We start from the raw sequence: 144,179 nt of genomic DNA on the forward strand, positions 1-144,179 counted from the left end.
AAAAGGTTATATATGGAACCAGTGATATTGTATAGAGCGCAGGTATATGGAGTGGCAGTGGCAGAGGAAAAAGGTTAAGAAATACTAACACAATCACCAGTGTTGGGGAAGCTACTCTGAAAATGGAAGAAGTTAAGCTACACTAAAGCTACCCTTAAGACAAATATCCACTGAACAAAAATATAAACGCAACATGCAACAATTTCAAAGATTTTACTGAGTTACAGTTCATATAAGAAAATAAATCAATTGAAATAGATTTGGTAGGCCCTAATCTATGGATTTCACATGACTGGGAATACAGATATGCATATGTTGGTCACAGATACCTTTTAAAAAAAGTAGGGGCGTGGATCAGAAAACCAGTCAGTATCTGTTGTGACCACCATTTGCCTCATGCAAGCGCGACTCATCTCCTTCACATAGAGTTGATTAAGCTATTGATTGTGGCCTGTGGAATGTTGTCCCACTCCTCTTCAATGGCTTTGCGAAGTTGCTGGATATTGGCGGGAACTGGAACACACTGTTGTGCTCTTTGTTAAGTGTTGCAGTGATTTCACTCGCTGTAGTAGCTGACGTGTATAGTGTTGAGTCATCTGCATACATAGACACACTGGCTTTACTCAAGGCCAGTGGCATGTCATTAGTAAGGTTTGAAAACAGTAAGGGGCCTAGACAGCTGCCCTGGGGAATTCCTGATTCTACCTAGATTATGTTGGAGAGGCTTCCATTAAAGAACTGTTAGACAGGTAACTCTATCCACAAAATAGCAAGGGGTGTAAAGCCATAACACATAAGTCTTTCTATCAGCAGACTATGATCGATAATGTCAAAAGCTGCACTGAAGTCTAACAAAACAGCTCCCACAATATTTTTATCATCAATTTCTCTTCGCCAATCATCAGTCATTTGTGTAAGTGCCGTGCTTGTTGAATGTCCTTCCCTATAAGCGTGCTGAGTCAATTTGTTTACAGTAAAATAGCACTATATCTGGTCAAACACCATTTTTACTAAGTGTTGGTAACAGGCTGATTGATCGGTTATTTGAGCCAGTAAAGGGGGCTTTACTATTCTTGGGTAGCGGAATTACTTTTGCATCCCTCCAGGCCTGAGGACACACACTTTCTAGTAGGTTTAGATTGAAGATATGTCAAATAGGAGTGGCAAGATCGTCCGCTATTGTTCTCAGTAATTTTCCATCCAAGTTGTCAGACCCCAGTGGCTTGTCATTGTTGATAGACAACAATACTTTTTTTCACTTCTTCCACACTCACTTTACGGAATTCAGAATTACAATGCTTCTTTCATAATTTGATCAGTTATACTTGGATGTGTAGTTTCAGCGTTTGTTGCTGGCATGTTATGCCTAAATTTGCTAATCTTGCCAAAAAATCATTAAAGTAATGGAGCTCCCGAGTGACGCAGTGGTCTAAGGCACTGCATCTCAGTGCTTGAGGCGTCACTACAGACCCCCTGGTTCGATTCCAGGCTGTATCACAACCGGCCGTGATTGGGAGTCCCATAGGGCGGCGCACAATTGGCCCAGCGTCGTCCGGGTTTGGCCGGTGTAGGCCGTCATTGTAAATAAGAATTTGTTCTTAACTGACTTGCCTAGTTAAATAAAGGTAAAATATAAATAAAAAATAAAATATCAGTGGGTTTTGTGATGAATGATCTGATTCAATGAATGATGGGGCTGAGTTGACCTTTTTGCCCAAAATGTAATTTAAGGTGCTCCAAAGCTTTTTACTATCATTCTTTGTCATTTATCTTTGTTTCATAGTATAGTTTCTTCTTTTTATTCAGTTTAGTCACATGATTTCTCAATTTGCAGTACGTTTGCGAATCGGTTGTGCATCCAGACTTATTTGCTATTCCTTTTTACTCATCCCTCTCAACCATACAATTTTTAAATTCCTCATCAATCCACAGGGATTTAATATATATCCAGAGCATCCCAAACATGCTCAATGGGTGACATGTCTGGTGAGTATGCAGTCCATGGAAGAACTGGGACATTTCCAGCTTCCAGGAATTGTGTACAGATCCTTGCGACATGGTGCAGTGCATTATCATGCTGAAACATGACGTGATGGCAGCGGATGAATGGCACGACAATGGGCCTCAGGATCTCGTCATGGTATGTCTGTGCATTCAAATTGCCATCGATAAAATGCAATTGTGTTCGTTGTTCGTAGCTTATGCCTGCCCATACCATAACCCCACCACCATGGGGCACTCTGTTCACAACGTTGACATCAGCAAACTGCTCACCCACATGAAGCCATACATGCTGTCTGCCATCTGCCTGGTACAGTTGAAACCAGGATTCATCCGTGAAGAGCACACTTCTCCAGCGTGCCAGTGGCCATCGAAGGTGAGCATTTTCCCACTGAAGTCAGTTACGTCGCCAAACTGCAGTCAGGTCAAGACCCTGGTGAGGATGATGAGCACGCAGATGAGCTTCCTGACAGTTTGTGCAGAAAGTCTTCGGTTGTGCAAACCCACAGTTTCATCAGCTGTCCGGGTGACTGGTCTCAGACGATCCCGCAGATGAAGAAAGCAGATGTGGAGGTCCTGGGCTGGCGTGGTTATGTGTGGTCTGCGGTTGTGAGGCCGGTTGGATGTACTGCCAAATTCTCTAAAACGACGTTGGAGGTGGCTTATGGTAGAGAAATGAACATTCAATTCTCTGGCAACAACTCTGATGGACATTCCTGCAGTCAGCATGCCAATTGCACGCTCCCTCAAAACTTGAGACATCTGTGGCATTGTGTTGTGTGACAAAACTGCATTTTAGTGGCCTTTTATTGTCCCCAGCACAAGGTGCATCTGTGTAATGATCATACTGTTTAATCAGCTTTTTGATATGCCACACCTGTCAGGTGTATGGATTATCTTGGCAAAGGAGAAATGCTCACTAACAGGGATGTAAACAAATTTGTGCACAGCATTTGAGATAAATAAGCTTTTTGCGCATATTAAACATTTCTGGGATCTTTTATTTCATCTCATGAAACATGGGAACAACACTTTACATGTTGCGTTTTATATTTTGGTTCAGTGTAGTTTACTTAACTAAAGTTACTTTGAGAAAGTAGTTCACTACATCCACACTACTTAGTGATAAATTATCATATCTAAATCTCAAATGTCAGACCACAAATTGCAAGAACAGCTCACTCTGGAGGCATATGTTAACATCATGTGTAATTTAGCCTATTAAACACAAACTGTTTCAAGTGAGAATAAGGGCATGTAATGAGGGCCCATAAGAAAGGAAATTCTTGCTTACTTCACCCATATTTTCTTCATGCAAAAAACGTAATGTGTAGTTCCAGTTAGCTACACCGCTACATGGCAAAAAAGTAATTAACTACTGAATGTTACTGTAATTCAACTACCAAAATGTAGTTAAATTACGAGTTGAACTATATGTAGTTCACTACTCCACAACACTGACAATCACTCATTCACAACTGTGAATTGTGAGGTATAAATACATACAAATCACACATGGTCAACAACATAAACCAAATGAGTATTTATTGTTTGTAATAACAGGCTTTATCCAATTCAATTCAAATGACTTTGAAACAAGGACAACCTGAACTATATGGCACTAAGTGCAGTCATGTATTGTCATTTTGGAAATCAAAAGCCATTATATTTTTTTACAAACACACACATTTATTCGAAACATAACATTTAATTTCTTCAAAAGGGATTTCAAACATAAGACAGAGCATAAACAAAAGTATTTGAGATGGAGAAACATAGAACCATCTTTTACAGAAGCAACCAAAAATCCCTTTACCATACAATTAGAAGACTCAGTCTCAACTTCTAAATTCTGGGTTGAAATCACAAACATGAACCTTTAATGAAACTTGTGTCCTCTCTTTACCTATAAACCATATAGTAGATAAACATTTTGTTCATAGCTCTATCTTAATTTACTTAATTTTCTTGTCTTTGATCCATGTCAGTTTACTTCCATAAATTATATTCAACCAGTTTCAAATGTTTATGTTATTAAACTCAATAACACTTTAGTACAAAAACAGAAGATACAATTTTAGATATATTGCTTGTGGAGGAGAAACAAAAACAAACCTACTCACAAACCTACTAATTTAGGGTCTAAAAAGACTCAAAACAAACACCTGTGGAATAGGAGGTGGTGAAAGTGCTTTCAAAATGGCTGCTGGCTGGACAGTACTTTAGCTGGAGGAGGCACAGTTCTTGTTGAGGTAGGACTTAATCTTGGCTATGACCTCCCTCTCCTCCTCCAGGGTCAGGTCCAGGTAGTCCTCTTCGTGTAGGGGGATGTCCTCCAGCACCTCATTCACCAGGTCCACGTCCATAGGGGCCTCCCCTTGGCTCCCAGAGCCTGGATACACCAATGACAACAGTGTCATGTTCATTAGGGCTCTCCTTTGGCGATTTGGGTATAAAAGGCATCCTGGTGCCTTAAGTATCAGCAGCATATAGACATTGAATGCCTCTTTCTCACATACACCTCTGAACAGTGAAATACTACGGCTAAATTCAATTGTATTAACTGTCTGCATGCTTCTCTGTGTATGTACGTGCGTGCATGTCAGTCCTACCTGCGGACACAGAGGAGGTGCTGGGATCCTCGGACAGTGAGGAGGCGGGAGAGGGGGAGAGCAGCTCTGGGGGCAGGACCCCCTGGTTGTCCTCAGCAGCCTCCTGCTCAAAACCCAGGTATATCAGCTATGGCGAAGGGATAAGGTACCATCTACATACCTTTTACATAGACATAGTGACTAGAGCGAGAGAGAGAAAGAAAGAGGTAGAAGCTTGTTACCTGCTCAACCCTGGATTGATCTATGGGGAGCTCTATGCTGTTGGTTCTAGCAGCAGACTCAGCCTGGGTGGAATCTAGAAGCATCTAGAGGAAACAAGCAAAGTATGCTAGCTTGCTCCTACACTCTTCTGTTAGCTAACGTAACGTTGCTTCATGGCTGTGGTTATGGTAACATGTTTTGATGGTTGGCATATCCTCCTTCAAGGCGTATTGAGAAACAATGGGTGTTTCTGCAGTAGCGGCGATGGTCTCTCACCCTGTAGGCTCCGTCCATGTCTCCGTCTGTCTGATTGAGGGCCCAGGCAGCGTCTTTCTTGGAGTAACCCAGCTCTCTGAGAATAGCCAGGTCCTCCACACGCCTCCTCCTCTTCTCACTCTCCTTCCGTTTCATCTCCTCCCTCTCCTGACAGGGACAGACAAAACCATAGAATTATACTCAATATGGCCACCGGTCCACCCATCATGGGACACCGACTTGAATGGGAATGTTTGTTTTAGTAATTGTATTTCTATGATAACTTCGGTGCTATTAGGACATTTTGCAACTATATCAAGTGAGTGTTGACATCTTTTTTCCACTATGGGACTTCTCATAGGAATATAGGACATCCCCATTCAAGTAAACGTTGTGTCATTCTATTGCTATGGGGGGACACACCTGTCTCCTATGGGTGATTTGCTGCGCGGCCTTGTTTACGATGCCATGGCAGGCCCTCAGACCCAGACGGGCTTCCTGCTCAGAGAACCCCAGATCCATCAGCTCTTTCATCTTCCCTGGGTCCAGACACAGACGCCCATACAGATCCTCAGCCTAGAACACAGCAGGGGTTAAAGGTAGAATCAGTAATATTAAATAATTATACACAAACGCCAATACAGATCCTCCACCTAGAATACAGCAGGGGTTAAAGGTAGAATCAGTAATATTAAATAATTATACACAGACACCCATACAGATCCTCCACCTAGAACACAGCAGGGGTTAAAGGTAGAGTCAGTAATATATTACAGTGAGGTACCTCCCTGCTTACAGAAATGTTGTTATTAATGTCTGGAGACAAGAGGATCTGGAAACAGGGCTATAATGATGTACTACACCTGCTTTAGCTTCTGTGTGGCCTGGTGCTCATTATCACACAAGTGCGCCAGTATGCTCTGCAGGAGGTACAGCCTGAGGAACAGCCCTTCCTCTCGTCCGGTGTTTCCCTAAAAACAAAATCAATTAAGTATATTGAAACGATTGTGAAATTCAGATCGAAATTAGTGCGTCGGGCTAGGGGTTGTTTGTGAACGGAGCCATAGACTAGTGTTTGTGGTTCATCGTCACCTTGATCTTCATGAGCCTCTGCTGCCGGTCTCCGTAGCACTTGAGGAAGCAGTCCTCGGCCCTCTGCAGCCTCTGCTTGCTGTCATCTAAGCAGAACAGGGCCTCCAAGGCTTGGTAGCACCACACGATGTCCAGCTGCAGTACTGCATAGTTGTCCACTGTGCTCAAGAGCTTGGAGCCACACTTACTGTACAGACAAAAAATATAATCAATGTGTTTCACGGGATCTAATTCCTCGTGGACAGGAGCACGTAACATACACTCCCCTCCGTATGTATTTGGACAGTGAAGCTAAAATGTCAAATTTGGCCCTATACTCTAGCATTTTGGATTTTAGATCAAATGTTTCATCTGAGGCAACAGTACAGAATGTCTCCTTTTATTTTAGGGTATTTTCATATCAGTTTTACCGTTTAGAAATGCACTTTCTATATCTAGTCCCCCCATTTGAAGATGTCATAAGTATTTGGACAAAATCACTTAAAGTCTATTAAAGTAGTCAAAAGTTTAGTATTTGGTCCCATATTCCTTGCACACAATGACTGCATCGAGCTTATGACTTTACAAACTTGTTGGATGCATTTACAGCTTGTTTTGGTTGTGTTTCGGATTATGTTTTGCCCAATAAGAAGCACATTTTGAAGCTGCAAAGCAAATGCGTCCAACGAGTGTGTAGCGTCACAAGCTTGATGTAGTCATTGCGTGCTAGGAATATGGGACCAGAACACTCAACTTTTTACTACTTTAATACATTATCAGTGAATTTTGTCCAAACACTTGCTTTCATTTCTAAACGGTAAAACAGATATGTTTGAAAATACCCTCAAATAAAAGGTGACATTCTGTACTGTCACCTCAGATGAAACATTTTATTTTAAATCCAAAATGCTGGAGTACAGAGACAAATTTACAATTTTGCTTCGCTGTCCAAATACATACAGAGGAGAGTGTGCATGGTACCATAGCGTCTGTCAACAGATGAATAACAAGAAACTTTGTTCCGGTGCCCTGATTTTTTTAGTCATTGATCATTTGGACAAATCATGTTTTCGCAGGTGATTGCATCTTTCGAATTTCGGAAAGGGAGGGGACATTTGGCTCATAGACTTGCAGAGAGAGGGGGTGGAGCTACCGCCCTGCTTCCGGTCCTCATTCTAGTCTCTTTTCTAACACATCTCCCCCCAGACCTTAATGGAGCATCTGGCGTTATTACACAAGATTTTAGTTCTGGCTTTCCATGATTACACAGGATCAGTTTGAGCAATGTGAGGCACAGAATCGCTAATCTTGATCAAATAAGTGAGTTGTTATTTGAGATGCGAGGTGATTTCATGGTGGAACATAGAGTAGAGCTGGGACAATAAATGGAAAATGATCGACACCAACCACTTATCGCAGGCATTTTTCTGATATCGTTCATTACGATAAGTAGCCTATACTAGAGAAATGTGAAGTTTGAAATTAAATAAAGTTTGCTAATATGGGTGATTGTTCATGGGACAATTAATGGCTACAACCATCAAACTAGTAGTAGTAGTTGAAATCAAATGTTATTGGCCACATACACATATTTAGCAGATGTTATTGCGGGTGAGGCGACATGCTTGGATAATAAATAAAAAAATCCACAAAAATTATTTTTTCTCTCCATATTGCCCAGCTCTTAACATAGAGTACTGTACATTCAATATGGGATCAAATAATCATACAATAATAAAATGATCTAACATGCCAATCATACAATCATCTTTGAATCAGAAATGGACTGGGTGTTTTGATCTGTTTCAACAAATTATTTATGTGATTTAGAGGAAGGTTTTTTACCCAAACTGGTCGTCAGCTTGCACCAGGTGGCACAGAGCAGCGTCATACTGTTTCTTCTTCATCAGAGCGGCCTTTCTCATGGAACCCCATGGCTAGAATCAGAGCCTTAGGACAAAAATCACACAGCCTTAGAAATAGTCAGTTTGTGTGCTGTGGAGTTACAATCAGTGGAGTTTAAATTCACACAGGACACATGGCATGGTTGGAACCATAGTTACCATTCAAGCCATAAGTTGTGTGAGCTTGCCGCCCACTCATACTGCTTACCATGACAGTTATGAATATAATATTGGTCATATGTTCATGAGTCCTTTGTATAGACTACCTTTTTCTTACTGTGAGGTATTTTCAGGGGATTCCCCTTCTGATCAGCAATCTCTAGGAATGGAGTCATGGCTGGGTCATCGGTGCCATCTAAAATGACAACCAAACCACAGAACAACCATAAAATAATATTCCTGTAGCATTGTGATAACGTTATGATTGTGTTTAAAAGCAGTGAGGGTCTAACTAACCTCTCTCTGAGAGGATCTGGAAGCCCTTCTGGGTTCTCTGGACACTCTGGTCCTGGGTTCTCTTCTTCTCCTCCAACTCCACCATCTGTTTCTTCCTCTCCGGCTCGCTCACCAGCAGAACCATAATCTTACTGTTGTTCTTCACGTTCTGTTCATCCAGACGCTTCTCTGTAAAGAGAAACCATTTCAATGCAAAGTTGAAATGACCAAACATAATAAAAGCTTATAGGCATTGATTAGATGGGCGTTGTGGCAACTAAATGGAAACTTACCAGGAGTCAGTGTCTTCCCTCTAAAAATTAACTGAATGTATTTGAGTCCATATTGTTCAGTAATCCTATACAAATGTAGGAAGAAAGTAGCACCTTATCAATTTGTGACTTTGATAGACATAATAATCTGAGAATGAAGTGATCACTTCACCCACAGATCACATTATAAAAGATTGAAATTGCAATGGCCATTTTCACTTACCTATCCATGATATCTTGTGCAGGGACATCCAGTTTAGTCTCCAAATAGTTATTCTTCTTGGCATCCTAAAGGAATGGGTAAACATGTGGAATTACTTTATGTTCTGTAGGCTGTGTCAGAGCAAACACACACAAACCTTTTTCAAGTCTTTAGGCAGAAGGAGTTCCACGCATGTCTCTCTGTAGGTCTTGTCCCCCGTTTTGCTCTTTCCCGCCTGGGATCGGATGCTCTCCAAGGCACTCGCCACTTCAGACACCTAGAAGCACACAATGGGGACATAGTTCACTGCAAGCTCCTGCAATGACAACAGTGACACACAGACAGAGTAACAAACTATCCCTATCTCACAAAGGTGACTCACAGTCAGGTCACAGACCAACGAGCTCAATGAACATCAATACATTTAGAATGGCTATAACTGTTGGTCACCTAGCTAGCTAACTTTACCTGAAGAGGTTGCTGTCCTGCCTCGCTGTCTTCTGTGGTGTGCGGTGGGTTCCTGAGCTGAATAGTATCTTGTTTTAAAATATTTACCAGCTTTGCCTGAATATGTAGCTCCGCCATTCTCGAAACGGTGGAAAAATATGGAAGGAAAAGTGAAAGTGAACAGCCAGCCAGCAAACAAAGGGGGAATTCCACAGGATGAGTAGAGCAACATTATGTTGCGCTAGCTACGCAGTCGCAGAACACTACAACAACAGCTGAGACGCTGCCCCTTTTGGCTACGACTAGCTAGCTACATTCGTTGTTTTCGGTTTCTTTCAAGATATACCAAATTAATGACTCACGTTTGAAGTGTTGTTAACATTGTCGCCGTATTATTCTGATAGAAACATGTCTGAACCGAGGCAGGTAGCTTAGTGGTTAAGAGCGTTGTGCCAGTAATCGAAAGGTCGCTGGTTCTAATCCCCGAGCCGACTAGGTGAAAAATCTGTCGATGTGCCCTTGAGCAAGGCACTTAACCCTAATTGCTCTGGATAAGAGCGTCTGCTAAATGACGTAAATGTAATGTTGTTGTTTTGCTTCTCTTTCACTTCCACACTGGATAAGAGCGTCTGCTAAATGACGTAAATGTAATGTTGTTGTTTTGCTTCTCTTTCACTTCCACACTAGGATAGGTCACGTGGTCGAATTTGTCTTCGCTCTCAAAACACAGAGCGCTTCTGGAAAGTGGTTCTTCTTCTTTAAGGTTTTATGTCAGACTACACCTATTGGTGTATTACCACCACCTACTGTACGGGTAGTGTACAAAAAAATACAAATATCCATTGCAGGAAAGGGGAGGGGGTACCAACGTCATACAATACAAAAATAAAATACATCCCAAAAATTCCCACCCCACTCCATTAGTGAAAATCCAAATCACATCATCTGCCTGTGTGAACGGAACATTCATCGACAGGATTCCTTGTAATGCCTCTGCTGTAAAATGTATGAGTCCCCCAAAAAAGCTCAGCCGCACTCGATGTCTATTTTCTCAGATTTCTGGAATGCGTTTGTCACTAGTTACCACAGCCACAAAGTCTAAACGGCTGGATCGTACAAATTCTGATGTATTTTTTTGCATTTTGGTCTTCATTTAAGGTTAGTGATGGGCATAAAGTTAGCAGTGTGGTAAAGGTTAGGGTCAAGGTTAGGGCTAAGTAGGACAACTTTGAGAAAGTAGTTCACTACATCCACACTACTTCGTGATAAATTAATAATATCTAAATCTCAAATGTCAGACCACAAATTGCAAGAACAGCTCACTCTGGAGGCATATGTTAACATCATGTGTAATTTAGCCTATTAAACACAAACTGTTTCAAGTGAGAATAAGGGCATGTAATAAGGGCACATAAGAAAGGAAATTGTTGCTTACTTCACCCATATTTTCTTCATGCAAAAAACGTAATGTGTAGTTCCAGTTAGCTACACCGCAAAAAAGTTATTAACTAATAATATGCCATTTAGCAGACGCTTTTATTCAAAGGGACTTACAGTCATGCGTGCATACATTTTTTTTTGTGTATGGGTGGTCCCGGGGATCGAACCCACTACCCTGGCGTTACAAGCGCCGTGCTCTACCAGCTGAGCTACAGAAGACCACTGAATGTTAATGTAATTCAACTACCACTAAGCTACTGCAAAATGTAGTTAAATTACGAGTTGAACTATATGTAGTTCACTACTCCACAACACTGACAATATCTCATTCACAACTGTGAATTGTGAGGTATAAATACATACAAATCACACATGGTCAACAACAAACCAAATGAGTATTTATTGTTTGTAATAACAGGCTTCATTCAATTCAATTCAAATGACTTTGAAACAAGGACAACCTGAACTATATGGCACTACGTGCAGTCATGTATTGTCATTTTGGAAATCAAAGCCCATAAAAAATGTTTTACAAACACACACATTTAATCTAAACATAACATTTAGTTTTAATTTCCCTTAATCCAATTCCTTCAAATGGGATTTCAAACATAAAACAGAGCATAAACAAAAGTATTTGAGATGGAGAAACATACAGTGGGGAAAAAAAGTATTTAGTCAGCCACCAATTGTGCAAGTTCTCCCACTTAAAAAGATGAGAGAGGCCTGTAATTTTCATCATAGGTACACGTCAACTATGACAGACAAAATGAGAAAAAAAAATCCAGAAAATCACATTGTAGGATTTTTAATGAATATATTTGCAAATTATGGTGGAAAATAAGTATTTGGTCAATAACAAAAGTTTCTCAATACTTTGTTATATACCCTTTGTTGGCAATGACACAGGTCAAACGTTTTCTGTAAGTCTTCACAAGGTTTTCACACACTGTTGCTGGTATTTTGGCCCATTCCTCCATGCAGATCTCCTCTAGAGCAGTGATGTTTTGGGGCTGTCGCTGGACAACACAGACTTTCAACTCCCTCCAAAGATTTTCTATGGGATTGAGATCTGGAGACTGGCTAGGCCACTCCAGGACCTTGAAATGCTTCTTACGAAGCCACTCCTTCGTTGCCCGGGCGGTGTGTTTGGGATCATTGTCATGCTGAAAGACCCAGCCACGTTTCATCTTCAATGCCCTTGCTGATGGAAGGAGGTTTTCACTCAAAATCTCACGATACATGGCCCCATTCATTCTTTCCTTTACACGGATCAGTCGTCCTGGTCCCTTTGCAGAAAAACAGCCCCAAAGCATGATGTTTCCACCCCCATGCTTCACAGTAGGTATGGTGTTCTTTGGATGCAACTCAGCATTCTTTGTCCTCCAAACACGACGAGTTGAGTTTTTACCAAAAAGTTCTATTTTGGTTTCATCTGACCATATGACATTCTCCCAATCCTCTTCTGGATCATCCAAATGCACTCTAGCAAACTTTAGACGGGCCTGGACATGTACTGGCTTAAGCAGGGGGACACGTCTGGCACTGCAGGATTTGAGTCCCTGGCGGCGTAGTGTGTTACTGTGGTCCCATCTCTCTGCAGGTCATTCACTAGGTCCCCCCATGTGGTTCTGTGATTTTTGCTCACCGTTCTTGTGATCATTTTGACCACACGGGGTGAGATCTTGCGTGGAGCCCCAGATCGAGGGAGATTATCAGTGGTCTTGTATGTCTTCCATTTCGTAATAATTGCTCCCACAGTTGATTTATTCAAACCAAGCTGCTTACCCATTGCAGATTCAGTCTTCCCAGCCTGGTGCAGGTCTACAATTGTGTTTCTGGTGTCCTTTGACAGCTCTTTGGTCTTGGCCATAGTGGAGTTTGGAGTGTGACTGTTTGAGGTTGTGGACAGGTGTCTTTTATACTGATAACAAGTTCAAACAGGTGCCATTAATACAGGTAACGAGTGGAGGACAGAGGAGCCTCTTAAAGAAGAAGTTACAGGTCTGTGAGAGACAGAAATCTTGCTTGTTTGTAGGTGACCAAATACTTATTTTCCACCATAATTTGCAAATAAATTCATAAAAAATCCTACAATGTGATTTTCTGGAAAAATGTTTCTCAATTTGTCTGTCATAGTTGACGTGTACCTATGATGAAAATTACAGGCCTCTCTCATCTTTTTTTAAGTGGGAGAAGTTGCAGAATTGGTGGCTGACTAAATACTTTTTTTCCCCACTGTATAACCATCTTTTACACAAGCAACTAAAAATCCCTTTACCATACAATTAGAAGACTCAGTCTCAACTTCTAAATTCTGGGTTGAAATCACAAACATGAACCTTTAAATAATCAAACTTATGTCCTCTCTTTAGCTATAAACCATATAGTAGATAAACATTTTGTTCATAGCTCTATCTTAATTTTCTTGTATTTGATCCATGTCAGTTTACTTCCATAAATTATATTCAACCAGTTTCAAATGTTTATGTTATTAAACTCAATAACACTTTAGTACAAAAACAGAAGATACAATTTTAGATATATTGCTTGTGGAGGAGAAACAAAAACAAACCTACTCACAAACCTACTAATTTAGGGTCTAAAAAGACTCAAAACAAACACCTGTGGAATAGGAGGTGGTGAAAGTGCTTTCAAAATGGCTGCTGGCTGAACAGTACTTTAGCTGGAGGAGGCACAGTTCTTGTTGAGGTAGGACTTAATATTGGCTATGACCTCCCTCTCCTCCTCCAGGGTCATGTCCAGGTAGTCCTCTTCGTGTAGGGGGATGTCCTCCAGCACCTCATTCACCAGGTCCACGTCCATAGGGGCCTCCCTTTGGCTCCCAGAGCCTGGATACACCAATGACAACAGTGTCATGTTCATTAGGGCTCTCCTTTGGCGATTTGGGTATAAAAGGCATCCTGGTGCCTTAAGTATCAGCAGCATATAGACATTGAATGCCTCTTTCTCACATACACCTCTGAACAGTGAAATACTACGGCTAAATTCAATTGTATTAACTGTCTGCATGCTTCTCTGTGTATGTACGTGCGTGCATGTCAGTCCTCCCTGTGGACACGGAGGAGGTGCTGGGATCCTCGGACAGTGAGGAGGCGGGAGAGGGGCAGAGCAGCTCTGGGGGCAGGACCCCCTGGTTGTCCTCAGCAGCCTCCTGCTCAAAACCCAGGTATATCAGCTATGGCGAAGGGATAAGGTACTATCTACATACCTTTTACATAGACATAGTGACTAGAGCGAGAGAGAGAAAGAAAGAGGTAGAAGCTTGTTACCTGCTCAACCCTGGATTGATCTATGGGGAGCTCTATGCTGTTGGTTCTAGCAGCAGACTCAGCCTGGGTGGAATCTAGAAGCATCTAGAGGAAACAAGCAAAGTATGCTAGCTTGCTCCTACACTCTTCTGTTAGCTAACGTAACGTTGCTTCATGGCTGTGGTTATGGTAACATGTTTTGATGGGTGGCATATCCTCCTTCAAGGCGTATTGAGAAACAATGGGTGTTTTTGCAGTAGCGGCGATGGTCTCGCACCCTGTAGGCTCCGTCCATGTCTCCGTCTGTCTGATTGAGGGCCGAGGCAGCGTCTTTCTTGGAGTAACCCAGCTCTCTGAGAATAGCCAGGTCCTCCACACGCCTCCTCCTCTTCTCACTCTCCTTCCGTTTCATCTCCTCCCTCTCCTGACAGGGACAGACAAAACCATAGAATTACACTCAATATGGCCACCGGTCCACCCATCATGGGACACCGACTTGAATGGGAATGTTTGTTTTAGTAATTGTATTTCTATGATAACTTTGGTGCTATTAGGACATGCTGCAACTATATCAAGTGAGTGTTGACATCTTTTTTCCACTATGGGACTTCTCATAGAAATATAGGACATCCCCATTCAAGTAAACGTTGTGTCATTCTATTGCTATGGGGGGGGACACCTGTCTCCTATGGGTGATTTTCTGCGCGGCCTTGTTTACGATGCCATGGCAGGCCCTCAGACCCAGACGGGCTTCCTGCTCAGAGAACCCCAGATCCATCAGCTCTTTCATCTCCCCTGGGTCCAGACACAGACGCCCATACAGATCCTCAGCCTAGAACACAGCAGGGGTTAAAGGTAGAATCAGTAATATTAAATAATTATACACAAACGCCAATACAGATCCTCCACCTAGAATACAGCAGGGGTTAAAGGTAGAATCAGTAATATTACATTATTGTACACAGACGCCCATACAGATCCTCCACCTAGAACACAGCAGGGGTTAAAGGTAGAATCAGTAATATATTACAGTGAGGTACCTCCCTGCTTACAGAAATGTTGTTATTAATGTCTGGAGACAAGAGGATCTGGAAACAGGGCTATAATGATGTACTACACCTGCTTTAGCTTCTGTGTGGCCTGGTGCTCATTATCACACAAGTGCGCCAGTATTTTACATTTACATTTTAGTCATTTAGCAGACGCTCTTATCCAGAGCGACTTACAGTTAGTGAATACATATTTTTTTATACTGGCCCCCTGTGGGAATCAAACCGCTCTATCAACTGAGCTACATCCCTACCGGCCATTCCCTCCCCTACCCTGGACCAATTGTGCGCCGCCCATGAGTCTCCCGGTCGCAGCCGGCTGTGACAGAGCCTGGATTCGAACCAGGATCTCTAGTGGCACAGTTAGCACTGCGATTCAGTGCCTTAGACCACTGCGCCACTCAGGAGACTACAGTATGCTCTGCAGGAGGTACAGCCTGAGGAACAGCCCTTCCTCTCGTCCGGTGTTTCCCTAAAAACAAAATCAATTAAGTATATTGAAACGATTGTGAAATTCAGATCTAAATTAGTGCGTCGGGCTAGGGGTTGTTTGTGAACGGAGCCATAGACTAGTGTTTGTGGTTCATCGTCACCTTGATCTTCATGAGCCTCTGCTGCCGGTCTCCGTAGCACTTGAGGAAGCAGTCCTCGGCCCTCTGCAGCCTCTGCTTGCTGTCATCTAAGCAGAACAGGGCCTCCAAGGCTTGGTAGCACCACACGATGTCCAGCTGCAGTACTGCATAGTTGTCCACTGTGCTCAAGAGCTTGGAGCCACACTTACTGTACAGACATAAAATATAATCAATGTGTTTCACGGGATCTAATTCCTCGTGGACAGGAGCACGTAACATACACTCCCCTCCGTATGTATTTGGACAGTGAAGCTAAAATGTCAAATTTGGCCCTATACTCCAGCATTTTGGATTTTAGATCAAATGTTTCATCTGAGGCGACAGTACAGAATGTCTCCTTTTATTTTAGGGTATTTTCATATCAGTTTTACCGTTTAGAAATGCACTTTCTATATCTAGTCCCCCCATTTGAAGATGTCATAAGTATTTGGACAAAATCACTTAAAGTCTATTAAAGTAGTCAAAAGTTTAGTATTTGGTCCCATTTTCCTTGCACACAATGACTGCATCGAGCTTATGACTTTACAAACTTGTTGGATGCATTTACAGCTTGTTTTGGTTGTGTTTCGGATTATGTTTTGCCCAATAAGAAGCAAATTTTGAAGCTGCAAAGCAAATGCGTCCAACGAGTGTGTAGCGTCACAAGCTTGATGTAGTCATTGCGTGCTAGGAATATGGGACCAGAACACTCAACTTTTTACTACTTTAATACATTATCAGTGAATTTTGTCCAAACACTTGCTTTCATTTCTAAACGGTAAAACAGATATGTTTGAAAATACCCTCAAATAAAAGGTGATATTCTGTACTGTCACCTCAGATGAAACATTTTATTTTAAATCCAAAATGCTGGAGTACAGAGACAAATTTACAATTTTGCTTCGCTGTCCAAATACATACAGAGGAGAGTGTGCATGGTCCCGTAGCGTCTGTCAACAGATGAATAACAATAAACTTTGTTCCGGTGCCCTGATTTTTTTAGTCATTGATCATTTGGACAAATCATGTTTTCGCAGGTGATTGCATCTTTCGAATTTCGGAAAGGGAGGGGACATTTGGCTCATAGACTTGCAGAGAGAGGGGATGGAGCTACCGCCCTGCTTCCGGTCCTCATTCTAGTCTCTTTTCTAACACATCTCCCCCCAGACCTTAATGGAGCATCTGGCGTTATTACACAAGATTTTAGTTCTGGCTTTCCATGATTACACAGGATCAGTTTGAGCAATGTGAGGCACAGAATCGCTAATCTTGATCAAATAAGTGAGTTGTTATTTGAGATGCGAGGTGATTTCATGGTGGAACATAGAGTAGAGCTGGGACAATAAATGGAAAATGATCGACACCAACCACTTATCGCAGGCATTTTTCTGATATCGTTCATTACGATAAGTAGCCTATACTAGAGAAATGTGAAGTTTGAAATTAAATAAAGTTTGCTAATATGGGTGATTGTTCATGGGACAATTAATGGCTACAACCATCAAACTAGTAGTAGTAGTTGAAATCAAATGTTATTGGCCACATACACATATTTAGCAGATGTTATTGCGGGTGAGGCGACATGCTTGGATAATAAATAAAAAAATCCACAAAAATTATTTTTTCTCTCCATATTGCCCAGCTCTTAACATAGAGTACTGTACATTCAATATGGGATCAAATAATCATACAATAATAAAATGATCTAACATGCCAATCATACAATCATCTTTGAATCAGAAATGGACTGGGTGTTTTGATCTGTTTCAACAAATTATTTATGTGATTTAGAGGAAGGTTTTTTACCCAAACTGGTCGTCAGCTTGCACCAGGTGGCACAGAGCAGCGTCATACTGTTTCTTCTTCATCAGAGCGCGGCCTTTCTCATGGAACCCCATGGCTAGAATCAGAGCCTTAGGACAAAAATCACACAGCCTTAGAAATAGTCAGTTTGTGTGCTGTGGAGTTACAATCAGTGGAGTTTAAATTCACACAGGACACATGGCATGGTTGGAACCATAGTTACCATTCAAGCCATAAGTTGTGTGAGCTTGCCGCCCACTCATACTGCTTACCATGACAGTTATGAATATAATATTGGTCATATGTTCATGAGTCCTTTGTATAGACTACCTTTTCTTACTGTGAGGTATTTTCAGGGATTCCCCTTCTGATCAGCAATCTCTAGGAATGGAGTCATGGCTGGGTCATCGGTGCCATCTAAAATGACAACCAAACCACAGAACAACCATAAAATAATATTCCTGTAGCATTGTGATAACGTTGTGATTGTGTTTAAAAGCAGTGAGGGTCTAACTAACCTCTCTCTGAGAGGATCTGGAAGCCCTTCTGGGTTCTCTGGACACTCTGGTCCTGGGTTCTCTTCTTCTCCTCCACCTCCACCATCTGTTTCTTCCTCTCCGGCTCGCTCACCAGCAGAACCATAATCTTACTGTTGTTCTTCACGTTCTGTTCATCCAGACGCTTCTCTGTAAAGAGAAACCATTTCAATGCAAAGTTGAAATGACCAAACATAATACAAGTTTATAGGCATTGATTAGATGGGCGTTGTGGCAACTAAATGGAAACTTACCAGGAGACAGTGTCTTCCCTCTAAAAATTAACTGAATGTATTTGAGTCCATATTGTTCAGTAATCCTATACAAATGTAGGAAGAAAGTAGCACCTTATATTTAGCCTCATCAGGACAACCAGGGCTACAAGTAGAACAGTTGTATTCATGAGTTTTAGTGAGAAAATGTCCAACAACAAAAAAAAGGTCAGCCAAAGCAAAAACCTGATAAAAATGAATTTATATGAATGCTATACAAGTACAGAAATCATTTGCTCACTGGAAAATTAATATTCAACTAGTCAGTAACAACTGTGTGGAGTTTGGAGTTTGTGACAGAAATTATGTGAGCTTATTACAGTATTATAGACACTACGTCCTGGGATTTCCTATGATCTTCTATGTAGAAGAACCCCTTACCTTCTAACGAATCTTGAGCAAAACATGTGCGTGTTCGTGGGAGTCTCAGTTTTTCAAAGATGGCTGTTAACAGTGTGTAGCTCAAACCATTCGGACTCTACAGACGGTTTTGTAAAAAGACCCGGCCCCTTCGGGATCTGCTCTTGTCTCACAAACGCCACTCTAGCTCAGCCCCCGTTAAACACACAGGCTAATGGTTGGTATGTACGGATGCAGAAGAAATAGACCCAACCAATGGTACAACCCATGGTAGCTCAAACACACAATGTTTAAAAGGGGTTAGAAGTCCAAAACGTGCCGGCGTTACGTGGGAGTCGTTGGCTTAATGTAGCTCATACATTTAAATGTTTAGTTATATTTTATTCCACCTGTTATTACCCTAACAATTGGTAAATGGACTCTTGCATATTTTCCTGGGATGAATGCTGTAATAAAAAATAAAAAAAAGCGCACCATTGTCTGACAGGCCTAATCATGTGCATTGTTTCAGCCCAACATTGCCATCCTTGTATTGACAATGTACTCAAATCTTCAGTAGGCTATTCAACTCTGCAATAACAATGCTCCAATGACAATGCATAATAAATTGTGCACACAACCTTTATCTAAATGTTTGGGGTCAGATTAGGAGATGGGCTAGGTCAGGACCATGAAGCTGAAAACACTGAGTTTACAACATGTGCAGAGAGACTGAGACGTGACAACACACCTGCTAATAGAAGAGGGAAGACCATCAAAAGCATGGTAGGCCTACCTTTTAAAATTACATAAAAAGCATGGTAGGCCTACCTTTTAAAATTACATAAAAAGCATGGTAGGCCTACCTTTTAAAATTACATAAAAAGCATGGTAGGCCTACCTTTTAAAATTACATAAAAAGCATGGTAGGCCTACCTTTTAAAATTACATCAAAAGCATGGTAGGCCTACCTTTTAAAATTACATCAAAAGCATGGTAGGCTCTACCTTTAAAAATTACATCAAAAGCATGGTAGGCTCTACCTTTAAAAATTACATCAAAAGCATGGTAGGCTCTACCTTTAAAAATTACATCAAAAGCATGGTAGGCTCTACCTTTAAAAATTACATCAAAAGCATGGTAGGCTCTACCTTTAAAAATTACTCATACAAACAGTTTTGATGTGATTTTAAAATTGTCATTATGCATTTAGAAGTACTGTACATAGGCTACCATATTCAATTAATGCATCATGTCTGCACATTCCATCTGGATTGCTGGGATTCATCTTATTGTATGACAATAATATGCACACCAGAGAATAATCAGTCATTTTCCAGTCACATATTTGTTCAGTGGCAACAGCCTGTCCATATTATTTTTATGTTTTACCAGTGGAGGCTCCTGAGGGGAGGACGGCTCATAATAATGGCTGGAAAGAAGTGAATGGAACGGCATCAAACACATGGAACCCCCATGTGTTTGATGTATTTGATACCATTCCACTGATTCCGCTCCAGCCATTACCACGAGCCTGTCCTCCCTCCTGTGTTTTTAACCCTATCAGTCCCGAGACCCCAGCAAAAATCAGCTTTTCATTTATCTGACTTTCATTTATCTGCATGTCCAGCTCTTATATTTAGCCTCACAATTAAGTGTTTTACTATTTTCCTTTCAGGACAACCAGAGCTACAAGTAGAACACAAGTCAATTTGACATAAACAGTTGCATTCATTAGTTTTATTGACAAGCAAAAACCTGATAAAAATGAATTTATATGAATGCTGAGTACAGAAATAATTTGCTCACTGGAAAATTAATATCCAACAAGTCAGTAACAACTGTGTGGAGTTTGGAGTTTGTGACAGAAATTATGTGATCTTATTACAGTATTATAGACACTACGTCCTGGGATTTCCTATGATCTTCTAATGAATCTTGAGCAAAACATGTGCGTGTTTGTGGGAGTCTCAGTTTTTCATAGATGGCTTTTAACAGATTGTAGCTCAAACCATTCGGACTCTACAGAAGTTTTTGTGAAAAGACCCCAGGCCCCTTTCGGGATCCGCCCTTGTCTCACAAACACCCCTCTAGCTCAGCCCACGTTAATCACACAGACTAATGGTTGGTATGCATGGATGCAGAAGAAATAGAAAAATCCAATGGTACAATTTCACTCAATGGGTGGAGATGGATACCCTTCTCAGCCATGATGAAACTCAAACGTTAACATATTAACCTATATAGGGCAAGGCACAGCATCTTACATGACATTATTTGCATGGCTGCATACCAAATGTCCTTTATAGCAACTCAACAAGATTAGTTCAATGCTGCAGAAACATAGAAAACATTGTCTATTGCACTATAAACTGTAACGGACTCTCTCCCTCTCATAGAATCTGATCAGAATGATGCGTACATCCCAAGTCTCCTAGCAGCTTCCGACTTCTTGGGCCCTTTTCTTTGGGGGAAGGGGTAGTGGTGATGGGGGCTAGAGGAGAGAAGAGGCGGCCGCTGCCCCCCAAAACTCAGTTGTCTGGACAAAACGGCTGGGGCTGAGAACTTCCGGGAGCCTGAACTGCTGATACCGGTATGGATAGAAATAGAATCCCCAAAGACCTTCTCACTGGAAGTCTCCGGAAAGTCTTCAGAGAGCGAAGTAAAACTAGAAGAATTACTGCCTGTGATTGTGGGGTTTGGATGTGGTGGTATAATAACGTTGGTCTGTCGGTGGATACCCAAGTGTTTGCGCCATGGGGCTCTCTCCAGGTCCCCAACAAAGTCAATCTCAGCCTCTGAGACCGACCTCTTCCTCTCGTGTTTGCTCTTCATCTCCTGGTTGACTGGGACTACATTGACCAGGGCTTGCCCACTGATTTCTGCTGCATCATCAGTTGATACTGTCAGGAAATAGAATGGAAATGTACAGGTAGGTTTACACACAGTCATCTGCAATCAACATTCCAGCTCAATGGAAAATTACTTATTGATGAAGTCATGTTTATTGTAACAAAAATATTACTTGTGTTCAAATGACCACATTTCCAGTATAGCCTAACTGCAGTATAACTGTATTTTGTTGCTCAAAGCAGGCTAGCAGGAAAAGCTTTTGTATGAAGAAACAAAAGTAGCCAAGACTAATGCTGCCACATGTGTCCTCAAGGACTCACATTCACATGATATAAATCCATAATAAATCAATTATTGCTACTTTGTTGCAACAAATGACCTTGAGGACGCACAATATTGTCTACAATTTAACAACTTGTTGCCAGTGCAGACGCGTCACACAAAATGTTCAGACAAAACTGGGCCATGTTAAGTTGCCAAACGTTATCGAACGTTGCAAATAGAAATGCCTAGAATAAAGCCGATGTGATTCCTTATTCTACATGTCAGACAGGCATGTTTGCGTCCTGCTGAACGCGCCCCTGGTTGGGTGCGTGCCAAGCTCGCACAGCACTCCTCGAAAGCGATGTCTCTACCTTGTCTGAATAAAACCACCAGGGTCTGTCGCTTTTGTTTCTCTTTAGTCAAGTTGTACTGTTCCCTCAAAAGTGCAATGTCCATCCTGGTTAGGTCCGCGACAATTTCGCTTTGGTCCTCTTCTTCGACCAAATGATTCACGTCTCCGTTGGTTGTTTCACTACGACTCCGGGATCTTATCGGTTCCCAGGAACACGTCGAATTGGAACAGCAGCACGACAACATCCTGTTTGCATTGATAACCAATGTAGATGTTTATTTCCCCAATCAAAGAAGGCACAGCTGGTAGATATAATGATGAGTAGTTATCCACCTGCTGCCGGCAGTATAGCCTATATGGCACTGTCTGCATCTCAGTAGGTGTAGTACAGGCTAGTCTACAGTGGTTCAAAAGTTTGAGTGATGTGCAAACAATTGAGGACAATTGAAGGTTGCCCTTTTCATTTTACAGTAGACCAAGTAGGCTTAGGTGCAGTACAATGTGTTGTGTAGTGTAGTTTTGGTGAAAGGTGAAAACAGCTTATGGTTATGATAGGCTAAAGTAAAATAGGTGAATAGGTAAAGTAAAGTCCCAAACATAATAGATGGCCTACAGTAAACTAGGCTACACAAACATCAAGTTACTTAAATCCTCATACTAAATAATCCAGTAGGCTTTTATTATCTGTAGGCCTAACAATCAACATTGATTTACATGTTCATACATTATGTTCTGGAAAAATGTGTTGAATGACCCAGTTGTTACTTCGGCTTGCACTGACACAGTATATTGACACAGTGTTGTTGAAGTTGTGGGTGAGTCCTGCTTTGGAGCAATGACTTAAATGGATGACATGGTGGTGGTGACACATCTAGTAGGTGTACCCGCACTTCAAAAAAAAACTCACAGAAAATGTGCCCTTAGTTCAATGTTTAGTCTACTCACAGATCACTCCTTTGCCTCAACATTATTTTCCTGATGCTTTCTCCTTACTAAAGCAGTGAGGCCTGTGTTTCAAACATATCATTACCACAGTGATTTTCTATGCAAACAGTCCCACTTCCATGAATTGTTCGAGGAGACTTGGATTTCCTGTTTCTGAAAAGTAAGCGGTGAGCTGATGATAACTGATTCAGCAAATTAAATAACAAAATGGGTCTCTCACTCTCTCTCTCTCTTCCCTGTCTCTCTTCCTGTCGGTCTGTCTGTCTCTCTGTGCGTGTGTGAGTGTGCATCATGAACATTTAAAAGTCCAAATAATAATAGCTATGGTTGGAGCATCTGAAGCTAACTGAATGTAATAGTAAGTTTATGGTGTATTTATCCTACTTTTTGCATCATAAGGCCTAATAGACAATAAGGCATCTATACTGAACAAAAATATAAACGCAACATGCAACAATTTCAACGATTTACTGAGTTACAGTTCATATAAGGAAATCAGTAAATTGAAATAAATTAATTAATTAGACCCTAATCTATTGATTTCACATGACTGGGCAGGGGCACAGCCATTGGTGGGCCTGGGAGGGCATAGGCCCACCCACTTGGGAGCCAATCAGAATGAGTTTTCCCCACAAAAGGGCTTTATTACAGACATAAATACTCCCCAGTTTCATCAGCTGTCTGGGTGGCTGGCCTCAGACGATCCCGCATGTGAAGAAGCCGGATGTGGAGGTCCTGGGCTGGCATGGTTACACGTGGTCTGCAGTTGTGAGGCCGGTTAGACGTACTGCCAAATTCTCTAAAACGACGTTGGAGGCGGCCTATGGTAGAGCAATTAACATTCCATTCTCTGGCAACAGCTCCGGTGGACATTCCTGCAGACAGCATGCCAATTGCACACTCCCTCAAAACTTCAGACATCTGTGGCATTGTGTTGTGTGACAAAACCACACATTTTAGAGTGGCCTTTTATATGTCCCCAGCACAAGGTACACCTGTGTAATGATCATACTGTTTAATCATGTTCTTGATATGCCACACCTGTCAGGTGGATGGATTATCTTGGCAAAGGAGAAATGTTCAGTAACAGGGATGTAAACACATTTATGCACATACATTGAGAGAAATAAGCTTTTTGTGCATATAGAAACATTCTGGGATATTTTATTTCAGCTCATGAAACATTGGACCAACACTTTACATGTTGTTTATATTTTTGTTCAGTATATAAAGACACAGTATTTTTTGCCTGTTGTAAATGTTCATGACGTTTGTCATAAAGTATCCACTAGAGCGTATTTGATTAAATAAAATGCAAGGTAGGCTAGATATAGCTAGAAGAGTTTGAGTCTTAAGCAGCAGCCGATGTTGCATTTTTGGAGTGCACTGCACCTTTAAACATGAACCCGTTGTGCACAGTTCAGAAACAGCGATACCGTGTTGCACTTCCAGTTTTGGGACGTAGAACTGTGTTGACTGCAATGGCTACATCCACCGACTCATTTTACCTGGGGTTTGATTTCAGCACTCAACAAGTAGGTTCAGATTATAATGCATGCTTTACGTCGTTGTGTTTGCAATCTTGCCTATACGCACGCGCGTAGACTTTGTGTAACACGGAAGAAGAGATAAAACGATGAATCAGAGGCTACAATTGAAGGCTCATCTGGAACATTTGACATAGCATAGGCCTACGGGTAGATAGCCTTTCAAATAACCCATGTGTACCATACTATATAAGCAATATTATAAGAAGATTTAGTGGTTCTGGCATTCATTCATAAATGAAATACGCGTGACATGTTTTCTCCTTTCATTCCACTGGACTTCGGACTTAGCCAAGACAAACATTGAATTGCTTATTTCATAACATTTAGCCATTCTTCCTACTACATCAGCTGCAAAGCAGCCACTTCTGTTGCCGTTCCTGACTCAACCCATTTCCCCAATGTTGTGTTCAGCTGAAGGTGGTTGCTGTTGATGGGAACCTCAATGTTGTCCACCAGGACAATGTGCAGTTTGACAGTGAACTGCCAGAATTCGGGTAACAACACAAAATAAAAAAATACACTCCATAATGTGTAGGATGATAATTGTGTTGCCAACTGATAAATAGCTATGTCCTCCCGACTATAGCAGCACAATTCAAAGGCTGGTAAATCCTACACCCTTGATAGTAGGCTAGGCTACACAGTTTGGAATTAGTCCATGAAACTGACTTCTATCTTTTCATATCTCCCCAGGACTCAGGGAGGGGTCCATATCCATGCAGACAGGCTGACTGTCACTTCTCCTGTGCTCATGTGGGTGAAGGTAGTCCACCATGAATACTTCACTACCTATTAGTGCACTGCACAGTGAATACTTCACTAGTAGCTCAGTAATAGTACTAGTAGCTCAGTGGTCTGCTCACTCTCAAACCATTACATAGCTGAAGTCCATAAGCTGTTATTCCGTTGAGTTCAAAGGTAGGGCCTACAGCAATAACATCCCCAAAAGTGTTGTAACAAATGCATTACACTGCATGAAACTGTAAGGTTGATTAAACAAATATTATTAAACTGCAGATAATTCTAATTTTGGGAAGATATCGCTCTTTGTAACTACCTCCTCACTAATATCTTCAGCAGAAAAACGCAACGCTTTGAATCAAAAGTCACCAAGATCAGATTCAAGAGCAATCTATGTGTAATAGGGATGCCATTGGCAGAGTTGAGCGTGTTTTAGTCCTGTGTTTTTTAACTGAGCAATTCCATGGTGATTTCCCAGGCACTTGACCTGATCCTTGGCAAGATGAAAAATGCAGGCTTTGACTTCTCGCGTGTGAAAGCCCTATCTGGGAGTGGCCAGGTGTGTGGACTATTACTAGGACTCTATTATAGTGCTCCATTGTGTATTTTGAATACAGTCAGGCATCACATGTATTTCATCATTGTCCTGTTTTTACAGCAACATGGCAGTGTGTATTGGAGGAAAGGGACCAACCAAGTTCTCAGGGATCTCCATCCAGGAAAAACTTTGCACGAACTTCTGAAGGTAAGTGGTCCCATACATGGCAGTAGCAGGGAGAGATTCTAGACTCTCTGGTTGTCCTTTCTGTCTATCACTACAGCAGAGTAGAGTGCATGTTTGCTAGTGACATGCCAGATAAAACAATTATCTCCAATTTTTGACAGTCAACTTCATCGTCCCATAAAATGGCATTTAATTTTGCACATACAGTTCAGTATCAGCAACAAAAACAAATGACATGCACCACTTGATTTGAAATACAGTGCCCTGTTTTTCTCAGAGTATTGCTGTTGGCAAATGTCAAATAGGCGGTGTGTCCGCCTGGTTGAAAGTTAATACATGACCTTCCTTGTGTGGGTGAGAAGAAGAAAAAAACCATTTGCCACAGCCTTTGATACATTGCAGGCATAGCCAACCCTATAGCCCAATGTTTGTTCATTAATCCAACAGTACAATCAAACCCTGAGGATTATTCAGTCATTACTAACCCGAAGGGCCTCCTTTTTACCTCAGTGAGTTTGCAAGTCTAAAATGACCATGAGAAGGCATTTCTATTAACATTTTGTCTCAAAGCTGGTAGTCTCCTCCAAAGTTGTTCTTGTCTTTGAATGCCTTGATATGTATTTTGGGGGAATTACAGTAGTTAGTTGATTAGTAGTTGTTTTGATTCATTCAAACACTTTGTTTATTGAATAAAATGTAGTTGTGCATGTTCCACCTCTATTAAGTAATTCCATGGGTTGCAATAAATAAGCTAGTTTCTTGTCATCTGATTTCTCAGTTGGTATATTGATACTTTATGTCTGTACTTTATTTTGTGTCAACAGGGTGGTTTTGCTGTGTCAGATAGTCCAGTATGGATGGACTCCAGCACTACAGAGCAGTGTCAGTACCTGGAGACAGCAGTAGGTGGCGCTCAGCGAGTTGCAGACATCACAGGCTCCCGGGCCTATGAGGTGAGGAAGACTCAGTTTCCTTGACTGGATGGATTTGATGGATTGACACTTATTTTACTCATTGTTTACAAGTAACTTCAATCATACATGTCTCCAAGTGATATGGACACAGTTAACACCTCTACACGTATGTGGGGGATGCAATATTTACTAAAGGCACTGACCTCTTTTTATCTATTCTATAACATTACCTTTCAGCGTTTCACTGGAAATCAGATTGCCAAGATTTACAAGGCCAAACCAGAGAAGTACGAGGACACAGAGGTGAGGTGACATGCCCATTTTACTTGTCTGCTATCACCATTCCCCATTGTCATGTTAAATCCAATGATTTATGTACAGTACCAGTCAAAAGTTTAGACACACCTAATCATTCAAGGGTTTTTCTTAATTTTTACTATTTTTTTTTACATTGTAGAATAATAGGGAAGACATCAAAACTATGAAATAACACATATGGAATCATGTAGTAACCAGAAAAGTGTTAAACAAATCAAAATATATTTTTTATTTCAGATTCTTCAAATAGCCACCATTTGCCTCTTGGCATTCTTTCAACCAGCTCCACCTGGAATGCTTTTCCAACAGTCTTGAAGGAGTTCCCACATATGCTGAGCACTTGTTGGCTGCTTTTCCTTCACTCTGCCGTCCGGCTAATCCCAAACCATCTCAATTGGGTTGAGGTCTGGGGATTGTGGATGCCAGGTCATCCCAGGTCATCTGATGCAGCCCTCCATCACTCTCCTTCTTGGTCAAATAGCCCTTACACAGCCTGGAGGTGTGTTGGGTCATTGTCCTGTTGAAAAACAAATTATAGTCCAGATGGGATGGCGTATCGCTGCAGAATGCTGTGGTAGCCATGCTGGTTAAGTGTGCCTTGAATTCTAAATAAATCACAGACAGTGTCACCAGCAAAGCACCCCCACACCATAATACCTCCTCCTCCATGCTTTACGGTGGGAACTACACATGCGGAGATCATCCGTTCACCCACAACGCGTCTCACAAAGACACCGCAGTTTGAACCAAAAATCTCCACTGGTCTAATTTCCACTGGTCTAATGTCCATTGCTCGTGTTTCTTGGCCCAAGCAGGTCTCTTCTTCTTATTGGTGTCCTTTAGTAGTGGTTTCTTTGCAGCAATTCAACCATGAAGGCCTGATTCACACAGTCCCCTCTGAACAGTTGATGTTGAGATGTGTCTGTTACTTGAACTCTGCATTTATTTGGGCTGCAATTTCTGAGGCTGGTAACTCTAATGAACTTATCCTCTGCAGCAGAGGTAACTCTGGGTCTTCCATTCCTGTGGTGGTCTTCATGAGAGCCAGTTTCATCATAGAGCTTGATGGTTTTTGCGACTGCACTTGAAGAAACTTTAAAAGTTCATGAAATTTTCCGGATTGACTGACCTTCATGTCTTAAAGTAATGATGGACTGTCGTTTCTCTTTGCTTATTTGAGCTATTCTTGCCATAATATGGACTTGGTCTTTTACCAAATAGGGCTATCTTCTGTATATCACCCCTACCTTGTCACAACACAACTGATTGGATCAAACGCATTAAGAAGGAAATAAATTCCACACCTGTTAATTGAAATGCATTCCAGGTGACTACCTCATGAAGCTGGTTGAGAGAATGCCAAGAGTGTGCAAAGCTGTCATCAAGGCAAAGGGTGGCTATTTGAAGAATCTCAAATATAAAATATATTTTGATTTGTTTAACACTTTTTTTGGTTACTACATGATTCCATATGTGTTATTTCATAGTTTTGATGTCTTCACTATTATTCTACAATGTAAAAAATAGTACAAATAAAGAAAAACCCTTGAATGAGTAGGTGTGTCCAAACTTTTGACTGGTAGCGTACATCATTGGTTAAACTACTCTAGGTTGCATATCTGTATGAATTCAATAAATTAAGGTGAATAGAGGTCTAAAAATGGCAGATAAATTCTGCCCTCTTTGTGGAACATACTCTGTGTTGTTTTAGTAGGAAAGATCAATATGGTTTTAGATGGAGTGTCACTAGTTCTGTAAATGTCTGAAATATTTCCCCCCCTTCTTTTTTCGCTATTCATTTCAGAGAATCTCATTGGTCAGTAGCTTTGCTGCCTCTCTCTTCCTGGGCAACTATGCAGCTATTGATTACAGTGACGGTAAGGTGCTATTACTGATGATAATGGTTAATGATTATGTGTTATCGGTAGCACTTTATTGTATGGTACAGAAATTACTACACAAGAGTAATCTATGCTGAACTTTTTTGTTTCTCTTTGGGATTTATTAAAACAAACATGAGTACTGTAGGTACAATTTGTTATCAGTTTAGTTACCACTTAGTACAATAATGTACCTATTGGTAGCACATAATTTCATAGTAAATACCAGTGCAAAAATTACCGTAAAAATAAAGTTATTTATAATATAACATTTAATTACAACTGTTATGGGACAAATACCTTGGGAGTGAAGATCCTCCTTAAATCCTTAAAAAGTTCACTGTTTCAGACCATATTACTTTACCCCAGCATGCTTGAAACATCACCTACTATGGGAACACAACGGGTTAACTCTCCAAGTTGGCTTGAACTTATCTTTGACGTTTACTTCATTACAATGTTTTTACCTGGCAGAACCGTTCTTTTAAGGTCTGCTGGATAACAATCATCATTGTGTTTGTGCAATAGGGTCGCCAAGGGATTTTTCTCCATATGTTATCAGCAGCACTGAAACCATGTTGACATTGTAATCAAGTCGTGTAGTCAGTTTTTTGCCTGTTTTTCGTTACAATATACAGAAGGGCAAGATTAGGGAAATGTCTTGTTTATCATACAGGAAGATTACAGTAGTTGTGGCAATTTGCGCATGACATTCTAGTCTATCTGTCCCTGCTCGATGAGCACAGAAACTTGTGCCAGGCAGAGTGTATTTAATATTCCTACACAATGATATCTGGCATATACATAGGAGAAGTATACCACAGTGCTGTGATAACATACATTACAGTTTATGAATAACATAAATTCATATTCAGATTAGTGAGATTGGACTTGGTTAATAAAAACATTTATAATAAGACAATTAAAATGTTTATAAATATATAGAAATAATGAAATACTTGCCAAGATGTATTAATTATTTTTAATGAATGTCATTATTAAGGGTTACCCAAACATTTGGTACACTCGGTTCCGTGATCCGCATTCTAATAAAATTGTCCTGCATTGATGTGCACTGTATATTCTATTATTCTATGTTCTTTGGAAATGCTTGATCAGTCGTTCTGATTCGTGACATGTCCATTCTTCTCCTTTATTAAGGTTCAGGGATGAATTTGATGGACATATTCAGCAAACAGTGGGCGGACTCCTGTCTGGAGGCTACTGCTCCTCACCTGGAGGAGAGGCTGGGAGCCCCTGTGCCATCTTCAGCTGTCTTGGTGAGATACTCCTATATACAGTATCATGGTTCTTTTTTGTGTCTATTCTCCTGGTTGGGCAACTGATAAGGAATGCAAATCAACTTTTGACTTTTGAATGGGCTGTGATTTCATCTCACATGGAAGGTTGTTTTACATTTTCATTGTAAAATAAGTCCGTTTTTAGTGAATTCTTCAGTTGCAAGTCCTTGGGTCAGGTCATGTAGGCTACAAAATATGCATCATATCACCTCATATTCAAATGTTTGTATTTGAAGAGTTTTAGGCCAGCCTGAGGTCTCTGGCAATAATTGGATAAAGAACTGGGGCCATCAAGTCTTTCGTTCCCAGCTCCACATGTGTGTCTTTAGATCCTAGTAACACTTAAACTGCCGGGCCTCACTACCCCCTGTACTACGCCAATGAACAGCCATTTTGACTGCAACATTCTAACAGTCTTAACAGTTGAGTGGGGCAGGGGTCTAAGGCACTGCATCGCAGTGCTAGCTGTGCCAATAGAGATCCTGGTTCGAGTCCAGGCTCTGTGGCAGCTGGCTGCGACCGGGAGACCCATGGGCGGCGCACAATTGGTCCAGCATCTTCCAAGGTAGGGGAGGGTTTGGCCGGCAGGGATGTGGGTTCGTTTCCCACGGGGGTCCAGTATGAAAAATTTAAATAAAAATACATGTATGCATTTACTAACTGTAAGTCGCTCTGGATAAGAGCGTCTGCTAAATTACTAAAATGTCAAATATGCTATCGGAAAAAGTATCCTTTGGTTGTGTTTATGAAGGTCTTGTGTAACATTAGAATACAGACTTTTTTTAGATCAAAGAACAAAAGCATTTTCATTAGTTTATGTTACTGTAGGCGATCTGCTACTGCGTGCTCACGTGTGGCGCGCACAGGAACAGCAGTTATTCTTGGGGAAATAGATATTTGGAAATAGAGCTAATCTCTTCAATTTTTTGAGTTATTTGGCAAAGGAAAGTGTTTTGGAAACCTCAGAATCTGCTCTTTTTGATACTATATCGAAATCAAAACATCTTACCTGCATGTGACTCTGTTGGAGTATTTGAAAAAGTAACTTATTTTGCGCTCCCTGAAAAAAATTAAATGTCCTCTTAAAACTGCTTATAACTAATTATGTTCATGATATAATGGCAGCCATATTGGTCAGGGAGAAATCCAAATCAGTCTAATTGGAATGAATGCCAGTAGAGATATTATCCTGATTTTACTTATGCAGTAAAATACAAGTAAGGCATGTGATGTATAGCTCTGGATAAGAGTGTCTGCTAAATGACGTAAATGTATCAGAAATTGTGTAATATAATTATTGTCAACCTAAAATATTGTCATATAATTATAAATACAGTTTATATGGGTTTTATACAAATGTTCTGTATATATAGCCTTAAAATATATGTAAACAGACCATAAATGTTTCAATTAAAATGTTTGGGAAAGTTGTGAGTACTATTATATGATACAATATCAGTACTTGTTGCATTTACAACTTGTCTAAGTCCTATCATCAACTGATTTTAGCCAGTGTGTGGCTGTGGATTGACTGCATTGTTTGAATGGAATGTTGGCATATTGGCATTTAATTTGAACAATTAATAGAATAATTGCTCTAAAACTGGTTGCTAGCTAGCTAACAAACATAGATGTGGTAAAGAGGTCAATCCAACTTGACCAAAACAATGGAATTGCCATGGAAACGTATGGGGGATAGGGCCATGGGGGAAAGATCCCGAGTCTCCTCATTGCCATCCAGCAAAATGTTCCCACATTTAGACTATTGTTTATATGTGTATTTCATGTTGAGGTAAGAATCGGAGTATAATGCTTGTATGGATGTCAACCCCAACACATTTTCATGTCATCATTACCAATCAACTGCATTACTTCTTCAAAACTTGAAAAGGGACATTTTCTACGTTAGGCAGCAAAAACAGCCAAATATATCCAAATCGGACTTACAGTGCCTTGCAAAAGTATTCATACCCCTTGGTGTTTTTCCTATTTTGTTGCATTACAACCTGTAATTTAAATGGAGTTTTATTTGGATTACATGTAATGGACATACAGAAAATAGTCAAAATTGGTGAAGTGAAATTAAAAAAATAACTTGCATATGTATTCACCCCCTTTTCTATGAAGCCCCTAAATAAGATCTGGTGCAACCAATTACCTTCAGAAGTCACATAATTAGTTAAATAAAGTCCACCTGTGTGCAATCTAAGTGTCACATGATCTGTCACATGATCTCAGTATATATACACCTGTTATGAAAGGCCCCAGAGTCTGCAACACCACTAAGGAAGCGGCACCATGAAGACCAAGGAGCTCTCCAAACAGGTCAGGGACAAAGTTGTGGAGAAGTACAGATCAGGGTTGGGTTATAAAAAAATATCTGAAACTTTGAACATCCTTACGGAGCACCATTAAATCCATTATTAAAAAATGGAAAGAATATGGCACCACAATAAACCTGCCAACAGAGGGCTGCCCACCAAAACTCACGGACCAGGCAAGGAGGGTATTAATCAGAGAGGCAACAAAGAGACCAAAGATAACCCTGAAGGAGATTGGAGTATCTGTCCATAGGACCACTTTAAGCCGTACACTCCACAGGGCTGGGCTTTACGGAAGAGTGGCCAGAAAAAAGCCATTGCTTAAAGAATAAATAAGTGAACACGTTTGGTGTTCGCCAAAAGTAATGTGAATAGTTAAGTTTAATGTTTTTTTGTCTTCTTTCTTGTTTGTTTCACAAGAAAAAAATATTTTGCATCTTCAAAGTGGTAGGCATGTTGTGTAAATCAAATGATACAACCCCCCAAAAAATCAATTTTAATTCCAGGTTGTAAGGCAACAAAATAGCAAAAATGCCAAGGGGGTGAATAATTTCGCAAGCCAATGTAAGTAACCACATTGTGGGCCTGTTACAATGCATAAATCATGACGGATTTGACGAATATCTACTTTGTTAGATCAGATTTGTTGAATGTGTGCCAATCTGGTCAATGGAACATCTGCGTTTACCACATCTATACCATGCAGATAAATGGCTGACCTTTATCCCATCTTAAGAAGGTTCATTTCTATTCTAGTATTTTCATTCCTAGTTCTGTGTTAAATAGACTTATTTAGGAAAAGTCAAGGACTGAAGGGGGGCATGAAATTGCTGTGCACAATCTCCATAGGAAATGCTGATGACTGCTGAACTGCTAAAGCTAACGTTGGACTGTTCACAGCTCTTTATTCCTCATCCTCTTCTATAAACCCTAACCTCACCTGGTTCCCCTCCACAGGGCCTGCTCTCTCCTTACTATGTCACTCGTTATGGCTTCCCAGAGGACTGCAAAGTGGTGGCATTCACTGGGGACAACCCAGGTAAGAGCTTTGTCATGCTCTGATGCTGTCTTTGTCAGGGGCCTCTGTTTTGTATTTTCCGTCATTTGGCCACTGGGTGGCAGTAGCACTGTACTGACTGCATTGATCTGCTCCAGTGATCCTCCTCAGCGCCTCCACTCCTATCCTACACATGGATGTTGTGTAGATTCTAATGAGAGTGCATGGCGGCGGTGGTCACATGTTCGCCCTCCTCCCAGGCAGCTTGATATTAACCCGAAGCAAGCAGCACTGGCTAACAGGGATAGTTTGGGATTTTGGCAATGAAGGCCTTAATATACTTCCCCAGAGTCAAAGGAACTCGTGGATACCATTTTTTACGTCTCTGCGTTCATTATGAAGGAAGTTAGAGGTAGTTAGACAATGCTAACTAGCTTAGCACAAAGACTGGAAGTCTTTTGGTACAGCTCATTGCCAAAATCCCAAACTATCCCTTTAAGACTATGGCCATGGCGCTTGTGCTGTCCGTGTCTGTAGACCAGGGTTCTTCAATTCCGGTCCTGGAGGGCCGAAACACCTCTGTTTTTCATCCTCTCCTTCTAATCAGGGGCTAATTCAGACCTGGGACACCAGGTGAGGTCAATTCACTACCAGGTAGAAATAAAAAACAGAAGTGTTTCGGCCCTCCAGGACCGGAATTGAAGAACCCTGCTGTAGGCTATAGGTGGTGACTCTGCGCTTTTTCAGTTAAATGCAGCGGCGGCCAGCTGAACGTAAACACGAGTGACTTTGACACAGGCTTCAGACTGCTCTCCCCTCCGAACTGTCCGCTAGCCCACTCAGCAGTGTCATCTGCATAAAAGGGGCTTTACGACCAATATAAAGGCGCGCGACGCCCAGACAGCGGTTGTGTGAGGGAGTCTGGCACAGTCGATTGAGATTGAGCTCATTCAGCGCAGCTCGTTTTGAGCAGACAAACAATAACTAATGGACTAATTGATACCGTTGTGAAATTGCCTGGATATAATGAAATATTATCCATGGTGTGATACAGTAGATGAAGTGGAGGCAGGATACATAAGGAGTTGGTTATGAATGCATAGATTTAACAGTGAGATGGCTGTCTTCTAATTTATACTAGTTGATCATTGTAATAATTGATTAGGCTAGTTGATCAGGGCTTATGCTATGATTTGAATAGCCATGGTGCATTCAGGAATTTAATTCAAATTATTTGTCGATTTTATATGTAGATAAGAGTATCATTAATAGTTATCATGTATGCAAAAAACTCACTTGAATTCATTTTCTGAGATATGAAGGGACAGAAGTATTGAGGTCATCTAGATGTCCATGTCTGCTGTGTCTTGCCTAAACAAGCACTCATATTTTCATCCAGATTTGAGCTGATTTAGTTGCTCAGGAAGGTATATGGATTGTATTTATTCTACACACTAATACATAAAGATGTCGACTTATCAATATATTTATACTACTACATTCCAATTAATCATCGCAGCAAACCATTTTTTAAGGTCAATGACAGATATGAAATTCTCAAAATTATTCTTAAGCTTCAGACTCGAACGCCGGTGAAGAATTGGAATGAGAATCCAGTCTGAGGGTCATTTTTCTTGGGACTGTCGTCCTTTCAGGGGCCCGCGTGTGTATGCGTCCCAGCATGGGAAAGATTGATTTAACACTGTCTGCAAGGTCACCAAGAAATCCAATAGACTGAAATTAATAAATCTTTCCACCAGGTCCGCCCTCTGAAGCCCCCAAAATTAAAACATGTAAAAGATCTGCCCAGCAACTCCCAACTCAACAGCACAGAGTTAGGACTTGTTATGGGCAATACCTGTATACTTTGTTATGGGCCATACCGGTATACCTTGTTATGGGCCATACCTGTATACCATACAGAACAATGAGAATATACAGTATATACACCCCATAGGATAACCCTTTTTCGTTCCAGGTAGAACTCTTTTGGGTTCCATGTAGAACCCTCGGTCGAAAGGGTTCTACATGGAACCCAAAAGGGGATCTACCTGGAACCAAAATGGTTCTACATGGAACCAAAAGGGGTTCTTCAAAGGGTTTTCCTATGGGGACAGCCGAAGAACCTGTTTTGGTTTCAGATTGCACCTTTTTTCTAAGAGTGTACCTTGGGTAACCTTAGGTCACAGTCTGTGGATGAAATTGAAATTAAACGTCTCTACAGTACTGTATGTTCAGTGACTCAAGTAGATCTGAGAGAGTCTATGTTGTGTCTTTGTTGTGCAGACACATCCCATTTTAAAGGACCAAGGCAAGAGAGATGAATGGAACATGGGCTAAAGGGAACTAGACTTTCTCACTGGCTTTCAATCTTTAATTAGTGTGTTTCAGGTCTGATTGCTGTTTTCATTTCTTATTCCAGGGTCCCTGGCTGGGATGAGGCTACAGGAAGGAGACATAGCCGTAAGACCTTTCACCTTTCTTTCTGCACAAGCACAATACATCATATCATAGCCAATTAAAGGGCATAGGGCTCAAATGTTATCAAGTTGCAGTTCAGTGCTTAGAGGTTGTACAGAACTTTTTCTTCTGAGGCTACTCAGAAATTACCTCATTGGACACAGGGGCACACCTCCCCAGACCCATGAGCAAGGATGTTGTGGTTTTAGGAGATAAGAAATTGATTAATATTATTGAGGTGAACAATTAGCAACTAAACTTCCGTACAGCCTCTTTAGCTGCAGCAGTAGAGTAATGTGATGCAGGGAAGCCATGTTAAGGACCACATGGAGGTTCAATGCCATTAAATCATTCATGCCAAGAGGTCCGCCGTCGTCCGACGAGCAGCAATATCAAGTTGTTTTCATCATCAAACGGAACACTTGGTGGAATCAACGAATTAAAAGCATTACAGTGCTCACTTTGAACTTCGCCTAAATGAGGGATCACACATTTTTTGAGATGTGCTTTGACTACCGGCTTCCAAATCACTTCAGCGACCTTCAACCAAATATAATTAACTTACTCTAATCAGATTTTATTTTGCATGTCTTCACTTAAAGACTCAGTGCAGTCAAAAATGTGATTTTCCTGTGTTTTATATATATTTCCACACTATGAGGTTGGAATAATACTGTGAAATTGTGAAAATGATGATAATTCCCTTTTAGTGTAAAAGCAGTTTGAAAAGAGCACCTGAAATTTCAGCCAGTGTGATGGAGTTTTGGCCTGTCTGGTGACATCACCAGGTGGTAAATTAGTTAATAGACCAATAAGAAAAAGAGTTCCAAACCTCTAATAACAGTAACAGCTAGTTTTCAGTTTTTCCCTCCCCACTCAGATCACTCCCAGACAGTCCTAGCAAAATTATTGCTTGAGAAATTGCTCTTTGCTAAGAAGCTACCCACTGGGCAAAAACTGGTTGAATCAACGTTGTTTCCACGTCATTTCAACCAAAAAATGGAATGTGATGATGTTGAATCAATGTGGAAAACTGCTTTGATTTGAAAAAAGTCCTCAACGTCATAGCCACGGGAAGTAGGGGTGCTGCGGGTGCTACAGCACCCCCTGATCAATCACAATGAAAAAATAATGAATAATACAAATATTATTAGGATTGTTGTTGAATTTTTTTAACCAAATTATTGAACTTGGCCTTTAAAGATCCACTATGCAGAAATCGCTTTGCCAATTCCTGGTTGCAATTTTTTTTAATAGTTCGCCTAATTTCAGTTTGTGACAAAACAAGCAAGTATAGTGTACAGAATCATTGTACCATCTAAACCGTTGTGAAATATAACTTCTAAAAATACTGTATTTTCAGCTGTTTGAAACTGGTGTTCAAAACCGAAAGTAAAAGACTTAAGCACAGGAAGCATAGAAATAGCGCACATGGAACTGATGTACTGCTTCTTAGACTTGCTTTCAATGAGAATGACAGATCTATAACGCACATTTCTATGTGAACTTGGTTGGATTGGCCAAAAAGTTACATATTTCAGCGTTAATATTCCTGTATGAGCAGACAAAGATACTGGTCAGCAGAGCGGGGAGAAATGCCTGGCACCTACTACCATACCCTGTTCAAAGGCACTTAAATATTTTGTCTTGCCCATTCACCCTCTGAATGGCACACGTACTCAATCAATGTCCCAATTGTCTCGAGGCTTAAAAATCCTTCCTTAACTGTCTCCTCCCCTTCATCTACATTGATTTGAAGTGGATTTAACAAGTGACATCAAAAAGGGATCATAGCATTCACCTGGTCATTCTATGTCATGGAAAGAGCAGGTGTTCCTAATGTTTTGTACACTCAGTGTATATGTTGTATAGGTGGTTATATAAGTTATTCCTCCTACCGTCTTCCTATCTTCCTCACTCCCAGGTGAGTCTTGGCACTAGCGACACAGTCTTCCTGTGGATCAAAGAGCCGAGACCCACAGTGGAAGGACACATCTTCTGCAACCCAGTGGACTGCCACTCCTATATGGCTTTGATATGGTAAATACCTCCCACACTACCCCCACATCTTCAGAAACAAAGTAGTTCCCCCGCAGTTCACAATAGAATGGTATATATTTAACATATGGCGTAGAAGCGCCACATTCCGTCACAATAGATCTAGAGCCAATACGCTCTGAGAACTTACATAAGCAGACACGGTATGGCTTTGCAGAAACAGACCGTGGATGTTGCAATAGGTCTATAGACTAGGGTTTAGACTAAGCCTATAGACTCAGTTTTCTTAGTGAAGTATACTTTATTGAAAAACGTAGCTCTTTCTCTGAGTCATTCAGGTACATGGTACATGACAAAGATTGTTTCCACTGTACTACAACTGATCTGGTGATAAAAGCATCTTCTAAATGGCATAGATGTACTGAATGTAGTGAACAAGGTTATTATAGTAAACTACAATTTGAAAAACTAAAACTATACTGAAACTATTATCTAAAATAAAACAAAAAACAAAAACCATCATGAATTATGTTCAGTTTGACATTTTTGGCATGCAAAAATCAAATGGGCTTTTCAATGGGCTTTTCAAACTTCTGAGATTGACTTTTCATTTAAAGGTAGACTCAGTGAGATGACATGTTTGAGTGGTAAGGCTAAAGCAACCGACTGTAGACGAAAGGCGAGGAGGAAGGTCGGGGGACAGCTGAAAGTCAGACACTACTGTGGTTTTCCAACAGCAAGGCTCAGATGAACATGGCATATCACACACTCACAAACTGAAATCATAATATAATATTATGTGTGTACATTGTACAATCAATTAGTAAGAGATCCTCAAATATCAAATGTATTTGTATATATCCACTGTACACATAAATCACGGCAAACAAAAACACCCTAATGACTGGTTGACCATCGAGCCTCACAATGCAGGTGATGGCTGCAGGATGAAGTTGGTTTGCAGAAACTTCATTTTTGTAAAAAAAAAACATGTAGTCAACATGTAGGTGCAAGTCAGACAATTCTTATCCCCAGAATGCAACGCACTTTGAAAGCAAGACTTTGGTCTCACACAGTCACACAGAGTGTCTGCACATGTGCACGGGTGCACTTCACTCCGCTTCAACGTGGTAGCTACGGGACCAAAACAGCAGAGACGTTTAGCCTCACGCTTCAACACTCCTGATTGCTGCGGAAATTTACCCACTATTACAGTTTACTTCGTGCATCTACGTCATCTCTCTGAGTCTACCTTTAAAGCTAACCTAACCTATGATCTGACCCATCACCTTTACTACCCCACAGTGGCAAGAAGTGACATCCCAAAAACACAACAACTATACAACACATAAATGTCTCCTAGCCTCCCACGCTTCTTTCTGTCCGTAACACTAAACTAAAACTGAAATGAAATAATATAAAAATACTTAAACTAAATAAAAACTAGTAAAGTGGATCTGAAAACTAAATCATAAAATCACAAAATGAATAGAAAAAAAAAAGTATATAAAAACACGAAACTGTAATTACCTTGGTACCTAATGCTTACGATCGATATGTGGCATTGACATTTAATTAAATTCCTTGAGACTTTGTTGAACTATAACTGTGTCACATACAGTCCTACACAAACTTGCCACTTGTCATTGTGCCACTGGTAACCTTGCACAAGCACACACACAGACAGACACACACACACACACACACACACACACACACCAAGTGACATTGACAACTTTTACTAATCATTATCTTCTGTCTGTATGAATCCTGTTCCATAATGGTTTAATCTATGGTAAAATAGAGTATTATAAAATAAGTGGTTTTAATCATAATAGCTGATACACAAAGGAGATTAAAATTGGGACGGACACTCAGGCTTTTACTGTAGATGGCTTGCTTTGAATTCAATTATACTAAATGGTGGTATGTCAGCCCAGGTAAATGTGTGTGCGTGCGTGTGTGTATATGTGTACGTGTGCCTCCTGCCAGCTATAAGAATGGCTCCCTGACCAGAGAGAGGATCAGAAACAAGTGTGCTGGAGGGTCATGGGAAGTCTTCTCTTCGGTCCTGAGGTCTACACCAATAGGGAACGATGGGAACATAGGTGATGATGTCAAACATGCTGTATCTATTGACAGATTTGTTATAGTCATTAAGTTGGATTGATTTAGACTGTAGGCCGCAGATTTATTCAGATAAAGGCATGGCTTTCAGATAACTGCTTGATTTTTTTGATGTGACTGTTCTCAATGGGCTGGCATCTAACATGTTCTCTCCCAGGGATTTATTTTGATACCATGGAAATCACGCCGTCTGCAGTTGGAGTTCACAGATTTGACAAAGAAAATACAAAGGTCAGTGACTCACTGAAGGAAGTGAAATTATGGATGGGATTCTATTTGCATTTCAAACGAAAAACTGGAAATGGTAGTTCTCTGTGTTGTTTCCATCTAAATGAAAAGATGTACGAGCGCATAAGTAATTCATAAGTAATAGAGTAATGCATGTCATTGTTTATTGACCAATGTTTTATAATGTTTTATTGACCAATTAATGGTTTCAAAACAGCAACGAAGTAACTGGAGCCGTTGTCAGAGACACACAATGATAAGTCACGCGAGGCTACAGTAGCTCTGTCAACCGCTTTTCCTTATCCTTGTGAACTCCTTCAACGGGGCGGTGAAGCTGGAGGATTACGAGACATCACACAGGGTGATGTGAGGAGAGAGGTCAGACGGGGTGGGGACTTAGCCCGGTGGGAATGAGGCTCTCCACTCCCCCAGTCAAAGAAAGTTCTGTAAGGGCAGGAATCTCCCCTCTACTCCCGTTGCCGGCGTTCCCAAAGCCTCTCTTTGTGTTCCCATTTCCTGTCGTCCCGCTCAGGTAGCCGGTTTCTCCGCCCAGGGGGAAATCCGAGCCCTGGTTGAGGGACAGTTCCTGGCAAAGAGGGTCCACGCCGAAAAGCTGGGTTATAAGATCAGTGAGTGGGTGCCATTTCTTTCTCCTCTTTCTCGCACTCTTTTTTGCTTCCCTCCCAACTCATTATTGTACCTTGACTTTCTCTCTCTCTTTTCTTATCTTCTACTCGCTCTTTCTTTTTTTACTCTTTCTTTCCCTGGCATTTCCTTAATCTATCTTCTCTTCATCTCTCTCTCTCTCTAACTCACACTCTCTCTCACACTCTCTCTCTCACACACACACACACACACACCTATATCTGTCCCTCTCTCTCCACAGTGGTCAGTATCAGCAGTCTATTAGCATAGTGTCTGGATGCAGTTTCACTCAAACACCCCCGGAAGGGAACAGAATGCCTCAAAGATATGGAAGCATGAGGACTGAATAGCCTGCCCCTCACACTCACTTATCACAGCTATTTGGAAGACTCAATTTTGGCTCTATATTGGTCCAGAATATTAGTGATTAATCAAAGGCTGTGATTTTGCCTTGAGGACCTCGTATCGAGCGGCAGATAGTTTTTTTCATTCCCCCGTAGAAGTCCATTATTGCAGTCAAATTTGCTGAAGGAGAAAAATAACAGTATAATATTGTGATCCGTGATGATATTGCTACTAACTGCTACTGTATGGATCTTGACAGTTGACGCTAGTTCAATTAAAGCACCATTGACTACTGCCAAGGCTGAGTATTTTAAATTGGTCCATGAGGGATCTGTTTGTCTGTTGTCTTCATACATAGCGAGCAGTTTGGTCCATCTGTCATCATTGGACATGTTATAGCCTATGTACTGTATATGTAATGTAGTCTAATGCGTTTCCATGTTCCTGAGTCACTCTGAATGCATAGCAATGACAAGTCAGGATTGGTTGAATGCTGGTTGTACGGAGTCATCTGAAACACTGAATCACTCTGGGCCACATTGCTATGTCTCAATGCAGCCTTTCAATTCAAAACCATTGCAAAATGAAATGCTCAAATGTAGCCTTTTCCCAGAGAGTTTCAAGAGCCGGGGTCTACCGGGTTAGATAGATAGACAGGCAGGTTTGTGCATCGATTGATGCTGATTTCTCTTATGACGTTTGGGGCTGGTCCTATGTGTGTGTACGCGTGTACGCGTGTGTAATCTGGCACGAACTGTGCCAAGGCTAAGGTGAAATCTCACTCGTCACCGAAGGTCAACATTCTTCCAGAGAATTTAACTTCAAATAAGACCCTCACTGGCCATCAATAGTCATTAATAAGGTATTCACATACTGACAGATCACTCTTTATTAAAAGGAAACCCTCTTATTGACACTACAGGTCTTTTTTAACAGTATTTGAGTGTGGGAAACTCAACTCAACTCAAGATTGCATTCTCTGGTCTGCTAGAATGACCTATCAGACAAAATAAGTTAAACTGATTTAATTATATAGATTTAGCTACACACAGCGAGAGAGGTTATGTTATATTATGAACGAGCATGTTGTTGGTTTACATGCTGGAGAAGTGCAACAACAGTTTAAATGATTTGCTGCTGACTGGGACGCCCGGGTTACAGTTAATAAAGAGTCTTTCTTTCTTTCGCTTTCTCTCTCCCTCTTTCTTTCACACTCCCCTCCCTCTCATGTCCCTTCCTCTCTTCTTTCTTTCACTCTCCCCTCCCTCTCATGTCCCTCCCTCTTCTCTCTCTCTCTCTCTCTCTCTCTCTCTCTCTCTCTCTCTCTCTCTCTCTCTCTCTCTCTCTCTCTCTCTCTCTCTCTCTCTCTCTCTCTCTCTCTCTCTCTCTCTCTCTCTCTCTCTCTCTCTCTCTCTCTCCCTTTTCAAATCTCTTCTTTAAATCTAGTGAATAATACTTCACTCCGACCGCTAGTCATCTTGTAAGCATGTAGATTTATGTCCTGCTCAGCACTGACCAGTTTACCCTCTAAAGGAGATGGATTAACCACGGGAAATGGAGAGGGGAGGACTGGCTTAAAAGTCACTTCTGACCTCAAGTAAATAAAATGATTGTGAAGATGATGGTAGTGATGATAATGGTGGTAGTGATGATAATGGTGGTAGTGATGATAATGGTGGCGGTGGTAGTGATGATAATGGTGGCAGTGATGATAATGCAGGCGGTGATGATAATGGTGGCAGTGGCAGTGATGACAATGGTGGCATTGATGATAATGGTGGTAGTGATGATAATGGTGACATTGGTGGTGATGATAATGGTGGCAGTGGTGGTGATGATAATGGTGGCAGTGGTGGTGATGATAATGGTGGTGGTGGTGCTGCTGCTTTTGATTACAGTGGCAATGATAATAATTGTGGTAATGATAATATTAGATATTAATGGTGATGATGATGTCAATCATATCTGATCAGTTATGCCAAGGGTATATTTCCTTCCCCATCTTCTTCATACAGTTCTTCTAAGGGCGTTTACTCTACTGTACCAATGCATCAGTATAAATGAATCCCCCTGACCGCTAAGGAACATTGATTATCCACCCAGACATGGTGTTTTCCTTGAATGATTTACCTCCTCCTTCGATCCACCCATCCTGTTCCTACTATGTATCCCCCTCTTTGTTTCTCCCCCTGCTTCTTGTCTTTGATACCTTCCAGCCAGGGGGAGGAAGGCATTGGCTACTTGAAAGAGGACAAGCCACTGAGGAAACATGGATAGAGTCCAGGGTGGATGGATACTATCAGCATGCATCCTTCCTTCCTCCCTTCCTTGGAAGAAATCCCTGATCTGACATAGCTGGATGGGTGAAAGCTATGTGATAGAACTCAATCAATCAATCAATCAATCAATGACATTTATTTATACATTAGCAGATGTCACAAAGTGCTTATACAGAAACCCAGCCTAAAACCCCAAAGAGCAAGCAATGCAGATGTAGAAGCATGGTGGCTAGGAAAAACTCCCTGGAAAGGCAGGAACCTAGGAAGAAACCTAGAGAGGAACCAGGCTCTGAGGGGTGGCCAGTCCTCTTCTGGCTGTGCCGGGTGGAGATTATAAGAGTACATATGGCCATTAAGGCCATATCTTTCTTCAAGATGTTCAAACATTCATAGATGACCAGCAGGGTCAAATAATAATCACAGTGGTTGTAGAGGGTGCAACAGATCAGTACCACAGGAGTAAATGTCAGTTTGCTTTTCATAGCCGAGCACTGTTGTTTACACCTATCTATTTGTGTTAGGTCTGTGATAACTTCAAGGAAAGGAGGAAGGAAGGATGTGTTTTTAAGGTATTCAATTATGGCCTTTAATGTTTTGTTGTGGCACATTCCTTTAAGATGTCCTCCGTCAGGAATAGCTATAAAAGCTACAATGTGTAGTGTAGTGCTTTGACAGTATAAATTCATTTTATTATGAATAGTGGTTATTATTTTTATACACTGGAGCCTTTCTTTCAAGACAAACCCGGATTCTGTCATCATCTGTAAAGTGATGTAGGCTACTGTTGTAGTGTTATAGTTCTGCACTGTACTTACTGCCAGATGTACAATTCTCATGTAACTCAAGTGAGTGTTCGATCTAGCACCTCTATTTGGAAATTAAATATGCCATTTATTTTCAACAGAGCGTTTTATTCTGGGTTGGGTCTTTCGTGTGTGCGTGTGCGTGCATGCCTGTGTTTGAGCTTGTGTATGTGTGCTTGTGGGTCTGTGTGCGTCAGTGCGTGGGCACCATACGTATTGCAATCCAGGATGAATGTGTCTGTATGCCACCTGTGTCTATATATACACTACATGACTAAAAGTATGTGGACACCTGCTCGTCGAACATCTCATTCCAAAATCATGGGCATTAATATGGAGTTGGTCCCCCATTTACATTTACGTCATTTAGCAGACGCTCTTATCCAGAGCGACTTACAGTTAGTGAGTGCATACATCATTTTTTTATTTTTCATACTGGCCCCCCTGTGGGAATCGAACCCACAACCCTGGCGTTGCAAACGCCATGCTCTACCAACTGAGCTACATTCCTGCCGGCCATTCCCTCCCCTACCCTGGACGACGCTGGGCCAATTGTGCACCGCCCAATGGGTCTCCCGGTCGCGGCCTGCTACGACAGAGCCTGGATACGAACCAGGATCTCTAGTGGCACAGCTAGCACTGCGATGCAGTGCCTTAGACCACTGCGCCACTCGGGCTGCTTTAACAGCCTCCACTCTTCTGGGAAGGCTTTCTACTAGATGTTGGAACATTGCTGCGGGGACTTGCTTCCATTCAGCCACAAGAGCATTAGTGAGGTCTATCCCAAAGGTGTTCGATGGAGTTGAGGTCAGGGGCTCTGTGCAGGCCAGTCAAGATCTTCCACACCGATCTCGACAAACCATTTCTGTATGGACCTCGCTTTGTGCACGGGGGCAAAGCCCGAACCATAAAAAACAGCCCCAGACCATTATTCCTCCTCCACCAAACTTTACAGTTGGCACTATGCATTCGGGCAGGTAGCGTTCTCCTGGCATCCGCCAAACCCAGATTTGTCCGTTGGACTGCCAGATGGTGAAGTGTGATTCATCACTACAGAGAACACTTTTCCACTACTCCAGAGTCCAATGGCGGCGAGCTTTACACCACGCCAGCTGACGCTTGGCATTGTGCATGGTGATCTTAGGCTTGTGTGCGGCTGCTTGGCCATGGAAACCCATTTCATGAAGCTCCTGACGAACAGTTCTTGTGCTGACATTGCTTCCAGAGGCAGTTTGGAACTCAGTGAGTGTTGCAACCGAGGACAGACTATTTTTTTAACGCGCTACACACTTCAGCACCCGGCGTTCCCGTTCTGTGAGCTTGTGTGGCCTACCACTTCGCGGCTGAGCCGTTGTTGCTCCTAGACGTTTCCACTTCACAATAACAGCACTTACAGTTGACTGGGGCAGCTCCAGCAGGGCAGAAAGTTGACGAACTGACTTGTTGGAAAGGTGGCATCCTATGAAGGTGCCATGTTGAAAGTCACTGAGCTCGTCAATAAGGCCATTCTACTGCCAATGTTTGTCTATGGAGATTGCATGGCAGTGTGCTTGATTTTATACACCTGTCAGCAACTGGTGTGGCTGAAATAGCTGAATCCACTCATTTGAAGGGGTATCCATGTATGTCCATGCACAAGGAGTGCAAGCGGCCTTCATGAATATTTGATGAATGCAGATCTAAACCGGTAGCTCTTAATCAGCTTTTTCCCCCCTATGCGGCGAGGAGAGGATTGGGGTGTTATTTACATACAGGCAGCGTACAGGCGGGAGAGCAGCAGGCATATAGGGAGGGAACCCAGCTCCCTGCAAATGGCAGACTTAGTAACGCTCACTATATGACAAGGGCCTGTGTGTGTGTGTATGTGTGTGTGTGAGAGAGAGCGAAAGAGAGGGAGAGAGAATGTGTTTGTCTGTGTTTATGCAACAGTGTATTGATCTGTGAGAAGACCGGTGCAGTGATGCAGAGTGTAACATGCTAAGGAAATGGATATGCCAATACCTCACTGACAGGACATGGGTGTTATCTGGTTTATGCTGTACTTTACCTGACTGAGAGATGCACTATTCAACATGTTCTACCCAATGATGCCCCAGGAGTTCCAAGACATTGGTGTGGAATGATTGTAGAAAATGTCGTTATAGATTTTAGACCACACTTTTCCTCATAGTGTTATGGTGCTTCTAGCAATCCCTTGTCATAGATAAATGCGCATGAAGAAAAAAGCAAATGGATCTTCGTTATAGCCTGACATCAAAACAGATTTTGCACAGGATTCAGTCTGGTTTAACCAGGCTATCTCCCTCATGTAGTGGGGGGAAATCACTACATCAAAACCCCTGCTGCCACTGTCATTTTAGATTCTTTTTGGCGCTTAGCCTATTTTCCTTCTCTCCCCCCCCCCCTCTCTCTCTCTCTCTCTCTCTCTCTCTCTCTCTCTCCATACTTTGAATTGCTTTATTTTCTACAGATCCGACCTTCAGTATGTCTCGTCATTGAGGGAGGCAAAACAAAGCAACAAATCAATTGGGGAAGGCATACTGGGGATCCATTTCATTCAGATTGACACCCCAAGGCTAACGTCGGCCGGCGTGACTGTTTATAATAGTGTACACGGGAGAGCCAATTCCATCTCACCACAGTATATATTATAATAATGCCCCTGTAAAACTACCTGAAACAAAGATTGCTGAGCAAATTTCTATTTCACACTGTTAACACGTTTCATGTGGCGCCTTATGGATATATATATATATATATATATATATATATATATATATACAGTGAGGGAAAAAAGTATTTGATCCCCTGCTGATTTTGTATGTTTGCCCACTGACAAAGAAATGATCAGTCTATAATATTAATGGTAGATTTATTTGAACAGTGAGAGACAGAATAACAACAAAAATATCCAGAAAAACGCATGTCAAAAATGTTATAAATTGATTTGCATTTTAATGAGGGAAATAAGTATTTGACCCCCTCTCAATCAGAAAGATTTCTGGCTCCCAGGTGTCTTTTATACAGGTAACGAGCTGAGATTAGGAGCACACTCCTAATCTCAGTTTGTTACCTGTATAAAAGACACCTGTCCACAGAAGCAATCAATCAGATTCCAAAGAGCTCTCCAAGGAAGTCAGGGACAAGATTGTAGACCTACACAAGGCTGGAATGGGCTACAAGACCATCGCCAAGCAGCTTGGTGAGAAGGTGACAACAGTTGACAAAATAACTGTCAATCTCCCTCGGCCTGGGGCTCCATGCAAGATCTCACCTCGTGGAGTTGCAATGATCATGAGAACGGTGAGGAATCAGCCCAGAACTACACGGGAGGATCTTGTGGCGCAGTGGTCTAAGGCACTGCATCGCAGTGCTAGCTGTGCCACTAGAGATCCTGGTTCGAATCCAGGCTCTGTTGTAGCCGGCCGTGACCGGGAGACCCATGGGGCAGCGCACAATTGGCCCAGCGTCGTCCAGGGTAGGGGAGGGAATGGCCGCCAGGGATGTTGGTAGAGCAGGGTTGTGGGTTTGTTTCCCACGGGGGGCCAGTATGAAAAAAAATAAAAAAATTATGTAAGCACTCACTAACTGTAAGTCGCTCTGGATAAGAGCGTCTGCTAAATGACTAAAATGTAAATGTTGTCAATGATTTCAAGGCAGCTGGGACCATAGTCACCAAGAAAACAATTGGTAACACACTACGCCGTGAAGGACTGAAATTCTGCAGCGCCCGCAAGGTCCCCCTGCTCAAGAAAGCACATATACAGGACCGTCTGAAGTTTGCCAATGAACATCTGAATGATTCAGAGGAGAACTGGGTGAAAGTGTTGTGGTCAGATGAGACCAAAATCGAGCTCTTTGGCATCAACTCAACTCGCCGTGTTTGGAGGAGGAGGAATGCTGCCTATGACCCCAAGAACACCATCCCCACCGTCAAACATGGAGGTGGAAACATTATGCTTTGGGGGTGTTTTTCTGCTAAGAGGACAGGACAACTTCACCGCATCAAAGGGACGATGGACGGGGCCATGTACCGTCAAATCTTGGGTGAGAACCTCCTTCCCTCAGCCAGGGCATTGAAAATGGGTCGTGGATGGGTATTCCAGCATGACAATGACCCAAAACACACGGCCAAGGCAACAAAGAAGTGGCTCAAGAATAAGCACATTAAGGTCCTGGAGTGGCCTAGCCAGTCTCCAGACCTTAATCCCATAGAAAATCTGTGGAGGGAGCTGAAGGTTCGAGTTGCCAAGCGTCAGCCTCGAAACCTTAATGACTTGGAGAAGATCTGCAAAGAGGAGTGGGACAAAATCCCTCCTGAGATGTGTGCAAACCTGGTGGCCAACTACAAGAAACGTCTGACCAACAAGGGTTTTGCCACCAAGTACTAAGTCATGTTGTGCAGAGGGGTCAAATACTTATTTCCCTCATTAAAATGCAAATCAATGTATAACATTTTTGACATGCGTTTTTCTGGATTTTTTTGTTCTTCTGTCTCTCACTGTTCAAATAAACCTACCATTAAAATGATAGACTGATCATGTCTTTGTCAGTGGGCAAACGTACAAAATCAGCAGGGGATCAAATACTATTTTCCCTTTCATCTGTGAAGAGCACAGGGCGCCAGTGGCGAATTTGCCAATCTTGGTGTTCTCTGGCAAATGCCAAACGTCCTGCACGGTGTTGGGCTGTAAGCACAACCCCAACCTGTGGACGTCGGGCCCTCATACCACCCTCATGGAGTCTGTTTCTGACCGTTTGAGCAGACACATGCACATTTGTGGCCTGCTGGAGGTCATTTTGCAGGGCTCTGGTAGTGCTCCTCTTGCTCCTCCTTGCACAAAGGCGGAGGTAGCGGTCCTGCTGCTGGGTTGTTGCCCTCCTACGGCCTCCTCCACGTCTCCTGATGTACTGGCCTGTCTCCTGGTAGCGCCTCCATGCTCTGGACACTACGCTGACAGACACAGCAAACCTTCTTGCCACAGCTCGCATTGATGTGCCATCCTGGATGAGCTGCACTACCTGAGCCACTTGTGTGGGTTGTAGACTCCGTCTCATGCTACCACTAGAGTGAAAGCACCGCCAGCATTCAAAAGTGACCAAAACATCAGCCAGGAAGCATAGGAACTGAGAAGTGGTCTGTGGTCACCACCTGCAGAACCACTTCTTTATTGGGGGTGTCTTGCTAATTGCCTATAATTTCCACCTGTTGTCTATTCCATTTGCACAACAGCATGTGAAATATATTGTCAATCAGTGTTAATTCCTAAGTGGACAGTTTGATTTCACAGAAGTGTGATTGACTTGGAGTTACATTGTGTTGTTTAAGTGTTCCCTTTATTTTTTTGAGCAGTGTATATACAGCTCTGGAAAAAAGTAAGAGACCACTGCAAAATTATCAGTTTCTCTGGTTTTACTATTTATAGGTATGTGTTTGGGTAAAAATAACATTTTTGTTTTATTCTATAAACTACTGACAACATTTCTCCCAAATTCCCCCCCAGAATATTGTCATTTAGAGCATTTATTTGCAGAAAATGACAACTGTTCAAAATAACAACAAAGATGCAGTGTTGTCAGACCTCGAATAATGCAAAGAAAATAAGTTAATGTTAATTTTTAAACAACACAATACTAATGTTTTAGTAATTAGTAGTTCAGAAATCAATATTTGATGGAATAACCTTGATTTTCAATCACAGCTTTCATGCGTCTTGGCATGCTCTCCACCAATCTTTCACATTGATGTTGGGTGACTTTATGCCATTCCTGGCGCAAAAATTCAAGCAGCTCGGCTTTGTTTGATGGCTTGTGACCATCCATCTTCCTCTTGATCACATTCCAGAAGTTTTCAATGGGGTTCAGGTCTGGAGATTGGGCTGGCCATGACAAGGTCTTGATCTGGTGGTCCTCCATCCACACCTTGATTGACCTGGCTGTGTGGCATGGCGCATTGTCCTGCTGGAAAAAACTATCCTCAGAGTTGGGTAACAATGTCAGAGCAAAAGGAAGCACGTTTTCTTCCAGGACAACCTTGTACGTGGCTTGATTAATGCGTCCTTCACAAAGACAGTATGAAAAATGTATGCACTCACTAATTGTAAGTCGCTCTCGATAAGAGTGTCTGCTAAATGACTAAAATGTCAATTGGATCACTAAAAGTACAAATCTGCCCGATTCCAGCCTTGCTGAAGCACCCCCAGATCATCACCGATCCTCCACCAAATTTCGCAGTGGGTGCGAGACACTGTGGCTTGTAGGCCTCTCCAGGTCTCTGTCTAACCATTAGACGACCATGTGTTGGGCAAAGCTGAAAATTGGACTCATCAGAGAAGATGACCTTACTCCAGTCCTCTACGGTCCAATCCTTATGGTCTTTTGCAAACCTCAGCCTGGCTCTTCTTTGCTTCTCATCGATGAAGGGCTTTTTTCTAGCTTTGCACGACTTCAGCCCTGCCCCTAGGAGCCTGTTTCGAACCGTCCTCGCCATGCACTTCACCCCAGCTGCCGTTTGCCATTCTTTTTGTAGGTCACTTGATGTCATCCTACGGTTGTTGAGTGACATTCGAATGAGTTGGCGGTCATCCCGGTCAGTAGAGTCATTTTCGCCCTCTGCCGGTCTGTAGCTTTTTTGTCCCCAATGTCTGCTGCTTGACCTTGTTCTTATGAAACGCCGTCTTTGAAATTTTAAGGATGGAAGCAACCTGATGCTCACTGTATCCCTCTGCCTGTAAAGCCAGAATTGAACCCTTCTTTTCCTCACTCAAAACTTTCCTTTTCAACTCTTTTGGCATGGTCAATAGTTATTTTTGGATTAATATTACTTTTGAGGTACTATTAGCACTGTTTTTGCCGTCCAGCTGGTTCTATTGCAAGAGGATAGTGATGACCACAGCAGTGGTTTTTATACTTTTCCTTGTTAAATAACATTTGGTTCAGGTGATCACCTAGTCAGTACCTAATTCAGTAGAATGAGGTGTGCCTGTGTTGGAATTCAACAGACACTGGAATGGAATGGCTATCATACATGTAGAGATGCTGATTTAAGAAACATATGCAGTGGTCTCTTAATTTTTTCCTCAACTGTGTATATGTATGTGTGTGTATATATATATATATATATATGTGTGTGTGTGTGTGTGTGTGTGTGTGTGTGTATATATATATGTATATGTATATGTATATATATGTATATGTGTGTGTGTGTATATATACATACATACATACATACATACATACATACATACATACATACATACATACATACATACATACATACATACATACATACATACATACATACATACATACATACATACATACATACATACATACATACATACAGTGGGGAGAACAAGTATTTGATACACTGCCGATTTTGCAGGTTTTCCTACTTACAAAGCATGTAGAGGTCTGTAATTTTTATCATAGGTACACTTCAACTGTGTATCCAGAAAATCACATTGTATGATTTTTAAGTAATTCATTTGCATTTTATTGCATGACATAAGTATTTGATACATCAGAAAAGCAGAACTTAATATTTGGTACAGAAACCTGTGTTTGCAATTACAGAGATCATACGTTTCCTGTAGGTCTTGACCAGGTTTGCACACACTGCAGCAGGGATTTTGGGCCACTCCTCCATACAGACCTTCTCCAGATCCTTCAGGTTTCGGGGCTGTCGCTGGGCAATACGGACTTTCAGCCAAATATTAAGTTCTGCTTTTCTGATGTATCAAATACTTATGTCATGCAATAAAATGCAAATTAATTACTTAAAAATCATACAATGTGATTTTCTGGATTTTTGTTTTAGATTCCGTCTCTCACAGTTGAAGTGTACCTATGAAAAAAATTACAGACCTCTACATGCTTTGTAAGTAGGGAAACCTGCAAAATCGGCAGTGTATCAAATACTTGTTCTCCCCACTGTATATATTGTAGTCATGTATTGTGTATTTGCATACGTTTTGACACCCACGTTGGGAAGGATGGCATAGTTGCAAACACTTGTGCCACATTTGACAAAGGACCCGATATTTCATAACACCCTTTATGTAGTATAATCTATAGTGCTTATGAAGATTTTATGAATGCTCTATAAAGCCTTTATATGTTGTTGGACAGAGGAGTATGCTGCAGTAAGGATCTCGTACTCAGTTTCTTGAGGTCTGTAGACTGTCACTTCAATTGCAATGAACACCTACCCTTCTACCCCTTCTACCCTGTTGTGATGAATTCACATCTTGCTGTAACTTGTGTTGAATTAGCACGCTCTCTTTCATCTAGTATAGATTAGAAGATCCCAATGCACCAGGGTAGTCATGGAAATACAGTACTCTAAAGACTGCGGATCAATTGATGAAATGTTTATTTGAGGCTCTGGGTCAACTATACAGATCCTATAGATGGGTTGGCTGACAACCCGCATCGTTGGGACTGAAGGCCGTGTGATGTTATGATTCTGAATGGTCATAGCTAGCAATAATGACAAGAAGCTGCAATGTGGGGAATCTTAGGTGGCTCGTTTCAGCTAGTTTTATCTTGTTCTTGATGCCAACAACATAATGTATTTGAGAGACAACAATTGCTCATTGTGCACATTTATGTTTTCAATAAACATTTGGAGACTAAATATACTTTACATGTTGTCAACAATCTAAGCCAACCCCTTCTGTTTTGCTCCATAGTTGCGCATGTGTCAGTTTTGTTCCTGAACAACCAACCCGTCTATTGAACCTTCCTGTAAAGATATTAGAAATGGAGGAGATAAGAAAATGTATGGAGAAACGTATAATGCTCTGCCCAGCAGTGTCCACAAATCATGTTCACGTTGTAATGCTGTGTCACGTGGTTGCTAAACTATTCGTCACGCAATCCCTTCTAAAAGTCAGGTTATGAGTCAAGAAGAGAATTACTCTTTTCACGGTGCAATACTGAAGTTACTTTTTCGTAGCAGGTTAGGAGTTCTTACGCAGCAGTAAGTAAACCTTACTAGTAAACCTGCTATTTTACTCAAAAGTACTTAATGTCAGAATTTCAAAGCTATACGATATTACAGAGGACAAGTTAATGATCTCAAATCCTGGAAAATATTTGTAAGGTTGAGCTTCTTGTTCACATAATTCGTGCTCATGTTGTGTTTTTGTGCTAGCGCCCAATTGACTCCTTGTAGAGATTTCCTTTTCGGAGTGTACCCAGAATGCACCGCACGGCCCATTGACAACGTACGGGCAACGTACACAGTTTCCCATCTCCTCAAAAGTATTTATTCTTCCAGTTAAAATCTTCAGCTTCCAATTGACCCTTTGCTAGCATTGGTAATGTTTGGTGGTCAATGGCTGAGCGCTAGCTAGCCAGCTGAGCTAGCAAACCATGTAACAAATGTATAATTTCGGATTTGAAAAATACTCCATCAACAGGCTCTGCATTTTAGAAATCACAGTAGCAAGTACTCTTGATGCACTGTTCAATTATTTAGCCATTAAAACAATTATAATCATAATTAAGAAAACGATCCGTTTTTCCCACTGCCCTCACTGCGTTCATGTGTTTCAAACATGAGCTTCAGCTTGTCTGAGGTGTCGGACTTGACAACAGTTGCTATCCATTGGAGCGCTGCGATTGGTTGGCCAAAATTCTGGGGCGGGGTTAAGCGAAGGGTCCATTGGCCCATTAAACTCTCTCCATGCTGTCCATGTTCTGATCTCACAAATAAATCACTGTTGGGAGCATATCAGTTGCGTACATTGTTTCATATTTTTGAGTATTCTCAGTTCTCTCTTGACACTTGAAGTGAGGAGCTCTTTTGAGAGGCCAATTTCAAGTACCATAAGAAAGTACAAAAATGCTTGACAGTAGTATTTCTAGTGCTAATGTTCAATAAACTCTCTCTCTCTCATTCCCTCTCTCTCTCTGCCTCAACTCAACATGCAGTCAAACATCAACGATTACTCACTGCTGCAGTAGCAAAACTTCTGTCATAAATGTCTCATCAGCGGTGTCACTGATGTCAGAATTCTCTCTTCAGTTCCAGGAACTCGAGTGCTGGCCACCGGAGGGGCTTCTTCTAACAAGGACATTCTGCAGGTTGGTGGTGTTGATAACCTTCTCTAGTCTAAATGTTTTTATAAACCCTATTTTAGGCTTTTTCTTTGCCATACTGTGTGGTTTGGATCCCCGCGCGCGTGCGCGCACACACACACACACACACACACACACACACACACGCGCACGCTGATTAGAGTATGTGTGCTGTCCTCAGGTCGTGGCGTGAAGCTAATGCCATCTGACTGCCGTGTCTCCTGCAGGGCCACACAGCTGTGTTTGGGGCCTTGTGATTCGCTATAAATGTACACCGACCCCGGCTGACCTCTCTCTTCATACATTAGGCCCTGTGTGTGCTCTCATGGCCCCTGTGTTGTGCCCAGCCCAGCCCAGCCCAGCATGCCCCATGCATTTACAATGTGCTCCCCCTCAAGCAAGACACTTGGCTACAGTCCCTTCACTATTTTTGTGTGGGTGTTGTGGGCGGCATGCTCAGTTTCGATGATATTGACATGATGCAGTATTGGAAATGGAGACATTAGAAAGCATTGCCATGCCAAGCCCCTGCGGAACAGGCATTTGTTATGTATTCATCTTCTCTCTGTGATGTTGTTGTTGTTGTTACCTTTTAGAAATATTTTGACGCTACAGATGTTTTGTTTGCCGTCTAATTCTTTTTTTATTACAAAACATCATGTTATATCGCTCCACGCCTTAACAAGGTTATTCCCTGGTGAGTGGCGAGGTAATGAAATTAGAGCGCTGCAAAATTGTGTATGTTTTACACTCTAATTGAGTGGAAATTGAATCAATCGGCCTCAAAACAGGAAACAATAACCATGAGGAAACTGTATGCTCTTTTGTTTCTTGTTCGAGTGAAATGGATGAAAATGATAGCCTTCTATCCTCTCTGCAATGTTTAGAGATCTTATATAAGCCACCACTAAACTGTGTAAATACAGATACAATGCACATTATAGACTATATATAGAATTTAGTATGTGTCATTAGACATGGCTTTCTATATTGCAGACAGTGACTCATACAATGTAACATTTGCAGACAGTTACATTTCCAATAACATACACTCCCATTCCTCCTCTCTCCATACCCAGGTGCTATCTGACGTGTTCGATGCTCCCGTGTACACCATTGACGTGGCCAACTCTGCCTGTCTAGGCTGTGGCTACAGGGCCCTGCAGGGTGAGTAAGATTGACGTATACAGCAGAGTTTCTCCAACGATGGCCCTGGAGAGCTGCAATACTGGGTGTGCAGGTTTTTGTTCCAGCCCCGCACCAATACCACTGTTTTTAAATCATCAACTAATCTTGGTCTTCGATCTGAACCATAATAGCGGATTCAGCTGGTGTTATTGCAGGGCTAGAACAAAAGCCTGCGCACCCAGTAGCTCTCCAAGACCGGAGTTGAAGACCCCTGCTATAGGAACCCTTGTGGAGATACATGTACAGAGTGACTCATGCTGTTATTCAGTATAATTTCCTGCCTATTTTGTTCCTGTGGTATATTAGCATTCTTTTGTGTTCAGCCGATTCCTCCATCTGACGGAGTTTAGAGGACACACATGTTGGATATTTTATGCTGGTTTCGCCATTAAAAGGATGTCCAGTAATTCACTCACATGTTCATCTGGAAGCATACTAAATTAAGACAAATTAAAACATTCTCATCAGTGAATTCTATTGAACTTTGACACTTCAAAGGCTTAAGCCAGCATGGAACCGGCAGACAGAAAAGATCAATCGATTGATAATTCTATGAGCAGATTTTTTTTACAGCATCAAATAACCTGAAGAAGTCTTTGCTTCTAGTGTAAAAGAAAGATTTTTGGCGTTTCAAACACTAGGCAGGGTTATATCATATAAGCTGCATTCAAACAGTAAGACAAATGTGTGCATTTCTTTGAATATTTGGATTGATATTCTGTTGGTGCAGTTGACATGTCATAATAATCCATTGATTAGTCTGATTCATGGGGATTTTTGGGCATGAATTTTGTCATCTGATACTTTGATCAGTGGGATCGATTGGCTCTCAAACTACCATTATCATAAAGATTAAATGGTATTTCCTCCCCCAAAATCGACTGTATGTACTGTAGCAGACCTGGGTTCAAAAGGTATTTGTTGTTTCGAATACTCTAGCTGCACTTGATTGAGCTCGCCTGAGGAAATGGAACCAATGGAATAGTCCCAAAAGTGCAAACCCCACCCATCTGGCACTCCAGGCAGGCTCAATCAAACACTCAACGTGGTTTAAAGAAAACAAATACTATTTGAATCCATGTCTGAATCATCTGATTTACAGCAGGAAAGAGAAAGGACAATCAACACTTAGTAATCCTTTGTCAGTTGGTCACAGCATTTAAATGTCAGCGAGAGGAATTTAATATGTCTTAGCATTTAATAAATGGTATTGAATCAATGGCTTTTTAGAGCTCAGCACTTTTAAGTTAGGCTTTAATTATTATTTTATTATGCATACTTGTTTTGCGGTCTCAACATTCACAAATGTTTTCCCGGTGTCCATAAACACTGCTTATGCGCCTAGCCTCGAGTACCTTTTAATGGAAGTCAAAACTCTCAAGTGGAATGCATCCGCTTGGTTGTTTTCCCTCCATTGTGTACGTGTGTTTTTCTCAGAACATTCATGTATAATCATGTGTTCACGTAGATCGTCAATTATACTTAATGAAAACCTAATAATGTTTCAACCAGACTTGGATGGGTTCATACATTATTTGTTTTTTTCCCCCCAATACTTTGAGCGTTTGATTGAGTCTGCCTAGAGTGCCGGATGGGCGGGGCTTGCACTTTTAAGACGATTCCATTGGTTCGATCATGCCAGGCAAGCTTAATCGAGCACAGCTAAAGTACGAAAGAAAGTGAATATCATCTGAACCCAGGTGTGGTTTCAATGTACCAATCCACAGCGTGAGGCAATTACAACACTGCTCAAAGGCCTAGCTCGCGTTACAATGGCCAAAACACAAAGAAATTCAACACTGAAGGCTTGAATCTCCTCATTAGCGATACTCTATATAAAGATTATGAATGAAGGAGGAAGATATATGACTTATGAGTAGCCTAAAGGTAGAGATGTACGGCATGTGTTTGATTAATCAGGCCTTTTGCATCACCGTCAGTCTAATCATTAAATCTTGTCATAAGTTGCTCATAAAAAAAGAATGCCTGCGGAGATGATGTTGACGAGAGCTCATCTCTTTACACCGTTAATTAAACAATAAAAAATGAAGTGTCTCTGCTTCCTTTCGCCATATACGGTCTGGGGGGCAACAGAGACAGAGCCCCTGTTCGAGGTCCTACGACGACAACCAAAGTCAATTTTCATTAAATGCAGTGCTCAGTTTGAATCGCTTGTCATTGTTTATTATATTCCAGAGGCGGGAAGCGGGGGGGGGGGGTAAATGTGCTTCTCCAGTGTCATTTCTCTGCTGAGTGATCTCATTAGTATTAGTATTTCTGTCATGTTTTGGGGTGACGGGGGAGACAGTTCCTGTTTGTCGTTGACAGGCCGGGCTTTTGGGCTCATTTTAGATTCCTCCACTGTAACAGGATCTCGCCAGGGACCGAGGCTTAGAAACAAACCAATAAATACGTCTCTAAAACGTAGCCCGGATGGAACCTGACTTAATTCAATAAGTCTGCCAAGACCAATTGCCTCCTCGTCTTCGGGACGGTTGAAATTAAGCGCTCTGTCTTTTTTGGCAGAAACACGTGCAAGTGCACGCACACACACAAATGAAGCCTATCGAGCGGGGAAAGGAATTGTTCTATGCCGTGTTTTGGCTTGAGTCAAATGTTGGATGTCATGCCACAGTTTCCCAGCCATGGCTCACTAGGTACAGCTAAGACAAACCATGGATTTTTGATTACCAGCATATGAGTGAACTGGGTTTGGGGCTTGGATAAGTAGCACTTAAGCACAGCAGGCCTTCATAATTCTTGCATAAACGTCATGTGACTCGCAACATAAATATTGACTTAAAGAAGCGTTCGCCCCAATTTCCATTGACCCACTTAGCCATCCATGTTGAATCATGTAAACTAACTGATGTAGAATACTATGTATGTATGATGCATATAATGGCCCCTAAAATACACCACAGCAATACTTCCATCTTGCCTTCCTTACTTAACTACAAACGTCAACATATGTGACGTACGTATTTGATGTTTTTACTTTTACAAGTGACATATTATTTGGAGATTGGGTTGTCAGATCTGAGCTGAAATTGTCAGTTTCAATGATGGAAGAGAAAATAAATTGAGTATGGAAAGCCACAGTGATTGTGGCATTGTTCTACACAGCCTGGACCACGATATGTTAAAACAATATCCCTGCACCCAATAACCTGGCATCAAATGTCAAGAGCATTCAGATGGAGTCAACGGATATCGAAGAGACAAGATATTCGACTCCTGCTGAAAAGGTCAGCGGTGCCGTAATGTCTTACGTAAGCGACCGCTGACATCGTGACCAATTTAGACCCAAAGCCTTTCTTCTTCCTTACACCTTCTCTTCACACAGTGTCCTTCAGAAACACTGAGCTTTAACACTATACAGCTTCTCTTCACACAGTGTCCTTCAGAAACACTGAGCTTAAACACTATGCAGCTTCTCTTCACACAGCGTCCTTCAGAGCTTACAATCATATTTCAAGCTCTCTCATCCATTTATATGCAGATGATAGTCTTATACTCAGCTGGCCCCTCCCCGGATTTTGTGTTAAACTCTCTACAACAAAGCTTTCTTAGTGTCCAACGAGCTTTCTCTGCCCTACACCTCCAAAACAAAGGTAATGTGGTTTGGTAAGAAGAATGCCCCTCTCCCCACCGGTGTGATTACTACCTCTGAGGGTTTAGGGCTTGAGGTAGTCGCCTTATACAAGTACTTGGGAGTATGGCTAGACGGTACACTGTCCTTCTCTCAGCACATATCCAAGCTGCAGGCTAAGGTTAAATCTAGACTTGGTTTCCTCCAACGTAATCGCTCCTCTTTCACCCTAGCTGCCAAACTAACCCTGATTCAGATGACCATCCTACCCATGCTAGATTACAGAGACGTTATTCATAGATCGGCAGGTAAGGGTGCTCTCGACCAACTAGATGTTCTTTACCATTCGGCCATCAGATTTGCCACCAATGCTCCTTATAGGACACATCACTGCACTCTATACTCCTCTGTAAACTGGTCATCTCTGTATACCCGGCGCAAGACCCACAGGTTGATGCTTATTTATAAAACCCTCTTAGGCCTCACTCCCCCCTATCTGAGATACCTACTGCAGCCCTCATCCTCCACATACAACACCTGTTCTGCCAGTCACATTCTGTTAAAAGTCCCCAAAGCACACACATCCCTGGGTTGCTCCTCTTTTCAGTTCGCTGCAGCTAGCGACTGGAACGAGCTGCAAAAAACACTAAAACTGGACAGTTTTATCTCCATCTCTACATTCAAAGACTCAATCATGGACACTCTTACTGACACTTGTGGCTGCTTCGTGTGATGTATTGTTGTCTCTACCTTCTTGCCCCTTGTGCTGTTGTCTGCGCCCAATAATGTTTGTACCATGTCTTGTGCTGCTACCACGTTGTGCTGCTGCCATGTTGTGTTGCTACCATGTTGTTTTCATGTTGTGTTGCTGCCATGCTGTGTTGTCATGTGTTGCTGCCATGCTATGTTCAAATCAAATCAAATCAAATTTTATTGGTCACATGCGCCGAATACAACAGGTGCAGACATTGCAGTGAAATGCTTACTTACAGCCCTTAACCAACAGTGCATTTATTTTAAACAAAAAAAGTAAGAATAAAACAACAACAACAAAAAAGTGTTGAGAAAAAAAGAGCAGAAGTAAAATAAAGTGACAGTAGGGAGGCTATATATACAGTAAAATAAAGTGACAGTAGGGAGGCTATATATACAGGGGTACCGTTGCAGAGTCAATGTGCGGGGGGCACCGGCTAGTTGGGTAGTTGAGGTAATATGTACATGTGGGTAGAGTTAAAGTGACTATGCATAAATACTTAACAGAGTAGCAGCAGCGTAAAAAGGATGGGGTGGGGGGGCAGTGCAAATAGTCCGGGTAGCCATTATTAGCTGTTCAGGAGTCTTATGGCTTGGGGGTAGAAGCTGTTGAGAAGTCTTTTGGACCTAGACTTGGCACTCCGGTACCGTATGTTGTTGTGTTAGGTCTCTCTTTATGTAGTGTGGTAGTGTCTCTCTTTTCGTGATCTGTGTTTTGTCCTACATTTAAAAAAAATAAGAAAAAGCCCCCATCCCCGCAGGAGGCCTTTTGCCTCTTGGTAGGCCGTCATTGTAAATAAGAATTTGTTCTTAATTGACTTGCCTAGTTAAATAAAGGTAAAAAATATTAATAAAATGACGTGGTTGAAGCGAGCTAACCTTTTCCTTGATGAGTCCCTATTGATGTTTTAGCATTTATACACAGCTATCTGTTTTTACTTTGGCAGTTGAAATGTAATTCTCATTTTACGGATCTGGGAGTAATATATCCCACCTACGGTTTCTAGAATCAATTTCTCCATACGATTACATACACACACACACACATACATATACACGCATACATATATACACATACACACACACACACAAACACACACACATACATACATACATACATACATACATACATACATACATACATACATACATACATACATACATACATACATACATACATACATACATACATACATACATACATACATACAGTGGGGAAAAAAGTATTTAGTCAGCCACCAATTGTGCAAGTTCTCCCACTTAAAAAGATTAGAGAGGCCTGTAATTTTCATCATAGGTACACGTCAACTATGACAGACAAATTGAGAAAAAAAATCCAGAAAATCACATTGTAGGATTTGTAATGAAATTATTTGCAAATTATGGTGGAAAATAAGTATTTGGTCACCTACAAACAAGCAAGATTTCTGGCTCTCACAGACCTGTAACTTCTTATTTAAGAGGCTCCTCTGTCCTCCACTCGTTACCTGTATTAATGGCACCTGTTTGAACTTGTTATCAGTATAAAAGACACCTCTCCACAACCTCAAAACAGTCACACTCCAAACTCCACTATGGCCAAGACCAAAGAGCTGTCAAAGGACACCAGAAACAAAATTGTAGACCTGCACCAGGCTGGGAAAACTGAATCTGCAATAGGTAAGCAGCTTGGTTTGAAGAAATCAACTGTGGGAGCAATTATTAGGAAATGGAAGACATACAAGACCACTGATAATCTCCCTCGATCTGGGGGCTCCACGCAAGATCTCACCCGTGGGGTCAAAATGATCACAAAAATCCCAGAACCACACGGGGGATCTAGTGAATGACCCGCAGAGAGCTGGGACCAAAGTAACAAAGCCTACCATCAGTAACACACTACGCCGCCAGGGACTCAAATCCTGCAGTGCCAGGCGTGTCCCCCTGCTTAAGCCAGTACATGTCCAGGCCCGTCCGAAGTTTGCTAGAGTGCATTTGGATGATCCAGAAGAGGATTGGGAGAATGTCATATGGTCAGATGAAACCAAAATAGAACTTTTTGGTAAAAACTCAACTCGTCGTGTTTGGAGGACAAAGAATGCTGAGTTGCATCCAAAGAACACAATACCTACTGTGAGGCATGGGGGTGGAAACATCATGCTTTGGGGCTGTTTTTCTGCAAAGGGACCAGGACGACTGATCCGTGTAAAGGAAAGAATGAATGGGGCCATGTATCGTGAGATTTTGAGTGAAAACCTCCTTCCATCAGCAAGGGCATTGAAGATGAAACGTGCCTGGGTCTTTCAGCATGACAATGATCCCAAACACACCGCACGGGCAACGAAGGAGTGGCTTCGTAAGAAGCATTTCAAGGTCCTGGAGTGGCCTAGCCAGTCTCCAGATCTCAACCCCATAGAAAATCTTTGGAGGGAGTTGAAAGTCCGTGTTGCCCAGCGACAGCCCCAAAACATCACTGCTCTAGAGGAGATCTGCATGGAGGAATGGGCCAAAATACCAGCAACAGTGTGTGAAAACCTTGTGAAGACTTACAGAAAACGTTTGACCTGTGTCATTGCCAACAAAGGGTATATAACAAAGTATTGAGAAACTTTTGTTATTGACCAAATACTTATTTTCCACCATAATTTGCAAATAAATTCATAAAAAATCCTACAATGTGATTTTCTGGAATTTTTTTCCTCATTTTGTCTGTCATAGTTGACGTGTACCTATGATGAAAATTACAGGCCTCTCTCATCTTTTTAAGTGGGAGAACTTGCACTATTGGTGGCTGACTAAATACTTTTTTTCCCCATTGTATGCACAAAGATAAATCCCAACATGGGTGATGTGGAAGTAGTTCCTGATGTGGACAGAACTTAAACACTCCATACACTCTGTCTATTCATCTTTGATGCATTCTGATAAAAAATCTTCGCCTCTCCAACCAGAAAATGTCAGATTGATATCAAGGCTCATCTCTTGGAAGCGTACACGTACCATATGATTAAATTATCGTTCGTACATATTAATTAGTTCTCTGAGCCTATGGAATTAGGAAGGATATGCATGTGCGTGCGAACATTCAGCAATCATGAAGTCAAACAAGGACCTTGTGCATCGTTTGCTCTCAATGGCATTGATTATGAAGTTGCACATACATTTTCATTACAGTTTAGGGTGTACATACTGAAACCAGCTGTTGCTTTGAGTATGTAGATATAGTAAGTTATTAGTATTATATGTTTAATACCCGATGGATACACATTGTGACTGTGACGTACTCCTTTTCAACGATTGGTTGCCATTTGACTAACCTTTTACATGGTCGTATTTGATGTTTTCGGTAAACTGAATCCACTTTTTGTTTGCCAGGACTTGTTGCGGAATCAGGAATGTCCTTCGCTGAGGTGGTGAGAAAAGCCCCAGAACCCCAGCTTGCAGTGACCCCAACTCCTGGAGCTGAGAAGGTTCAGTAACACAACACAATACAGTTCAGCAGCTTTCTCACTCTGTCTCTTTCCCTCTCTTTCTTTCTCTCTACCTCTCCCCCTCCCTCTCCCTGTCGCTAAGTCAACACCGCATCTTGATAGTGATCAGCATTTATTCATATTGTGAATCTGTGTCTATATATGGCCTCTTGCATATATGAGTAATACTTTGTGAAGGCATTTCAATACGTTTTCCAAATGAATCACATACTATTTTAAGGTAAGGCATGGGAATTATGTATGTATATGCTAAGGAACTAGCTGTCTGTGCCTCAAAGGCAATGGCTCCAGGTCTACATTTCTGTACAACATTTCTTTGATCACCTCTTTGATCTTTCTGAATGGTTTTAATGTTCTGCTACTGGCTCAGGGCAGACAGCTTGGATGTAACATGCCGCTGTTAAGTAGCACCAACAGGATTGGCAAAGTGCTTAGCAATGTGACCAATGAAATCACAGTGTCCTAACGAAGTGACCAATGAAATCACTGTGTCCTAACGACCTGACCAATGTAATCACAGTGTCTTCGCCGTATCCCGGCCTACCTCAAATGTCACAGAGCTCTACTGTTTAACAGTGGCAGCGTCACAGGGGGAACATGGGGATTGTGTGAGTGACGGGCTACGACTAGGAAGAGTATTTTTTAGCCACTGAACTCTCCCCTCAGATTCCCCTCAGTCTCCAGACTTATTGGCTGCTGAATGGCCTACTTTTATGAGTCACTGCTTCTTCATTAAATGCTTCATCCCCCTTTGGTGAAGGGATTGTAAAAGTGAATTACATGCCAACCCCTCTGACCGGCGGTGGAAATACATGGGGCTCACGTGGGGACAGACAGTGGTTTGCTATCTAAATGGAGCCAGAGACTTTAGGTGTGTGTGTGTGTGTGTGAAAGAGAGAAACATTTACAGGAGGAGATGAATGGATGAGGGAAATGCTCAGTTCTAATTAAAATACATGTTATTTAGCACAAATAGGCCAATAAGGAGCTGTGTGAAATTGAAGTGACATTTGTGGGAATTAGCGGGCGAGGCAGCCATTGTGAGCATTTGTAAGAGATGCAGCCAATGCGGCCGCCGACGGTGGACTGATCGAGTGCCGTCTTTGATAAAACACAGCGAGGTAATTGGAGTTTGGCGTACGGGGTCGGCGACTCGCCGTCATTGTGAATGGCCTCTGCTGGGCTGCAGGTATCCTTTTATGTGCAAATGGCGGCTCGAGTGATGTTGTTAACCCTCTAGAGTCTAAACCGGGGGGGGGGGGAATTCTTTTAAGATGGTCTTACCAAGGATCATTTAGCTATTTGATTTTGAATTTTAGGACCCCTTTAGGTATCCCCCCCATTACTGCTATTATCCCATAGAAACACATTGAATAACAGATGAATTCATAGAAAAACAGATAGTTACGTTTTAGAGATATAAAAAAGATCAGGAAACTATTTGTATATTTTTTCACACATATTTACCCCCTCCTTTTAGGTACTAAACTACTTACATATTTCCTTTTTTTTTTTTTGCTGGTACCGGCGAGTGGGCATCCTAGAGCAAACCTTTCCATATAGGGGTCATATTAGTGTGTAGGCCAAACTGTTCAGACGCTACAGACGTTTTTGTGAGAAGACAGATCTTCGGGATGTCTCATGGTCTGATAAATACCACTGTAGCTCGGCCACCTTCCAATGCAGATGTGGAAGGCAGCCATTGTCAGATGCGGTGGATTGAGACGCAGCTCATGCGAAAAAACGGATATCTCTATCTTAAACTGACGGATTTTGATGGGATGTTTTTACATTTTACATTTTAGTCATTTAGCAGACGCTCTTATCCAGAGCGACTTACAGTTAGTGAGTGCATACATTTTCATACTGGCCCCCCGTGGGAAACAAACCCACAACCCTGGCGTTGCAAGCACCATGCTCTATGAACTGAGCTACAGGGGACTTTAATATGCTAATTCGATTACCACAGGGCCGCAGAAATTGACTCAAGAGGGTTAACTGAGGTATATAGGTTGACCTCCCTTTGTAGGAATGCCCATTACTGACACAATGGTGTTTTTCTCTCCTCCCAGGTCTGTGTGAATGCCTCATGCTCTTATCGAGACCATCATTTATTACGAGGAAAATTTACTCACAAATCGTTCTGCCTTTACATTGTGAGAGCAGCTCACGATTCACATCGCACAAGAGTTCATCATGTTTGTATGACGTATGAACATATCATATGCATGGAAACCTATATATATGTCTAGGACAAAACCATACAGTGCCTTGCAAAAGTATTCATCCCCCTTGGCGTTTTTCCTATTGCATTACAACCTGTAATTTAAATGTTTTTTTTATTTGGATTTCATGTAATGGACATACACAAAATAATCCAAATTGGTGAAGTGAAATGGAAAAAATTACGGAAAAGTGGTGCGTGCATATGTATTCACCCCTTTTGCTATGAAGCCCCTAAATAACATCTGGTGCAACCAATTAACTTCAGAAGTCACATAATTAGTTAATTAAAGTCCACCTGTGGGCAATCTAAGTGTCACATGATCTGTCACATGATCTCAGTATATATATACACCTGTTCTGAAAGGCCCCAGAGTCTGCAACACCACTAAGCAAGGGGCACCACCAAGCAAGCGGCACCATGAAGACCAAAGAGCTCTCCAAACAGGTCAGGGACAAAGTTGTGGAGAAGTACAGATCAGGGTTGGGTTATAAAATAACTTTGAACTTCCCACGGAGCACCATTAAATCCATTATTAAAAAATTGAAAGAATATGGCACCACAACAAACCTGCCAAGAGAGGGCCGCCCACCAAAACTCACGGACCGGGCAAGGAGGGCATTAATCTGAGAGGCAACAAAGAGACCAAAGATATCCCTGAAGGAGCTGCAAAGCTCCACAGCGGAGATTGGAGTATCTGTCCATAGGACCACTTTAAGCCGTACATTCCACAGAGCTGGGATTTACGGAAGAGTGGCCAGAAAAAAGCCATTGCTTAAAGAAAAAATAAGTGAACACGTTTGGTGTTCGCCATAAGCCATGTGGGAGACTCCCCAAACATATGAAAGAAGGTACTCTGGTTAGATGAGACTAAAATTGAGCTTTTTGGCCATTAAGGAAAACGCTATGTCTGGCGCAAACCCAACACCTCTCATCACCCCGAGAACACCATCCCCACAGTGAAGCATGGTGGTGGCAGCATCATGCTGTGGGGATGTCTTTCATCGGCAGGGACTGGGAAACTGGTCAGAATTGAAGGAATGATGGATGGCGCTAAATACAGGGAAATTCTTGAGGGAAACCTGTTTCAGTCTTCAAGAGATTTGAGACTGGGATGGAGGTTCACCTTCCAGCAGGACAATGACCCTAAGCATACTGCTAAATCAACACTCGAGTGGTTTAAGGGGAAACATTTAAATGTCTTAGAATGGCCTAGTCAAAGCCCAGACCTCAATCCAATTGAGAATCTGTGGTATGACTTATAGATTGCTGTACACCAGCGGAACCCATCCAACTTGAAGGAGCTGGAGCAGTTTTGCCTTGAAGAATGGGCAAAAATCCCAGTGGCTAGATGTGCCAAGCTTATAGAGACATACCCCAAGAGACTTGAAGCTGTAATTGCTGCAAAAAGTGGCGCTACAAAGTATTGACTTTGGGGGGGTGAATAGTTATTCACGCTCAAGTTTTCTGTTTTTTTGTCTTATTTCTTGTTTGTTTCACACCCAAAAAATATTTTGCATCTTCAAAGTGGTAGGCATGTTGTGTAAATCAAATGATACAAACCCCCCCAAAATCAATTTTAATTCCAGGTTGTAAGGCAACAAAATAGGAAAAATGCCAAGGGGGGTGAATACTTTTGCAAGCCACTGTAAGGCCCAAGAGAGAACACATGCGCACATACTGTAGAGAGTTAGTGTGTGTGTGTGTTGTGTGTATATCCGTCTGTGCGTGTGCTTACAATTCATGAAGCGCTTCACAGCAGGAGTGTGCCGAGGTGAAGGTATAAAGCAGGCAGTACCCATTAGACAACACACCGCACATACCTATAGATGAAGTGCGTGTGTGTGTGTGTGTGTGTACAGTTCATAAAGCGTTACATAGCAGCACAATGTACTGAGGGGAACAGGTTCCTCTGACGTGGAAGCAGCAGGCACACTCTCCAATTAAGTTGTGCTCTTTTAGCCTCTGTAAGGGCTTAATTATGGGATAAGGGATGTGGCACATGCACTATATGTTTAGTTAATTAACATTGTCTGGGCTTACAAGAAGAGGATCCTGGGATGATTGACAGTTGTCACAATGGTGTGAAACGTACTGGTTTTGTACTCAGTCCAGAAGTTAAGAAGCAACATCAACAGTCAGGGTTGTAGTTGCACGTACGGTGTCCATATTTGGACTTCCTCACAAGAAGTTGGTGTCATAGTCATGCTCCTTCTCAGTTAAGTTTTTTGCAGCGTATTTGGTGGTTCTTCACAAATATTTTGGCATAAAAGCCCTCTCCTAGCAGGTGTGTCCTTCAGAGCACGTCAACAGATTGACAGTTCTATTATGTCAACAATGAAACAAGCAGTGGAGAAAAAAAAACGTTTTTAAAAGAGATGTTCCAAACGTGAGCTTAAACTTCAACCTTGATAAATATGCATGAGCTAGGACTGCGACAGCTTAATGGTAAACATCATAATCATTTTTTTTTGCTTTTGTCTTTATTCCCTAAATCCCTCACTTCTCTCCTCCTCTCTCCCCCCCACCCCCTTTCCCTTCCTAGAAGGTCGTCTATGTAGGCTATGTGAAAGAGAGACAGTAACGAAGTGGGTCGCTTGCTGTTTCTTAATTTGGAGTTTGACAGAAACATCACAGTTCAACGATTGTCTCATTGTGAAGGATTCTGGGAGGAAATATCAGATGTTACCCACCCCAACAAAGGCACATTACCATGGCGACTGGTATGATTTGGGGTCCCGGGAGAAGGGAGACTGTTTGACTTGTCGAATATCTCTCATGTCTTTGACATGTTGAGTTTCTCTGTTAATACTGAAATGTCGAATATCTCTGTTATCACCCAGTCAAAAAAGACATGCTCGTCATTGTAATGGCAAATGCATGAATAACAACATATATGCATATTAGATATCAGTCCTGGTTTTTTTGTGTATGGGTGCAAACAGTGTAAAAAATGTAAAGGGTGTTTTTATTTTATTGCCAAAGTTGATATCAAACGTGTACCTTTCTGTCATTAGAAACTGACAATAATACCACATGAGATATGAGATATAAATATGATTTTTATAATGCATTTATATCACATGCAAAATGCATGTATTTTAAATATTTAAAAAGAGGAACGTAAAAGATACATGTAGCTATGAAACTGGCTGGGTTTCTTAAGATGATACCGGGATTAGTGAGGAGATGTTTTTCAGGCTTTTCTCATGATGTACCAGTATTCTTCATAAATAACAATGAGAAATTTCACAACTGCTTATTACATGCATGATGTAGCACATCGAACAGGGTTTCCTCCTGCAGCACTATGAATTTAGAAGCCTTTGATTATTACACTGTTTTGCGAGACAGCGTGTGGGACCCATTTCACACCAAGTGAATGACGGTGTTCTTCTTAATGAGACGCCAATGTAAATGATGTGTGTTAATTTTCCATTTATTGGCCACCAATCAAAACAAAAAGTGTGTTGTTGCCTGGTCTGTTATGTTCCTATACACAGTAGTCTGCCATATGTTCTGAATGAGCTGAAAGTCATACATGTTGTTTCTCCTCTCCGTCCCTCAGTAGGCCGAGGCTATGGAACATGACACACACACACACACACACCACACACACACACACACACCACACACACACACACCACACACAGTATTGTTTGTATTCTTAAAGATAGAAATGTACTGCTTTGAAATGTTATGAAAGACATAGTTGTTTTGTTGTCATCTCTTTCATTGTTTGCAGAAGATGAGCTCTGGACCTGTACAGGTGTAGGGTCTTAATTTGAGCCATTTTGCTATAGCCGGAAAAATAATTTTTCGTAAGGGAAAATCAAATCAGAAATGTTTAAGTGGAAATTACAAACTTCGGAAGCCTTTTTAAACCTCAAATACACTAAGTTTGACATTTTCTGCATTTCAGGAAAGTTCTCCTGCAACAGGGGGATCAAATTAAGATCCTACATCTGCCTTACAGCTATTGAAAGAACCAGGGAACTTAATGTACTGTATGGCGAGTACATTATGTACTTTATGTACAGTAGCTTATCTTTGTGTTATTAATATAACTTTCATTCACTTTTACGTCACTATAGCCTACCTATTGAGCTTTAAAGTGATGTTGTTTCAGTCGGTTTCACAATACATTAACTACGGCGCTGCTTCACTGCAGTGTGCGTTTTGTTCTAGCTTCTCGGCACCGTATCTTTGAATGTGGTCTGAGGGACCGAGGAGCACTGTGTGTTTGTGTGTGATATTAGACTGCTCTATATTTGCTAGGCCCCTGTGGGAATTCATTGCAGATCACGTGTCAGCCCCTATTGGGCGGGAATATGTTTAGCTGTCAGGGCGGTGGCGGCAACCTATTAAGGAGCTGGTAGGAATCAGTCATGCCGGATTACCGTTCATTGCAGTTTTATGCAAACCCGTCGAACATCCTCCCTCCATATTTATGACAGCTACTCAGCTACCTGGGGTTGCTGGGAAAAGCAGAGGTGTTAGACGAAGTATACAGCACCCTGGACAGTTTTACTAACCGATAAAAAGGAATTTAATGAATTGCAAAGCCTTGTACTTCTTAATGTTAACTGCTAGCATGCTGATGCTGGCCAGGGATTTATAGGCTACCAGATAGCTAACACAGCTTTTGAAATAAACCTTCACAGTTTATTGAAAGCATAAATCAGTGTGTGAATATCCCTTTTTTAGCCTAATAATGTCGGTCATTTTTATCCACATAAGAAATCATGGATGTGCATAGGCCTCTGTGAGATTTCTCTCTGAGACCTGATTGATGTGGCCCAAAGAAATGGACTCCCCGGCCAAAAGGAGAGGAGTGTTAGTGTACCACACTACCCACTGTCCTCTGGGGCATCGGGGTGTTTTTGCTTTGGAAACGCTGGGGCTTTATCTCCCTTCATAGAGATTGTCAGAGGTCAGCAGGGGCTACACCATTCAGAGGGTTATTTAGTTGGTGTTTACCTTACACACACACACGCACACACACGTTTTGTTCTTCTATCCTCGAGGGGACCTAAAATTGATTTCCATTCAAAATCCTAGTTTTCCTAACCCGTAACCCTAAACCTAAAACCTGACCCTAACCCTAAACCTAACCACTAACCACTAACCCCTTACCCTAATTGTAACACTAACCCTAATTGTAACCCTAAACCTAATCCCTAAGTTTAAAATAGCCTTTGTCCTCATGGGGTCATTGGAAATGTCCCCACGAGGGAGAATTGTCCTTGTTTTACTATCCTTGTGGGGACTTTTTGGTGATTTTAGGATCCCACAAGAATAGAAGAACCAACCAACACACACCACGCACACACTAGTTGTACTAAACGTCTATCACACTTTACAAATTGAGTGTGCTGTTGACATGTACAATACAGCACAGTTCTCTTAGTATGCCCCCCAGGGATAGGCTGCTACTGCCAGAGCACAACATTAATGGATGGTGTCAAGGGGCAGAAAGCTGTTTTCTTAGGGATGGGGCACAGGCTGGCAGAGGAAAATATCTTTCACCCCTCCTTTTTTCCCCAAAATGTACTCTCCCGCAATGCACTCTCTATACACTCGGGTAAATTGCAAGAGGATTAGATTCACTGAAGGAAATGTAGAGTAAGATGTATCAGATTTTTCACCTAAGCTGCTTATCCATCCATATTCAGACCCCTTGACTTTTTCCAAAAAACATTTACGTTACAGCCTTATTCTAAAACGGATTAAATAAAATGTTTCCTTATCAATCTACACACAATACCCCATAATGACAAAGCAAAAACAGTTTTTTTGAAAATTCTGCAAATGTATTAAAAATTTAAAACAGAAATACCTTATTTGCGTAAGTATTCAGACCCTTTGCTATGAGACTCGAAATTGAGCTCAGGTGCATCCTGTTTCCACTGATCATCCTTGATGTTTCTACAACTTGATGGAAGTCCACCTGTGGTAAATTCAATTGATTGGACATGATTTGGAAAGGCACACACCTGTTTATATAAGGTCCCACAGTTGACAGTGCATGTTAGAGCAAAAAAAAAAGTAATGAGGTCGAAGGAATTGTCCGTAGAGCTCTGAGACAGTAGTATTACATAAGTATTCAGACCCTTTACTCAGTACTTTGTTGAAGCACCTTTGGCAGCGATTACAGCCTTGAGTCTTCTTGGGTATGACGCTACAAGCTTGGAACACCTGTATTTGGGGAGGTTCTCCCATTCTTCTCTGCAGATCGTCTCAAGCTCTGTCAGGTTGGATGGGGAACGTCGCTGCACAGCTATTTTCAGGTCTCTCCAGAGATGTTCGATCAGGTTCAAGTCCGGGCTCTGGCCACTCAAGGACATTCAGAAACTTGTCCCGAAGCCACTCCTGCGTTGTCTTGGCTGTGTGCTTAGGGTCGTTGTCCTGTTAGAAGTTGAACCTTCGCCCCAGTCTGAGGTCCTGAGCGATCTGGAGCAGGTTTTCATCAAGGATTTCTCTGTACTTTTCTCCGTTCATCTTTCCCTCGATGCTGACTAGTCTCCCAGTCCCTGCTGCTGAAAAAATCCCCAAAGCATGATGTTGCCACCACCATGCTTCACCGTAGGGATGGTATTGACCAGGTGATGATCGGTGCCTGGTTTCCTCCAGACGTGATGGTTGGCATTCAGGCCAAAGAGTTCAATCTTGGTTTCATCAGACCAGAGAATCTTGTTTCTCATGGTCTGAGAGTCCTTTAGGTGCCTTTTGGCAAACTCCAAGCGGGCTGTCATGTGCCTTTTTACTGAAGAGTGGCTTCCGTCTGGCCACTCTACCATAAAGGCCTGATTGGTGGAGTGCTGCAGAGATGGTTGTCTTTCTGGGAGGTTCTCCCATCTCCACAGAGGAACTCTGGAGCTCTGTCAAGAGTGACCATCGGGTTCTTGGTCACCTCCCTGACCAAGGCCCTTCTCCACCGATTGCTCAGTTTGGCCGGCGGCCATCTCTAGGAAGTCTTGGTAGTTCCAAACTTCTTCAATTTTTAAGAATGATGGAGGCCACTGTGTTCTTGGGGACCTTGTTTTGGTACCCTTCCCCCAGATCTGTGGCTCGACACAATCCTGTCTCGTAGCTCTATGGACAATTCCTTCGACCTCATGGCTTAGTTTTTGCTCTGACATGCACTGTCAACTGTGGGACCTTATATAGACAGGTGTGTGCCTTTCCTAATAATGTCCAATCAATTGGATTTACCATAGGTGGACTCCAATCAAGTTGTAGAAACATCTCAAGGATGATCAATGGAAACAGGATGCACCTGAGCTCAATTTCGAGTCTTTAGCATAGGGTCTGAATACTTATGTAAGTAAGGTATTTCTGTTTTTTATTTGTAACAAATTTGCAAGAATTTCTAAAAACCTGTTTTTGCTTTGTCATTATGGGGTATTGTGTGTAGATTGATGAGATTTGTTTTATTCATATCAAATCAAATTGTATTTGTCACATGCGTAGAATATAACAGGTGTAGACCTTACTGTGAAATGCTTACTTACAAGCCCTTAACCAACCATGCAATTTTAAGAAAAATAAGAGTTAAGAAAAATATTTAGTAAACTAAATAAAGTTTAAAAAATTAAATAACAATAAAGAGGCTATATACAGGGGGTACCGGTACCGACTCAATGTGCGGGGGTACAGGTTAATTGAGGTAATATTTACATGTAGGTAGGGGTAAAGTGACTATGCATAGATAATAAACAGTGAGTAACAGCAGCGTAAAAAGGGGGTCAATGCAAATAGTCCGGGTAGCCATTTGATTAGCTGTTCAGCAGTCTTTTGGCTTGGGGGTAGAAGCTGTTAAGAAGCCTTTTGGACCTAGACTTGGTGCTCCGGTACCGGTTGCCGTGCGGTAGCAGAGAGAACATTCTATGACTAGGGTGGCTGGAGTCTTTGGCAATTTTTAGGGCCTTCTTCTGACACCGCTTGGTATAGAGGTCCTGGATGGCAGGAAGCTTGGCCCCAGTGATGTACTGGGCCGTATGCACTACCCTATGTAGCTCCTTGCGGTCGGAGGCTGAGCAGTTGCCATACCCGGTGGTGATGCATCCAGTCAGGATGCTCTCGATGGTGCAGCTGTAGAACCTTTTGAGGATCTGAGGACCCATTCAAAATCTTTTCAGTCTCCTGAGGGAGAATAGGCTTTGTCGTGCCCTCTTCACAACTGTCTTGGTGTGTTTGGACCGTAACAGTTTGTTGGTGATGTGGACACCAAGGAACTTGAAGCTCTCAACCTACTCCACTACAGCCCCATTGATGTGAATGGGGGCCTGCTCGGCCATCCTTTTCCTGTTGTCCACGATCATCTCCTTTGTCTTGATCACGTTGAGGGAGAGGTTGTTGTCCTGGCACCACACTGCCAGGTCTCTGACCTCCTCCCTATAGGCTGTTTTATCGTTGTCGGTGATCAGGCCTACCACCGTTGTGTCGTCGGCAAACTTAATGATGGTGTTGGAGCCATGCTTGGCCACCCAGTCATGGGTGAACAGGGAGTACAGGAGGGGACTAAGCACACACCCCTGAGGGGCCCCCGTGTAGAGGATCAGCGTGGCAGATGTGTTGTTGCCTACCCTTACCACCTGGGGGCAGCCCGTCAGGAAGTCCAGGATCCAGTTGCAGAGGGAGGTGTTTAGTCCCAGGGTCCTTAACTTAGTGATGAGCTTTGAGGACACTATGTTGTTGAACGCTGAGCTGTAGTCAAAGAACAGCATTCTCAAGTAGGTGTTCCTTTTGTCCAAGTGGGAAAGGGCAGTGTGGAGGCAATAGAGATTGCGTCATCTGGGATCTGTTGGGACGGTATGCAAATTGGAGTGAGTCTACGGTTTCTGGGATGATGGTGTTGATGTGAGCCATTTCCAGCCTTTCAAAGCACTTCATGGCTACAGACGTAAGTGCTACGGGTCGGTAGTCATTTAGGCAGGTTACCTTGGTGTTCTTGGGCACAGGGACTATGGTGGTCTACTTGAAACGTAGGTATTACAGACTCAGTCAGGGACAGGTTGAAAATGTCAGTGAAGATACTTGCCAGTTGGTCACGCATGCTCTGAGTGGACGTCCTGGTAATCCATCTGGCCCTGCGGCCTTGTGAATATTGACCTGTTTAAAGGTCCTACTCACATCGGCTATGGAGAGCGTGATCACACAGTCGTCCGGAACAGCTGGTGCTCTCATGCATGCTTCAGTGTTGCTTGCCTCGAAGTGCGAATAGAAGTGGTTTAGCTCGTCTGGGAGGCTCGTGTCACTGGGCAGCTCGCGGCTGGGCTTCCCTTTGTAGTCCATAATAGTTTGCAAGCCCTGCCACATCCGACGAGCATCGGAGCCGGTGTAATAGGATTAATTCTTAGTCCTGTATTGATGCTTTGCCTGTTTGATGGTTCGTCGGACGGCATAGTGGAATTTCTTATAAGTGTCCGGGTTAGAGTCCCGCTCCTTGAAAGCTGCAGCACTAATCAAATCAAATCAAATTGTATTTGTCACATACACGTGTTTAGCAGATGTTATAGCGGGTGTAGCGAAATGCTTGTGCTTCTAGCTCCGACAGTGCAGTAATATCTAACAATTTCACAACATATACCCAATACACACAAAAAAAGTAAGGAATGGGATTTAAGAATATATACATATATGGACAAGCAATGACAGAGCGGCATGGACTAAGATACAGAATAATATTATAGAATAGAATGCAGTATATACAGTGGGGAAAAAAAGTATTTAGTCAGCCACCAATTGTGCAAGTTCTCCCACTTAAAAAGATGAGAGAGGCCTGTAATTTTCACGTCAACTATGACAGACAAAATGAGATTTTTTTTCTCCAGAAAATCACATTGTAGAATTTTTTATGAATTTATTTGCAAATTATGGTGGAAAATAAGTATTTGGTCAATAACAAAAGTTCCTCAATACTTTGTTATATACCCTTTGTTGGCAATGACACAGGTCAAACGTTTTCTGTAAGTCTTCACAAGGTTTTCACACACTGTTGCTGGTATTTTGGCCCATTCCTCCATGCAGATCTCCTCTAGAGCAGTGATGTTTTGGGGCTGTCGCTGGGCAACACGGACTTTCAACTCCCTCCAAAGATTTTCTATGGGGTTGAGATCTGGAGACTGGCTAGGCCACTCCAGGACCTTGAAATGCTTCTTACGAAGCCACTCCTTCGTTGCCCGGGCGGTGTGTTTGGGATCATTGTCATGCTGAAAGACCCAGCCACGTTTCATCTTCAATGCCCTTGCTGATGGAAGGAGGTTTTCACTCAAAATCTCACGATACATGGCCCCATTCATTCTTTCCTTTACACGGATCAGTCGTCCTGGTCCCTTTACAGAAAAACAGCCCCAAAGCATGATGTTTCCACCCCCCATGCTTCACAGTAGGTATGGTGTTCTTTGGATGCAACTCAGCATTCTTTGTCCTCCAAACACGACGAGTTGAGTTTTTACCAAAAAGTTATATTTTGGTTTCATCTGACCATATGACATTCTCCCAATCCTCTTCTGGATCATCCAAATGCACTCTAGCAAACTTCAGACGGGCCTGGACATGTACTGGCTTAAGCAGGGGGACACGTCTGGCACTGCTTCAAACCAAGCTGCTTACCTATTACAGATTCAGTCTTCCCAGCCTGGTGCAGATCTACAATTTTGTTTCTGGTGTCCTTTGACACCTCTTTGGTCTTGGCCATGGTGGAGTTTGGAGTGTGACTGTTTGAGGTTGTGGACAGGTGTCTTTTATACTGATAACAAGTTCAAACAGGTGCCATTAATACAGGTAACGAGTGGAGGACAGAGGAGCCTCTTAAAGAAGAAGTTACAGGTCTGTGAGAGCCAGAAATCTTGCTTGTTTGTAGGTGACCAAATACTTATTTTCCACCATCATTTGCAAATAAATTCATTAAAAATCCTACAATCTGATTTTCTGGATTTTTTTCCCTCAATTTGTCTGTCATAGTTGACGTGTACCTATGATTTCAATAGGCAGCAGCAGCCTCTGTGCTAGTGATGGCTATTTAACAGTCTGATGGCCTTGAGATAGAAGCTGTGTTTCATTCTCTCGGTCCCAGCTTTGATGCACCTGTACTGACCTCGCCTTCTGGATGAATACGGGGTGAACAGGCAGTGGCTCGGGTGGTTGATGTCCTTGATGATCTTTTTGGCCTTACTGTGACATCGGGTGCTGTATGTGTCTTGGAGGGCGGGTAGTTTGCCCCAGGTAATTCGTTCAGTAGACCGCACCATCCTCTGCAGAGCCCTGCGGTTGTTGGTGGTGCAGTTGCCGTACCAGGCGGTGATACAGCCCGACAGGATACTCTCAATTGTGCATCTGTAAAAGTTTGTGAGGGTTTTAGGTGATAAGCCACATTTCTTCAGCCTCCGGAGGTTGAAGAGGCTCTGTTGCGCCTTCTTCACCACACTGTCTGCGTGGGTGGACCATTTCAGTTTGTCGGTGATGTGTACACCAAGGAACTTGAAGCTTTCCACCTTCTCCACTGTGGTCCCGTCGATGTGGATAGGGGGGTGCACCCTCTGCTGTTTCCTGAAGTCCACGATCATCTCCTTTGTTTTGTTGATGTTGAGTGAGAGGTTATTTTCCTGGCATCACACTCCCAGAGCCCTCACCTCCTCCCTGTAGGCGGTCTCGTCATTGTTGGTAATCAAGCCTACTACTGTTGTGTCATCTGCAAACTTGATGGTTGAGTTGGAGGCGTGCTTGGCCACGCAGTCATGGGTGAACAGGGAGTACAAGAGGGGGCTGAGCACGTACCCTTGTGGGGCCCCAGTGTTGAGGATCAGCGAAGTGGAGATGTTGTTTCCTACCTTCACCACCTGGGGGCGGCCCTTCAGGAAGTCCAGGACCCAGTTGCACAGGGCGGGGTTCAGACCCAGGGGCTCGAACTTAATGATGAGCTTGGAGGGTACTATGGTGTTGAATGCTGAGCTATAGTCAATGAACAGCATTCTTACATAGGTATTCCTCTTGTCCAGAAGGGATAGGGCAGTGTGCAGTGTGATGGCAATTGCATCGTCTGTGGATCTATTGGGGCGGTAAGCAAATTGAAGTGGGTCTAGGGTGACAGGTAAGGTAGAAATTATATGATCCTTGACTAGTCTCTCAAAGCACTTCATGATGACAGAGGTGAGTGCTACAGGGCGATAGTCATTTAGTTCAGTTACCTTTGCTTTCTTGGGTACAGGAACAATGTTGGCCCTCTTGAAGCATGTGGGAACAGCAGACTGGGAACACACCAGCCAGCTGGTCTGCGCATGCTCTGAGGACGTGGCTAGGGATGCCTTCTAGGCCGGCAGCCTTGCGGGGGTTAACATGCTTAAATGTCTTAATCACGTCGGACAATCACGGACTACAAAAAGAAAACCAGCCACGTCGCCGTACGTACATATTCTACCCTTTAGCTCAGTGTGGATGTTCCCTGTAATCCATGGCTTCTGATTGGGGTATGTACGTACGGTCACTGTGGGGACAACGTCATCGATGCACTTATTGATGAAGCCGGTGACTGATGTGGTATACTCCTCAATGCCATCGGATGAATCCCGGAACATATTCCAGTCTGTGTTAGCAAAATAGTCCTGTAGCTTAGCATCCACGTCATCTGACCATTTCCGTATTGAGCGAGTCACTGGTACTTCCTGCTTTCATTTTTGCTTGTAAGCAGGAATCAGCAGGATATAATTATGGTCAGATTTGCCAAATGGAGGGCGAGGGAGAGCTTTGTATGCGTCTCTGTGTGTGGAGTATAGGTGGACTAGAGTTTTTTTATTTTTCTCTGGTTGCACATTTAACATGCTGGTAGAAATTAGGTAAAACTGATTTAAGTTTCCCGGCATTAATGTCCCCGGCCACTAGGAGCACCGCCTCTGGATGAGCATTTTCTTGTTTGCTTATGGCCTTATACAGCTCGTTGAGTGCGGTCTTAGTGCCAGCATCGGTTTGTGGTGGGAAATAGACAGCTACGAAAAATATAGACAAACTCAATTCGTAAATGGTGTGGTCTACAGCTTATCATGAGATACTCTACCTCAGGCGAGCAAAACTGAGACTTCCTTAATATTAGATTTCGCGCACGACCTGTTATTGACAAATAGACACAGACCGCCACCCCTTGTCTTACCGGAGGCAGCTGTTCTGTCTTGCCGATGCATGGAAAACCCAGCCAACTGTATATTATCCATGTTGTCGTTCAGCCACGACTTGGTGAAACATAAGATATTACCGTTTTTAATGTCCCGTTGATAGGATAGACTTGAACGGAGCTCATTCAGTTTATTCTCCAATGATTGCACGTTGGCCAATAGGACGGAGGTAGAGGCGAGTTACCCACTCGCCGACGAACACAAGGCACCCGGACCTGCGTCCCATGTATCGGCCTCTCTTCTTCATTCGAATGAAGGGGATTTGGGCCTGGTCCGGTATCAGCAGTAAATCCTTAGCGTCCGACTCGTTAAAGAAAAAATCTGTGTCCAGTTTGAGGTGAGTAATCGCTGTTCTGATATCCAGAAGCTCTTTTCGACGTAAGAGACGTGGCAGAAACATTATGTACAACATTATGTACAAACAATGTGAAAAAACACACAAAACAGCACAATTGGTTAAAAGCCCGTAAAACGGCAGCCATCTCCTCAAGCGCCATTATCCGTTTTAGAATAAGGCTATAACGCAACAAAATGTGGAAAAAGTGAAGGGGTCTGAATACTTTCCGAATGTGCTATATATACAGTGTCTTCGGAAAGTATTCAGACCCCTTGACCTTTTCCACATTTTGTTACGTTACAGCCTTATTCTAAAATTGATTAAATTGTTTTTTTCCCCCTCATCAATCTACACACAATACCCAATAATGACAAAGCAAAAACAGGTTTTTAGAAATGTATGCTAATTTATTAAAAGTAAAAAAACGAAAATATCACATTTACATAAGTATTCAGACCCTTTACTCAGTACTTTGTTGAAGCAACTTTGGCAGCGATTACAAGCTCAAGTCTTCTTGGGTATGACGCTACAAGCTTTGCACACCTGTATTTGGGGAGTTTCTCCCATTCTTCTCTGCAGAAGTTTCAAACTCTGTCAGGTTGGATGGGGAGTGTTGCTGCACAGCTATTTTCAGGTCTCTCCAGAGATGTTCGATCGGGTTCAAGTCCGGGCTCTGGCTGGGCCACTCAAGGACATTCAGAGACTTCTCCCGAAGCCACTCCTGCGTTGTCTTGGCTGTGGGCTTAGGGTCGTTGTCCTGTTGGAAGGTGAACCTTCGCCCCAGTCTGAGATCCTGAGCATTCTGGAGCAGGTTTTCGTCAAGGATCTCGCTGTACTTTGCTCCGTTCTGATTAGTCTCCCATGCTCTGCCGCTGAATAAAATCCCCACAGCATAATGCTGCCACCACCATACTTCACCGGAGGGATGGTTTCAGGTTTCCTTCAGACGTGACGCTTGGCATTCAGGCCAAAGAGTTCAATCTTGGTTCCATCAGACCAGAAAATCTTGTTTCTCATGGTCATAGAGTCTTTAGGTGCCTTTTGACAAACTCCAAGCGGGCTGTCATGTGCCTTTTTCTGAGGAGTGGCTTCCGTCTAGTCACTCTACCATAAAGGCCTGATGGGTTGAATGCTGCAGAGATAGTTGTCCTTCTGGAAGGTTCTCCCATCTCCACAGAAGAACTCTAGAGCTCTGTCAGAATGACCACCGGGTTCTTGGTGACCTCCATGACCAAGGCCCTTCTCCCCCGATTGCTCAGTTTGGCCGGGCGGCCAGCTCTAAGAAGAGTCTTGGTGGTTCCAAACTTCTTTAAGAATGATGGAGGCCACTGCTGCAGACATTTTTTGGTACCCTTCCCCAGATCTGTGCCTCAACACAATCCTGTCTCGGAGCTCTATGGACAATTCCTTCGACCTCATGGCTTGTTTTTTTCTCTGACATGCACTGTCAACTGTGGGACCTTATATAGACAGGTGTGTGCCTTTCCAAATCATGTACAATCAATTTAATTTACCACAGGTGGACTCCAATCAAGTTGTAGAAACATCTCAAGGATGATCAATGGAAACAGGATGAACCTGAGCTCAATTTCGAGTCTCATAGCAAAGGGTCTGAATACTTTCGTAAATAAGGTATTTCTGTTTTTTATCTGTTTTAAATTTGTAGAAATTAAAAAAAATCTGTTTTCGCTTTGTCATTATGGGGTATTGTGTGTAGATTACTGAGGATTTTCATTTATTTAATCAATTTTAGAATAAGGCTGTAACGTAACAAAATGTGGAAGAAGTCAAGGGTCTGAATACTTTCCGAAGGCACTGTATATATCAAAAAAATAACTTTGATGGGGGTGGGGCCACAAAAAATCTGCGTACCCAAATCCATACCCACACGTGCAGTCAGAGGTTAGTTTACTACAATTCTACACCTTTCGCCATGAAGCGTGGAGAAAATGTTGCAGTTTTGAAGCAGGTTTACTGCAATTCTATACATTTTCCCATGGGGCAGAGAGAAGATTTTGTGTGCGACCACACACGCGCGCACACACACCCTCCAGCAGTGTTGTGTAAGTCTAATTTCCTTATCATTGCATGGTGTCGGTGCATGGTGGCCCCGGCCAACTGCCAACTGGTGTGATTAGCCACCCTGCTGTGGCACCATGAAGCTCTGGCCTAGAGCCAATCAATCAATCAATTTTATTTTATATAGCCCTTCTTACATCAGCTAATATCTCGAAGTGCTGTACAGAAACCCAGCCTAAAACCCCAAACAGCTAGTAATGCAGGTGTAGAAGCACGGTGGCTAGGAAAAACTCCCTAGAAAGGCGAAAACCTAGGAAGAAACCTAGAGAGGAACCAGGCTATGAGGGGTGGCCAGTCCTCTTCTGGCTGTGCCGGGTGAAGATTATAACAGAACCATGCCAAGATGTTCAAAAATGTTCATAAGTGACAAGCATGGTCAAATAATAATCAGGAATAAATCTCAGTTGGCTTTTCATAGCCGATCATTAAGAGTTGAAAACAGCAGGTCTGGGACAGGTAGGGGTTCCATAACCGCAGGCAGAACAGTTGAAACTGGAATAGCAGCAAGGCCAGGCGGACTGGGGACAGCAAGGAGTCACCACGGCCGGTAGTCCCGACGTATGGTCCTAGGTGCTCAGGTCTCTCAGTTGGCTTTTCATAGCCGATCATTAAGAGTTGAAAACAGCAGGTCTGGGACAGGTAGGGGTTTCGTAACCGCAGGCAGAACAGTTGAAACTGGAATAGCAGCAAGGCCAGGCGGACTGGGGACAGCAAGGTGTCATCATGCCCGGTAGTCCTGACGTATGGTCCTAGGGCTCAGGAGCCAACACTCCACAGAGGAAGGGAGGAGCGGAGACGGGCGGGTAGAGATGGGGAGGGGCATTGGAGGTAGAGGGCTGTAGCAGTGAGAAAGGGGGCAGGGGTATGGCAGACATAGAGCAAGTGAAAGGAGAGAGTAGGAACAGATGGAGATAGAGAGGACCAGGGGAATGGAGCCAGAGAGATAGAGAGGACCAGGGGAATGGAGCCAGAGAGATAGAGGACCAGGGGAATGGAGCCAGAGAGATAGACAGGACCAGGGGAATGGAGCCAGAGAGATAGACAGGACCAGGGGAATGGAGTCAGAGAGATAGAGAGGACCAGGGGAATGGAGTCAGGGGGATAGAGAGATAGAGAGGACCAGGGGAATGGAGCCAGAGAGATAGACAGGACCAGGGGAATGGAGTCAGAGAGATGGAGAGGACCAGGGGAATGGAGTCAGGGGGATAGAGAGATAGAGAGGACCAGGGGAATGGAGCCAGAGAGATAGACAGGACCAGGGGAATGGAGCCAGAGAGATAGAGAGGACCAGGGGAATGGAGTCAGGGGGATAGAGAGATAGAGAGGACCAGGGGAATGGAGTCAGAGAGATAGACAGGACCAGGGGAATGGAGCCAGAGAGATAGAGAGGACCAGGGGAATGGAGTCAGAGAGATAGAGAGGACCAGGGGAATGGAGTCAGAGAGATAGAGAGGACCAGGGGAATGGAGTCAGGGGGATAGAGATAGAGAGGACCAGGGGAATGGAGTCAGAGAGATAGAGAGGACCAAGGGAATGGAGTCAGGGGGATAGACAGGACCAGGAGAATGGAGTCATGGGGATAGAGAGGACCAGGGGAATGGAGTCAGGGGGATAGACAGGACCAGGGGGATAGACAGGACCAGGGGAATGGAGTCAGGGTGATAGACAGGACCAGGGGGAATGGAGTCAGGGGGATAGAGGGATGGAAAAAAAGGGGGAGAGAGACCGGAAAGAAGGGACAGAGTGAAAAGCAGAACGAGTGAAAGGCAGAACAGAAGGAGAACAGAGAGCCATGGAGGGGCAGTGATCCATCCATCTATCCAACCATCTTTCATCCATCCATCCAGCATGCTTTGCACCATAAGTACTCATGTGATGATAGTCATGTTATTTCCTAGGATGTGCAAGACTGGACTATCCAGAGACTATGTTATGTTTTCTGTACAATGAGGCAGTCAATGTTGCTTTCCTCTCTTTGTGTTTGTGATACTAATTAAACTGTTTGTAAACAAGGTCACCTCAGTCTTAAGCAAGCACCATGTGAAAGTTGAGCTAAGTTCAAAGTTTGACATTGATCTTAAGTGTTTTTATATAGCCCCAATACAATGACCCAGTCGAATGGCTGTGAAATAAAAAGGTTTCAGACTGGAGTTGAAGACTCAATCAATATCAATATAATTCTCACTGTGCACACACACACACACACACGCGCACACACACACGTTTGTTTTACTATCTTTGTGGGGACCAAACAATATTCAAAATCCTATTTTGCCTTAACCTAAACTAAACCCTAATCTTAACCCCAAAACCCTAACCCCTAAAACTAAAACTAAATGTAACTCCTAACCCCTAATCTTAACACTAATTCTAACCCTAACCCTAATTTTAACCCTAACACTAAACCTAACCCATAAGCCTAAAAAAGCCTTTTTGTCCCCACTTGTCTGAATTTTTCTTGTTTTACTATCCTTATTTTTACATTTCTGGTCCCCACAAGGATAGTAAAACCAAACCACACACACACACATAGGGTGCTAAGTGCAGATAAACAGTATCCTGGCCGACTGACTTTTCCAAGCAAAATGAGTGATGCTGTCCACAGTGTGTTTTCAGAAGAAAGGCAAGCCTTCTGACTCAGTGTCTGCTGCTCTGCTCTTAACCATTCTCCCATGCGTGTGCATCCACCACAGGGGGAGAAAATAGCCCAATTGTCTGGCCTCTGGGCTGGCAAACCACTCCGCTTTTATTTGGACTACTTTTCAGACCTAAAAAACGTTAAGGTCTGGTAGCCTTTTCATACTTCTGATCTGAGCTGACTTGTACTGGGCTGGCTGGAGATGCATTCAACCATATACCACTTTTCAAACTGCTGAGTTGAGACGAGCCATGCTGTGCTGTGCTGTGCTGATCTGGTTACGCATCCACCATATATATACCCTTTTCACAAAAAAGACAAAAAGGAAAGGACAATGTGAGTAAGAAATATCTGAGCCAGCACCGTACGGGGCAGTTCGGGTCGGGTTCAGGACAACTGTGCAAAAAGGGTATCTGTAGAGGAGTGTTATTCAGCATTGTCCACTGATCACTTTACCACATAGCGCTAATGAAATGGATATTCTTCAATTGGTTTTTGATTGTATAGCAGATTATTTAGGTATTCACTGGGATTTCTATGTCTTTTTTGTTTCAGGTGTTCGCTCCCCTGTTGAGACGTTACACTGAGCTGGAGGAGGGAGTGCTCCAGGAATCAAAGCAGTGACTGAACACTGGCAATTATTTCAATCAGCACATTTCTCCATGGTCTGATGAGCAAATATGAAGGACTTGCAAACCTGTGCCTTACACGTGATTCCAACCTCTTGATTTTGACATTGTAATACACCTTAAATATGATTTTATTTTTCAATGTAATTTGTCATGAATGTATCTGAAAGTGACATGACCCTCTTCAATTTGTTTAGTTGTGATGACTCGTAGGGATTACACTAAGAATACCTCATTTACTTGGTGTTCTTCGCTGAACGTAGAAGAACAATGAGAAGTGTTATTGTGTATTCAGCGACCAATCTCTGTTGTCATGCCGTGATCATTTCAATGGGCATTTAGATCTTCAAATCAAGTATTTTTGGAAGTATGACAGTGCCATAAAGGAATTGTCTTCTCACTCAGATATTAACTGAAGCATTTGGTTCTCATGGGAATTCTGAAAGATCTATAGTATTATGAGTATTCTGAATCTTCAGTGATCTACTGTGCTGATGCCCTCGAATTACTTCAAACAATAAAATCGATTGAACCCATGTCATTACTGTGTTGAATCACATTGGTGAAGGTGACCAAGACAGTTTTTTAAATACATTTTTTAAACAATTGGATATTTCTATGCTGATGTTCTGACTGGGGCTGTGTCCTACTGGTCTATTAATACCCAGCATTCCTAGCGGCGTTTCACACCTTTCCGCACACACACACACACAGGCCCCACGACTGCCACTCCCAATCAATTGTTCATTATTCTCCTCCAGTCCAACCAACGTCTGTGTGCTTAAATGATTTCCAGAGTCGTGTTCATAGGCACCAAACGAAAGCGATTACCATCATCCCATCGGTATTTTGACAAACATACTTTTAGATCAGGGGTGTCAAACATATATATTTTTTTTATTGTGTGGGGGAGGAAACGAACTCAATATACCTTAAAATGACTAAAACCAAATCGAAACTGTGTAGAAATGATAATGGACCTACATTCATACAGTTTCTTTACTGTGTCCAGCTGGATAATAATCACAGAAATGAAAGCTAGACAGTCAGGGAGCATCGGAAATTCCCAAAAACAATGGATAGAAGACTGAATGCGGCCCCCAGTGCAAAATCAGTTTGTCACCCCTGTTCTAGATGGCAACCATATAGGATGTTGAGGCGAATGGTTCTCTTGTCACTTTCTTTTTGGCACGTTACACCGTCAACATGTGACAACGTTCCCTTTTAGATCAACCTTCAGAGGATCTGACTTTATGAGGGTGAATGTGACACTGTGCTGGGTATAATGGGGGGGATGGGTTGACAAGTGACGAGAGATTTCCTCTTTATTGTTGGGAGGCACAAATGCAAAGAGGTGCTAGTGGTTTGTGGACCTACATCATCCACAAAAGAAAGAATACATGTATTTACTATTTACAGAAATAATCATCAAAGTAATGTAGGGCACACATGATATACCATTCGTTACATACAGAAACATACATACTTCAGAAAGTATTCATACCCCTTGACTTATTCCATACTTTGTTGTGTCTCACCCATCTACACACAGTACCCCATAATGATAAAGTGAAAACATGTTTTTAGACATTTTTGCAAGTGTATTGAAAGTTAAATACAGAAATATCTAATTTACATAAGTATTCACACCCTTGAGTCAGTACTTTGTAGAAGCACCTTTCTGGCTAAGTCTCTAAGAGCTTTCCACACCTAGATTGTGCAACATTTGCCCATTGTTCTTTTCTAAATTCTTCAAGCTCTGTCAAATTGGTTGTTGATCATTGCTAGACAACCATTTTCAGGTCGTGCCATAGATTTTCAAGTAGATTTAAGTCAAAATTGTAACTCGGCCACTGAGGAACATTCACTGTCTTCTTCATAAGCAACTCCAGTGTAGATTTGGCCTTGTGTTTTAGGTTATTGTCCTTCAGAAAGGTGAATTAATCTCCCAGTGTCTGGTGGAAAGCAGACTGAAGCAGGTTTTCCTGTAGGATTTTGCCTGTGCTTAGCTCCATTCTGTTTTTTACATAATTTTTTTACCCCCTTTTCTCCCCAATTTCATGATTATGATCTTGTCTCATCGCTGCAACTCTCCAAAGGGCTCGGGAGAGGTGAAGGTCGAGTCATGCGTCCTCCGAAACATGACCCGCCAAGCCGCACTTCTTAACACCCGCTCGCTTAACCCGGAACCAGCTGCACCAATGTGTCGGAGGAAACACTGTTCAACTGACGACCGAAGTCAGCCTGCATGCGCCCGGCCCGCCACAAGGAGTCGCTAGAGCGCGATGAGCCAAGTAAAGCCCCCAGGCCAAACCCTCCCCTAACCCGGACGATGCTGGGCCAATTGTGCGCCACCCTATGGGACTCCCGGTCACGGCCGGTAATGACACAGCCTGGGATTGAACTCCAGGCTGTAGTGACGCTGCAACATTGCAATGCAGTGCCTTAGACCGCTGTGCCACTCGGGAGGCCTCCGCTTCTTTTTTATCCTAAAAAACTCCCCAGTCCTTAACGGTTACAAGCATACCCATAACATGATGCAGCCACCACTATGCTTGAAAATATGGAGAGTGGTTCTCAGTAATGTGTTGTATTGGATTTGTCCCGAACATAACACTTTGTATTCAGGACAAAAAGTGAATTGCTTTGCCACATTTTATGCAGTATTACTATAGTGCCTTCTTGCAAACTGGATGCATGTTTTGGAATATTTTTTATTCTGTACAGGCTTCCTTCCTTTTTCCTCTGTCAATTAGGTTAGCATTGTGGAGTAATTACGATGTTGTTGATCCATCCTCAGTTTTCTCCTATCACAGCCATTAAACTCTGTAACTGTTTTAAAGTCACCATTGGACTCATGGTGAAATCCCTGAGAGGTTTCCTTCCTCTCCGGCAACTGAGTTAGGAAAGACGCCTGTATCTTTGTAGTGACTGGGTGTATTGATACACCATCAAAAGTGTAATTAATAACTTCGCTATGCTCAAAGGGATATTCAATGTCTGCTTTTTTTATTTTTACCCATCTACCAATAGGTGCCCTTCTTTGTGAGGCATTGGAAAACCTCCCTGGTCTTTCTGGTTGAGTCTGTGTTTGAAATTCACTGCTCGACTGAGGGACCTTACAGATAATTGTGCGTGTGGGGGGACAAAGATTAGGTAGTCATTCAAAAATCATATTAAACACTATTATTGCACAGAGAGTGAGTCCATGCAATTTATTATGTGACTTGTTAAGCAATATTTTTTCCTGAACATATTTAGGCTTGCCATAACAAAGGGTTGAACACTTATTGACTCAAGACATTCCAGTTTTTCATTTTTAATTAATTTGTAAACATTTCTAAAAACATAATTCCACTGACATTATGGGGTATTGTGTGTATGCCAGGGACAAAAAAATCTCAATTTAATCAATTTAAAATTCAGGCTGTAACACTACAAAAATGAGGAAAAAGTAAGTAAAGGTGTGAAGCAGATATAACATTCTCAATAACATAGAGAACAACATCAAAATGGAAAATGTTCTTCTTACTGTCTGTCTTTTAATCGTTGGCATAAGTGGTTTCGATTCACTGCTCCCACATTGATTTTGACTGCCAAATTTTTTCATTTCACTTAAAGAAAATGCCTGTGCTTAACTGAGAGAATTCCTACTTCCTAGGAATCTCATCACTAAGATGTGGAAATTACGCTTTAATTAAACAAATTGGCTGTTCAGAGAACATTTGTGTCTTTTTCAAGAACAGAAAAACACAATAATTAAAGGAGTCAATGGAGTGGAACCCTTTTGTGTGTAAGGAGCTGCAAGTGATGTTATTCAGTTAGACTCAGTTAGGATATTAGGAACTGTAACCGTGTAAATCTCAAACCAAGTTCGATGAACTCTTTATAACCATGGCTCTGCTTCTTTTTAAACTATCAAAAGGTGAACTGGTAATGGACTGAAATAACACTTTATGTTACATCAAATTGTAAGACAATGAACAGTCTTTCAGCTGAATAAATTATCATTGATATGTCATCTCATGATAAGATCATGAGATGGCACTGTGATCACAATTGTAAATGTCTTTCTGGTATCAACACTTGGGCAAATGTAACCATCTTCATAAAATGTCTATTGACCAAAGCGTCTATTAACCAATGTTCCCATCAAAAGATTGTATGTGCAATTATGGCCCTCCAAAAGTACTGTGTGGCCTGAGGAGTGTTCTGGTAGATTTGGCAGGCAGTTAGGGCTGTGTGAGTGACTGTCTCCCTGCATTTGTCCAGTTTATACCCACCCTGAAGGTAGCAATTGAGATGTCACAAACCCCTGAACCCAACAATCTCCTAACTCTCAGCTCAGAGAACTTCTCCACCTCTAGCTGATGATTAAGCGATGCTATTTGTGAGGGTCTGGGTTGTGATATTTCTGTAGGTGTCACTCTTTGACATGATTCACACTCGTCATTCACTCAATATACCTGGTTTGTCACGTTGGGAGCAGATTTGTTTTGGTGAACTACGCTTGTATGGTTACCTTGCCAGAAACCTGAAGACTTGTGTGAGCTTGCAGTGTTTAGGTGCGCAGGTGACTGGGTTCGATAGGGTATGCAAACATTGTCTCAGTGGCTACTTGGGACTCTAATCATTATTCATTCCAACAAGTTTCAAGAATAAGTAAAAAAAAACATATTCTTGAGGTTTTCTTGGGTTCAGGTTGGCACTTAACTACACAAAACAACTGTTTATTTTCTGTGCAGAAGGAGGTTATGTTAAATTATCCTGGAGTGCCAATAACCAATTTCAACAGAAGAGGGCTCTTGCTGATATGTGCCTTTTCATTCCCAAAATCATCACCTTCCACTTATTAACAAGCCAAGAGCATAAATACAATATCACAACACAGACCGAAACAATAATACACTCAGGGTTTCAGGCAAAGTTAGAAAGATAAATATAAATGACACTAACAGTGCCCTAAAGACCTTGTCTATTTTGGCTTGCCGTTATGCATCACAGGATCAAATATAGGCCAGCTCTTCCAGGGGGACGTATTTCTCCTGAAACTAATTCCTGTAACACACAACAGCTCTGAGCCACAGGAACAAAGAGACCACGGATCAAAGATGGGAAAGCGTTGTGACAAATCCCTCCTTCCACAGCGCTCCTGGATCAAACACGTTTAGGCAGTGAGATGTACTGAGGGAGACTGTTGTTCTCTAACTTTTTTTATAAATGTCTCTTCTTTGTTGGCAGTTGTGTGTATATGTGTACTTGAGTGTTAGGTTGTCAGAGGACACTGAACATGTGTGGGCTATAATATTCACTCCTCACTCTGTCTCTGCCTTCTCTCCTTTGAGACACACACACGCACGCACGCGTGCACACACACACACTCCCCTACCAAAACCTAATATGACAGTTGTTTGCGTAACCTTTCCAAAGCTCAGAAAGCATTTGTGACCATTTGATGCACCTGTCACCCCCTTGACAGTGGCGTTTATTTGGAGTAGTGTGTCAGACGATAATGCGAGAGGCTGAAGCAAAAAAATAAAAGGAGTATTACGCTGAAGAAAATAGCTGTGCTCCAGGAGGAAGAACTCAAAAGGAGTTCATCTAAGAATAGGCTGAATAAAATGAAGCTCTCGCTGTGAATGAATCCGGCTATGAAAAAGAAAAAAACTTGAAAAGGTTAGTATGCACTTGAGACCGTTAGCTCATATCACATTAGATCATAAATGTCGCACCTTCGGAACAAAATGGAGTTCTTTGACTAATGCCGTGCAGCAGGATGAGATAGGATGTGGGAGAGATGAGGATATATGCTGATAGACCAGCAGTGGGGAAAATGTGGTTTTCCTTATTGACTTGTCATGCCTGGACAAGACAGCGTGTGCATGGTTAACGCAATGTTGACACAAAAGCCTATGTACCTTCTTTACAAGCACTCTCCCACTGTTTGGCTAGCTGTATTGTTTTATTTGTTTTGTATGGCATTAAAATATTTTGCTTTCATGACTAAATGCTATCAGTTATGGGAAGAAAAATAACATCCTCCAAAAGGGAGACAATATGAGACAAACTTGTGTTTATGCTACACCACAGAATGCAATGCGTTAGGATGCCTCAAATAACCTTAATTAGTTGCAGTGCAACAGCAGAAGAGGAAAGAAATGTAAAAAATATCAAACAGAATGGTTCAGTGAAGCGTTTGAGGATGAATTAGTATAATCTGAAAATACTCCTGTTTAATTGAGTCATTGTAGTGTACTCCAGACTTTTTGGGAGTTGGTAGTTAAGTTAGTTTAGAACTTCCTGTGTTCTGTTGTCAAGGCCATGATGAGAATGGCATCCAGGTGCAGTGGTAGAGGCATGTTTAATTCTCTGTTGGAATGTTTTAATCAATTTTCTCCGTGCTGACACTTTTTGACTATTTATTTTCTGTGTGTGTGCAAGCACTCTTAAATATTTTTTTTTGTAATTTAGCAGACGCTTTTATCCAGAGGGACAGTAGTGAGTGCATACACTTTCATACTTTTTTGTACCAGTCCCCCATAGGAATCAAACTCACAACCCTGGCATTGCAAACACCATACTCTACCAACTGAGCCACACTTGTTACTGCGTTACAAGTTGTCTGCACACTACTGCTGACAACTTCCTGTCTTATTTTCTCCCTGGTAGAAAACAATTAGGCCTGTGAGTCGTCTTCCTCAAGTAGGCCTATGGGTGGTTATGTTTTCAGTAGGCCTGTGGGTGGTTAGTCGTCTTCCTCCTCAGACATGCTGGGAGCAGAGGAAGCCCCTGATGTTCTCCAGATGTGGAGGGATACCCCTGCCTCTGTTTAGTCACGCAAGGGGAAGATGGGGCTACCATTACACCCATTACTTCCAGCAGTCTGGCGCTAACATTAAAAGCAGCTGCTGTTAGCAGATCCAAGCTGGCCATTTTGTCTCAGTAACTCAACTAGGTTTTATGGGGCGACTGGGTTTCACCTGAGCTCCTTCCCAGATGTCTGGGAAGAGGGGCCGGTGTTTCAGTCCTGAGGGCAGTCGCACATGGCCTTTCACTGTGTGGTGTAAGTCAGCCATTTTGGGTGGTCAGGGACTTTGGTGTGTAGCCCGCAGGACGGAAGGCAGTGTGGGAGTTTAGACGAGCTCTGATGGAGTTTCGGAAGACCAGTTTATAGCCTACCGGAGAGGCAGAGCTCTGACTGCAGTCAGTTTTGGGGAGTGAAGCTTTAGTAAGAATTACTGCTCTTGGAGGAAGGCCACCAGTCATAAAGCATGAATGAACTGCAGCACAGATATTCTCATCATCAAAGATGCTCTGTGTCTAGAGTATTGCTCCAGAATCCATATTCAACAAAGCAATTTGGACTGTCATCTGGAAAACCACACAGTACTCACAAGCTAATCATGTGATTGAGCTTTTTCACACATTGCTGTTACCTTGGTGCATCCGAAGTTCAATTCACACAGCACTGTATCCTCCTCACTACATCCTCCCTACGATTCCTGGAATACTTTTAAGCTATAGTGAGCCAGTCTTAAATGACAAAACGTAGCCTACTTACTGTTCAAGGAGAAAATCATTCTTTCGATTGGTATCCAGCAATTTCCTTTACTTCTAGCTGTTCATTGCCTAGCAGTAGCAGTGGGAAAAAGAGAGTAGACAGAAATAAAGCCAACTGCTGCAAGAGTGCTGCTCTGTTGGTTTGTCATTCTACACATAGTCACAGCAGGGGTTTAGAGTTAAGAGCACTCTAGAGGTAGGTGTGAGTAACATGCTTATGAAATCCAACTTCAACGACACAGAAGGCTTTAGTCAAAATACTTGAATAGCCTGGTTAACCATTATGGCTAGCACCTAGCTGTTTTGTCTGCCCTGCATGCAATAAAGCTGATTATGCAACATTTGAACAAAAGTGCAATGTCCACTGCCTCTTCAATAATACATGCAGCCATCTGTCACATTCATTGTATTGAACTTCCTTTTGCCCGATGAAAGAAGAAGAACAAAATGCCTGGAATAATTGCTAACACAATGTGGGTGGCTTAACCTACTTGTTTTTTAGGGAAAGTAGATGAGGTCTTTCTGCATCATATGCACCCTTGTCAATTCCTCTGTGGACATAGCATGAGACAGGGCTGCCACAGTCAGTTTGTGTCATGATGCATCTTGGGCATGCATGTAAAAACATGTTTCTGGACTAGAGCAGACTATGTCCTCTGGCTAGGTCTTAGCCTTGGAGAGCCTTATACGAGCCTGTGTCCAGGTACCTTTAGTACGTCAGGTCTAACATCAACAGAAGAAGCGTTAAAGCAGGTGAGGGGTGTGATTTCATCATATGTAACCAGGAACATAAAAAGCGACAGGAGACCTGCTCCCTCATCTCAGGGTAGAGGAAGGCTGATGCTAAAACAATGTGTTGTGACAGGTGTGCGGGGTACATTTTAGGACACCGTTAGCCTCAAGCCTCACACTGAGGGTAACCTAAAATGTACACCGTACTGGTGCCCAAATTGACATCAAGGGTTCTAGCTAGCGTTTGGCCACAAAGGTAGAGGGAAATGCTTGATTTGACCAATTGGAGTTTTATCGAAAAACATTTTATATTTTACATTTTAGTCATTTAGCAGACGCTCTTATCCAGAGCGACTTACAGTTAGTGAGTGCATACATTTTCATACTGTTGTTTATAGTTACAATATCTGTGAGAGGTTTGACAAGTATTGTGCTGAAGATCCGGCTTCTAACAGGATTTGGATAATTGCACCGGTAGCAAAAAATGACACCACACCAGGAAAATCATTCCCAAATTGAGGAATATTACAAGACTATGTTTACAGCGTGGTGTAGAGAGAAACAGAGCCACATTGCGTTTGTACAATCTGCTGTGAATGTGTCTCCGAATGACTTATTTTATTTATTCATGAGAAACGCCACGTCTGTTACGTTATGTTTCCTGTCCTGATAGTGTTTGGGTGAAAGTCACAGAGGGACACTCACACATGCCTGTCAAACAGAGACATGATAGCTTGTTTTGTCAAATGGAACATGTAAAATTGGATTCCCACAGAGCCTGTTTTAGATGGTTCTCAAAACTCAAAATATTGAAAGAATTCAGGACAGCAGACACCCAAAGAAACATTTCAGACATTTCTGGTGAGGCATTTATTTTGACCGTTGCTATGACCCATTAGTACAGTAACAGGTCCATTGGTATAGTTATAACGATTGGGCATAGCATTCATTTTTTGAAGGTATTGAGGGTGTTGTATAGCTCTGGTATTCAAAGTGTGACAGTGCAAACAAAGTGAAAGTTGTAGATGGACTTAGTGCATGTCCCTGGATGACATTGGGCTTGTGTGGGTGTATCTTGTTGAAGGTACCTTCTGTGCATCAATGCTCTATGGTCAATGTATGTTTTGATAAAGAAGATGGTGAACATATGCTTGGTTACTTGTTTGAACAATAATATAGTGCATGTGTATGTATTCCAAGGTTCTGTCATCCTCAACCAATGCTAGACCTTTCTCCACCTGTACTTTACCACTACTTTTCTACCTGTACTTTTCCACCTTAAATACACTGAGTGTACAAAACATTAGGAACACCTTCCTAATATTGAGTTGCACCCCCTTTTGCCCTCAGAACAGCCTCAATTCGTCGGGGCATGGACTACAAGGTGTCGAAAGAGTTCCACAGGGATGCTGGCCCATGTTGACTCCAATGCTTTCCACAGTCGCGTCAAGTTGGCTGGGTGTCTTTTGGGTGGTGGACCATTCTTGATACACACTGGAAACTGTTGAGCGTGAAAATCCCAGCTGCGTTGCAGTTCTTGACACTCAAACCGATGCGTCTGGCACCTACTGCCATACCCAGTTCAAAGGCACTTAGATTTTTTGTCTTGCCCATTCACCCTCCGAATGGCACACATACAGAATCCATGTCTCATTTGTCTCAAGGCTTAAAAATCCTTATTTAACCTGTCTCCTCCCCTTCATCTACACTGATTGAAGTGGATTTAACAAGTGACATCAATAAGGGATCATAGCTTTCACCAGGATTCACCTGGTCTGTATATGTCATGGAAAGAGCAGGTGTTTTGTACACTCAGTGTTTACAATTAGATAAAATACAATACAATATAGTAAAAATCACTTTCTACAACCATGAGCCCTATCATCATGATATGAAGATGATAATATATGATGTTGTCAGGATCAATAGCCATTTCTGAGTAAGAATCGTCATTTCCAAATACCTCACATGTTGTACCCTATGTCTATTTTTCTATAGATGCTGCTGAATAGCTAACTATAGGGTAAACACAGTACTTTCAAACCACATTTGAAGAGCTTTAGAACACACTCCGGAATTCTGTTTTATGCTCTTCTCCAAGGCCAGAAGACCATATTCATGAATGCAGGCGTCTGAACCTCATAACCCCCCATGGTATACTTCACAGCATGTGTGCACTTCAGTTCAAATATAAATCCTCTTCTTCACCGGGCAGGCATATTCCCAGTTCCAGGCATCTTGAGAGATCTCAAGACATTGGTGAACCACCAAGCACACACAGACGGGGCAACTGGGCCCACTTTCAAGTTCCTCAAACCATCAAGTGTGAATGAATTATTCTGTTTTACATAAGCATTCCACGCTCATACGCATCACACTTTGTGCGCCTGTAGGTTTAAATGGCAGAATGTCCAGCTAGCCACCTCATAAATGATACACAGGAAAGTGTTGATGTTTTGGGGGGCATATGATAAGTTAGCCCAACCAGCTACGCTACTGTAATTCTTCTCCACTGTATCAGGAGTCAGTCCTCTGCATTGAGCAAGTGTGACTGACCGGGGTTTGAACCTGGGTCTCCTGTGCAAGCACACTGAGTTAAAGCCTGGGCAAGTTTTTCAATCTCAGACGAGATTCATCACGAGAGTGAGGTTCCGAAACCATCTCCGTTACACAGGGATCATGGCACCGAAACCATCTCCGTTACACAGGGATCCTGGCACCGAAACCATCCTCGTTACACAGGGATCATGGCACCGAAACCATCTCCGTTACACAGGGATCCTGGCACCGAAACCATCTCCGTTACACAGGGATCATGGCACCGAAACCATCTCCGTTACACAGGGATCCTGGCACCGAAACCATCCTCGTTACACAGGGATCCTGGCACCGAAACCATCCTCGTTACACAGGGATCATGGCACCAACGACACATTCTTGTTTTTTTGAGGATTCAGTGAAAAAACACCTCAAAGGACAGCTGTGTTATTTTAACCTCTTCACAACCTTAACAATAAATATTAGCTAAAGAAAGTTTGTTGTTGTTGATATTGCACTGGGAAAAGATGCTGATTACACCATATGAATCCAGCACTAGCCTACATTTGCCTACAAGGATGGGAAACACTGAGCAGAAATGCACTTTCATATCAGCCATGTCCAACAGCTATGGTAGATTAATACAGATTCAGTTGACTCACAAACTGCCCCATTACTATATTGGGTTTTCTGACACAACAGTAGTGCAGCTGATTTGTCAAACTTCCTGAGCGGTTTCAAATGCTCCACAGAAGTTAGAAAAGAATGTCCAGGACTACTACATTACCTATTTAAAGCAAAATATGAGTTTCATTATGCACAACCGTCATTATTTGTCTGTTAAGGTCCTTAAAATGTATTTTCTTTCTCTACATTGGGTCTAAATGTGATGAAATCTCTTCTAATTGCACTCATGTTACTTAACAAATTAACATATTTCAACATGGCGGAGTGGTAAGGAATGGGTAATGAATAGCCAAGCAGCGGATGCTTAGCAACAGCAACAACAACAACATCAGCCATATTCCCAATCTCATCAATGGACAACCCAACTCACCCAAAATAATTGTCAGATGAACACACACTGTTCTCCGGAATGGATGTCATAAATAAACTAACACAATAGCCCATGTCATCAATTAAGATGCATATTACTTACCTGCAATGAATGTATGGGTCCCAGGGGGCTTTGGGGGAGCAGATTAGTTGAGGAGGGACTAATTAGTATGATGTAATCGGGCTCACAAAGCATGATGCTTGGTGCTGCAACAAGGCCCATTTAATTTAAGTATCTCATTAATTAATCGTGGGGTGAAATTGACTGATGAGATGCCAGCGTGAATGGAAGATGAACTGGGAGGTGTGTGCGTGTCCATGTCCGTGTATGTGTGTGTGAGCGTGCGTACGCGTGGATGGGGTTTTGGCCTTCATTCCCCTCATTCAACGTACTGTACATAGATTGTACTGTAGTATTGCGGGTTCATCGGGTTGCTAATAAAGATTTAGTGTTTCAAAGTGCTTCAGAGACCCTGATTTCGATGTGTTGTACTTGTACCAACTACTGTCCTACAAGGTTGGCAGAGCTGAAATACATTTTTATGGATTAAAAGTTAGAGAACGACATGTACTCACTGGTAATGGATGGATCCTACAGACCCCATTCAGATGGAATGGGTATTTACTGACAGATTATGGGAACATTCAGTACTGTCTAGAACCTATCTAAGAAAACGACAAATTGGTTTCCTCTCTTATTCCACTTTTACTCTTTACTTTAATCATTCAATAACTTTTGATAAATTATTACTTTAATTTTGGGTACAACAAGTCATTGACACACATGCCATCTCTCCCAAGGCCTTACCACTGGGCACAAACTAGTTAAATCAACGTTGTTTCAACGTAATTTGTCAACGTATTGTGACGTGGAATCTACGTGGAAAAAAACATTGTATTTGAAAAAAGTCATCAACGTAAACTGTTGTTTTGAGGGTACATTTTCAACCACATGATTATGTAATCATGGTAATCATGGTAATCATGAATGATGCTATTTAGGCCTATATAGAATTTGGGAAGTCATCAACAGCTGTTGTTTAAATTCAGTCCACGATTCAACTAGAAATAGACAATACATATAGGCCTAGGGTTTCAAGCATTGGTTGATTTCAAATGGAATCTACAAGTTAATAATAAATCTGCTGGATACATGTCTCCATTAAAGGTTAAGATTAAATCAAATCAAACTGTATTTAAAGTGCATTTAAAGTTTGATTTGTTTTGATTTAGTCCTATTCCTTAACTTAGATTTTTGGTTGAAATGGAATCTAATATATCAGTTATAAATTTGTAAACTGGAATTAAAGCCAGACACAGTGGCACAGATGAAGCTATCCAAGCAGAATATACATCTCCTTCAAAAATTCATATTTGTGTCACGATCGTCGGGAACAGAGGACCAAGGCGCAGCGTGGAAGGTGAACATATCTTTATTATTTGAGTAATACCACGAACAAAACGATAACGTGACGTCCTCGGTTCAGACACAAACCTAAACAGGAACAAGATCCCACAAACACTGTGGGAAAACTGCCTGCCTAAGTATGGTTCCCAATCAGAGACAACAAGCAACAGCTGATACACGTTGCCTCTGATTGAGAACCACACTGGCCAACATAGAAATACTAACCTAGAACGAAAAACAAATGAAAACTCACACCCTGGCTCAACATACTAGAGTCCCCAGAGCCAGGGCGTGACAATTTGTTGTGTTGACAACCAATAGGCTACAGTAAATAGCCTATTAACTTGTCGACAAGTTAACAAATGATATGTTGGACGTCTCCATCTCAACCAAAAATAAAAGTTAAAGAATAGGATTAAGCTAGTGGCTCAGATGGAACTATCCAAGCATTAGATACATCTCCTTTAAATGTTGATATTTGTTGGAGTTGTCAACCAAACACAATTCAATATTACCTTTGTAAGACAGTAAATAGCCTAATGTTAAGGCTATCTAACATACGAATGTAACAGTATTTATTTAACCTTAAAATGAGAACCAAATCCATGGCCACATTTTGAAGTTACTCAGTAATGGATCAAAACGTGGCCATGGATGTGCTACTTAATTTGTAACAGTACATTTATTTTTATGTAATCATAGAAAACGTGCACGTTCAGGGTAACAGGTCTGTGGAGATCTTCACAGTTACGGTAATAATCTGCACAGAATCTTGAGCAGCATTGATCACTTGCACCACGTACTTTAATGTAATCTCAACTACAATCCAGGTCACATGGTTCTGCTATTAGATGAAGCACAGTGATAAGACATTAATCTATTGTATACATTTTTTAAAATCTAACATTGTATTCCCATTTCCACTTTGCAGTGCTTTTAAATGGTTGAAAGTGCAGTGATAACACATTTAGGTGACAACTAAACCAAAAATCTGACATTGATTTTCAATTGGAATTTGGTTGTGCTTTTAGATGGTTGAAAGCATAGTGATAACTCATTGGGAATTCAACAAACTTTTGGCTGTCTTTTTGAGTGGGAGAAAATAGGCTGGTATCTCATTGATCAACGTATCTACCAAATATTACCCAATTCTCGACGTTGAAATGACCTGGTGTGCCCAGTGAGTTGTGACCATCATGTGACGGTAGACTATATCCCTTATCCCCCTGGAAAAATAATGCATGTCTTCAATTATTCATTTGGAGATCAATTAAAGTGTCCGTTTAATTTGATTTCAATGAATTACCATGTCATTGCGACTGTGGCTCTGACAAGTATAAATCACCGTCATCAGAGCTGCTGACACCACACATTATATTGTCATGCTGTCAGACTCTTAAATAAGGCAAAGCATTGAATGAGGGAACATACTGTACAGCCACTAAACTGTGAACTAAGTATCAAGCTGTTGCGGCTGTTTTGTGAAAGTATGCTCTAATCATGTTTTAAGTAAGAGTTACCCACCGGCCAAATCTGCTGGGGAGTTTATCTTGTTTACATGGTATAATTCCAAATGTTTTTAAAAGGGCATATGTCACCACCGAAAATATGCATCAATACAATACACACCCTATTCTGTGGTGCTGTCATCTTCATTGGTCCCTGTAGTGGTGGCAAACCTAGCTATACTCTGATATCTGTGGCTGCTAGCAATGTTCAGTTGCTCATAGACAACATGATCCTCAGGCTATTTCATCCATACACATTCCTCACTTTCCCACGATCATTCCTGTCACATAATATGCTGCATGCCATTTGCTTTTATAGCACGGCATTACAATCAAAGGAAGTGCTTGGGGAGTGTTTTTTAAATGAAAATGTGAGTCTATGAAATGTTAGTATGATCTATGGCCTGTTGCCTCCTGTGTTCCAGAGACCTGCTGGAGTGGAAAGGTCTGAGTGGAGAGAAAGATCCATCTCACTCTACCTGCTCCCTTTAGTCTTGTCCTATGCTCTTGCGCTGGCAATCTACTGAGACAAACTGCCTTGGTTGTAGTCTAGGCTATACCTCTACTCCTTTGTCTGCATGTAAAGCTATGGAGGGTTGGGGTGGACTGTAGGGTCATCCGTAGAGTGTGTGTCGTGTGCCTCTGTCACCAAGAACACCAAGGACATATCAGCAATGCAGTATGGAAAACTAGACAAGGCATTTCTCTTATTATGTCCTCTCCCACCTCAACCTAACCTGCTGATGGAGGGCTTGTGTAGTCACAGCACTGCAGACGACACAGTCTTCAGGTGAGAGGGGTCACGGCTGACTCATTGGTGGCTCTGATATTTACTTCTTTTTTTTAAATCACTTTGGTGCAATTTTCACAAGTATGTGGTTAATTTTCACAACTCTTAGTACAAAACTTAAAACAGATCATCAAAAAGGCATTGTTTCAAAACTCTAAGCACATTTTCAATTGACTAAGTACAACACACAAAATCATCCAGTCACTTTTTCACCAAACTTAAATCGGTGTTTCATCTAGAAATACATGTTTCACATTACAATACATGTTCATATAAAGTAATTGCCTTTCACAATGCAATGCTCACATTACTTTGATATGATTCTCTTCTCTTTTGTTAAAATACATTTTACTATTACTTAATCCGACTGCTCTTAATTGATGATCCCTTAAACATTTGTTAAACCTATAGATTTTACATGTAAACTGGTTTGACTACTTGAGAACTACATAATGAACATGTTTGTCTGTAAAGTAGAAACATAACAAGTATAACATATACTCGAATGTACTACTGTGATGACTATTATGATTTTATTTACAGTAAATGTAAAAATAAATCTGATATTGACAAGATCAGAGATGTACTGTATGTAACAAATCAAATCAATATTTTTTGGTCGCGTTATCAGATGTTACAGAAGGTGCAGTGAAATGCTTGTGTTTCTAGCTCCTACAGTGCAGTAATACAATATCAATATCAATACAATAGCAATATGTATGATTGCCATCCCCATGAGCGTACCACCCTCCTTCAGGCCATGGGTGAGGCATGCAATGATTTCAATCCAGACCTATGTCAGACCTGGCTTCGCCATGCCAAAAGGTTTTCCCCCAGGTGCATGAACAATGAGGATATTTACTGCGATTTCGATGAGAACCTATAGCAAAATGCTCCAGACAGGCTTGATGCAAACTACTGCCTGCTAAATGTTATGTTTCTTTCACTTCTTTCATTTGAATGCATTGTGAAAGACGTCTTCAATGATCAGACCTTTGATCACACATTGGATGTTGGATGGGAATGTTATGTTCAGTTAATTTTTATGGGTAGTGCAAGTGTATTGCCTAATGTGAAAACTGTGTAATGTACTGTAATTTACAGTACTGTAGTATACTATATTCAAAGAGCAATTTTTAAACGTATATCTTATTTTTTAAACTGGTTGTTAAAATAACTAAATTGAGTAGACATCATTATATGTTGTACTTTGGCGATTAAACCAATGTACTCATTATTTTTCACAGTAAACTTTTTCTTTACCCCTTTTTCATGATATCCAATTGGTAGTTACAGTTTTGTCCCGTCGCTGCAACTCCCGTACGGACTCAGGAGAGGCGAAGGTCGAGGTCCACGCGTCCTCCGAAACATGACCCTGCCAAGCCCCACTGCTTCTTGACACACTGCTTGCTTAACCCGGAAGCCAGCCGCACCAATGTGTCGGAGGAAACACCGTACAACTGGCGACCGTGTCAGCGTGCATGCGCCTGGCCCACCACAGGAGTCGCTAGAGCGCAATGGGACAAGGACATCCCGGCCGGCCAAACCCAACCCTAACCCGGACGACGCTGGGCCAATTGTGCGCCGCCTCATGGATCTCCCGGTCGCGGCCAGCTGCGACACAACCGATTCTGTAGTGATGCCTCAAGCACTGCGATGCAGTGCCTTAGACCGCTGCGCCACTTGGGAGGCCCTCACATAAACGTATAGTTAGGATCAATGCATGTGTGGTGAAAGATGTCTACAAACAAAATGAATGAAAGGTATTGAATGTAAGACTGGCTGTGTTGCAAGTGTTACCAATTTGGAGTTTTGTACTAAGAGTTTTGAAAATTCACCACATACTTGTGAAAATAATACCAAAGTGATACAAAAAACTGTAACTCACAGGTCAATACAAAAGCCTCTTGATCTGTAGCCCCTGGATACTTCCAGGGATAGAATGTCAGAAAGTGATTGGAGAGCCTACATTATTCCCACTGTAAAGAAGAGGGGTGCACGGGCGTTTGTGTGCACGCATGTGCGTGTGTATGTATGTGAGTGGGAGTGGGTGTGTTTGTGTGTGTGTGTGTGTGTGTGTGTGTGTGTGTGTGTGTGTGTGTGTGTGTGTGTGTGTGTGTGTGTGTGTGTGTGTGTGTGTGTGTGTGTGTGTGTGTGTGTGAATAAAGGAGGGAGAAAAATAGAGAGAAACTGAGGTAAATAGAAGTGTGTGTGTGTGAGAGAGAGAGAGAGAGAGAGAGAGAGAGAGAGAGAGAGAGAGAGAGAGAGAGAGAGAGAGAGAGATGCACACACGCACACAGAACGAGAGAGAGGAAGAGATGAGAAATGGAGAGACAGAGATTACAGGAATGAGCACTTCAAATTGCAGGTTGTCTATATGGAAGTAGCTTTACCAGTAGGGCCTGTGCATCACTGCTGTCAGAAACAAAGCAGGGAAACAGAACATGGCAGGAATTCAAACAAGCATCTGAAGACAGAGTAAAAAAGCACATTAAACTCTATGTGATGTTGTGGAAAAACAGATTCTAAACGGACTCCAGAAAATACTCTATGTGTGTCATATGTGCCACTACTGCCCATATATATAAAAAAAATACTACAATATACTATGGTCTAAATACTGTAGTATTACTATATTTATATACTATAATATTCACTGTAGAGTTTTTGAGGACTTTACTGTAGCATTTACTGTAGTGTTTACAGTTAACTATACTAAAAATACTGTAGTGCATTCGGAATATATTCAGACCTCTTTACTTTTTCCACATTTTGTTACGTTACAGCCTTATTCTAAAATTGATTAAATTGTTTTTTCTCCTCATTAATATACACACAAACCCCATACTGACAAAGCAACAACAGGTTTTTAGTTTTTTTGTGCAAATGTATTAAAAATTAAAAACGAAATTATTGCATTTACTTAAGTATTCAGACCCTTTACTCAGTACTTTGTTGAAGCACCTTTGAGTGTGACACTACAAACTTGGCACACCTGTATTTGGGGAGTTTCTCCCATTCTTCTCTGCAGATCCACTCAAGCTCTGTCAGGTTGGATGGGGAGCGTCGCTGCACAGCTATTTTCAGGTCTCTCCAGAGATGTGATCGGATTCAAGTCTGGGCTCTGGCTGGGCCACTCAAGGACATTCAGAAACTTGTCCCGAAGCCACTCCGGCGTTGTCTTGGCTGTGTGCTTAGGGTCGTTGTCCTGTTGGAAGGTGAACCTTCGCCTCAGTCTGAGGTCCTGAGTGCTCTGGGGCAGGTTTTCATCAAGGATCTCTCTGTACTTGGCTCTGTTCATCTTTCCCTCGATCCTGACTAGTCTCCCAGTCCCTGCCGCTGAAAAACTTCCCCACAGCATGATGCTGCCACCACCATGCTTCACCGTAGGGATGGTGGCAAGTTTCCTCCAGATGTGACACTTTGCATTCAGGCCAAAGAGTTCAATATTGGTTTCATCAGACCAGTGAATCTTGTTTCTCATGGTCTGAGAGTCCTTTAGGTGACTTTTGGCAAACTCCAAATGGGCTGTCGTGTGCCTTTTACTGGGGAGTGGCTTCCGTCTGGCCACTCTAACATAAAGGCCTGATTAGTGGAGTGCTGCAGAGATGGTTGTCCTTCTGGAAGTTTCTCCTATCTTGACAGAGGAACTCTGGAGCTCTGTCTGAGTGACCATCGGGTTCTTGGTTACCTCCCTGACCAAGGCCCTTCTCCCCGGATTGCTCAGTTTGACCGGGCGGCCAGCTCTAGGAAGAGTCTTGGTGGTTCCAAACTTCTTCCATTTAAGAGTGATGGAGGCCACTGTGTTCTTGGGGACCTTCAATGCTGCAGACATTTTTTGGTACCCTTCCCTAGATCTGTGACTCGACACAATCCTGTCTCGGAGCTCTAAGGACAATTCCTTTGACCTCATGGCTTGGTTTTTGCTCTGACATGCACTGTCAACTGTGGGACCTTATATAGACAGGTGTATGCCTTTCCAAATAATGTCCAATCAATTGAATTTACCACAGTTGGACTCCAATGAAGTTGTAGAAACAAACAGCATGGTTGTGGCAGCATCATGCTGTGGGGATGTTTTTCAGCGGCAGGGACTGGGAGACTAGTCAGGATCGAGGGAAAGATGAACGGAGCAAAGTACAGAGAGATCCTTGATGAAAACCTGCTCCAGAGCGCTCAGGACCTCAGACTGGGGTGAATGTTCACCTTCCAACAGGACAACGACCCTAAGCACACAGCCAAGACAACGCAGGAGTGGCTTCGGGACAAGTCTCTGAATGTCCTTGAGTGGCTCAGCCAGAGCCCGGACTTGAACCCGATCGAACATCTCTGGAGAGACCTGAAAATAGCTGTGCAGCGACGCTCCCCATCTAACCTGACAGAGCTTCAGAGGATCTGCAGAGAAGAATGGGAGAAACTCCCTTTTATACAGGTGTGCTAAGCTTGTAGCGTCATACCCAAGAAGACTCGAGGCTGTAATTGCTGCCAAAGGTGCTTCAACAAACTGAGTAAAGGGTCTGAATACTTATGTAATACTCCTGTCTCTGAGCTCCACAGACAATTCCTTCGACCTCATGGCTTGTTTTTTGCACTGTCAACTGTGGGACCTTATATAAACAGGAGTGTGCCTTTCCAAATCATGTACAATCAATTGACTCAAATCTGTGGCAAAGGATGATCAATGGAAATAGGATGCACGTGATCAATTTCGAGTCTCGTAGCAAAGGGTCTGAATACTTATGTAAATAAGGTATTTCTGTTTTTTGTTTAATAAGGCTGTAACGTAACAAAATGTGGAAATAGTCGAGGGGTCTGAATACTTTCCAAATGCACTGTATACTATATTAATTCATGTATTGTTTTTGTGGATTGTAGTATACCGTAGAATTTACTGTAGTATTTACTATAGTTTTTTAAATCTTTGATATAGAAGTGGGGGCTATCTCCTTGCGAAAACCTACTGGAGAAATACTCAAGGAAACAGCTTTCTGTAATATGTTTGGAATACAATATGGTCTATACTTGGCATGTAGGTTTCTCACTTATGGGTGGCACAAATTGGGATACGGGGGAGGGGAATGGGCCGGTTATATGCAAATTGACTCAGACAAAGATGAGAGTGCCATTTGAATGCAAGCAGCAATTTCTTACTTTCCTTAAGCGACATCATTTCTCCAGATCCATTGGTGGAGGAGTTAGGTTGGACTACATCCGTGGTGATGTCTATGCTGTCATTAGTATCTGTTAGCATCAATGTGGATCTTGGGTGGTCTAGCCTTACCAGTTAGAGCCGCCGCCTACAAATCAAACCAACCAGTGTCGGTGTGGGTTCAAATCAGACTAACTGCCGATGTTACAAACTCCTACCTTATCTGTTCTATCCTCTGTTCATAGAAACATACAAAAGGTTCAGAAAATGAACATGAACCTCAGTTGGGTGCGTAGGTTGAAACCTCCCTAACATAGAATTCGCTGTTTCTGGTATCTGCCTGCAGGCTTTTCTAGGGTCAAAAAAATAATTACTGAAATGTTGGAATGGACATGAGTGCAGAAATACCGTTGTGCACTAAATAATGTAAAGCATGTAAGTGCCACTGGAGGGGGCTGGAGAGAGTGTTTAGATAATAATATATCTATAGGTTGGCAAGCCCCAGGCTGTGTGGGTGGGATGGTGTGTGTGTGAGAGAGAGCGCGCTTGTGTGTTTGCCTGTGTGTGTGTGTGTGTGTTACAGTCTCGCGGCGTAGATCCCACACTCAAGACGGCGGAATAACAATTAATCTCGGCCGACCTGTGTGATTTTGTCATCGAGTTAAAACCCAGATAATGCTATAAAATGCTATCTGAAGTCTGTGAATTTGCATTTGCCTTCTTGGGGGCAGATAGATACATAATGCATGTTGTTTAATTCATGCTTGTGCCAAGGGCTTTCAGTGATGCAAGTGCACAGTCCTTATAAAATAATTACGGCACAACATTGTGCTTACTCAGACAAACAAATACATATTTTGGAGCAGTGCCGACCTCTTTTGGCGATTTGAAAGCTGGTTGGGACTATACACTTTTATTTACAACCTGAAATATGACAACAAGGCTATGACACAATGTACTTTATTTTCTTTATATACTTTGTTTCAAGTAACCACGGCGCTTTGACCTATACCAGATTCAGTTGCATCACCCAACTAAATTTTTTAGGTAATGGCATCTTGGATGGAACAGTGGTATGTCACAAGATATGAGAAACACTGTGTGGTCCTGTGTGGCTCAGTTGTTAAGAGTGTGAAACTAGCAATGCGGTCGCCAAAGATGTTGACAGCGGATCATGAAGACCCTTGTATTGGACCACATGATAACATTAAGTCCTTCTATTGGACCACATGGTAACATGAAGACCTTGTATTGGACCACTTGGTAACATGAAGACCTTCTATTGGACCACTTGGTAACATGAAGACCTTGTATTGGACCACATGGTAACATGAATACCTTGTATTGGACCACATGGTAACATGAAGACCTTGTATTGGACCACATGGTAACACGAATACCTTGTATTGGACCACATGGTAACATGAAGACCTTCTATTGGACCACATGGTAACATGAAGACCTTGTATTGGACCACATGGTAACATGAATACCTTGTATTGGACCACATGGTAACATGAATACCTTGTATTGGACCACATGGTAACATGAAGACCTTCTATTGGACCACATGGTAACATGAATACCTTGTATTGGACCACATGGTAACATGAAGACCTTGTATTGGACCACATGGTAACATGAATACCTTCTATTGGACCACATGGTAACATGAAGACCTTCTATTGGACCACATGGTAACATGAATACCTTCTATTGGACCACATGGTAACATGAAGACCTTCTATTGGACCACTCGGTTGCAGCGTTTCACTCAAGGACTTTGTATCTTCCAACAAAGTATTCCACTATAAACATATCAAAGAATGTAAAAAAAATAAAATAATCAAATACCTGGCCGTGAATATTACATTAAATCAAATCAAAGTATATTAGTCACATGCACAGGATACAGCGGGTGTAAACGGTAAAGTGAAATGCTTACTTGCAGCTCTTACTCAACAGTGCAGAGTAAACATCCAGTAGCAAAACTAATCCACAGACAATTAGTAGATGATTTGAAATAAAAAGAGCAGAACAGTCGGTAAACAAGACAAGGTCATTTGCCCTTATATACAAAACAATGTGCAGGAATACTGTGGTGGTAGGGGAAGTAACTGAGCAGTAGGATGTAAGGAGAATAAATATAATAAAAAGTAGCAGCGATGTATGGTGTATGGTGTATGGTGTATGGTGTATGGTGTATGGTGTATGGTGGTTGTGTGTGCATGTGTTTATGTGTGTGTATGAGTGACTTTTGAATTCTGTTGAATTGGAAGTATAAAGGTCGAATACATGAATGCATTGATAAGAAGAAACACATTGGAAGAGAAATGTAGACGTATGTAGACGTATCTAAAGAAATTGAAAATATGTCCTCTAGGATTCAGATTTAATTAAGTATAAGCCTTGATCGTTTGATAATCTGCATCTGGCTATTGAAGAATAGTCTTGTGACTTTTAACCTTTCCGATTCAAGCACTTCTCAAATGGAATCACTAACTTGGATGTAGAAAAACCGTTTACAATATTCTAATCGCAGACCAATGTCACTGTTTCTAACTCTTTAGAAAACACACCAAGGGTGTTGTGGAATAAGAAATATTTATATTCTCTGACTAGTTATACCATAGAAAACTGTGGAACAAAGGCAATAGATGGAATAGAAAAATAAGAATAGTTTCTATAGGAGAGAGGCCATGAGGTCTAGTCGAGTTCTGGGAATCAGCTGTTGGCTCCTCAGTACTGGTGATAGTGGTGACCTCTGGCAAATGGCAGCTGCTCCATCTTTTGTTTGCTGGGGCCTTGTGCCCATGAGAGAAGCAGATCAATCTTCTCTGGAGTTAGTAACACACCACTCACGTTATAGGTTCAAAACCCTGTGACAATTCGCCACTCTTCCATTTTGTTAATTCGTTTTGCAGTGATAGTCAGAAAAGTCGATGTTGTTGACAATCGATCACGCATGTATGAAATGTAGTTTATTTATCCGATAAGAAACAAGGCTGATGCAATTAGCGGTTGCATAGGACATGGCAAGATCCGGCAAGATGACACTACCATTTATTTTGTGAGAGATGTGTTGATTTCCTGCATTAGGCTTTCGGGGGATAAAGGAATATGAGACAATAATTAATGTTGGCTCTTTGATGTGGGGTACGGCACCAGTAGTGATGTGTGGGTAAAATCACTGAGGAAGTCAAGCCAAGCCAGTAAAAAAGCCATATTACAACCTGTTGTGATAATTGCGTTGTTTGCTCGATAACCCATTAGTTCATACGCCACCGTGATATACAATAAGGCCGTGACAACAAAAAGACAACAGTCAAACAGTGGCGGAATAAATTCAACTACACATACGTTTGTTTTATCACAAAACCGAAGAGCAACATCTGTCCAGTGAAGTCCACAAAGCAAACATTGCATGTATCGGTCACTGGTGTAGAGAGGAGTAGGCAGTCGCAGGTTTAGAACTACTGAATTTATTTAAGCACCATAGATCAAAGCGGGACTAAACCCAAACGCTGTTGTCCTCAAAATATATCTTCATAAACAAAAAGGCACAGAGCCCCCCCGTGGAATGTAAAGCATGTAAGTGCCACGCCTGTGAAAGTCCCGAATGAGAGAACGATCCAGGACCTTCCATGCCGGAACCCAGCACCGCTCTTCAGGACCGTACCCCTCCCAGTCGACCAGGAACTGGAGAAGCCCCCCACGACACTGTGAGTCCAACAGGCTGCGGACGGAGTACGCCGGGGCCCCCTCGACGTCCAAGGGAGGGGGAGGTGCGTCGTGGGGTCCAGCATTAGCCAAGGGACCAGCTGCCACCGGCCTGAGGAGAGATGCATGAAATGAGGGTGAGACACGGTAATTGTCAAGGAGCTGTAATCTGTACGTCACCTCATTGACTCTCCTCAGGACTTTGAATGGCCCCACAAATCAGCAGGGCAGGCGGAGGGGCAGGTCCTTTGTAGAAAGCCACACCCTGTCACCGGGGTGAAAGACCGGGGACACACTGTGGTGACGATCGGCCTGCACCTTCTGCCAGAGGACGAAGCGCTGGAGACGGGTGTGCGCTGTGTTCCATACCTCCTCGGCGCGCTGGAACCAATCGTCCACCACAGGAGCCTCGATCTGACTCTGGTGCCAGGGCTGGCTGATAGCCTAGAACACACTGAAAGGGTGTGAGGTTAGTGAAGGAGTGACGGAGGGAGTTTTGTGCATATTCTGCCCAAGGCCGGTCCTGACAGTAACTACGAAGTTACCTACCCAGTTCCTGATTTACCCTTTCCACCTGCCCATTAAATTGGGGACGGTACTCGGAGGTGAGGCTGACCGTGACCCCCAGTTGTTCCATGAAGGCCTTCCAGACACGGGAGGTGAACTAAGGACCAAGGTCAGACATGATGTCCTCCGGGATCCCGTAGTGCCGGAAGCCGTGAGAGAAGAGAGCCTCCGCAGTCTACAGGGCCTTAGGGAGACCAGGCAGAGGAATCAAATGACAGGCTTTGGAAAACCGGTCCACAACAACCAGGATGGTGGTGTGCCCCTCCGAGGGGGGAAGGTCTGTGACAAAGTCGACGGAGAGATGGTACCAGGGTCGTTGTGGAACGGGCAGGGGGTGGAGTTTGCCATAGGGGAGGTGTCTAGGTGTCTTGCTCTGTGCGCAGGTGGGCCACCAGTACTTGGCGGAGAGACAGTCGATAGTATGGGCTATACCCGGGTGCCCCGACACAGGTGCTGTGTGTGTCCAGGCGAGGAGATGGTCCCGCACATCAGAGGGCACGTACAGTGAGGGAAAAAAGTATTTGATCCCCTGCTGATTTTGTACGTTTGCCCACTGACAAAGACATGATCAGTCTATAATTTTAATGGTAGGTTTATTTGAACAGTGAGAGACAGAATAACAATAACAAAATCCAGAAAAACGCATGTCAAAAATGTTATAAATTGATTTGCATTTTAATGAGGGAAATAAGTATTTGACCCCCTCTCAATCAGAAAGATTTCTGGCTCCCAGGTGTCTTTTCTACAGGTAACGTGCTGAGATTAGGAGCACACTCTTAAAGGGAGTGCTCCTAATCTCAGCTTGTTACCTGTATAAAAGACACCTGTCCACAGAAGCAATCAATCAATCAGATTCCAAAGTCTCCACCATGGCCAAGACCAAAGAGCTCTCCAAGGATGTCAGGGACAAGATTGTAGACCTACACAAGGCTGGAATGGGCTACAAGACCATTGCCAAGCAGCTTGGTGAGAAGGTGACAACAGTTGGTGCGATTATTCGCAAATGGAAGAAACACAAAATAACTGTCAATCTCCCTCGGCCTGGGGCTCCATGCAAGATCTCACCTCGTGGAGTTGCAATGATCATGAGAACGGTGAGGAATCAGCCCAGAACTACACGGGAGGATCTTGTCAATGATCTCAAGGCAGCTGGGACCATAGTCACCAAGAAAACAATTGGTTAATGGTACTACGCTGTGAAGGACTGAAATCCTGCAGCGCCCGCAAGGTCCCCCTGCTCAAGAAAGCATATATACAGGCCCGTCTAAAGTTTGCCAATGAACATTGAATGATTCAGAGGAGAACTGGGTGAAAGTTTTGTGGTCAGATGAGACCAAAATCGATCTCTTTGCCATCAACTCAACTCGCCGTGTTTGGAGGAGGAGGAATGCTGCCTATGACCCCAAGAACACCATCCCCACCGTCAAAGGTGGAAACATTATGCTTTGGGGGTGTTTTTCTGCTAAGGGGACAGGACAACTTCACCGCATCAAAGGGACGATGGACGGGGCCATGTACCGTCAAATCTTGGGTGAGAACCTCCTTCCCTCAGCCAGGGCATTGAAAATGGGTCGGGAATGGGTATTCCAGCATGACAATGACCCAAAACACACGGCCAAGGCAACAAAGGAGTAGCTCAAGAAGAAGCACATTAAAGTCCTGGAGTGGCCTAGCCAGTCTCCAGACCTTAATCCCATAGAAAATCTGTGGAGGGAGCTGAATGTTCGAGTTGCCATACATCAGCCTCGAAACCTTAATGACTTGGAGAAGATCTGCAAAGAGGAGTGGGACAAAATCCCTCCTGAGATGTGTGCAAACCTGGTGGCCAACTACAAGAAACGTCTGACCTCTGTGATTGCCAACAAGGGTTTTGCCACCAAGTACTAAGTCATGTTTTGCAGAAGGGTCAAATACTTATTTCCCTCATTAAAATGCAAATCAATTCATAACATTTTTGACATGCATTTTTCTGGATTTTTGTTGTTGTTATTATGTCTCTCACTGTTCAAATAAACCTACCATTAAATTATAGACTGATCATGTCTTTGTCAGTGGGCAAACGTACAAAATCAGCAGGGGATCAAATACTTTTTTCCCCTCACTGTAGATACGTCCCTCGTGACAGTCAGCAGGTGAGGGCTCCTGTCGCAGGGCTCGAAGGATGTCCACCTCCACATTCCACATGACAGGAGCCACAATGCGATCCTTTGTGTCATGCACCCGGGACAACGCATCGGCCTTAACGTTCTTTGATCCCGGCCGATAGCAGACGGTAAAGTCAAACCTGGCGAAGAATAGGGCCCACCTGGCCTGAAGCGGGTTCAGCTTCTTCGCTGCTCGAATGTACTCCAAGTTCCGGTGGTCCGTCCAGACAAGGAATGGGTGTTTAGCACCCTCCAGCCAGTTCCACCATGCTTTCAACGCCTTCTTGACGGCCAACAACTCACGATCCCCCACGTCATAATTCCGCTCCACGGGAGACAGTTTCCGTGAGTAGAAGGCGCACGTATGGAGTTTAGGCGGCGATCCAGTGCGTTGAGAGAGAACAGCCCCTACTCCAACCTTGGAGGTGTCCACCTCCACGATGAAGGGCAGAGACGGGTCAGGGTGAGCCAGAACAGGTGCATTAGTAAAACGTTCCTTGAGTGCATGGAAGGCTTTATTGGCCTCCCCAGTCCAGGGCAGCTGTTGAGGACCTCCCTTCAGGAGGGAGGTGAGAGGGGCCACCACTGTGCTGAAACCCCTAATGAAGCGCCTGAAATAGTTGACAAAACCAAGGAAGCGCTGCACCGTCTTGATGTTGGATGGAACAGGCCACGACCGTACCGCACTGATCCTCTGCGCTTCCATCTCCACTCCCGCGGTGGATATCCGATAGCCCAGGAAGGAGACCGCCTGCTGAAAGAAAATGCACTTCTCCACCTTGGCGTACAGGTGATGCCCTATCAGCCTCTCTAAAACTGACCTGACATGAGACATGTTGCTCGCGTGTAGTGGAGTACACCAAGATGTCGTCTATGTACACCACTACACAGCGACCCAACATGTCTCTAAACACCTCATTAATGAATGATTGATACACTGAGGGTGCATTTGTCAGGCCGTAGGGCATTACCCTGTATTCGTAGTGCCCGGTGCTGGTGCTAAAGGCGGTCTTATATTCATCCCTCTCTCTGATGCGCACCAGGTTGTAGGCACTGCGTAAATCCAATTTAGTAAAGTACTTAGCACCGTGCATCTGTTCGATCACAGTGGGTATGAGAGGCAGGGGATTACTGAATTTAACAGTAGCCTTATTCAGTGTCCGTAATCGATACAAGAAGCTGGAGGAGGCCGGAGAGGTGGACGGACGGATGAATCCTTGGGCCAGCGCCTCCTGGATGTAGACCTCCATGGCTTCGGTCTCTGCATGCGAGAGAGGGTAGATGTGCCCCCGCGGGAGGGTAGAATCAGGCAGTAGGTCGATAGTGCAGTCCCATGGGCGATGAGGGGGCAGGCACGTGGCACGGGTCTTTGAAAAGGCCACCTGTAGGTCCCGGTATTCCTCGGGATAGGGACGTGGGTGGCCTGGGCTAGACTTTCCACGGAGGTGGCACAGATTGAAACAGAGAGACACCTCCCCTGACACTCCTGCGACCAACCCAACAACCTCCTCTCTGTCCACGATATACTGGGGTTATACAACTGTAGCCAGGGGAAACCTAAAACTACGGGGTGTGCAGGAGAGTCTAAGATGAGGAAAGTGATGCGTTCATGGTGGTTGTGATTAACTGTGAGGGAAATGGGAAATGTGGTCTGGCACACCAGTCCTGTTCCTAGGGGACGGTTGTCTAGGGCATGGACTGGGATAGGGGGTTGTAAAGGGACTAGAGGAATGCGTAATGATAAGGCCACTGACCGGTCTAGGAAATTGCCTGCAGCATCTGAGTCCACTAGGGCAAGACTCAGTGGGAGACCAGGATAGTCAGGGAAGGTGACAGGGAGGAGGATGGCCTGGGTGGACAGAGAGGAGCAAGGCACGTCCACGCCTACCTGGGAAGGTGCAGGAGCGCTCCTCGGCCTGTCGCTTCCTCGCCTGGTTCTCCTTCTGGGACAGGTGTTCCAGGGGTGGTCCGACTCCCCGCAGTAGGAGTAAAGACCCTGTTGACGGTGGCATTGACGTTCCACAGGGGGAAGGTGCGTTGTCCCTCTCGGAGGCCGTCCCGACATGATGGGCAAGGTGGAGGTCACACTGCAGGAGAAACCCCCTACAGTGAGCTGGGGTGGCGTCAAACCGCTCGGGGAGGGGCAGGTGGACGTTGCTGATTGGACCGGGTGATATAGATGGTGGTAGGGTGGCTGGAACGACCGCGGGAGCTGGGAAGGCTGGTGTGACAGTATCAAAGAGTTATATCACCTGCAGCATGGTCAAACAAGTTAATGTTTTCAACAGTTTACTAAAAACTACTGATTTAAAACCAAGGAGTTACCACAAGTCAGCAGGAGCACTGCCGTGGCTATTTCAGCACCATTTCAACTTAAACATTTAAACATCATCAAATCAACAAGAATATATATGATTAGTTTATACACTGAAAGCTAACTTAAAGACACCAAAAACAATTTAGTCCAATCAATGTTGCTAAATATCATGTGGCTGGCCATGGTACTGATTTGTGTGTGTTTGTGCGTGTGCATGCAATATTTTTTGGGTGACTCACCCTACTTGTAGACTAGTTGAATGTCAATGCCATCCTCCTCTCTTTCATGTTGGCAAAACGGTCTATGACTCTGTCATACAGTACGCTTTTAGTTATTGGTTGTCATAGGCTACCTAGCTAAAATGCTTGCTAGCCTAACTTCCTCGCACGGGCAACAATGAACCAGCTCAGTTAGCTAGCTAGTTAACGTGAGCCTAAAAGGGCTAGGCTACATCTAGGCTACATATTTAACTTCAATCGTCTCAGGCCAGTGGCACAACATATTCATTTATGGTTAGATCAGAATCGCCTTCATAATCATTGGCCTGTACAGAGAATTTTAGTCAAAACCACAAGTCCAAATCCCCATCTCCATCCATGGCTTAGGAAAGGGCTGATTTAGCAAGCTAGCTACTGCAAGACATCAACACAATCAGACCAGAAAAGAAAATGACATTTTGCTTAGGATGTGATTTGATTGGGGTGTGGTCAAATCCAAACTGCTCCACCAGGACAACCCACAGTTGAACTCAGCTCAATACTGATTGGCCAAATGCTTGCTGGCATCAATCAATCAAATACCACAGCCACAACATGGCATACTATTTTGGTCCAGACAGCATCAGATACTGTACATGGGCTACACATACTGAGACAGAGGGGCACTGTTTCCCTCGCTCAGATGATTTCTCCGGTGAGATTCAGCCACTTGCGAATTGACAGAAAATTCTGAAAACACAGAGCGAGACGAAAGATAATTGTATTTTTATATTGGTCAAATATTTGGGGAAGCATGGCTTCCCTTGGTTCCATGAATACACGCCACTGTACGGCACTGAGACAATAGACACAGTTTTGAACTGCTCATACATGTTTTTTTTATGATTCATCCAATCAATGTCCATAGATGTATATAAACATGTTATGGGCATACATATCCAATGTGGTCTCAGGGCAATTCGTATAATTCTGTACGTAAATGTGGTACACTCCATTTAGTATGATATATTATGTTACGTTAGGTTACATTATGAATTGAATATCGGTTGTACATATCATATGAATTATAGAATGTATAGACCAGGTTGTTTGTTGCGCCATGACAACAAAGTTGCGCCATGACAACAAAGGAGAATTACGTGGAGAATTTACATTGGTGGTTAATTTATGTAAAAGGTTAGGAGAACTAAAACAACACAGGTTACATAAAATGGGTTAAGTTTAGAATAAAGGGTTAGGGGAAGGGTTAGCTAAAATGCTACAGTTGTCCCTGACGCGACTCAAACACGAAAACCTTTGGATTGCTAGACGGTCGCGGATTATGCCCACCCATCCTCCCTGACCACCCTTAGTAGGTGTCATACAACTTGGAGGTGCTCAGAAATACGTAAAGTATGTTTGGTAAGGCTCTGAGGCCAGGCTGACATATCCAAGAAAATCAATGGCAGCCACTTTGTTAAAACTCAGCAGTCAGGCGAATGTGAGGTGCATCAAGTTCGTTTTCACCCGCTCTGAGGACAAGGGCCATGCTTCGCAGAATCCCTCCAACAGCGGCCGTATATTCCATTAAATGACGGATGGTTCTCCATAGCCCTGGATCATAACATCTGCCATTACTACCCCGCTATCCCTCCCTCCATTCCACATCACATTAGGTCAGTGGACAGATAGGCGCATTAAGACAATTAAGACGGGCCCCTTAACCCCGCTGTCTGGCTCCCTGACGCGCACGGAAAAGCTTCTAGTGTTCGCCTGGGCAAGACTGATGACAAATAGAAGGCCATTACCAGGAAGGAGGTAACTCCAGGACTTCAGAACGTCTGAGAGAGGCTGGTGCTGTAGCAATTACCCAAGATGATCGAACAGCGGGAAGAGAGAAGAGGGGAGAGAGGTGATGTGAGAGGAAGAGGACGAGAGAGGAGGCGGAAAAGAAGAGAGAAAATGTGAGAGTGAGAGAAAAATAAAAGAAAGATGGGATGAGAGGAGCGTAGAAGACAAAACGAAAGAGGAGAGGAGACGTAAAGTGAGAGCAAAAGAGAGGAAGAAACTCAATTGAAGAGAAGAGGGTTCTGGATGGCCTAGATTTTTCACTCACTATCATAGAGTGTTTATTACCGCAGAGGAATTCTGATGGTAAAATAAGACTGGGAAGGGTCAGACTCAACAACGGCAGGTAGCTTAGTGGTTAAGAACGTTGTGCCAGTAACCGAAAGGTCGCTGGTTCTAATCCCCGAGCCGACTAGGTGAAAAATCTGTCAATGTGCCCTTGAGCAAGGCACTTAACCCTACTTGCTCCTGTAAGTCGCTCTGGATAAGAGCGTCTGCTAAATGACAAAAAAAAAAAAAAGTATAGAATCAATAATATAATAATAATATGCCATTTAGCAGACGCTTTTATCCAAAGCGACTTACAGTCATGCGTGCATACATTTTTTGTGTATGGGTGGTCCCGGGGATCGAACCCACTACCTTGGCGTTACAAGCGCCGTGCTCTACCAGCTGAGCTACAGAGGACCACACTGTCTCAGTGTTCTATTACACACTTAGATGTATGCCTAGTTCTGTACTTTTCTTTCACACAGTGTGAAACCACAAACATCACCAAATTGCTTCCACCTAGCCAATCCTCTCAGATGGAGTAGCTAGGGTCTAGGAAAGACTCAACCAAGAGAACCCCCACCCCCTCTCACACAGACCAGCCCCAAGAATCGCACCCCTGACTGGGGGCCGACCCTCGGAGCCCCTCCTGGAGCCCACTGGCCTGCTGCTGCGCTAACTGCATTTCAGACAGACACTTTTACAGCCTGATTTACAGGGCCACATGATTTCCACATGGCTAAACTATGTCCTTTGTAGCCGATCACTACTCCCTTCCCCCTTACCCTCTCCTGGACAGCTGTTCATCAATCTTAGAGCAGATAAAGCTGTCCTCTCTCTCTCACCAGCCAGTCCAGACCATGGGCCACTGTTAGGTGAGAGGCTGGGAGTTTAGCCAAGATGGCCGACATGTTCTTGTTCTGGGAGATGAAAGCATGTAGCCAGTGTGACATGTGGCTCTAGTTTTTAGGTAGGTAGATCTTTGGCATAAAAATATTCCCACCACTGGGCCAACAACAGCAGAGCAGCCATTGGTAATCAAGACTGCAATAGATAGTTAATTGATTGAGCATCTACAAAGGCATCAATGTTACAAGCCAAGGGACATGCAGTTGACACTAATACATGAAACAAAATAGATAAATAAATAGATAAATAAATAGATAAATAAATATGAGTGACACTTGGATATTTGATTAGTTGATGTTTCGTACATTGATAGATTACAATGAATCGACTATTGAATTCTACATAGAACCTGTGAAGGGGGAGGTGAAAGATGACTGACAGTAGGATGGCGGGGGAAGACTGAATGTATGTGTAAGCTAAAGAGGAAGACAGAGGAGAGGACAGTACGCTAGGATAGCTGGTGCCATTCATATCAGTGTATTTCTGCCTCATAAAACCATATTATACTGAATTATATCGAGGCTGCTTACACCTGCGCCCTTTTTACCTCTGACAAATCAGCTGGAATCTCTACACTGGCCAGGATAGTGTCATTATTTCTGATCCTGTGACATTGGATCATTTAATATGTCTACACTACCCACATAAACCTATAGCAAAGACACCCATAAACAAATACAAGCAGGTGAGGGTTGAGTGATGCGTTGTTGGCTCAGGTCTAGCGATACATGCCACAGCACTTTTTAGCAATGGCCTTCAATGGCCTCACCAGGCGAAAATTAATAGTTCCCGAGCGCCAGATAAACGATGGTGTATGTATTGGACCACGCCTAATCAAATCTGGACGATCCATCCAGAAGAACAGAATATTACTCTGCCCACCAAGCCCTAGCCAAGGAGTGGGTGGGATTTATGATGGGTAAGCACCTTTTTCTTTTCTCTCCATTGATTTTGGGGTGGTCAATCGGATGATTGTGAGAAGACTGAAGATTTATGACCCCGGAGGAACCGATAGTTTTCATCAAGGGTGTAAAGCCTGGAGAGCGAATAGCCTTCACCTGCTATCCCATACTGAGAGAAAGTTGCATTCCTTCCAGGGCCCTAGCCCAGAAAGAAACTGTGTAATAAATGGACAACTCAATCACTGTGATTGCTACTGAGGTTCTGGGAAGCAAAAAGAAAACCATGGTGAAATCAACACTTTGATGGAATAAAAGATAAGAAGCTAGGTAATTTTGGATACATTAATTAATTTTGGAGATCATTTGCATTAAAGGGCGATTCATCTCTGAGGCCGACTCATCTCCACCCTACGCCTGTCGATATATCTAGATAAAGCACATAGCTTTATTGAACGCTTGTTATCATTAAATGCTTTCGATACAAATGAACTTACCGCAGTTCCTATGGTCTATGTGGAGGAGGGAGAGAGAGAGACAGACAGGGAGCAAATCCTCGCAGATTAATCAAAAAGGAACCAAAGTGACATTCTGTGTCTTCTGCCACTCCCAAGAAGGAACATTACACAAGACTCTGCGTCTTTTCTTCCCCTTCTCTCACCTCCTCTCTATTTGTGCTCGAAGTGTGCAGCATTAAACTTTTATGCGGCAAACAAACAGCTAGGAAATTGGTTCTTGGGTTATATGACATTGGTAGAAAAAAAATACACAAAAAAATCCCCTCCACCCCATCTAGTAACAGTCTTGAGGCTGACTCCTACGTATTTGTTGCTGTGTGTAGTGAATCGATATACAGTGCCTTCAGAAAATATTCATACCCCTTGACTTATTCCACATTTTGTTGTGTTACAGCCTGAATTCAACATGTATTAAATTGATTTTTTTCTCACCCATCTACACACAATACTCCATAATGTCAAAGTGAAAACATGGTTGTAGAAATCTTTGCAAATTTATTGAAAATGAAATTCACAAATATCTCATTTACATAAGTATTCACACCCCTAAGTCAATACTTTGTAGAAGCACCTTTGGCAGCGATTACAGCACTGCTTTGCTTTATCTTGTCCAGGTCGCAGTTGTAAATGAGAACCTGGCCTACCTGGTTAAATAAAGGTTAAATAAAAAAATAAAATGTTTCTGCCACCATCTCTTATAACCGAAAAGAGCTTCTGGCTATCAGAACAGCAATTACTCACCTCGAACTGGACGAAGAATTTTCTTTAATGACGCGAAGGATATACTGTTGCTCCCGGACCAGGCCCAAATCCCCGTCATTCGCATGAAGAAAAGACAGAGATACAGGGGGCGCAGATCCGGGTGCCTTGTGAGAATTCGTCGGTGAGTGGGTAACCCGCCTCTACCATCCGTTCTATTGGCCAACGTGCAATCACTGGAGAATAAACTGGATGAGCACCGTTCGAGACTATCCTACCAATGGGACATAAAAAACTGTAATATCTTATGTTTCACCGAGTTATGGCTGAACGACGACACAGATAATATACAGTTGGCTGGGTTTTCCATGCATCGGCAAGACAGAGCAGCTGCCTCCGGTAAGACGAGGGGTGGTGGTGTGTGTCTATTTGACAATAACAGCTGATGCGAGATGTCTAATATTAAGGAAGTCTTGAAGTATTTCTCACCTGAGGTAGAGTACATCATGATAAGCTGTAGACCACAATACCTACCAAGTTTTCATCTATATTTTTTGTAGCTGTCTATTTACCACCACAAACTGATGCTGGCATGAAGACCGCACTCAACGAGCTGTATAAGGCCATAAGCAAACAAGAAAATGCTGATCCAGAAGCGGCGTTCCTAGCGACGTTCCTAGTGACTTTAATGCAGGCAAAATTAAATCTGTTTTACCTAATTTCTACCAGCATGTCACATGTGCAACCCAAAAAAAAAAAACTCTAGACCACCTTTACTCCACAAACAGAGACCCGTACAAAGCTCTCCCTCGCCCTCCATTTGGCAAATCTGACCATAACTCTATCCTCCTGATTCCTGCTTACAAGCAAAAACTAAAGCAGGAAGTAACAGTGACTCGCTCAATACAGAAGTGGTCAGATGACGCGGATGCTATGCTACAGGACTGTTTTGCTAGCACAGACTGGAATATGTTCCGGGATTAATCCAATGGCATTGAGGAGTATACCATCTCAGTCACCGGCTTCATCAATAAGTGCATCGACGACATCGTCCCCACAGTGACCGTACGTACATATCCCAACCAGAAGCCATGGATTACAGGCAACATCTGCACCAAGCTAATGGCTAGAGCTGCTGCTTTCAAGGTCGGGACACTAACCGGACGCTTATAAGAAATCCAGCTATGCCCTCCGACGAACCATCAAACAGGCAAAGCGTCAATACAGGACTAAGATTGAATCCTACTACACTGGCTCTGACACATGTTGGAAGTGGCAGGGCTTGCAAACTATTACGGACTACAAAGGGAAACCTACATGTTTCAAGCAGACCACCATAGTCCCTGTGCCCAAGAACGCGAAGGTAACATGCCTAAATGACTACCGCCCCGTAGCACTCACGTCGGTAGCCATGAAGGGCTTTGAAAGGATGGTCATGGCTCACATCAACACTATCACCCCGGAAACCCTAGACCCCCTCCAATTCGCATACCGCTCCAACAGATCCACAGATGACGCAATCTCAATTGCACTCCACACTGCCCTTTCCCACCTGGACAAAAGGATCACCTATGTGAGAAAGCTTTTCATTGACTACAGCTCAGCGTTCACCACCATAGTGCCAACAAAGCTCATCACTGAGCTAATGACCCTGGGACTAAACACCTCCCTCTGCAACTGGATACTGGACTTCCTGACGGACCTCCCCCAGGTGGTAAGGGTAGGCAACAACACATCTGCCTCGCTGATCTTCAACACGGGGGCCCCTCAGGGGTGCATGCTTAGTCCCCTCCTGTACTCCCTGTTCACCCACGACTGCGTGGCCAAGCACGACTCCAACACCATTATTAAGTTTGCTGATGACACAACGGTGGTAGGCCTGATCACCGACAACAATGAGACAGCCTATAGGGAGGAGGTCAGAGACCTGGCAGTGTGGTGCCAGGACAACAACCTCTCCCTCAACGTGAGCAAGACAAAGGAGCTGATTGTGGACTACAGGAAAAGGAGCGCCAAACACGTCCCCATTCACATCGACGAGGCTGTAGTGGAGTGGGTCAAGCTTTTCAAGTTCCTTGGTGTCCACATCATCAACAAATTATCATGGTCTGATTTAATTATTACTGAAACAGGATACAAGTGTAAAATTTAAAGATCCAGTCCATTTAAAAAATTGGAGGCCCCTTACACTTCAGTGTTGTGATGCAAAAATTCGAGCAAAATGTATAGCGCATAGAATAAAAAAAGTATTGTCGGACATTATTCATTCTAATCAGACAGGTTTTTTACATGGACGATACATTGGAGATACTATGAGGCAAGTACTGGAAACAATTGGAGACTATGAAAAATCTGGGAAACCAGGCCTGCTATTAATTGAAAATGCATTTGATAAAGTACGATTGGGGTTTATATATAAATGCCTGGAGCATTTCAATTTTGGAGAATCTCTTATAAAATGGGTTAAAATTATGTATAGTAACCCTAGGTGTAAAATAGTAAATAATGGCTATTTCTCCGAAAGTTTTAAACTGTCAAGAAGAGTGAAACAAGGTTGTCCACTATTGGCATATCTATTTATTATGGCCAATGAAAATGTTAGCTATTAAAATCAGATCCAACAATAATATCAAGGGATTAGAAAATCGAGGGCTTAAAAACGAAGGTGTCATTGTACGCTGATGATTCATGTTTTCTTTTAAATCCACAACTTGAATCCCTGCACAGCCTCATAGAGGATCTAGATACATTTTATAACCTCTCTGGATTACAACCAAATTATGATAAATGTACTATATTACGTATTGGATCACAAAAAAATACAATTTTTACATTACCATGGTGATGTGGATATACTCGGAATACATATCCCAAATGAAATAAATGAACTCACTCCAATACATTTTAATAGAAAGTTACCTGTCAATTTGTGGAAAAATCACCCTGATTAACTCTTTAGTATTATCCCAGTTTACCTATTTACTTATGGTCTTGCCTACGCCTAGCGAAAAGTTTTAAAAAATTATATGAGAAAAAAATATTCAATTTTATTTGGAACAGCAAGCCAGACAAAATTAAACTGACCTATTTATATAATGAATATGAATTCGGAGGACAGAAATTATTAAATATTTGTCAGAGGCGTCAGTGAAATGCGGTGGGCGAAGTCAAACGCAGGACACAGAGCTGATCAGAAAAAGTACTTTACTAGAAAGTAAACTGAGAATACACAATCTCCACACAGGGAGGAAATAACCCGCACACTAACGACTGCCGATAACGATAACAATCACACACAACATACAGTGTAAGACAGAGGGTTAAATAGGGAAGACAATACAACATAATGGGAAACAGGTGTACACAATCAAGACAGAACAAGTCGAACACAGAAACATAGATCGGTAGCAGCTAGCACTCCGGTGACGACGAACGCCAAAGCCTGCCCGAGAAAGGAGGAGGGGCAGCCTCGGCTGAATCCGTGACAGTACCCCCCCCTTGACGAGCTGCTCCAGTGGGGGCGGAGGAACCTCTCGTACCTCACTCCTGGAGTGGACCAGCTACTACCGGCCTGAGGAGAGACACATGGAACGAGGGGTTAATACTGTAATTAATAGGAAGTTGTAACCTATAACAAACCTTGTTCAATCTCCTCAGGACTTTAAATGGCCCCACAAACCGCCGATCCAGCTTCCGGCAGGGCAGGCGAAGGGGCAGGTTTCGGGTCGAGAGCCAGACCCGATCTCCCGGTGCATACACCGGAGCCTCACTGCGGTGGCAATCGGCGCTCGCCTTATGTCGCCTGATAGCCCGCTGCAGGTGTACATGCGCAGCGTTCCAGGTCTCTTCCAAGTGCCGAAACCACTCGTCCACCGCAGGAGCTTCGATCTGGCTCTGAAACCAAGGTGCCAGGACCGGCTGATAACCTAACACATACTGAAAAGGCGTAAGGTTAGTAGAGGAGTGGCGAAGTGAGTTTTGGGCTATCTCTGCCCAGGGGATATATCCTGACCACTCCCCCTGCTGGTCCTGGCAATAGGACCTCAGAAACCTACCCACATCCTGGTTAACTCTCTCTACCTGCCCATTACTCTCGGGGTGAAAACCTGAGGTAAGGCTAATCGAGACCCCCAGACGTTCCATGAACGCCCTCCAGACTCTAGAGGTGAACTGGGGACCCCGATCTGACACTATATCCTCAGGTACCCCGTAGTGCCGGAAGACGTGTGTAAACAGGGCGTCAGCAGTTTGTAGGGCTGTAGGGAGACCTGGCATAGGAATGAGATGGCAGGCCTTCGAAAACCAATCCACAACGACCAAGATCGTGGTATTCCCCTGTGAGGGGGGAAGGTCCGTGACAAAGTCCACCGATAGATGAGACCACAGCCGTTGTGGAACAGGTAGGGGTTGTAATTTCCCTCTGGGCAGGTGTCTAGGTGCCTTACACTGGGCGCACACCGAGCAGGAGGAAACATAAACCCTCACGTCCTTGGCTAAAGTGGGACACCAGTACTTCCCACTAAGACAGTGCACTGTCCGACCGATACCAGGATGACCAGAGGAGGGTGACGTGTGAGCCCAATAGATCAATCGATCACGAACCTCGAGCGGCACGTACATCTGATCCTCCGGACACTGGGGGGGAGTAGGCTCGGTACGTAAACACAAATCGCGTGAAAAACATAGCCCATCTTGCCTGACGAGGGTTCAACCTCCTCGCCGCCCGGATGTACTCCAGGTTATGGTCAGTCAAAATGAGAAAAGGGTGTTTAGCCCCCTCAAGCCAATGCCTCCACACCTTCAGGGCTTGAACCACAGCTAACAGCTCCTTGTCCCCCACGTCATAATTGCGCTCCGCCGGACTGAGCTTCTTAGAAAAGAAAGCACAGGGGCGGAGTTTTGGTGGCGTACCCGAGCGCTGAGACAGTACAGCACCGATCCCAGCCTCGGACGCATCCACCTCAACTTGGAATGCCAAGGAAGGATCCAGATGAGCCAGCACCAGAGCCGAAGTAAACAGGTCCTTCAGATGCCTAAAAGCCCTGTCCGCCTCAGCCGACCACTGCAGACGCACCGGCCCTCCCTTTAGCAAGGAGGTAATGGGAGCCGCTACCTGCCCAAAGCCCCGGATAAACCTCTGGTAGTAATTGGCAAAACCCAATAACCACTGAACCTCCTTCACCGTGGTTGGAGTCTGCCAATTACGCACGGCCGAAACGCGGTCAATCTCCATCTCCACCCCTGACGCGGACAAGCGGTGTCCCAGGAAGGAGATGGACTCTTGGAAGAACAGACATTTCTCCGCCTTCACATACAGGTCATGCTCCAGCAGTCTACCAAGCACCCGACGAACCAGGGACACATGCTCGGCTCGTGTAGCGGAGTATATTAGAATGTCATCGATATACACCACTACACCCTGTCCATGCAGGTCCCGGAAAATCTCATCCACAAACGATTGGAAGACTGAAGGAGCATTCATCAGACCGTATGACATGACGAGGTACTCATAGTGACCCAAGGTGGTACTAAATGCTGTCTTCCACTCATCTCCCTCCCGAATACGCACCAGGTTGTACGCGCTCCTGAGATCCAATTTAGTGAAGAAGCGCGCCCCGTGCCATGACTCCGTCATACTAGCAATCAGAGGTAGTGGATAGCTGTATTTTATTGTGATCTGATTTAGACCACGGTAGTCAATGCACGGGCGTAAACCACCATCCTTCTTCTTCACAAAAAATAAACTTGATGACGCAGGGGAAGTGGATGGCCGTATGTATCCCTGTCTCAGAGATTCGGTGACATATGTCTCCATAGCCGCCGTCTCCTCCTGTGACAGAGGATACACGTGACTCCGGGGAAGCGCAGCGCCTACCTGGAGGTTTATCGCACAATCCCCCTGTCGATGGGGTGGTAATTGAGTCGCCTTCTTTTTACAGAAGGCGAGAGCCAAATCGGCATATTCAGGCGGAATGTGCATGGTGGGAACCTGGTTCTGACTTTCCACCGTAGTTGCCCCTACGGAAACACCTACACACCTCCCCAAGCACTGATTAGACCATCCCTTGAGAGCCCTCTGTTGCCATGAAATAGTGGGGTCATGAGAAGCTAGCCAGGGAAGCCCCAACACCATGGGAAACGCAGGAGAATCAATCAGATACAAACTAATTTTTTCCTCATGCCCCTCCTGCGTTTTCATCCTGAGAGGCGCTGTGACTTCCCTAAACAACCCTGACCCTAAAGGGCGGCTATCTAGGGCATGGATAGGGAAGGGCACATCGACTGGCACAATAGGAATTCCTAACTTATGGGTAAACTGACGATCAATAAAGTTCCCAGCTGCGCCTGAATCTACTAGCGCCTTATGCTGGGACTGAGGAGAAAACTCGGGAAACACAACATTCATACACATATGCGCAACAGGGAGCTCTGGGTGAGTTGGGTGCCTATTCACCTGGAATGGCTCATCAGTGCGCTGCCTACTGCCTCGACTCTTAGGAGGCCCTCCCCAGCACCGACCAGCAGTGTGTCCTCTGCGGCCACAGTTGGTGCAGGGGACGGCCCCTCTACTGGTCTCCCTCATAGCAGTACCTCCAAGCTCCATAGGGGTAGGCTCGGAGGTGCTGGGGGATGGAATGGACGGCCCTGGATCCGGACGTCCGCGGGAAGCCAACAGGGTATCCAGTCGAATCGACATGTCCACCAGTTGGTCCAGGCTTAGGTTGGTGTCCCTGCAGGCCAATTCCCGACGAACGTCCTCCCTCAAGCTACATCGGTAGTGGTCGATGAGGGCCCTCTCATTCCATCCCGCGTTGGCAGCCAGAGTCCAAAAGTCGAAAGTGCGAATTCCTGCGCGCTCCTCTTCCCCTGTCTGAGGTGGAATAGACGCTCACCCGCCGCTTTCCCCTCTGGTGGATGATCGAATACCGCCCTAAAGCGGCGGGTGAACTCCGCATAGCTGACAGTTGCGGCGTCTATTCCCCCCCACTCGGCGTTGGCCCACTCCAGCGCTTTACCGGACAGACAGGAGATGAGGGCGGACACGCTCTCGTATCCCGAGGGGGCCGGGTGGATGGTTGCCTTGTAGAGTTCTACCTGGAGCAGAAAACCCTGACACCCGGCAGCTGTGCCGTCATAAGCCCTCGGGAGCGAGAGCCGAATCCCACTGGACCCCGGAGGTGAAGCGATGGGTATCGATGATGGTGGTGGTGTAATTGGAGGAGGTATAGGAAGACCTCCTCTCTCCCATCGCTCCATTGTGTTCACCACATGTTCCATGGCAGTGCCGAGAGCCTGGATCATGGCCGCTTGTTGTTGTACGCATTCTTCCATCGATACGGCTGGCACCGCTGCTCCTGCTGACTCCATGTCGTAGGTGTGTGATTCTGTCAGAGGCGTCAGTGAAATGCGGTGGGCGAAGTCAAACGCAGGACACAGAGCTGATCAGAAAACGTACTTTACTAGAAAGTAAACTGAGAATACACAATCTCCACACAGGGAGGAAATAACCCGCACACTAACGACTGCCGATAACGATAACAATCACACACAACATACAGTGTAAGACAGAGGGTTAAATAGGGAAGACAATACAACATAATGGGAAACAGGTGTACACAATCAAGACAGAACAAGTCGAACACAGAAACATAGATCGGTAGCAGCTAGTACTCCGGTGACGACGAACGGCGAAGCCTACCCGAGCAAGGAGGAGGGGCAGCCTCGGCTGAATCAGTGACAATATTAAAGCATTAGACCTATCACTAAAAGCTTCAGTCAAACAAAAGTTATACTTAAATCCGAACTGGTTCTCTAGCAAATTAGTAATATTGTCTCACCCAATGTTCAAGAAGGGCCTTTTTCCCTTTATTAAGATTACAACCTCTCACTTTCAGTTATCTCACTTTCAGTTATTTGAAAAGGAAATCATCTCCCAAATATCACTATTTCTAAAACAAGCCATAGAAAGTTGGTTGCAATTTCAATTTAATCCTCCAGAAACGACAGAACAAATAATGCAACAAATATACTAATTGATTAAAAAAACATTATTCTTTGAATAAAAAATAAAAAAGGTATAATATTTGTAAATGATATCATCGGTAGGACTGGTGGAGTTATGTCGCACATGCAGCTAACAAAAACATATGGAAATGTCTGCTCTACCCGAAATTACAACCAAATAATTGCAGCATTACCGCAAAAATGGAAGAGGAAAGTGGAAGGGGGTAAAAGTAAGGAACTTGTCTGTCGGCCCTGCATTAAAGAGCATAATTGGTAAAAAAAAATTGTGATAAATAAAAAAGTATACCAGTTTCATTTAAGGACCAACGGATTGACAGCCGTCCCATATAGAAATCCAATATGGATGGTGTTAAGAGATAGATGGGTGGTGTTGAATGGAGTTGAAGGATGGGACTAATAACAACTAACAACAACTAATAACAACAAGATAACTAATGTAACGCATACTGTGTCCATAATAAGTATATAGGTTCTGGTTGAGAGCTTTTGTGAAAGAGCACAGTTAGAAAGATATGTCATATAGAAGCAAACCGGATGGACATCATGTAAATGATCAGAGTGGTTGATGGTAGAGGAAGTTCAGGAGTAAAAACAAACAAAATATAATTATTGTAAAATTGACTGGGTCCATAAAATGTATATAGTATGTATAAGCTGGAAGTAGAGGCCTAAGCATTGTTGTTCACTAGTTTACTCCAATTAGGGAAGGGGTGGTGGGGTTGGAATGTAATAAAGGGAACTATATTTTTTTAAAGGATATGTATACATATATATGTATATTTATTTATATGTATGCATGTGTATATGTATGTGTATGTATATATATATATATATTTGCGATAAGAAAAAAACATATGGGGGAGTGATGCAGACAATTACATTGATGGAAGTTACAATCTATCTGCAATATTAAAGCTGATCTACCCCCTAAAAAAAAAAAAAAAAATGAATATCATGGTCCAAACACACCAAGACAGTCGTGAAGAGGGCACGACAACACCTCTTCCCCCTCAGGAGATTGAAAAGATTTGGCATGGGTCTCCAGATCCTCACAAAGTTCTACAGCTGCACCATCGAGAGCATCCTGACCTCTATACTAGGCGGTGTCAGAGGAAGGCCCAAAAAAATTGTCAAAGACTCTAGTCACCCAAGCAATAGACTGTTCTCTCTGCTACCGCACGGCAAGCGGTACCGGAGCGCCAAATCTGGGTCCAAAAGACTCCTTATCATCTTCTACCCCCAAGCCATAAGACTGCTGAACAATTAATAAAATGGTCACCTGGACTATTTGCATTACCCCACCCCCCCTAGCTGTTTATTATCTATGCATAGTCACTTTACCCCTACCTACATGTTAAAATTACCTCAATTACCTCGACTTACCAGTACCCCCTGTATATAGCTTCGTTATTTTATTGTGTTACTTTTTTTTTAACTTTAGTTTATTTAGTACATATTTTCTTAACTCTATTTTCTTAAAACTGCATTGTTGGTTAAGGGCTTGTAAGTCCCAATTCTGCTCCCGAGTGGCGCAGCGGTCTAAGGCACTGCATCTCAGTGCTTGAGGCGTCACTACAGAACCCCTGATTCGATTCCAGGCTGTATCACAACCGGCCGTGATTGGGAGTCCCATAGGGCGGCGCACAATTGGCCCAACGTCGTCCGGGTTTGGCCGGTGTAGGCCGTCATTGTAAATAAGAATTTGTTCTTAACTAACTTGCTTAGTTAAATAAAGGTCAAATAAAATAAAAAAATAAAAGTACAATGTTTGTTCCCACACTCAGGACTCTGACTCTCTATTGGTTATACAGACTCTTGGCCTCCCATCCTATTCTAACCACTTCTCGCCGGCTTTGTATTCATGTTACCTGATTAAATTGCTGTACAATATGATCTTGTTGCCATCTAATGCACATTCAAATGTCATAAATCAACACTGCAGAGCTCTCCCTGTCCTCTACCGTGCCCTGATTGTATTACTGCTGATGATATCTGGAAATGTGCATGTACACCCTGGCCCATCTACTGTTGCTAGCCCCAATTCCGAGTTATGCTCTGATATCTGCTTCACTGATTTCTGCTTTCCTAAAAGCCTGGGTTTTCTGCATGTTAACACTAGAAGCTTATTGCCTAAAATTGATCAATTGAAAGTGGGGGTTCACAGCTCCAATCCAGATGTGTTGGTCATTACTGAGACGTGGTTAAGAAAGAGTGTTTTGAACACTGATGTTAACCTTTCTGGTTATAACCTTTTTCGGCAAGACAGATCTTCCGAAGGTGGTGGACTGGCAATCTTTACCAAGGAACACCTTCAGTGCTCGGTTGTCTCCACCAAGTCTGTTCCCAAACAATTTGATTTGCTGGTTTTAAGCATTCAACTTGAATGTTGATGTTGTGGTTGTTACAGACAAGGAGCACATGGCTGAGCTCTTTCATCACCACTTCATTAAGTCAGGATTCCTATTTGACTCAGCCATGCCTCCTTGCCGGTCTAACATTTCCTCATCTCCCACCCCTTCTAATGCAACTAGCCCCGAGCGCCTCCCTCTTTTTCCCCTGTCCCGCTACAAAGCTTCTCCCTGCAGGCAGTCACTGAGTCTGAGATGCTAAAGGAGCTCCTTCAACTTTGATCTGAAAAAAACCTCTGGGTTGCTGCCCCTATCATCGCCAAGCCTATCTCTGACCTTTTTAACCTGTCTCTCCTCTCTGGGGAGATTCCCATTGCTTGGAAGGCAGCCATGGTGCGTCCTTTATTTAAAGGGGGAGATCAAGCTGATCCTAACTATTATAGGCCAATTTCTATTTTGCCCTGTTTATCAAAAGTGTTGGAAAAATAATCAACTGACTGGCTTTCTTGATGTCTATAGTATTCTCTCTGGTATGCAATCTGGTTTCCGCTCAGGTTATGGATGTGTCACTGCAACCTTAAAGGTCCTAAATGATGTCACCATTGCCTTTGATTCTAAACAATGTTGTGCTGCTATTTTTATTGACTTGGCCAAAGCTTTTTATACAGTAGACCATTCCATTCTTGTGGGCCGGCTAAGGAGTATTGGTGTCTCTGAGGGGTCTCTGGTCTGGTTTGCTAACTACCTCTCTCAAAGAGTATAGTGTATAAAGTCAGAACATCTGCTGGCTCAGCCACTGCCTGTCACCAAGGCAGTACCCCAAGGCTCGATCCTAGGCCTCACGCTCTTCTCACTTTACATCAACAACATAGCTCAGGCAGTAGGAAGCTCTCTCTTGCATTTATATGCATATGATACAGTCTTAAACTCAGCTGGCCCCTCCCTGGACTTTGTGTTAAACGCTCTACAACAAAGCTTTCTTAGTGTCCAACAAGCTTTCTCTGCCCTTAACCTTGTTCTGAACACCTCCAAAACAAAGGTCATGTGGTTTGGTAAGAAGAATGCCTCTCTCCCCACAGGTGTGATTACTACCTCTGAGGGTTTGGGGCTTGAGGTAGTCACCTCATACATGTACTTGGGAGTATGGCTAGACGGTACACTGTCCTTCTCTCAGCACATATCAAAGCTACAGGCTAAGGTTAAATCTAGACTTGGTTTCCTGTATCGTAAACGCTCCTCTTTCACCCCAGCTGCCAAACTAACCCTGATTCAGATGACCATCCTACCCATGCTAGATTACGGGATACGTAATTTATAGATCGGCAGGTAAGGGTGCTCTCGAGCGGCTAGATGTTCTTTACCATTCAGCCATTAGATTTGCCACCAATGCTCCTTATACGACACATCACTGCACTCCTCTGTTAACTGGTAATCTTTGTATACCCATCTCAAGACCCACAGTTTGATGCTTATTTATAAAACCCTCTTAGGCCTCACTCCCCCCTATCTGAGATACCTACTGCAGCACTCATCCAACAACAACAATACAACAACTGTTCTGCCAGTCACATTCTGTTAAAGGTCCCCAAAGCACACACATCCCTGGGTCACTCCTCTTTTCAGTTTGCTGCAGATAGCGACTGGAACGAGCTGCAAAAAACACTCAAACTGGACAGTTTTATCTCCATCTCTTCATTCAAAGACTCAATCATGGACACTCTTACTGACAGTTGTGGCTGCTTCGCGTGATGTATTGTTGTCTCTACCTTCTTGCCCTTTGTGCTGTTGTCTGCGCCCAATAATGTTTGTACCATGTTTTGGGCTGCTACCATGTTGTGCTGCTGCCATGTTGTGCTGCTGCCATGTTGTGTTGCTACCATGTTGTTGTCATGTTGTGTTGCTGCCATGCTATGTTGTTGTCTTAGGTCTTTCTTTATGTAGTGTTGTGGTGTCTCTCTTGTCGTGATGTGTGTTTTGTCCTATATATATATTTTTTTTTTTCATTTTTCATCCCAGCCCCTGTCCCCACAGGAGGCCTTTTGCCTTTTGGTAGGCCGTCATTGTAAATAAGAATTTGTTCTTAACTGACTTGCCTAGTTAAATAAAGGTGAAAAAAAAAAATGAAAAAAAGAGTAAGCATATCACGGTAAGGTAAGGTTACCTGTTGTATTCGGCGCATGTGATGAATAAAATTTGATTTGATTTGAACACCAGTGTAGAATTGGCATTGTGTTTTAGGTTATTGTCCTGCTGAAAGGTGAATTCATCTCCCAGTGTCCGGTGGAAAGCAGACTGAACCAGATTTTCCCACTACGATTTTGTCTGTGTTTAGCTCCATTCCATTAATTTTTTTATCCTGAAAATCTCCCTAGTGCTTAACGATTACAAGCATACCCATAACATGATGCAGCCACCACTATGCTTGAAAATATGGAGAGTGGTACTCAGTAATTTGTTGTATTGGATTTGCCCCAAGCATAACACTTTCTATTCAGGACCAAAAGTTAATTGTTTAGCCACATTTTTTGCAGTATTACTTTCCTGCCTTGTGGCAAACAGGATAAATGTTTTGGAATATTTGTATTCTGTACAGGCTTCCTTCTTTACACTCTGTCAATTAGGTTAGTATTGTGGAGTAACTGCAATGTTATTGATCCATCCTCAGTTTTCTCCTATCACTGCCATTAAACTCTGGAACTGTTTTAAAGTCACCATTGGTCTCATGGTGAAATCCCTGAGAGGTTTCCTTCCTCTCCGGCAACTGAATTAGGAAGGACACTGTGTTAACAAACCTCCAAACGAGCTTCAATGCCATACAACACTCCTTCCGTAGCCTCCAACTGCTCTTAAACACTAATAAAACTAAATGCATGCTCTTCAATCGAAAGCTGCTGGCACCCGCCCACCCGACTAGAATCACTACTCTCTCGGCAGGTCTGACCTAGAGTATGTGGACAACTACAAATACATAGGTGTCTGGTTAGACTGTAAACTATCCTTCCAGACTCACATTAAGCATCTCCAATCCAAAGTTAAATCTAGAATCGGCTTCCTATTTCGCAACAAAGCCTCCTTCACTCATGCTGCCAAACATGCCCTCGTTAAACTGACTATCCTACCGATCCTTGACTTTGGCGATGTCATTTACAAAATAGCCTCCAACACTCTACTCAGCAAATTGGATGTAGTCTATCACAGTGCCATCTGTTTTGTCACCAAAGCCCCATATACTACCCACCACTGTGACCTGTACGCTCTTGTTGGCTGGTCCTCACTACATATTAGTCGCCAAACCCACTGGCTCCAGGTCATCTATAAATCACAGCTAGGCAAATCCCGCCTTATCTTAGCTCATTGGGCACCATAGCAACACCCACCCGTAGTATGCACTCCAGCAGGTATATCTCACTGGTCATCCCCAAAGCCAACACCTCCTTTGGTCGCCATTCCTTCCAGTTCTCTGCTGCCAATGACTGGAACGAACTGCAAAAATCTCTGAAGCTGGAGACTCTTATCTCCCTCACTAACTTTAAGCATCAATTGTCAGAGCATCCTACCGATCACTGCACCTGTACACAGCCCATCTGACATTAGCCCACCCAACTACCTCATCCCCATATTGTTATTTATTTTGCTTATTTGCACCCCAGTATCTCTATTTGCACATCATCTCTTGCACATCTATCATTCCAGTGTTAATACTAAATTGTAATTATTTTGCACTATAGCCTATTTATTGCCTTACCTCCATAACTTGCTACATTTGCACACACCGTATATATATTTTCTGTTGTATTTTTGACTTTATGTTTTGTTTACCCCATATGTAACTCTGTGTTTGTACGATCCCGGCAGTCTGAGTCGGGTCCTGTCTGTGGACTAGTTTTTCTGCTCGTGATCTCCAGTTTCCCGAGGGTTCTGGAACGCTCCGGGGAGCTCTCTTGATTTCCGCACCTGCATCCCATCAGCAATCTGCACACCTGGTCCTGATCATCACCCTTCTTAGGCCCTGGCCTAACATCCATTCCCTGCCGGATCGTTAGCCATGAACAGTAGGTTTACCAGAGTATCAGTCTTAGAGCTTCTAGCGTTAGTTTTGTTGTTTTGCACCTTGTTGGTTTGTTGTTTACTCACCTCCGTTTTGTTCCATCTGCAGTCACTCGTCCGGAACCTTCTTCCAACCTCTGCCTGGTGGTCGGCTGCCGAGCCATGATTGGATCAACCACTGCACCCCCAACAACTAATCAACGCCGCCCGCTCTGTTCCCTGGATTAGTCAGCATCACTCTTGAATTTGTAAATAAACACTCACCTTCGTTTCAACTTACCTTGTCCTGGTCTGCTTCTGGGTTCTGGCTTTGTAACTCGTGACAGAACGATCCGGCCCATGTGATACGCATTGCGTAGGTCTAGCTTGGTGAACACCGTAGCACCCTGTAAGGAGTCGAAGGCAGAACTCATCAAGGGCAGGGGATACTTGTTCTTGACCGTGATGTCATTCAACCCCCGATAATCAATACACGGTCGAAGAGAGCCATCCTTCTTACCCACAAAGAAGAATCCTGCCCCCAGGGGTGATGACGAGGGACGAACGAGACCAGCAGCTAGGGACTCCTTGATGTAGGTCTCCAAAGCCTCACGTTCAGGGCGGGAGATACTGTACATCCTTTCTCGGGTACATCATCTCCAGGGGAGAGATTAGGATGGACCAGGAGAAGGTTAGAGCGGTTCTGGAATGGGCCCAGCCCGGTACGAGATTGCAGCTCCAGAGATTTTTGGGGTTTGCGAATTTCTACCGCAGATTCATCCGGGATTACAGCCGTGTGGCCGCTCCGTTAACTGCCTTGACTTCCAGTATCAGGAGCTTCAAGTGGAATCCGGAGGCGGATCGAGCGTTTCTGGATTTGAAGAGGCGATTCACCAACGCACCGATTCTCTCTCAACCGGACACGGCCCGTCAGTTCGTCGTTGAAGTGGACGCGTCTGATGTGGGAGTTGGCGCCATCCTGTCGCAGCGATGCTCCACGGACAGTAAACTCCATCCCTGCGCCTACTACTCTCGTCGCCTTTCGCCTGCGGAGAGGAATTACGATGTGGGTAACCGGGAGCTTCTCGCGGTGAAACTTGCCTTGGAGGAATGGCGCCACTGGTTGGAGGGGGCGGAGCAACCGTTTATTGTCTGGACTGACCACAAGAATCTTGCTTACGTGCAATCGGCTAGACGTCTCAACTCCCGTCAGGCCAGGTGGTCGTTGTTTTTCGGACGATTCAATTTTTCCCTGACGTTCCGACCTGGATCTAAGAACGGCAAGGCGGACGCCTTGTCTCGGATGTTCTCCAAGACGGAGGAGAGTGGGTCCAAGACCGAGACAATTCTCCCCCGGAACTGCGTCGTGGGAGCTGTTAGGTGGAAGATTGAGGAGGAGGTGATGGCGGCCCTTCGGACGCAGCCCGGTCCCGTAACGGTCCACCCGGTCGGTTGTTTGTGCCTGAGTCGGTTCGTCCCTGCGGTCCTCAAATGGTCCCACGCCAGCAAGATGGCTTGTCACCCTGGCGTGGCTCGGACGATGGCGTTTCTTCGCAGACGTTTTTGGTGGCCTGCCATGGCCGAGGATACTCGGGGTTATGTTGCTGCCTGTCCAGTGTGTGCGCAGAATAAGAGTACCAATCGGCCCAGCTCTGGACTACTTCACCCCCTTCCTATTCCCCGGCGACCATGGTCGCATCTGGCCCTGGACTTTGTCACTGGGTTGCCCGCTTCTGAGGGGAACACGGTCGTTCTGACTATCGTGGACAGATTCAGCAAGTTCGCCCACTTTGTGCCAATTGCCAAGCTTCCCTCTGCCTCGGAGACGTCCGAGATCCTGGTTAGGGAGGTTTTCAGGGTCCACGGTTTGCCCAGTGATATCGTTTCCGACCGTGGTCCTCAGTTTACCTCTGCTGTCTGGAAGTCCTTCTGTTTGGCCATTGGAGCTACAGTCAGTCTCACATCTGGTTTTCACCCCCAATCTAATGGTCAGGCGGAGAGAGCCAACCAGAAGATGGAATCCACGCTACGCTGCCTGGCCTCTTCCAACCCCACCTCCTGGGTCTCTCAGTTGCCTTGGGTTGAGTATGCCCACAATACTCTTCCTACATCTGCCACTGGGATGTCTCCCTTCCAGTGCCTGTATGGCTACCAACCTCCCTTGTTCCCTTCTCAGGAGAAGGAGCTCTCAGTGCCTTCTGTTCAGGCCCATATTCGTCGTTGCCACCGGACCTGGCATCGGGCCAGAAAGGCACTCCTTAGAGGTTCGGACCGGTATCAGCTCCAGGCGAATCGTCGCCGGATCCCCGCTCCCACCTATACCATCGGAGATAGGGTCTGGTTGGCCACACGGGATCTTCCTTTACGGACTGAGTCTAGGAAGTTGTTACCGAAGTTCATTGGTCCGTTTGTGGTGGAGAAGGTGATCAATCCGGTGGCAGTTCGACTCAAACTCCCGAGGACGCTCAGAGTCCATCCCACCTTTCATGTCTCCTGCCTCAAGCCTGTTTTCCTCAGTCCTCTGTTGCCTCCTCCGCCTCCTCCTCCTCCTCCTCGGATGATCGGAGGTGGTCCTGCCTACACGGTGCGACGCATCATGGATTCCAGACGGCGGGGCCGGGGTTTCCAGTATCTCGTGGACTGGGAGGGGTATGGTCCTGAAGAGAGGAGTTGGATTCCGCGCGACAGATCCTAGATGCTGACCTCATCCGTGACTTCTACCGCCTCCATCCTGGCGCTCCGGGAGTCCGCCCGGTGGCGTTCGTCGGAGGGGGGGGTACTGTACGATCCCGGCAGTCTGAGTCGGGTCCTGTCTGTGGACTAGTTTTTCTGCTCGTGATCTCCAGTTTCCCGAGGGTTCTGGAACGCTCCGGGGAGCTCTCTTGATTTCCGCACCTGCATCCCATCAGCAATCTGCACACCTGGTCCTGATCATCACCCTTCTTAGGCCCTGGCCTAACATCCATTCCCTGCCGGATCGTTAGCCATGAACAGTAGGTTTACCAGAGTATCAGTCTTAGAGCTTCTAGCGTTAGTTTTGTTGTTTTGCACCTTGTTGGTTTGTTGTTTACTCACCTCCGTTTTGTTCCATCTGCAGTCACTCGTCCGGAACCTTCTTCCAACCTCTGCCTGGTGGTCGGCGGCTGCCGAGCCATGATTGGATCAACCACTGCACCCCCAACAACTAATCAACGCCGCCCGCTCTGTTCCCTGGATTAGTCAGCATCACTCTTGAATTTGTAAATAAACACTCACCTTCGTTTCAACTTACCTTGTCCTGGTCTGCTTCTGGGTTCTGGCTTTGTAACTCGTGACAGTGTTGTTGTTTTTTATCGCACTGCTTTGCTTTATCTTGGCCAGGTCGCAGTTGTAAATGAGAACTTGTTCTCAACTGGCTTACCTGGTTAAATAAAGGTGAAATAAATATAAATAAATAAAACAGATGCAGTGCAGATAAATGAAACACTTGCAGCGAGGACACACACACTTTTTGCAGCTCATCCTTTTTCACCCAATGCTAGCCGGACTTGGCTTGTGGACTATAGTGACTGGGTGTATTGATACACCATCCAAAGTGTAATGAATAACTTTACTATGCTCAAAGGGATATTCATTGTCTGCTTTTAAATTTTTACCCATCTACCAATAGGTGCCCGTCTTTGTGAGGCATTTGAAAACCTCCCTGGTCTTTGTGGTTGAATCTGTGTTTGAAATTCGCTGCTTGACTGAGGGATCTTACAGATAATTGTATGTGTGGGGTACAGAGATGAGGTAGTCATTCTAAAATCATGTTAAACACTATTATTGCACACAGAGTGAGTCCATGCAACTTATTATGTGACTTGTTAAGCAGATTTTTACTCCTGAACTTATTTAGGCTTGCCATAACAAAGGTGTTGAATACTTATTGAGTCAAGACATTTCAGATTTACATTTGTATGAATTGGTAAACATTTTTAAAAACATGATGGGGTATTGTGTGTAGGCCAGTGACCAAAAAATCTAAATTCAAACCATTTTAAATTCAGGCTGTAAAAACAAAATGTGGAAAAAGTCAAGGGGTGTGAATACTTTCTGAAGGCACTTTATGCTTATCACCGCCCACCAGTGTCTATAGATTGCAGTCTAATTTTACCTCCTGGAATGGTGGGTGTCAAGCCGTGGCCGATTGGTGCCTCCAAGCCTGCTCCTAACATCCCCGTAAGTCTGTACACTTGGCACTTGCGGCAGATTTAAGAGTGTTGAGGTGAGGCAAGGCCACTTTCCACAAGTGAACATGGGAGCCTGGAGGACTAAATCATGCTAGGACGATGTGGACAACTTGGCTATGGTCACTGACTCTAATACTCTGGCATAATTATGTTATCATTTGTTGTTGGTGTGTAGAGCTTTCCTCTCCATTATTGTGAGGTTAGGACAAGATTCACACACAGTTCATGGAAAAGTTCGAATTGAGGGGCGATGAAGTTTGTGCCGTTGTCCATTATCAAGACATGAGGTGTTCCAGAATCTGGGAGCACAAAGATGTGTATTGTAGCATTAGAGGACTTCCATAGCCCCAACTAAGATGCATTAACTGTTCCTGTACCCTGTCGTCTCCATATTGTGTTTACATTGTGTTATTGTGTACTGAAGTTACAGAACCAAATCTCTGATGAATGCCCTCCTTGCCTGGTCCGTGAGTTTTGGTGGGCGGCCCTCTCTTGGCAGGTTTGTTGTGGTGCCATATTCTTTCCATTTTTTAATAATGGATTTAATGATGCTTCGTGGGATGTTCAACGTTTCAGATATTTTTTTTATAACCCATCCCTGATCTGTACTTCTCCACAACTTTGCCCCTGACCTGTTTGGAGAGCTCCTTGGTCTTCATGGTGCCGCTTGCTTGGTGGTGCCCCTTGCTTAGTGGTGTTGCAGACTCTGGGGTCTTTCAGAACAGGTGTATATATACTGAGATCATGTGACACTTAGATTGCACACAGGTGGACTTTATTTAACTAATTATGTGACTTCTGAAGGTAATTGGTTGCACCAGATCTTATTTAGGGGCTACATAGAAAAGCGGGTGAATACATATGCACGCACCACTTTTCCATTATTTATTTTGTAGAATTTTTTGAAACAAGTAATTTTTTTCATTTCACTTCACCAATTTGGATTATTTTGTGTATGTCCATAACATGAAATCCAAATAAATATCAATTTAAATTACAGGTTGTAATGCAACAAAATAGGAAAAACGCCAAGGGGGATGAATACTTTTGCAAGGCACTGTACAAGGTATCATGCTCGCTACGACATTAGCATATTAAACATTCCAATTTAATCAGATAGGTCAACACGTGTGTCATTGAAAACTCTTTACCTCATTAACATAAATATTATAGCCAGGATCAGAGCAGGCGTACCAATCCGCTGTATCGCAGCTTCGGGATCATCGCTTTACTAGCCATGACCCAGAGATGCTATTAGCATGAGATGGTATTAGCATGTGATTCTGAATGGTTGATCTTTAGGTGGGCTTCGTTTGTAATGATTCGTTTGAAGGAGCTCATTAAGAGGCATGGCCACAGGAGCCATAAAAAAGGTTGTAAATGCCGGAGGACAAAAGGACAGTCAAACTGCTCTTATACATTTCAATAGCAGTTTGGGGTTGATGGTGCGTTCAGCCATTTTACAATTTATTATGATTTGGTATTTTGAATGCTAAGTGAATATTGAGAGAATTGTCATACAAACATTGGTTATGGCATATGAAGCACAACTCTGCCAGAATGAATGTAAGCCTTTAACACAGACATAGTTCAATATTAATGCCATCAACAACTATTTATAGGGAGTCACATTAACATTCTTTGTGTGCTGCAATCCTTGTCCAAATGTATTTTCTCATAAGATAGAAATAACACAATAACGCTAATCACATCTTTTTAGTGGAATTATTAAACAGGTTCTGTTCGAATTCATTTCTAATTTATCCGTATAAATCATAATATTATATCAGTTTTACAGCAGTTATAGAATCTCTCCATCTCATAGATCATCTTCATTAACAATCATATGAAGCCACCTAATAAAAAGACAGAGTGGTATTGTTACAGTATGTGTGGAAAACCCCCAGAGCAGATAATAGCAATGGTGGACACTGGAGCCATTATCCCTGAGAGCTTTGTCTGATCTACATTTTTTTTGTCATTTAGCAGACACTCTTATCCAGAGCGACATACAATAGTGAGTTCATACATTTTCATAGTTTTGTGACAAATAACATTTGATTTGATTTGATATAAAGGAATCCTAGGACCATATCTCAGAACAAAACCCATTTGGAGACTCTACTGACCAATCCCAAAGCAACCCCTATAGCTCCTACCAGATCTGACAGGGTTTCATACTGTAGGTGTAAGCAATATGATAAAAAGTCCCCCTAACCTATTACCTATCCATTCCTCCCAGATCTCCACAAGTGAGTAGGGGATAGGGGTTAGGGGTCGGTTTGGGATTGGACATAGGTAGGAGATTAGAAGTAAACGAGAGGGAGAGGAAGATAGCGAGAGGAAGAGGGGAGGAGAAAGAGAGGTGGGTAGAAAGAGAAATGTTTCTATTACATATGAAGAGTGGGAGGAGGGTAAACCTATTAGTAGCTCCTCCATGCTTATGAAACAGCAAACTAGCCCCGATATACATTCTCCCCATTTAGGTTTCCTGCGTCAGCGAACGTTGTACCCACTAACAAGTTGTCCTTTCCCCTTCAAGGCGTGATAAATAATGCATTTTCAATCATGTGCTGGAGACGAATGTGAATGCGGGGATGTGCACCCCACCCTCCATCCAGTCCTTACATACAGCACGTGCTGAGCTGAGCTGTTAACAACATAGATCTGTCGGTGCCTCCTCCTCCTTGCCGCTGCGCTCAATGCACACTGTACTGTAAATGTTGTCCATGTCTCTGTCACTGTCATTGGACCCCAGCAGCACATCTGGGTGATATTCATTAGGCACTAAAACATGAATGTACTACCTGGATTTGTCTAATAAGAAATAGTCATTTTTGCTTTCTGTTGCAAAACGTTGTCTGCTGCATGCTCTAATGAACACGACCATGGTTTTGGCACCCATGTTCTTTAACATATGCAGTGTTGTTATTGATTGGTGGATGAGAGGGGAGGTGTTGGGTCGGAGGGGAGGAGTGTGGTGACACGTTACTGTGACATGTTAGCAGGAAGTGTCTCTCTCCATGGTGGTGGGCGTGTTCCCCCGTTGCCATGGTAAGGTTGCCTGGGAACGTGGAAGTGAAAGTGTAGAATGTTTACGCTTATTAAATGTCCCTACAGACACCGACCTCAACCATCCACAATGACTTCCCACCCCATTCACACCCCACCCTATTAATCTGTCCAACATAGGTCTTAGACAATATTTCTGTGTTCAAAATACACACATCCAATATATTTCACAGTTGTAGGGTGCCAGTCATATTCTGAGAAACCCCCCTTATGCATTTATATAGGATTTATGATAGTGGTTGCATGTTTGCACTTCAAATGTGGGTGTTACACAGCTATTCAATATACTAGGCTTTTGCTCAGAGAAACTCGGGTTCGGGAATCCTTTTTCATGATTTCTTCATCATGTGGCCATTGGTGACGTCAGACCGTGGTTGCCAGAGGTATATCCAGCAGCTCTATTAGGAAACAGAGCTCTCAAGGTCTCTCTATGTACTCCTGGATAACACATTAGTGCACAAGTCCGGCGGCTTAGAGATGGCCAGGAGCAACAGTACATCACACCCTTCTCTTAATAGAGCCAGCCTCAGTTCCTGTGTTTGTAGTCTTATAGCTTTCCACATGCCCCCCAACCGCGTGATCCTTCATGTGTCAAACCAAGAAGAGGGAGCACACACATGTGGGTTTGTGTACACACACACACCCGCACTTACACACCCAAGCAAGCCCCCCCGCCGTATTAATTATATATACAGTCACAATAGAGGCGGTTTGCAGGAAAAAGCACATGATCAATAGTTTCCTGCTTGGTTTAAGCGAATGATGGGAGGGCCTTGATTTCCCTAGGGGGCTGTTCTAGGCCTCTCATCTAAGGGAGGAGGAGAAACGGATATCTCCCCCATAAAACTTGATTGTTAATTTTGAGCGAATGGGGACAGCGATTAAAATGGATGACATTTCAAAAGCATAATAACAATGCAGCCATGATTGACTGCGACTGATCTGTGGCCGGCATGCTATTATTGTTACTTGAAGGCTTACTAGAAGCCAGGAGAATGATATGTACCAATATTTCATATTTCGCTAATGGTTTTTTTTTCTGTCACAAATGTAACCAGCATGATATGAACATGAATGAGTTCTCTGATCCCTAGTACCACTCCAATATCTATATTGAAGGAGTTTTTTCCCCCTTCCATTACACCTCTGAAGTGCTATCGCGTAGACTCCTCAACTCTAGCTCATTTCGGTGGAGTGTTGCTATCTCTCTATGGGAAGATAAGCCATCCCCTGAAACCCTTATCTGCTCAGAGGGAGGACTGCCCCTTAATGAAGTGCACTGTATACACACGCACGCACACACACACACAGACACACACACACGCACGCACACACATGCACACACACACTTGTTTACTTAATGCCTAATGCCTTTATTGAAGTTGTAATCTGAAAGGCAGGTGTATTGAGGGAGGAGGGAGCACTTTGTAAAAGGTTGGATTAGAGGGGCCCTTGCTAGTTTAATGGATTAATGGATGGTTCTCATTTGTGTCCTTATAAACCTGTCAAGAACCTGTTAGGAACCATTACGGCCGAGGATTGCTTATAGAGGAAACAGAAAAAAGAATGAGTAAGGAATCTCCTTTCGTTTTATGTTATTCTAGCAAGTATTTATCTTACATTTAACCAGGCATGTCTCTTGAGCTTGAAAACATATTTTTTAAGAGAGACCTGGCAAGAAATCTAGTAATATAAATATTTTTCTATTCTTGACAACAAAATACAAAAATATCTCTTCACTTGTTGACATCCTAACTGAATCCTAATGATATGTATGAAAACTATTTGCCCATTGGAATCCCATATTGTATGTCGGATAAACCTGTAATGTGAGAAAATGCTCAATATCACATGAATGTAGTGAAATGGTAATTATAAAGTAAATATTCACATCGTCAGTGCTAGAAGACCTCTGGGAATATTTGACTAGCTGGACCCACACACACTAAAACGCCTCAGAAAAAGCCAACCACCGTTTTTCTCCACCATCGTGATGTCGCAAAAGGCAGACCCTGCATGGCTAACATTGTATTTATAGCCCCAGGAAGTAGGCCACTCTCCATCGCTTACATCCTAGCATACATCTTAAACATGTTACACAATAATGCGGTTATGTAACAATTCAGAGAAGTGGCACTTAGGGGTTACCGGGTGCAGCCCATCTAAGAGCTCTCTGCGATGCTCCAGCAATCTGTATCTTACTGGGAATCTCTGATACGTTGGGATGAAGGAGGAATGAAGGAAGACAATATCCAGTATCCTGATCCACCCTTGCGGTGTAAACACATGTAAATTCATATGGACAAACTGTATGCATCAGGATAAATGAAGAATACCCACTGGGCATACCACCTAATTTAAAAGTGGAAATGTGGGTAATATTTGGTTGAGACGTTGATCAATGAGATTTCAACCTTTATTCGCCCACTCAAAAAGACAGCCAGAAGTTTGTTGTCATCTACAGTGAGGGAAAAAAGTATTTGATCCCCTGCTGATTTTGTAAGTTTGCCCACTGACAAAGACATGATCAGTCTATAATTGTAATGGTAGGTTTATTTGAACAGTGAGAGACATAATAACAATAACAAAATCCAGAAAAATGCATGTCAAAAATGTTAGAAATTGATTTGCATTTTAATGAGGGAAATAAGTATTTGACCCTTCTGCAAAACATGACTTAGTACTTGGTTGCAAAACCCTTGTTGGCAATCACAGAGGTCAGACATTTCTTGTAGT

At 43.1% G+C, this 144,179-nt stretch overlaps 4 protein-coding genes across 5 annotated transcripts; 1 reads left to right on the forward strand and 3 right to left on the reverse strand.

Annotated features, from left to right (window-relative positions):
• Nucleotides 1–3,529: 3,529 nt before the first annotated feature.
• LOC121569184 (NEDD8 ultimate buster 1) lies at nucleotides 3,530–9,895 on the reverse strand. Its single transcript, XM_041879928.2, is given in 15 exon segments — nucleotides 3,530–4,393; nucleotides 4,614–4,716; nucleotides 4,835–4,918; nucleotides 5,091–5,237; nucleotides 5,493–5,645; nucleotides 5,933–6,040; nucleotides 6,162–6,348; nucleotides 7,986–8,051; nucleotides 8,053–8,090; nucleotides 8,311–8,399; nucleotides 8,501–8,668; nucleotides 8,773–8,837; nucleotides 8,975–9,039; nucleotides 9,111–9,230; nucleotides 9,422–9,895. Coding segments are annotated over 15 exon segments (1,680 nt in total). The 5' UTR covers nucleotides 9,539–9,895; the 3' UTR covers nucleotides 3,530–4,223.
• Nucleotides 9,896–13,283: 3,388 nt separating this feature from the next.
• On the reverse strand, nucleotides 13,284–18,307 carry LOC121569185 (NEDD8 ultimate buster 1-like). The gene is made up of 11 exons (XM_045221545.1): nucleotides 18,094–18,307; nucleotides 17,932–17,992; nucleotides 17,579–17,713; nucleotides 15,755–15,941; nucleotides 15,580–15,633; nucleotides 15,232–15,285; nucleotides 14,792–14,944; nucleotides 14,390–14,536; nucleotides 14,134–14,217; nucleotides 13,900–14,015; nucleotides 13,284–13,676 (listed from the first exon to the last, which is right to left on the reverse strand). Exons 1-11 carry the CDS (start codon nucleotides 18,305–18,307, stop codon nucleotides 13,523–13,525), a joined length of 1,359 nt encoding a protein of 452 aa, XP_045077480.1. The 3' UTR covers nucleotides 13,284–13,522.
• Nucleotides 18,308–20,489: 2,182 nt separating this feature from the next.
• LOC121570453 (uncharacterized protein C9orf152-like) lies at nucleotides 20,490–22,412 on the reverse strand. Its single transcript, XM_041881914.1, has 2 exons — nucleotides 22,211–22,412; nucleotides 20,490–21,625 (listed from the first exon to the last, which is right to left on the reverse strand). Exons 1-2 carry the CDS (start codon nucleotides 22,293–22,295, stop codon nucleotides 21,129–21,131), a joined length of 582 nt encoding a protein of 193 aa, XP_041737848.1. The 5' UTR covers nucleotides 22,296–22,412; the 3' UTR covers nucleotides 20,490–21,128.
• Nucleotides 22,413–24,554: 2,142 nt separating this feature from the next.
• On the forward strand, nucleotides 24,555–85,473 carry xylb (xylulokinase homolog (H. influenzae)). 2 transcript variants are annotated; one of them, XM_041879932.2, is made up of 19 exons: nucleotides 24,555–24,671; nucleotides 25,098–25,180; nucleotides 25,380–25,449; nucleotides 25,906–25,986; nucleotides 26,086–26,172; nucleotides 26,976–27,104; nucleotides 27,303–27,368; nucleotides 29,188–29,260; nucleotides 30,425–30,543; nucleotides 33,843–33,924; nucleotides 36,305–36,345; nucleotides 38,267–38,382; nucleotides 40,333–40,448; nucleotides 40,625–40,698; nucleotides 41,228–41,324; nucleotides 54,801–54,859; nucleotides 55,933–56,020; nucleotides 63,741–63,835; nucleotides 84,859–85,473. In XM_041879932.2, the coding sequence occupies exons 1-19, from the start codon at nucleotides 24,618–24,620 to the stop codon at nucleotides 84,925–84,927; spliced, it is 1,599 nt and encodes a 532-aa protein (XP_041735866.1). In that variant the 5' UTR covers nucleotides 24,555–24,617; the 3' UTR covers nucleotides 84,928–85,473. The 2 variants fall into 2 exon arrangements, with proteins under 2 accessions (XP_041735866.1, XP_041735867.1); XM_041879933.2 differs by lacking the exons at nucleotides 24,555–24,671; nucleotides 25,098–25,180 and having other exon boundaries at nucleotides 25,416–25,439.
• Nucleotides 85,474–144,179: the final 58,706 nt, after the last annotated feature.

This window comes from Coregonus clupeaformis, chromosome 7, assembly GCF_020615455.1.
Source record: "Coregonus clupeaformis isolate EN_2021a chromosome 7, ASM2061545v1, whole genome shotgun sequence".
NCBI lineage: Eukaryota > Metazoa > Chordata > Actinopteri > Salmoniformes > Salmonidae > Coregonus > Coregonus clupeaformis.

Coding starts and splice junctions, on each gene's coding strand:
- LOC121569185 (XM_045221545.1), bottom strand. CDS start 18,307: ATGTTTGGTCATTTCAACTTTGCATTGAAATGGTTTCTCTTTACAGAG. Junction 15,286..15,579: donor GGCTGTACCTCCTGCAGAGC/ATACTGTAGTCT, acceptor TGTAAATGTAAA/ATACTGGCGCACTTGTGTGA. Junction 14,016..14,133: donor ATCAATCCAGGGTTGAGCAG/GTAACAAGCTTC, acceptor GGTTTTGAGCAG/GAGGCTGCTGAGGACAACCA.
- xylb (XM_041879932.2), top strand. CDS start 24,618: ATGGCTACATCCACCGACTCATTTTACCTGGGGTTTGATTTCAGCACT. Junction 25,450..25,905: donor CTGTGCTCATGTGGGTGAAG/GTAGTCCACCAT, acceptor GTGATTTCCCAG/GCACTTGACCTGATCCTTGG. Junction 40,449..40,624: donor AGGGAACGATGGGAACATAG/GTGATGATGTCA, acceptor GTTCTCTCCCAG/GGATTTATTTTGATACCATG.
- LOC121570453 (XM_041881914.1), bottom strand. CDS start 22,295: ATGGACATTGCACTTTTGAGGGAACAGTACAACTTGACTAAAGAGAAA. Junction 21,626..22,210: donor GGTGGTTTTATTCAGACAAG/GTAGAGACATCG, acceptor ATTTCCTGACAG/TATCAACTGATGATGCAGCA.